Source organism: Anastrepha obliqua, chromosome 1, assembly GCF_027943255.1.
Source record: "Anastrepha obliqua isolate idAnaObli1 chromosome 1, idAnaObli1_1.0, whole genome shotgun sequence".
In the NCBI taxonomy this organism is placed as follows: Eukaryota; Metazoa; Arthropoda; class Insecta; order Diptera; family Tephritidae; genus Anastrepha; species Anastrepha obliqua.
The window spans coordinates 79767901-79912079 of record NC_072892.1 but is presented as its reverse complement, the minus strand read 5'-3'; the positions used below and the strand labels follow the sequence as shown (position 1 = coordinate 79912079).

General features: G+C 35.9%; 1 protein-coding gene and 3 non-coding genes across 4 annotated transcripts; all 4 read right to left on the bottom strand.

Annotated features, from left to right (window-relative positions):
- Nucleotides 1–29002: 29002 nt before the first annotated feature.
- Nucleotides 29003–29075, bottom strand: Trnak-uuu (transfer RNA lysine (anticodon UUU)). The gene has a single exon. It is a non-coding gene; the product is annotated as a tRNA-Lys (tRNA).
- A 4356-nt stretch (nucleotides 29076–33431) lies between these two features.
- Trnak-uuu (transfer RNA lysine (anticodon UUU)) lies at nucleotides 33432–33504 on the bottom strand. The gene has a single exon. It is a non-coding gene; the product is annotated as a tRNA-Lys (tRNA).
- Nucleotides 33505–35597: 2093 nt separating this feature from the next.
- Nucleotides 35598–35670, bottom strand: Trnak-uuu (transfer RNA lysine (anticodon UUU)). Its single transcript has one exon. It is a non-coding gene; the product is annotated as a tRNA-Lys (tRNA).
- Nucleotides 35671–43813: 8143 nt separating this feature from the next.
- LOC129252876 (homeotic protein Sex combs reduced) lies at nucleotides 43814–135741 on the bottom strand. The gene is made up of 4 exons (XM_054891015.1): nucleotides 135684–135741; nucleotides 131863–132040; nucleotides 107440–108447; nucleotides 43814–46864 (listed from the first exon to the last, which is right to left on the bottom strand). The coding sequence occupies exons 3-4, from the start codon at nucleotides 108368–108370 to the stop codon at nucleotides 46557–46559; spliced, it is 1239 nt and encodes a 412-aa protein (XP_054746990.1). The 5' UTR covers nucleotides 108371–108447; nucleotides 131863–132040; nucleotides 135684–135741; the 3' UTR covers nucleotides 43814–46556.
- Nucleotides 135742–144179: the final 8438 nt, after the last annotated feature.

Genomic DNA, 144179 nt, shown 5'->3' with positions numbered 1-144179 from the left:
CATACAATTTTCTTTTTCGTTCAAGACATATAAATAAGCTTCTCCTTCTATTTGTGGTGTGCATCTTGAGGTTTTTCCACAAATGGAGGGACCTACAGTTTTAAGCCGACTCCGAACGGCAAAGCGTTTTTATGAGGAACTTCCTCATGGCAGAAATATATTCGGAGGTTTGTCACTGCCTGCCAAGGACGACCGCTTTTTCTATCATTTTGGTGTATCATACACGGAGATTCGAACCTTCACACTTCCGAATGGTATTCACACACGAACCCATTCGTTTATGGCTACCGTAATATTTTACGTATTTTAGAAATACAATTTTTGTATGAACAAATGACAATGCCGGACATCCAAAGATTGTTTTGCGTGCTTCGTACATATGAAGAATAACAAGTCAAAGTACAAGTGTTCCTACTTGTCAAGGATTGCGAAAACTATTTTTTTCTGAAAACGGAAAATAATTTTGAAGGTATCTAATATAAAATGTAATATTTAATATTTATTCAGTTGTTGTTGTGAATGAGATTTAATTAGGTGTAAATTTGTGGTTTTGTTGTGTAAATTCAACAATCGTGTTTGTGTTATGTGGAGTAAAACGTTGCTTCATTTTGGTTTATTTTGTATGAACAATAATTAGGCGAAAGGTGATAATGTGTTCTTTCGTGAAGAATTTAAAACTTTTGAGAATGTTGAAAATATTGTATATTTTTAGAATCAATTAACTTCAAACGTGAGATATTTTCAATGGCTAGAAAATAAAATAAAAGAACATAAAAATAATGTAAAAATATAAGTAAAGATTAAGTAGAAGCATTTGAAAAGCAAATTGAGAACTTTTGTTCATTTTTAAGCCGAAAATGGGTTAAATACCAAAGGTCACAGACGCGTTTTAAACAATATAATAACTAATAGCTAGAGACTGAGTCAAATTTCATAATTGGTCACAAATGTAAAAGAGGACGATCACGAATCAAGGATGAGGCCAGGTTTGGCGATCCGAAGCAAAATTGTAGAAGTAACTTCGTCTGCAACGTGGCTCGAGTTTCGGGTAATCCCACACTTGCCCAATCAATCGTTATTCAGAGGCCAACGAAGTAGTTGCGTAAATTGTGTTCATAAATCATTAACATAATCTCATTTTTTTCGTAGGCAAACCACTATCATAACCTTGGTTACGTCAGCAAATTAGCAGAATCGCTGAGAGCCGGTTAACGGTTTGATGTTGGGCACACCTCTGAATTCTGTGCATTGTGGAGACAAATGATCGTTTAAAGATAAAACTTTTCACAGAGCTATAAAATTACCTTAGTGCAGCACGACCTTCAAATGAACCTATAAAATAAAATTCTTGTTGAAAGGGTTACTTAAATTTGGGACGAGACCTTTCACAATTAAGAAAATTATTGTTTCTCAAAGCAAAAATTCAATTGCGTTATCGCCTGAAGAAACAAATAAACATTAACAAATAAATATAAATACTTAAACACATACTTTTTTTTTAATAAATTTATTTTTATAAACTATTGAAACTCGTTCATATTACTAAATTTCTAATATTTTGCTTCTACGAGTGGTATTTCCACTGTCGTGGAAGTACATCGATTTCACCCCCTTCTTTAAAGGAATCCCTAAAATAAGGCAAAGTTAGTTAGTTATCACCGAGGCATCTTACTCTGATTTTATTCTAAAAATAGTGGCTTGCGGATTCATGGAGCATACGTTCCTTTTGGCCAGCATTAATTAGAGTAAAAATGAGATATCTCAAATAACAAATAATATACAGTTGCGGGCGAAACTCTCCGTACGACCCCTTTTTTCTTAATTTCTCCCCCCGATCTCAAGCATTTAAAAGAAATGAAGTGATGCAGTTTTGTTTTAAGTCTAATTATATAACAAATGTAAAACAAAAAATATTTTCAGTATGTATTTTAAAAGTTATTCACGAAAAACCAAAAAAATGCACTGACAATAGTATACATACGTTATATTAAGACACTTATTTTGCTCTTCTTTTCTGCGAATACTTAACTGTAAAGTACCGTTTGTTTTATTTTGTGGTTTTACTTTGCATTCTTCTTAAAATTTATGGCATTCTGTCTTTTGAAAAAGTGTACGATCGGAATAATGTCGTTCCCCAAAGAAATCTCTACTGATTTGAGAAAATTAGTTGTTGAGTACAGAAGTAATAAGAAATCCTTTTGGTGAAACAGCTGATTTGTTGCATTTAAGCAAGTCTACGGTACAAACTATTTGTAAAAACTTTGAGACATCCAATTCTCTGGAGAGTAAGCCGCGTAGTGGCCAGCCCAAGAAACTCAACCGGAGAGATGTATTCTTTATTCGCAAAGCAGTGAATCAGAATCCGAAAATATATGCTATTGATTTGGCCCAGGAGGTAGCCGAGAGGCGTCAAATTGTTGTCCTACCACGTACAATAAGCAGGGCCCTTAAAATAAAGGTTACAACTGCAGAACTCCTCGCAAGAAGCCCCTTATAAGCGAGAAAAACCGAAAGCTTCGTCTGGAGTTTGCAAAAAATCACCTTAATAAGGGAATAGAATTTTGGAAACTAGTTTTATTCACTGATGAGTCCAAATACAACATATTTCGACGGCAAAGCCAAAGTTGGGGAGTAGTTATAGCCACAGGAGTTGGAAACCTCGTTTCCGTTCAAGGGAATATGGATCGCTTCCAACACAAGACCATTTTGCAACAAAACCTGATGCTATCCGTGGTCAAACTAGGCCTAGGCTCGAGTTGAATCTTCCAGCAAGATAATGACCCGAAGCATACTGCGCAAATCGTCAAAGACTGGCTGGTGTATTATGCTCCATGGCAACTATATTCACCTCCACAAAGCCCGGACTGAAACATTATTGAGCATGTTTGGGAAATTTTGGAGCAAACGATTCGGAAGCACTCTATTACTAGTGCTCCAATCCTCAAAGAGAAGCTGCTGGAGGAATGGCAGAATATCTCGGTGGAGGAGCTTGAAAACTTAGCAGCTTCAATGCCCAGACGTTTGCAAGCAGTCATCGATGCTGGTGGTGGCCCAACAAAATATTAATTTCCACAAATTTAATCAGTTTTTCTAGATAATTATTTTCTCTAAGTTCGTATGTATACTTTTGTTAGTGCCTTTTTTGGTTTTTCGTGAATAACTTTTAAAGTAAATACTGAAAATATTTTTTTTTAAATACATTTGTTATATAATTAGACTTAAAACAAAACTGCATCACTTCATTTTTTTCAAATGCTTTAGATCGGGAGAAATTAAGAAAAAAGGGGTCGTACGGAGAGTTTTGTCCGCAACTGTACATTAGCATGTACAATATCATGGAATTATATTTAAAATTATGGTACGTAAAAGACCGAAAATGTAAAAGTACTTCCATATTATACGTCAAATAATATCAACACGCTTTCTACCACGTGTAAAATTTTTTCGTCTGAAATTTAATATCTGGTAACATTTTTTATGTGACGTAATGATATTTACAGCAATTTTTTAATTTACTTCAATTTAATATTTATACTTATGAAAATAATATATATGTTTTCCCAAAAACAAGAAAAAATAAATATTTATTAAAAAGTATTTAAGTAGTTACCGTATGCATGTGACCCTTCCGCTTAGAAATGACTCCTTTCCATACACGGCACGCCAGGGAACGTGTTAAGGTACAAATCTGACTATGACTGTGGTTTATAAAAATTGGCTCGGCCAATGTGTTTTAATAGACTAGTATAAAAACGTTTATAATCTTAAACAATCATACGAGTATTAACTGTGGGGTGGAGGAGGATTATAACTCGGATATAATACAAGCCAATAACTTTCGTTATGAATAAATAAATGGATTTGCGTATATTATGCCCCCCTTCCATAAAATTTTAAAATAAAACAGCTGCTAATACTAAATGTAGTCGTATGTATATGTATATGGTTTAGGCAAGTTTTAAATTTCATAAAATTTCCGAATGAATTTATAAGCCGCACAAGTACACATCCATACTCCAAATATGATGCCATAATGCATTTCTATTTGCCATATATTCTATGATATAACTACATTGGAGCATAACAATGCATATACATATATACATATAACTACGTGTGGGCAGATATATGTATGAAAGTGGTTGTCACCGCTGTTGAAAGCAAGTGACATCCATACACATACACACATACATTCATACATATTTATGAATACATAAAAAATGAAGGATAGTAACAAAGTTGCCACAGATTTCCAGCCAAAAATATTGTTAAGCAACCTCAGTCAAGTGCGATCGCATAACTTGCCATTGCTATTGTAGTTCTAGCCACCATAACCCTGGCTGCATTTAACTGTCATTGTCATATTAAATTAATAGGCATCGAAATTTATGGGAGAGCGTAACCATTATGCTCAGCAAAGAAAACACGCATGCGGATTGTGTAATATAAATATATATGTATATGTCTGTATACTCATGTAGGTGTGCGTATGTATGTTTAATAAAACACTAAAGGTGATAACCCAATGCAGACTTGCTTTAATGGCTTTGATCGCTCTGCTTTGCTTTGCTTTACTTTACTTTGAAAGCTTCTATCACCGAATGATGGCTTTGAACGAATCAGAATAATAGAAGAAAACGAAGCTGCGCTTGAAATTGAAATGTCAAAGGCCGACAAAGCGCTGTGATGCGCTGAACATTGTGCTATTCGAAACTTTAAAGCTCTTAAGTACGTGAAAGAATACATTTCTATTCTTTTTTTACAGATGTCGTAATGGAGTTTTTTTTCTCGTAATGATGCCGCATGTATTCTGCTCTCTGCTGAGGCAATAGACAACATATTCGTAATCTTTTCTCAGCGTATTCGTAGTGTTGCGTGCTCGATTCTCAAATTGTTGTACTGTGTATAGGCAAAGTTTCAGGCCTTTTACAAAATTTATAAAAGTTCTACAAATTGTCATCAAATTTTTTAGTGAGAATTTCTTATTGAGTACATAGTTTTAAATTTCATTGAGCTCTGGTATAATAAACTGCTGGCTGAAGTGGTTAAAGATTTTCATTGAATTTCAGCAATTTTTTTTCCTGGCGGCCTTACGCATTTTCTCCATACAGCGAATCCACGAAATCTTTTTTATAGGGAGGAAATGCGGCATACCGTCGGGCAGAATAATTATCAAAAATCATCTAGAATTTTGAACCACTTCAAGCTTGCGACACTTGAATAGGCCAAAATTTTTTCTAAATATACTGAATTTGAATTTTTACAGTTTTTTTTACGAAGTCCAAAGCTTTGAATAACATGATTTTTGTGAGACAATAAGCTATGTTTTTATCAAAAAAAAAATGTATGTTAAATAAAAAGAAAATAAGTCGCAACTGGTCAAACTGTTGAGTTGATATATATTGATATTTTGTTTTTTATTGTGAGCTGCATATATTTCATTATATTCAGTATATAACTCGGGCAAGGATTTCATTTTTATTGGAAAAAAATGCGCAACTTCTGCAGGGTGCATGACAATGTTTTCGTAATTTTTCAATATTTGTAAAAGGTACAAATAATCCCATTTCATAGTAAAGTGTTTTAATAAAAAAATAGCACACGTACAAAACCGTTGATTGGTTTTTTACAGCTTTTCTTACATTCTATCCAACAGAACAATAAGAGCGTTTACATTTTGATTTATTATATTAGGTCAGTCCATAAGTCCTTGCGTGTTAAAAATTAAAAAAATTAAATATTAAACATTTGCCTAAAAGTTGGGAAGACATTGTAAATAATGAAGGAAAATATATTATTGATTAATAAATACTTTAAACATTTTTTTTTATCAATTTTAAAACCACCTTTAAAAAACGCACGAACTTATGGACTGACCTGATACAATAAATGGAGAATTGAAAGGCTCTTGTAAGAGTGGAGTCAGTAACACACCTAATATAAAAATAATTATAATTTATATTACTTTTAATTCATATTATCTAATATACGTATACTCGTGCATTCACAGATATATATGAATATTCATACGAAAAACAAAAGCATCAAGTCTGAAGTATGACTGAAGGGTGTTCGAAGTTTAAGTCTACGGGTGGTGGCCTTTCCAATTTAAGTAGTTCGCACTGAAACATGTGGCCATCTCTTGACCAGAAGATAGGCTCTTACATAGTATTCAATACGTAAATAAATTAAAATTAAGGGCCTGACATTGAGAAACATGTTCTTCTACAGGAAACAGTGCTGGATACTCGCAACTTATTATTTCATAAATGGTGTGAGGTAGCCATTGTTTTTACTTATTTGAGAGGTCTGTGAGCCAAACTTTGTCGAACACCTTAGATTCGCCTAGGAATGCTGTTCTAATTAAATGTAAACCCAATGATGTTAATAAGCCTCTGTACTGAATTTGGTGTATATTCCCTCACACACATTCTATTTATCATACCCACTTACGGCTAAGTGGTTAGACATGCAGAAATCATGTGCATGAATATAATGGAAGTCGATGCAAAAGATAATTTAATATAATATATGGCCGCGTAGCATAATTGACACTTACTATATGCTTGTAATAAGTTTGATACTCGAATTTTAATAAATCGCTATGATAATGTCTATAACTTTGTCGGCGCTAGCTGCAGATTTCTTAAACAAAAATGTTAAAAATATATATTAGTTTGGGGAAAAGGAAATACATTATTTTCTCGGTAGATGGCTGTAGTTATCGATATCTCGTCGAGTTTAGATCACACAATTTAAAGTTTATACTCGTTAGATATATAGAGAAACAACGAGCAACACAATTTTGAAGGGCGCGGTGAACCACATATATACACACATTTCATATTTTGTACACGTTTTTATTTTTTTTACCCGCACTCTTGTGCACAAGATAAAATAAACTAAGTTTGAAGCAAGCTTATTTTATGACAATCGAAGAAATTTATTAAGCAGCATATTTACTTTCATTTCTGCAAACTTTTTTATGCGATTTTATGTTAATTTTAACTCGTTGTTTCGGTTTTATGCGATTTTAGAAATTTACTGAACGCATCCCGTTACCACGCCCACTTTTAGGTGAATATATGTATCTCGATAACGACTTAATAAAACTCGGCTAAACTTGGTGCATGTTGTAGTTCATTTAAGTTCGGCTGAAAGATTACTGAGATCAGATAGAAACTTCGCCCATTTTTTATGCAGTATGTTAATACTTAATTTTCGTCCATCCTTCTTGATTCCAAGAATTAACAGCCAGTCCAAATAATATACATGTAATTGGCGCTTACATCCTTTTTGGGTGTTTGGCCGAGCTCCTCTTCCTACTTGTGATGTACGTTTCGATGGTGTTCCACAAATGGGGACCTACAGGACTCCGAACGGCAGATATATTTTTTATAAGGAGTTTTTCTCCTGGTAGAACTACACTCGGAGGTTTGCTATTGCCAGCCGCTGGACGACCGCTATTAGAAAAAACTTTCCATAATTGTGGTGTTTCCTGCACGGAGATTCGAACATACGAACTCCCGATTGGTAGTCGCCCACCAATCATTCGGCTATGGCCCAAATTAGGCTTACTTAAATATGCGCAGGTACATTCACAAAAATCGGGCCGAAAAATCGGTACTTGTTATTACAATATATTAAATACATATCTATCTAAAGTCTTCATATTCAATTCTTCTCAAATACTAGCGTTAGTTACTGAAAGCATTCAGACATACGCGCGTTTTTTCTTTTTGCATTTCTAAATGACCTTCCCTAAAAATGGACACCTCATACAGAGTTGCTCGCCACGCTCCGCCATGTTGCACACATGTACACACACATTTGTAAATGGTTATTTTCACGCACACATACTTAATAGTCAAGAGCCTCATTTATGCATCATTGACAGCACTAGGCGGGCACACAGCAGGAAAGTATTGTAGAAAAAGTCCCTGCTCTTTTCCTTAGGTTGGCGGTGGTGGGGTTGCAAAATTTCGATGGCTAATGCTTCCTCGCTTGCCCACGATTCCCGCCAGCAGGATGCGAGAGAGAGAGAGCGAGAGAACCTGCGGCCCAGCTAAATTAATATGCGGCGAAATAGATTGTAAATGAGGCTGGGATATATTAGAATTTTAAGTTCCATGCAGAAAATGCTTCGCTCACTGTTAACTGCTGTCTTTGCCTTTCTCATCGACTTTTGTCCTTGCCTTCGCTGTTAATATTTTAGTATACTTAAATGACGAATTAATAACCAAGGCAAGTGTCATCGCCGACCTGGCGCTCCTGAATGCGCAGGGTGGATTTCACTACCGATTTCGTTTCCCGTTGACACATTCGCGGTATTAAAGCAAGAATTACTGTTAGCTTTATGTTGAGGTGTTGACAGCTGTGGTATTTACGACAACAACAACGACAACGTTGGTGATTTTATATTAAAAGTTATTAGTCGATGTCAACGGTGGTGGGCCCTTCTGATGGTAAAGACTTTGGCTTCGGTACTAAAATGACTTTAAATACGCCAAAGTGGATGAAAAGCGTTTACTCGTTCAAATTGAGCGAGTAATCCGGAAATTGAACGTATAACACAACTGTAAAATATAAAGAAGAGATGAGGGTTGGGATTGGAAAAGTCCTGCCGACGCTAAGCTATAATACCGTCGAATTGACAACAACTGAAATATACACTCACAACCGCGTATTAATATATAGTAAAATATATATGTATGCATATGCTATTTAGTAGTTATCTGAAGCATGTTGGTAAGTACACTCACACACATTGGCAATAGGCATCGAACCAACGGACGAGATGGACAAACAGGGCTGGTTCGACATGCGTCTGCGCAATAACAGCAGCATTTCTCCATTTCTACAACTTTTTTGTTTTAGCAATTTTCCAATTTAAATTTTGGAATTAAATTTTCTCCAAACCTTAATTCATTTTTTAATATTCTAGCGATTCTTTTTTCGTACTCACCCAATTTTAACGTAGGAATTTGCTCCACAGTCTCGTTTTATATTTGATATTTAGTTCTGCTTCTTGTCATATTTTAAGAGATAAGTTTAGTTATGATTCTTTTTTAACACATAATTAAAAATTGTTGATAAAACATTCTTATTTGTTTTTATTTGATAGCAAAGACTCTTTTTGCAGACGACGTGCCTGCATTTTGCACTGTCATTCGATGGACCCTAGTAAGAAGTCACCCTTTTACTCAGCAAATTGTTGTTGGCAACGGCAGCCAGCATCAACATCCAACCCTGGCGGAGGACACTTTTATTATATCCGCAATCATTTGCGGCGGCAATGCGCAGAAAAGCACTTCATTACAAACACCAACTCTCGCATAACATTTTACTTCGGAGTTCAATATTCAACTGAAATGTCGCATCGAGCCGATGTTCACCACATGGCCTGGCTACGGAATCTGCTAGGTGGAGAACGACAACAGAGAGAATGTAAAGTAACGACTATCAAAACAACTGGTAGATACGAATAAAATTGTTAGTCCGAAGTAAAATACTCGCTATAACAAAAACAAAAGTAGCAGCAACGGAAAAGGCAAATCAATGGCAGCTGCACTCAGCAAATACATAGTTAACAGCAAAGCAAGGCTTTGTAGTAACAGTGAACTGCGACTCACTCACATGAATTGCTTTAGCTAGAGAAGGTATGATGAACGCAGTGAAAACAATCGAGCCTAGCTACCTACCACTACTAGATGTGCCAAGAATGTTAGAATACAAGATTGCGCCACGCCAGGCCCATGACGTCAGTACCGAAAATAATCTAATAAAAAGAAGAAGGCAGTAAGTGAAAGTAAATGGAAAGTCGAAAACAATAGAATACAAGGGAAACAAATTAGCATTTGTGTGCATTTAACACACGGCACCTCAATTATTTATTATATTAATATATATGCGGATGGCGCCACCAATTTATTCTCTCTATTATTTAGATTTACTAGACATGCTAACTAGGATGATGAAAGTCTGTTTTTCATTCCAAATTAAATTATCAGGAAGCTGTCAAAGGCGTCGAATTTTATTATAAGCAATATAAAAATGCATATTTACAATACATTTGGAATATATATTTAATTAAAAATATCTAATAAGTGATACGTTTTTCCGGAAATGGATATTTACGTATGTTTATATGTTTGTAGGTATTTAGTTACTAAGTCAACATTATTATCTAAGTCTAATGCGAGGACGTGCAGATTCGCCAACTCAAAATTAGCCCAGAATCAACTTTTCGTCACGTTTCGCCGTCTATATAAACTATTTTATGTAAGCAATAGATACTAAAATTTTTTCATAGATGTAATTTTTACCGAAAAAAATTAGTTCTTATACTTTCTTCTGTAATGAATTTATGTCGACTTAGTGTGAGCACGCCTGGAAGGCTTTTGAGTTTGTTTAGGTCCACTGTATATTGCGTATTTATGGGAGGGTTGCTATTTATATTGCTGACCTTTGTTTTGTGCTATTATTTAAATAGCGGGATAAAAATCCTCAAAAAGCGAGAGTATTCCATTTTTGTTTTACTTTATTTAAACATCAAACTGTACTTGTCTATCTGTTATTACGGCAGCTCCTTCTTAAACTTATGAATCTTCTAAACGCCGAATAGGCGCGAACGCCATACTAGTCTATTTCTTCGCGACTGATATTTCTGCTCTAACAATGGAAAAATGAACCTTGGTGGAATAAAACGGTTTTATGGTTTTTCAAAATATCTCACGGTATGTGACATAACAATCTTACTCAATCATTTCGGGCACATCATCGATATTTTCTGGCATAACAACTGACGCTGATTTTGGACGACCTTCCCGAAACTCGTCGGTGAGCGAACAGCGACAATGAAAAAATTCATTATACCAGTTTTCAACGATGCTTGCTCATTGTATATTGATTTTAGTTCATCGGTGTATTTTTGTCTTGTTAATCCCCGTCGGAATTTTTTTAAATTAATCAGACAAAAATGTTCTCAGTTTAATTCCACTCACTTTATTTTTGTCGAGTGGAATTTTAAAGCCACAGTAAGCGACACTAATATGGCTCACACGCTAAAACGTTTTGAGTGCATTTAGGGTAAAATATGTGAAACATGTCAATGGAAACCTTATATAGCGCCTGGCAACATTAGAAGTACCCAATACTGGAAATATAAATAGTAACCCTCGGATTCCACTTTGGTACCTGCTCATACTTATAATCTGATTTGATTAATATTTTGGAAAATAATTGCGGGAAAAAATTTACTAGAAATGGGCCCGGTGCGCGCCTCTTTTCTCTGTTCCTTCCTTTTCAAATCAGTTGCATGTGATTGGTTTGGAAATAACCTATTAAATATGTAAATAAACACAGATGCAATGAATTAAGCACCAATTTTACTTGTATATAAACCATCGACAAATAATCGCCAATTATCTGGTTAGCTCTTCTGATTGAGCCAAGGACCCTGCAGAGCTGCAAAGTTTTATTCAACGTCGATTTTGATCACAGCCCGTTGAAACGTAATTTTAAATTTGTTTTGTTCGATATTCCATTTGTAAGATCTCCATTTGTTTTCTTGTCAGATCCAAATCGGATCGTTCCATGGAACACGTTCCAATAGACATAAACTTTACATTACTTCTCATTCTCATCTGATTAGTAATCCAATACCAAGATACACACTTGGCTTCAACGCAATGAACACATTGCCATACTATATACGACCACGGGTTTTATAGTGCAGCCATCTCTGTTTGGCAGAAGTAGAAATTATCTACCTATAATTTGATCAAACCATTGGAATTAAAAATAGCAAATGCTGATTTTCACATTTTCAGATTTCCATTGATCCAAATTTGTGAACGTTTTGGTAATTTTCTTGTTTTTGTTCTTTCCACACACGACACAGCATTTAGTTTTTAAAATAAATCACGCAGCTCACAATTTTAAGTTGAAAAAATTAAATTACGAATTGTAAAGAGTTAAGGATTGACATTTCGCAGTTGAAGAAAAATAAATGTAGAAACCACTTCTAGCTTGTTGTATGCGACTTGGTTTCTTTTAATAATACTCGAAAGTTGAAGATTTAAAGGTAGTAGAAAAATTTGACACACTATTTCGAGAATTTCTTTACCAGCCCTACAATTCCCAAGATAATTTACCTACAAGGTCGTACATACAAATTTATAATAAATGAACTTTGGCATATGTAACAATGACACAAAAATATTCCAGAAATTGTTTGCCCTGTATTTTATAAGTGAAACTTTGAGGAAACTTTATTAGAAACAAATATCTTAAATTCTTCAAAGCCACCAATAACATAATTTATAAATTAAAAATATCAGTAAATATATCGATAAATCTATTATAGGTGTAACATATAACCTATCTCTCGTTATGAAGATGAGTTGAACGCTAACCCCAAACCATTTGGAATAACATGCGGTCGGAGAAAGTGTGCTCTAATATCCCAATTTCTATAAGATGTTAAATGAAATGTTCCACTAGTACTATATAAAAGACTCAATAATTTTTTTTGCGGATTACTTTAAATCCAATTTTGTTACTGAATCTCTAAACATTGGCATGCAAACTTTTGCATTCGTATCACTTCGGAGTGGTGTCAGTGCCCCAATTAAATACCATTAATGGTACCTCCTCCCTAGAATCATCACTAAAAAGTGACCTTCTCATCTTTTTTCTTAAAATACATATTTATTTGCTAACTTTCATTAGTAATCTTTCCCTGTCTTCTTGAAATTTCATTAAATAATTGAAGGTTAGATCACTTAATGCGATATTTTTATCTGAAAATAAAAATGGCTTTCGAAATTGCAGGCTACCTTGTAATTACTTTTTCAATCTTTTTTGAAAGGTGGTTAAATACATTTGCAATAAAATACATATAGACATGATTTTGTTTTTGCACGTTCTACAGTAACCAATTTGGCAGTATATTCGAAGCATTGGCCCTCGACATTTAATATACACAAATACTTAAATACATCTATAATAATCTACATATCTATATATGTATCTACATATCTACGTTTATAAAATCACTATATATATGTACATATATATTATTAATAACATTTTTTTTTTTAATTTTGATGCTGCGTGTTTCGTTTCATATGAAAAAATTTGAGCTTTCATCGTTATATGGAGAAAATGCAGAAGATTGCCAGCAAAATACGATTGTCAAAAATCAATGTCATTTCTAAAAATCTAAAAGTGTGAAATTTTTACGAAAATTTGTAAAAACAAATGTTTTTAATTTGCACAAAGGTTGAAACTTGGATTTATGTATATGTAAGTTTTTTTTGTAGGAGAATGAAATATATTTTTCCAAGAAAATGTTTAATATTAAAGAAGAAATGGCAAAACCTTTCAATAAGTTCTTGTACTGTAGTTATTCCGAACCTGATTCGAGACCCCGGGAATGACATCAAATGATAGAAAACATCTTTTCTAACACGACCTTTGATAGGCAATGCCAAGCCCCCGATTGTATTTCTACTAGAAAACTGTCCTCATAAGAAATAATTTATCGTTAGCAGGTGCCATAAAACTGTAGTTCCCCTCATTTGTAGAAAAACACGCACCACACAGGGTGAGCCCCAATTATATTTCATACATATTTACACATTAATAGTGTACATTTTTGATATTTTAATTTGTAAGTCTAATAACTTTATATTGAATACTTTATCAAACCTAAGTTAGCGTCGAAAAATTTTTTACTCTGCATATTAATATTTTTTTGTGATGATTGCCATATTCTAACGAAATTTTTGCTCACCTCTTGTCTTTTGGAAATTTACGCGTGCTCTTAACAGAAGTCTTTTAACAGGGTTCTATGTACACACATATATGTATATGTGCAGTGAAAATCCGTCATCCAATTACTTCTTGTGAGCGATTCGACTCTCTATAAAGTTGACTCTTCGGTCTGCCGCTGGTGCTAATACCCGTAACAATTCGTAAGATGTCTACTCACATATCTGAGCGCATTTTAAAAGTAGTTTGTGAGTATATTTAAATGTTTGTGTGCTGCTGTAGTACTTTTGTATTGTGTCAAACAACAAGGACTCCCAGGCTGCGTGCTGAGTAGGTACTAAGTATGGGCATTTCTCATGGCGTTGGTGAGAACAAAATGGGGCGGAGGAATGCTTTCGTGTAAAGTCAATGAATCTCTATTTAGTATTTCACTTTGATCGTATTCTATCACAGTTGTTCTTGTTGAGGCTTGTCTTTGTATTGGTGTGTAGACATGTTTAACAATGAAAATCAAAGTGGCATAATTTAAGGCCTCATTAATAAGACCGTTTAAGAGTTGTTCCTGTTTACTCGTACTGCCGCTTTTCTTACCATTTGTTTACTTACACACTTGTTTATTTCATGAGAAGATATTATGGTTGTTGTTGTAGTTTCGGTAGATGTCCTCATTAAAGCACAATTTGTTGCACTGATAACTGCACTTAAGCACAAGGAAGAAATGATGCTGACAAATTCTTTCCTCATCAATAGAAAAACAATCTTCATAAATTGCGACATCAAAAGGAACATAGACAAAAAACTGTCTATGGTGTCCTCAATATCATAAAGGTCATCACGGTCGTTTCTTCAGCCTCCTTATCCAAGCTTAATAAATTTAAATTTAACTTTAATTAAATTTAATTCAGGCGCTTCATTCTAATTAAACAATTTTTTAACTGAGTACAATTACATGTCATAGATGCAGGGAACTATTCAACTATTGGAAAGTAACCAACAAAAAATGTTACAGTTTTTAGGCTTAAAACGTTTCGGCGCGCGGATTTAGAAATTAATTCTGGCGACAAGAAATATTCCCCTTCATGCCATATCCAATATTTATGTGGGTATAAAGAATTCTTAATAAATAATACTATATTAACTCATTATATTTTTATTAATAAACGTATCTATATATAATACATAATGTGGAGTAATATATTTTTGGTTAATATTTATATTTTTGGCTTTGGGTCAGTTCAACATATTTTACTATAAATATATTCAGAGCGTTTTGATGTGTGAACCTTATTAATGTTGCTTACAGTGACTATAGTAAAAATTTATATCAGCAAAAAAATGAAGTGAAACGGCAAACATTTTCGTGTCATTATTTTCCAAAATTGTCGACATAGATTGAGAAGACAAGTATCCGTGGTTGAACTAAAATTATTACACGACGAATAAGCCCCATCTTAAAACAACTGATAGAATGAATTTTCTCTTGGTCGCTGTAAATGATTGAGTAAGATAGTCATATCACATACGGCGAGATTGAGGCTTCATTGGGCATTAGTACGAGAGGCATCAAAAATCATTTGCATGATCACCTTGAGAAACTGAAAAAGTGATCGGAATAAAGAGTTCCGAAAATTAATTCAAACGAATGCAGTTGACCTACACCTACATGTTGCTTTTTTAAACGTATACTTCTAGCATGTAAGTTAAGGCAGGTACCTGACTGCAATACGCTAGCAATGCGTATCCGATGACATATGCGCAGCAGCGTTAGTATTGTATAACCGCCGCTGCACCGTGTGAACCGCTATGTCAGCATTATGTTAGATTAAGAATTAGGCTTACCTTAAGTATAACAATAAATTGGAAAGACACTTGAAGTTCTGGGCTGAAGGTAACCACAACGGATTTTTAGGAGCTTCAGCTTCAAGAACGATAAGTTACAAGATTGGGACAATATTTTTGGACATGGCGTAACAATTGGTCAAACAAGTGTGAAAACGTCGTAGCACGATGAATTCGCTCATTAATGCCTTGCTTAAGCAATAATAAAATTAAAACAAATGCCCGTTTATTACGTCAGCTAAAAAGATGATTCTCTCAAATTAACTGAGAGCAGGATAGATTGAGTGCGCTTACTCGTATTAATGGTAAAGTATGGGATTTTTTCGAGCTTAAAATTAATTGTAATACTAAACAGAAATATTGTTGGAATGCATTTCTTTTACTCAAAAGCATTTCGCCAACAACTTTTTTCTCAAATACAATTACAAATACACAGTTAGTTGATTACGTGATCTTTAGTAATTGGTTCGGATGTATTCATCTCGTATCGCCGCCGACTCTCCTTCGCAGAGTCCGTAACGCATTAGGGCGTCAGCGTATTCCTCACTGGTACTCGTACACGTTTCCATGTTGACAAGCTGAATCCATTTTACGAGCCAAGTCACAGAATCAAAAGAAGAAACAGGCAGGGTCTAGCAGACTAAAGAAAAAAAGGGCTACATATTAAAAAACAGGAGGCATACCTATACATACACATACATACATTGTTTAAATTATGCCAAGTAGTAAACAGATAGTGTTTGGAATCGATGCTTCGTTATATTGGTTATAAGTCTATTCAGTTATATTATTCTTAGAATATTACCATATACCTTCATGGATAGGCGAAAGATAATATTAATTGTTTAAATAAATTACAGAATAGTTTTTATAAAAATTTTTTTAAAGATATGAAGTAGGAAACTTAGTGGAAAACCCTAAATTCAAAGCATTTCCAAGCAACTATTGTTAATTGCCCAGGGGCAGTGGCTTAAACTAATAAAAAAGAATAGGACCCTTGAACTAACATGTAAATGAAAGTAGAAGTACAAGAAAAAACAATTTTTTTAAATATTCTTTAAAATCAAATATCTCGAAAACAGTTTATTTTTGGGCATCATACATTTTACTAAATAAATCAGAAATGACCACCATAATAATGTCCTTTCCCAGTAACTCCGTATACATAACTGTTCCATAAAATAAATGAACGTCAAATTTATTGTAACAAAAAAACTTGAACATCAAATCCGGCTATAATACCACCCATATAGGTGCTAAATTTGGAGCTAAAAAATATACATACATGAATGTAATTATAAGTACATAAAGATAAATAAAGTAAATATTGCAAGCAGACTCGTGAGATAGACAACATATTTTACTTAATGGTAAAAAAAAATATTCCAGAGACTAAGTTTGAACATTTTATTAACACAAATGATCAAAGTGTATAAATTTAATGATTTCACAAATCTTACACGAATCGCTTACGCCCATATATAAAGAACATATATATGTGCATGTGTATGTATGCAACTTAACCTCAATTTAATAATGAACCTAAATAAACCAATTTCGTAACAGTCGTTAATTTTAAGGGCACATAGATTTACATTATATTTTCACTTCGGTGCAGTTGCTGAAAGAAAACTCGTGAATGGAGAAAAGACATCTCATTTCGAAATCAAGTCAATATCGCAGTCACGTTAATAGTTTTTTGAACAAAAAACCGAAAAATTATACGCGAAAATTCGTACTAATTTTTATAGAAAAAACATATAGGAAAATCATGTAAAAATATGAGACAGATTTTAATAAATAAAACTAAGCCTAAATAAAAAGTGGTTTTGATACCAACACCTAGTAAAACATTTATCGAAAATCACTTTATTGTTTTTCAAAATATTCTCCATGAAGATCTATATACTTTTGCATGCGTTTGAACCAATTGTCGAAGCACTTTTGCCACTCTGAATGAGGTACCTCCAAAACATGCATTCTGAATGCCGCAACCGCTTCTTCAGGTGTCGAAAAACGTTGACCTCTGAGTTTGTTTTTTACGTACGGGAATAAAAAGAAGTCATTCGGTGCCAAGTCAGGACTATACGGCGGATGACCCATTAATTCGATGTTTTGGGTGCTCAAAAATACAGTTGTTTGAGCCGATGTGTGAGAGCTCGCATTGTCCTGGTGAAGAGTGATCCGTCTTTGGCGATTAGTTTTCCTAATTTCTTGGAAGACAACTGGCAAACAAATGGTTGTGTACCACTCAGAATTTACTGTTCTGCGTTGCTCTAGTGGTATGGTAGCGACATGTCCAGTTTTTCCGAAAAAACAGGCGACCATTTGCTTGGAAGTGCTTCGTGCGCGAACAACTTTTGTTGGATTTGGCTCATCTTGAAACCCCCATACAGTCGACTGCTGTTTACTTTCGGGCTCATACGCGTAAATCCATGATTCATCACCTGTCACGATGTCATAGACGTGTTTCGAAGCCCCGCGATCGTATTTTTTGAGCATTTCCTTCGACCAATCGACACGAGCCTTTTTTTGAGCGATTGACAAATTGTGTGGGATCCAACGCGAACAAATTTTTTTGACAGTCAAATGTTTATGCAATATTGAATGTATGCTGGTCCCACTAATGCCTAAGATTGTCTCAATCTCACGATAGGTCACTTGACGATCTTGCACAGCATCAATGGTTTTCGGAACAACAACTGATTTTGGACGACCTTCACGAAATTCGTCTTGGAGTGAACTACGACCACGATTGAATTCACCATACCATCGATAAACACTGGTCCTTGATGGAGCTTCATCGCCAAAAAATGAATTAAGTTCATCTATGCAATTTTGCTGAGTTAATCCACGTCGAAAGTTGTAAAAAATAATCGCACGAAAATGTTCACGATTTAATTCCATTTTTGGACCGAGATGAATCTTTTAAGTTACTGTAAACAACACAAATAGCGCTGGTATTTCAAAACGTTCTGAGTACGTAAAAGCCAAAAAATGTCAAACTTTGCGATACAGCTGTCAGTTGCGAGATTGCAACACCAGGGTTGCCAAATCCTGCCAAATAAAAGGCACCCCTCGTACATAGGCTGAAAAGTTCCGTGCCTAACAAAGAAAAAAAAATTTTTTGTTCAAAATTAGCATCAAAATTTCCATCACGAACAAGGCAATCATTTTAGCGCCGCTCTAATATTTCAACACCACTTTTGTAGAACGATTTATATTTTGCCTCAAAATAGGCATCAGTATACGCGATGAGACCCTCTTCATTCGAGCGAATTCGAAATCTTTCCAGCGAGCATTTTTGTTAGGTCTGCGAACAGCCTAAAGTCCCTGGGATCCAAATCTAGCGAATACGGTGGATGTGGGAGTAATTCTTGTAGTTTTGCCATTGATTTGATTTACTTGTGACTGACTTGTTTTTGGTCAACAGTGAGCAAACGCGGCACCCACGTTGAACAGAGCTTTCTCATAGTCAAATGCTCATGCAATATAAAGCAAAAACGTTCTTTTGATATTTTTACGATGTCAGCTAACTCACGCATTTTCACTTTTCGATCATTCAAAACGATTTTGTGGACTTTTTTGATGTTTTCTTGTGTTACCGCCTCATTTGGACGTCTACTGCGTTGTGCATCATCGGTGTCTCTAGACCACGTTTGAAGTCAGCAAACCATCGTTTTATTGTTGTTTCTGATAGAGCGGAGTCCCCATAATACTTTTCCAGTCATTACTTTGCTTGACCGGTATTTTTTCTCAACCAGAACCAATGTAAAATTAAAACCCGAAATTCTTTTGGATCCATTGTTTTGAAAATAACAATAACTCACGGACTAATGAATGGTATATTATGAAATTTTAACAGTTGTCTTTTTAAGGTTAGTACTAACTGAAAAAGAGGTGAATGCAATAGAAATAGTGCCATCTATGTGTTAAGCCCGGGATTTATGTTGTTTTAAAATAAAACATGTAAGAATTTAGATTATTTCAAGTTTTACCATTTTAATTCAAAACACGGTTCTTAAAAATTATATGTGAAAAGTGTCATCAATTAAATGCCCACCATAAGCACGTCTACAGGTAAAATCCCCCAAACAGTCGATTAATGAATGCTAAACTGTTGAAAACGTGAAAACGTCGAGTTATCGATGTTGAAGGTTGTTCAGCAACGCTCTGCGCTTCAGGAGCAATATTCTCAACAGAACGTCCAGCTTTTGGAAGTCTTTTTTCTATCCTTGGAAGAACCAGTTGCGCGATAAGTTGTTCTTAAAGATCGACCATTTTCGTAATAAGTTTCAATAATTTTAATGCATTGCACAGTTGTCCGGACAAAATTCAATTTTTCAACATTTTTTAAATCAAAATTTGATAATGCAGATGTTTTTTTAAATATTCAAGGCAGATTTCCTGAAAATATTACTTAATTTAAAAAATTTTTCATTGTAGTTTTTTGACATTAAACATGAAATTGTATGCAAATCGTACTTCATACAAGAGTTTCATTTTCATGTCTGCAAATAAATATTACCATTTGATTGTTAACCAAATATTGAAAAAAAAAGATAATTGAATATATTAACGGAAACAATAATAATTCTCTTAAGTTTTGGTACAAAATGCAATTTTGTTTTTTTTGAAATTTCAAAATTTTTCGAAAATTTTTTTTTAAAGATCATTTTTTCGAGTGGTTCACACCGGTCCACTTGAAATCAACATGAGTTATGTAGCCACATATTTCAGCTATGATCTCAAACTGAAACCTGTTGCGCAAATTAAAAATAATGTAGCTTTTGTGCATTTACCCACAGGCAAAACGTTACATATGGCTTATGCAATTTTGTGTAAAAGACAGAAATTTTAAACAAAACAATACACGAAAAATGTCGAGAACTGACACAATGACAGATTTATTAAATGCTTTGCTTTGTTCATCAGATGTAGTTATAATACCAAAAACTAAGGTTCCGAAAACAAGCCAAAACCATTTTCAAAAAAGGTTCTTGCGATTTTAAATTTGAAAAATGATCCAGCTTCAGAAAACAGCTTATCAGAAACCGAGGATTCTGAATCATAAAAAAAAATTAAAAATGAAAAACAAAAAACAAAAAAACAACTAAATATCCAAAAACAATTTAAAAACTAAAACAAAAAAAATTTAAAACTTAAAAAAAAAAAAATTAAAAATTAAATGTAAAGAAAAACTTAAAAATTAAAAAAAAAAAATTAAAAAAAAAATAAAAAATAAAAAAAAATCTAAAAACAAAAAAAAAAATGAGGAGAGAATAACCTTACCGTAAACCTCCACGTGGTACTCTCTGGGGTCGTGGAAAATGAAAAAATGAACTCACCAGCTAATTACGGAAGTAAAAATGTATTTATAGTATTCAATGAATTTAAAATTTGCTAAAACTAAGGTCAGATTCGTCATCACTGATCCTTAAAACCCCTAAATATATATTTTCAGCTTAATTAATGAGTTTTTGAATTTTGTCCGCCAACGCCTTCTGGTCGGACCACTGTGCATTGTTCCAACGTGTAATCGTACTATACAATGGATTTGACTAAATATCTAACACAAAAGTGTTAAAACAGTTACTTCTGCCATTTTCGAAAACTTGATTTTACGGCTTACAGAATTTAGACGTGATTTCTTTAGACCCAACGAGGTTTTGAATTTAATTGCACATAACATCGAAATCGAAGAAACACTGTTGTCATTTTTGAATGGAGCCATAGAATTTTTATCGATTACCTAAATAAAACATTTTCCAACTGGGATGTCTATTTGCGCACGCGTTCGTTGCGCATGGGTTTACATAACGGTAAGAGTATAATGGAATCGAGCTAAATATAGACGTAAAGGATGGTCCATATATTAATTTCTTTTTTGTATATTATTCGTTTATTCGAAATACACAACATTCCCTTTACTTGTGGAACTCGATTTCATTCATGTTCCTAGTTTCCAAGAACTTGGTGATGGTTTCTGGCTCTATCTCTTTTGGCTCCCAAAAGCCTGGATCGTGAATATGTATATTGTTCGCAAAATATCAGACCTTCACGGAACCCCACGACAACCACGGCAGTTTTGATTTTTGGAGCAAAACCGTGGTCCATTACGTTTGTAATATCCCCAAGTGTGAAAGAAATATCTGTCATTGTCAAAATATCAAAATAAAAGATGATTCGAGAAAACGAAGGGGAGTTCTGAGAGTTTTGTCTGGCTACCGCACAGTATCAGGGCCAGCTGTTCAAGTGGTAACTGGTTTAATAGATAGATTTACTAGACTGAAAGAAATGTTGAGCGCTACATAATTCATCGCGAATGTGATAGACAGATGAGGACATTGTACAGATCAATAAGTAAAAACACTCTCAGCTGGTTGTCAAAATTGCCCACAGATGAGATCACCTGATTCCAAAACGCTCTTAACATGGCTGCATAAAAAATCATGATATTTCATATAAAATCATACTAAAAAAGAGGTTGTCTGTAAAGTCGGTTTACTGACGATAGTTTAACGTGACAACGTCATAAGAAAATATTGATGGAATGGTTGCAATTTTCAAAACAAAATTTTAATTTTATTTGTTTGATAGATATTTTGTATGGATATAGAGGAGGAGGTAAATGGAATTGCAATGGAATAGGTCAAGTTACATTTACACAAACGTGAAAAATGACGAAACATTTATCAAATTCATGAAAGATATGTTCAATTTCGATTGTGCATCAGACGTTAATAAGTCAACAACACTAAGAGGCACCATCACCGATTTGCCTTTTTCAAGACACTTTACACTCGAAACACTCCCTTTCATTTCCTACTTTTTCTATCATCGTCCTATTCTCAACAGAGAAATGGTTCATTACCATGCACACAGGAAGAAGGCATATGCCAATCCAAGTATGTGAATTTATATACAAATGCGCATATACATACATATACATATATATATATGCTCACTCAAGTAGGACAGAGCCAGATGTCGAACGTTGCCGAATGCGGGGGCCGATTATGCTCTTTGTCGTTCGTTCCGCGCTCTCGCTTGCAGTTCAAGCACATTAGCTTACATTTGCTTGCGTACGGAATAGATTCGTATATTTGATATGTCCATATGACTTGTATGCATCTTTACATATAGATTTGTTCTTTTTGAAAATTGCGCGAAATTGTATATGCATATGCATGTTTGTTTATATACATATATTAGTATACAACATATCTTATAAGGTATATGGTAAATATTACCATACATTTTTTCCTTCATATATAATAAAAAAATTAGTAATAATAACATTAAAACAACAGGTATTATTAACAAACTTGGTTTTATTTTAAATTCTTCAAGTAAATCAAATGAATAATAATCAATAAGAAGGCATATGCAAATACAAATACGTGAATTTATATATGTACATATGCGCATATACATACACATATACGCTCACTTAAGTAGGAGAGAGCAAGATGTCGAACGTTGCCGTTCGTTTGCTTTGTCGTTCGTTCCGCGCTTTCGCTTGCAGTTCATTCAAGGTAACGGCAATGAGCAAGGTAACGACAAATGAGCAAGGTAACAGTAATGAGCAAGGCAACGACACATTTTTTCGTGCGTGCAGCCTGTTAAATCGAATTATAAGACGTTATCACGTCAAAAAATTCAATATTTCCCAATTATTATAGCTAAGAAGTATATTAAAAATATTTGTTATTGTAAATTTTCCAAGTCAAAAATATTATTATTATTTTTTTTTTGATACTCTATTCTTTCTAAGTTACCAGACAAATTCAAATTTGACCTAACAACCCCACCAACACAACAAAAAGACCAAAAACTCACACCATCGCACGCTTGGCTGCCGTCAAACTCACACCTTAGGTACCTGTCAAAAAATAGGAAGAATAAGAGTATTTTTACTTGTATTTGTGCGTTTTGATTATTTGTAACCAAATTTATTTATTTATATTTCTTCCCAAGCATTTAGACTATTTTATTATTGTTATAATTTTGTTATTGTTATTTTGATGTTTCTGAAATGGTTACTTTTTGGAGGAGGTTCATAAAAATGCATAGTTGAAATTGACCCTTTTCATTTCACACTTTGACCATATTTTTGTATGGTTAATTGTATCGTAGCTAGTATTAGCAGCATTGCCATTTTTGTAGCCAATGGTTGGCAGAAGTAAATAACAATTACTTTTCAATCCGCGAAAATGGTTGAGTGCATAACGCAAGTTTTCAGATCTTGCAAATTCGACGAATTCGAATCGAGATAGAATTTGAATTTGTAATAATTTTTTTTTTACATTTTAGGCTGAGGCGTGGCTAGATTGAACTGATTGATATAATACAAGATTGCGTCATCCCTAGGGCCGTAACGGCAGTATTGCAGAAAGTAAAAAAAAAACGAAGAATAAGAGTAAGTAAAAGTAGAGGAAAGTCAAAAATGATGGAATAAATAGTGCACTTATGTATACATTTGCACACAAATGTTTGTTTATTTTCTGTACTGACGTAACTCAATTATCAAATTCGCCAAGAACACAGTAGCCATTTTCGGAGGTTTTCCATTATCTGCCGAGGAGCGTAGTTTGCAACTGCAAATTTGGTTACTTATTCCAAAGCTTGATAATTTTTCTTACTCTTCCGTATGCTGCTCGAACTCACCGATAACGGTTGAAACTTGCGTAACGCTAGCCCACTGACTATTTTTCCTTTATTATGCAAGAGCTTTTGGCGAAAAATGCATCCCAACATTGGTATACTCACCATTTTACTCCGATATCGCCCCATGAAGACACATTTCAAGGGATATGGAGGCATACAGGAGGCCAAATAAGCTGTAACGGCGAAGCTAAGCGGGTTAACTTCGAAGGATTATCGAAGTTGCTACCAATCGTCAAATCAATATTGGAATCATTGTGTAGAGTTACAATAGATAGATAATATCATTTTACATGTAATCTAATTTTCTTGTACCTTATTGATAAATTTCCGGAACTTAAATGGCACACTAACTAGTGTGCGGTTGAACACCACTGACCTAACATATTTCTCGATGCTCGCAACGTGGGGTTAATTAATTAAAAGTGAATTTTTGATTACTGCCACCATCGACGTCTAAGCATTTGTTTATGAATGTTGTCAGCCCATCTTTATTTCAAATATATTCAGAAAATTCAAAATACAAGTTCAACTTAAACTGCAACGCACTTATGCCAGCGTTTGATCCAGCTATCTAAACGTTTCTGGACTCTATACCTATGTATATATGAAATTTGAGTTGTTTTTGATTTTTCCGTTACTTCCTTTTGACTGTTAAAACGCGTTCCCCGTAGTGGTTTTTTGACTCGATCAAACAGAAAAAAATCACATACCATTCTTGGTTGAAAATTCTCACTTTGGTTGAAATTTCACGGATAATGCTGGCACTGTGCGACGGTGCGTTACATGGTGCAAAATCCATGAGTTGTTTTCGCACAAATCCCTAAAAAAATCTTTCAAATAATAATCTTACAATATTAAGTGTCAAAAAATCGTGATGTACAATACCGTTGTAATTCATGAAAACTTTTTTTTTTTACTGAAAACGAAGTAGTTTTGTTTTGGTCTTTGTTGAAGTGGAACTCTCCTCTCACTCACCTGATGTCTGGATTGCGTCTCATACTCATAAACCTACGTCTCGTCTCCAGTAATGATGCGTTTAACGAATGTTGGGTCGGATTCACCCTTAGAAGCCATGTCTTTGATGATATCAACGCGGTCTCTTGTTTGGATAAAATTCAGTCCCTTTGGAACCAACAGCAACACGGTGCAAGCTCAAATCATTTACTATAATGTTCTGAACAGATCTATAAGTAATGCCCAAGCCCTCTGATGGTTAATTTGCGATTATTGATCAACTTTTCTTTCACTTAACAATGACTGATGTTTTCATTTTCGATGTCGACGGACTGTCACTACATTTATTATCCTTGCGGACTCACGATCTCTTCTGAAGCATTCATCCCACTTGTAAACGGCTGTTTTCTTTAGAATATAATTGAAATCTATATTTACAACCGTAAAAAATCGAGAACACGGGCAGAGGTAGATTTACTCAAGGCAGCGTAAATTTTAGAAATGTTAAGGAATGCCGACAAAATGGAAGGAATGTTAATCACAGATGTGGCAACCTAACAAAGAAACAAAATTCATTGTTGAACGTCACCTGGTGGTTGTTCCGGGAACCTTTTAATCAAGATGATATGTATGTATGTATGTAGTTAAATTAAATGGCATACTGGCTAAATACTAATGCTAAAGTTTACATTTAGTGAATAAATAAATAAATATTAATCGATAATTTTTTGGTCCTTTAAGTGCGGAAATTCAAAGGCATTTTACTTCTCGATAACCCTTAAGCAGAGGATGCTCTATGAATGGTGCCATCAATTGGAATCAAGTTATAATAGTTGTGCTAATCTAAATCATGTTTCGAATTCTGCCTACCAATCTGTAGTTTAATTGTTTCTTGATTCTCATAAAAATATCAATAATTCCGGTCACGAACATCGTGACGAGGGGTATATTAGAACAGACATTTTTTATTAAGTGAATAAAATTTTCAGGTAAGTTTAACTACAAATATGTTTAAAATACCAAAACTTATCTGCATTAATGGCTCCACATTGTTCGCTGTTGCTTTGTAAGTCTGTTACAAACTCTTTTAAGACAACTTTGTGGTCCGCATTCAAAAGTGAATTCAAGTAAACAGCGAATTTACTGAGTATTGTACTGCTCACCTAAGTGGAAACGTAAATACTTAGAAGGTGCTAATTTCCTGAAGGTTTAATTAGACGTCCAACATCGCACTCGTGCAAAGGAAATAGTGCGAGTACCTATATTCATAGCAGTTGACTTGCTTACACAAACATCGACAAAATTGTATCCAACCGAAAAATATTCATGGGCTTATATTTGGATGTGTGTACATACTTACGTATGTGCGCATGTATCTCGTATAAGTGTTTTTGTGTGTACAACACATTCACATTGTGTTAATACGAGTCTAATACGCGAGTTTGTTTGCCTATTAAATGGGTATTAAATAGATCATTTAGTAAACGCATATCAAAAATTTATAGAAAAGTAAAGTAAGTTTTTGCAAAACAAACTTAATTCGTCCGTGGGTTCTTGACCTAATTTATTTTTTTAATCCTGCAGGTATATACTCTTATAAATATATGTATTAGCTATATGTATACATATACATATATATATTTTTTAAATGTGTATTAGATGTAATATTTGAGAAAATTTGGAAGGTATTAACTGCCTGGGCTACGAGCACAATAAAGTTAGAAAAATTATGCTATCAGGTGGCGTACTGCGTATTTTTAACCATCCCCGTCGGTTTGTCTGCCTACGAAAAGTTTACCAACAAGGCGACGATAAGATCAAGATATTTGAAACTACAGTTGTATCTATTAATCTATTATAGCATCTATTAATAGGGATGCTCAATGATTTAATTTTTATAAATTTTTATAATTTTACTTATTTCATTTTTGTGAAATAAGTAGCAAATAGCGTCTCAAATTTCAGGTCTTTCATACAAAATCCAAAGGTACGCGTAAGTCATTTACTCACAACATGTTTTATGATCTCCCAGGCCATGTCCCACGAAAATGTGCGACACAAAAAAACCATTATAACTGCAAAATTAGGGACCAAAATAAAGTCGCGAGTAGTCAAAACTTATTTTTGGGCACTAAGAAACAAAAAAGAACATAAATAAGTTGTTGGCCTCAGGTGACCAAAATTGTTAAATGACACTGCTACTGAACGATCAAAATTCTAAAAAGGCTTTGGCAGCCAACGTGTTAAAAGACTTACTAGGCCGAGGATGGCCTGTTATATATTTTGCGCCCAATAATGAAAGCATAGTAAAATAATAATGCAATTGGCACTATTGCTTCTCAAGATATTCTCCTGGAAGTCAATACACTTCTGCATTCGCTTGAACCAATTTCCAAAGCAATTTTGCTCGTTGAAAGGCGTTGACTCGCATTTTATTTTTGATGTTCGGGAACAAAAAGAAATTATTAAGACTTAGAAATATCAAGCACTGTACGGCGGACTACCTATTAAATAATTCAAACTTTTAAGTGCTCAAAAACTCTCTTGTGTGCGGCGGTATGTGAGAGCTCGCATTTTCTTGGCAAAGCTTCTGGCAAACAAGTGGTTGTGTAACACTCAGAATTGACTGTTTTAAGTTTTTCTTGTGGTACAGTTGCGATATGATAAGATTTTCTGCGAACAACTTTTGTTGGATTAAGCTCATCATCGAACACCTTTACTGTCGATTGCTGTTTTAATTTCGACCCATATGCACAGATCAAATATGCGTCACCGGCTACGATGCCCTAGACGTTCTTTTTATCATTTAAAATTCGTAAATTTACCCAGCAATGATCGACGGCCATGTTTTGGAAATCGTTGTTTTAGCGTTTCACAGTGGCCAACTGTGGTGCTTCAACGCCAAAGTCGGAGTAAGTTAATCAGTGCACTTTTGTCCCGATAATCGATGTCAAAAATTTTAATAAATCATCGCATGAAAATTTTCATGAGTTAATTCTATTTATAGGGCAAGGTGAAGTTTTCAACTCACAGAAAAAAGAACAAATTAAGCTTATGAGTGAAAACATATATGTAACTTTATGCTAAAAATACCAAACTTTTCAATAAAAATATCGAATTACAGCTCATCACATATGGTACGGCAAAGGTACGCGATATAAAAGGCAAGCCTCATAAATGTTGATTCAGAATATCATGTTCGCATTAAAATTAAATAAAAGTACTAATATTGTAAAGAAATGAATATACCTATAAACAATTAAATGTTTATTGTATAAGCTCGAATAATTTCTATTGGACTTTCAAACAAAATCTGTGAATGATTCATAGTTTAAATATTGTATAATAATATTTTGTGTATGTGTTAAGATTTTAAATACAAATATGTACAAATACAAATTACAAATAAATATTTAAATAGTTTTTGACAAAGTATTTCGCCTCACTTCATCACCCAAACACCACTGTACGATCTGGGAGGAACGGTTTTTAGCTGAGGTTTAGTCAAAAGCTGCAAATCCGTGAAAATGCTATGGCAAATAAAGAAATTTTTCAGAAAAAATAATGATTGACGTGATAATTCTGGGAGTCCAGTTCGCAAGGCCGATAAGGCAAATGATTTTTATGGACTTCTATAGTGTACACCAATATTACGCTAGAACTAGAATCGCTCTACCAGACTCTTATAAGTGATATTCTCTATAATGTTAATAATAAAAAAAATATTATGAAACTTAAAACGCAAATATAAAAAATATTTGGTCGCCCGAGCAGGGACTTGAACCCTGGACCCTTGGATTAAAAGTCCAATGCTCTACCGACTGAGCTACCCGGGCATATTAATTTTATCTACCAAATATCAGTTTTCTCACCATGGCCATTCACTCTTCAAGCTTACCATCACTTAGTTGGTTGTGACATTCGCTAATAGACGCGGTATTCTATTCCACTCAAAGTACCCGCTAGAGGGCGCTCCTCACTGTTCATCGCGATGTACGCAATACAAGCCTTCTTTTTTCCTTAAAAATGTCTGGTCTTAGTTTTTTTAATTACAGTGGATCAAAATTTAGAAAAATAAGAAATAGATTTTTTATTCCAAATTTTCATTATTTATTAATTTTTTGGGTACCATGGATATATGTATGTATATTTAAGAACGAAAAATCACCGCAGGTGAAAATTTAGATCAAACAATCGCTCGATCACTATTTTTGAGAATATTGTTTTATCGAAGGCTCAGGTCTTCATTGTTGGTTTGTTTCTGCTTTTTCATCTCAATGCCACGTTTCCTCTATAACGTCAGCAAAGTTGCCAGAGTTGTTATACATTTCTTTATTAACCCATTCCATCCCATTGTACTCGCTTGAGTACAAAAAAAGCATCTTTTTCGAAACGACGTCAAAAGCCAACGCTTACAAATTTTTAAATGTACTCGCCACTTTATAATACAGAGCAATGTCGAAAAGGAATACACATGTTTCTCCTTCTTTTTTTTTTTGAGTCCCGTTATCCGTTATTCACTTGTCTTTGCGTGCACCTTTGCTATTTTTCTTCTTTTCATGGTTTAGTTTGCAATAAGCTCTCTGTTTGACAAAATCTAAGTTATCACGGAAAAAGTTCAGTGTGGTAATATTCATAATACATATAATTTGTATACTTTATACCAAAAAAACGAAAAAAGTTGTGGAAAAGTGCATATCGGTAGGTTTAAATTCTAGTGTACTCGCATGGGTACAGTGGGAACATTCATATATATTTTGTGTTCATATTTCATGTAGATTTGGTAATGGATGTAAAAAAATTTTACGGAAAGAGGTTTCATAACCTTTCTGCGGCCACCAACTATATTGAATCAAGCGACCGTAGTCACTTCGACTTCGCTATTATACCGCCAAATACCCACTGTGACACAGATGAGGAGGACATTGAAGAGGATAATATATTGCGTGATGATATTCCAACCTTGGAATCGTATTTTTCGATTCTTCTTTACGTCATATGACCTTCTTAGAATTTTGAAAGAACAAGGATTTAAGGCTACTGGGACTGTTCGTGAACGGCGGACCAAAAAATGTCCTCTGAAAACGAACAAAGAACTACAAAAGAAGCAACGATCTCCCTGTTTGATTTTATGTAAGTTTATCATAATGATTTATTTGAATAGTTGTTTTGTATCAAATTTTGTAGGTTTTCTGACTCAGGAATACTTTTTGTGACGTGGAATGACAATAGCGTTGTGACAGTGGGAACAAACTTTGATAGAATTGAACCTTTACATACCGTCAAACGATGATCAAGACAAGAGAGGCGCAAGGTGAATGCCCATCAGCCGAAGTTGATAGCGGAATACAACTCAGGAATGGGAGGAGTTGACCTCCACGACCAAGCTTTGAATACTTACAATATAAAGTTTCGAGGAAAGAAATGGTGGTGGCCTCTTTTCACCACAATGATAAACTCGTGCGTAGTAAGCGCATGGAAGCTTTATAAAATGGCAAGTAAGAGTCAATGCGACTTGTTGCAATACCAACGTGAAATTGTGCGATTTTATTTACGCAATTATAATATCCGGGACATATTTTCAAAACGATCGACAACGGCATCAATAGCTGGTTCCTCATATAACCATTTTCCCAAAAGGATATCGAATCAGCTGAGGTGCAGGGAGTGCCACCAAAGAATTCGATGGATTTGCGAGTTATGCAATGTAGCCCTTTGCGTAGAGAGAATGTTTCAAAAACTTCCATACTGTTAACCGAACTAATAACCAAGGAAGTCTTTGAAAGTGTCTTTTTATTTAACACTCCATATTTTCATATACAGGCAATGTATATACATATTATCCCATTGTACTCGATTGGGTACAGCCCAAAAAATGCATTTCTTTGAGCTTTTTTCGTGTTTTTTTTTTTTAAGGAGCTTAATTACACTATTTCAATAAACGTTTTATAAACGCATTTAAAAAAAAATTGTTTTATATAAGGTTGGGATTTAATGGGTTAAAGAAATGTTTTACAGCACGTCACTGCGATTCAGTGGATGTGAATGTGGAAATTGAATCTTGGCGACAGATGTATTCACAGAACCGCTGTGATTTACCTCTTGGTAAATCGTATCCGTACTCCGACAGCGAGTCGTATGTTCGCAATCTGTACGGATGGTTGTGCCTTCAATAACGTGTTTTTTTTATCAGAGGTATCAGAACTTCATTGGATCATACGTTGTCCGGACACACCTCCGAACGAACGGACACACCTTCCCATCCTCAATCATCCCACGTACCCAGTGTCCTTGGACTCTCCTTCCTGGAAAATATAAATCAAGTCAGTGATAATACTTTTACAATTTTTTTCCATTATTAAGCCAAATTACCTTTGTTGTATTTCCTTTTCCAAAAGCACTTTCTTCAATTTGGACAGTTTTTTCCTATTTTGTCAATTCTCCCTTAAAGTTCTTGATAATCTTACTGATATAATACCACAGCCTCCCTGCAGTAGCTAAACCAGTCAGAAATCGTTTTTAAAGAAAGGACGGACCCATCCCTTATAATATATTCCCGCTGCACAGTTTCATTGGGCATGCGGTACGTGAGCCAAACATCAAATAAAATATTCGCGAAAGACATAATCGCGCGCTCTCGAACTAAGTGCCTGTGGCACGGCAGAGATATTTGTCTTTGACCTGCACTGGCCGCGGGAGCACTTGAAGAAGCCAACCTAATAATAGAATTTAAATTATTTAGTAAAAATAGCTTAAAATCAAATCTTCAGTTATTAAATAGTGTGTATAAGTGAATGTTGTTACTTTTCGGTGTTTGATTTTAACTAAAATAAGCGTTAAGGGCCCTTTTTTCCAGCTTATGCAAAGAATAAGCATTTTTTTCGTTAAATATTGCCATTCATTCTTAATGGTAATTTATAAATAGTACTATAAATCAATCAATCTCATCATGCCCGTCCTAACGTATGGCGCAGAAGCTTGGACGATGACAACATACGATGAAGCGACGCTTGGAGTGTTTGAGAGAAAAATTCTGCGCAAGATTTTTGGACCTTTGCACGTTGGCAGCGACGAATATCGCAGGCGATGGAACGATGAGCTGTATGAGCTTTACGACGACATAGACATAGCACAGCGAATAAAGATCCAGTGGCTACGCTGGCTGGGTCATGTTGTCCGAATGGATACAAACGCTCCGGCTCTGAAAGTATTCGATGCGGTACCAGCTGGTGGTAGCAGAGGAAGGGGAAGGCCTCCACTTGGTGTGTCCAACTGGCGCCGGTAGGCACGAGAAAGAAACGACTGGCGCGCTTTGTTAAACTCGGCCAAAATCGCGTAAGCGGATATAGCGCCAATTAAGAAGAAGGAGGAGAATATAAATCAAAAGGCTAATATCGTGAGTATATTTGTGTGCAATAATTGTTAAATTCGGTCCACGCACTTAGACTTAGAAAGTCAACCCGAAAAAATCATTGTTGTGTCAATAATAAAATATAACAAATGATATAAATTATCACATCGATAGTAAACACGTTTACTAAAATCCAAATATAACTCGAGATCAATTTTATGACCGAAAATTACAAATGATGAGAAGACGAATAGACTTTGACATTAATTTGTGAATTAACTTCTACATTTTAATGTAGAGAGACAATTTTTTTACAGAATCGTGAAGAACGAATAAATGTTGTTATTGAATTATATGATGCATTATATATTTATATTTTTAATTTTATTAACTTAGCGCTTTTCATAAAAAAAAACTTATTATTAATTTGTGCACGCTTCAGACACAAAAACAAAAAATACTAAATATAAATATATAATAAACTTTTCAGTAAACTTAAACAATTCTTTGAGTGGCATTGTGACGCTTGCCAGTTGTTAGTTAATAACAATAATAATGCCAATTCATGATTTAAACGCCCTAGTTAACATGATATTCTTATCCACATACAAACATACACAAAAATGTGTAACTCACAATGAAAAAAATAGAAAAACAATTTAATTGAATATTTAGATTATATTTTAATCCAATTCTCAAAGTGATTTTCATCTGTACTTATACTTATAACTAATCGCATTAATATATCCCCCCAAGATGACGTAAAATGCCCTATCTATTAAGATTAACCTTGTTAAAATATAGGGTTTAAGATATAGAATTAAAGAAAAAATAATAATTTCGCCCGAGCAGGGACTTGAACCCTGGACCCTTGGATTAAAAGTCCAATGCTCTACCGACTGAGCTACCCGGGCCATACTCACACTTTGCCAAATTGCCCACTTCAACACAATCACTTTCATTCCCATTTAAGAAACCAACATAATTATGCCTTTTATCTGGTATAACGCATTTGCTATTAACAGTGGTGGATAAATATTAAGTGCTTATGTGGATATGCATGGCAGAGAACGTAAATTTTTATATTTTATACGTTCTCTGGTTTGCTTGATAACAGGGTGACTGAAATGTTTAAAAATGTACTGAAATTACGTCAAGGTGTAATGAGTAAAATTTTAATTAAACTAGTAACCGTGTGGTTTCCTAAGAAATTTAATGCGATTTTAGTTGTTGAGTGGAATATGTATGGTTGGTTTATACGAATAAACAAAATAGTACAGTTTATTTGATAAATGTAAATTGACTGCGATTTGCCATTTCGACCACGATTTATTTTTTTGGCTTTGACGTGAAATTTTATTCCCACTTGTAACATTATAAGTGTTTACTCAAAAGTGTTCACACAATATTTTAAGTCCCCACTCTCATCTTTTTGGGTGCTATGAGGAACTTTGGGCAATGTCGGTATAAAATTAGCTCGAATGGATATTTAATTCAACGTGAATGGATATTTAATTCAACGTTTGTCGAAAACTATTTTATTTACAAATCTATAATTTTTGTTGTAATTAAATTGTACATTTAAAACTTCTTGCTGAACTCTGCAGTTTTTTGTTTTTTTTTTGAAGTGAAACTACTTAGGCGTCGATGGACCAGCGAGAATGGAGAGTAAAATTTCGGGTCCATGCAACGTTTTGGGCATTTTCGTTCCGCGAGAAAGGAAAAAGATATAACGTAGAGGAAAAGGAGATAGAGAGCTATACCTTATATATATCTTAGATACACTTTAGGCTATTTTTCCTGAGTTTTTCTTTGTGGTTGCTAATTTCTAGTGAGAAATACCGCAACCTACTTTTTGGCGCTGGTTTGTTGTAGAAAATATATTTTTTGTGCCTACTTTTTGGCGTTATATTTCCTTGGTGCCTACTATTTGGGGCGTTTTTTAATCCCAAATTTTTCGGCGTTTTTTTTTTTGGGTGTCTACTTTTTGGCGCTTATTTTCCTATCGGATTATTGGTATTGCTTTACGGTAATTTGTGCCGCTGCGCGCTCCTGGAATCGCTGCGTTTGTGCGAGTAATAAACGCTCGAAGTAGTGCGCGTTGTTGCCACGGTTTGTGTCCGGCGTTTACCTACACCGTTCGACCCTTCTCCGTTTTTTGTAAATTTTGTCTATTTGTATTCTCTGCAAACGTTGGGGTCGGATGGGTTCATAAGAATTGAGATGGCCTTTGTTGAAAGTTCCCTGGGAGCCTATTCAGTTTAGGCACCAATACGTCCTTAAACAGTTGCTATTTAAATTCTTATGTGGACCAGAGTGATCAGGATGTTTTTATTATGTAAAAAAAAATTTAATTTAGATCGCTGTAAATGAACGTAAACATGGTATTTTTCATAAGATCGAACACATTTCTATATAGGAGTATAGCATTTTTAGTTTGCAATTAGATTGTGATAACAAATATATATGAAGTTCCAAGATTGTTTAGAAGTTTTTTCCTAAACAGTTAAACAAATAGGTATTCAAGATTTTACTAAAAATATATTTAAAAAGTTGCACCAGCTTTTCTCATGCTTACAACAAAAATGAGAGGTGTATATCGAACTGATGGTTTTATAATATCGGAATACGGAGGAGATATTTTCGTACGGCTGATGTGATGATCTAAAGAAAGTTCTAAACAAATTAAATAAATAAAATTTAAGGATGCACTAACCGAAGGGCAGGCGCAATGCGTTACAAACAATAATAAGCATTGTATACCCTGGTCCAATTCCTGTGATATTAAAATATTTTTTTATTTGCAACCTATATACATATTTGACTCACCCAAAATAGCTTAAGCGGCTATCGCGCCAATCTAGAAGAAGAATAATAATACTTGACCGAGCCGAAAGCGTTTGCTGCTATCGCTGCGTTTGCTTTAGTTTATTTAATAATTTATTATTATGTAAGCTTTGTGAAATAAAAATAAAATAAATTACAAAAAAAATGAAAAAGAAATTTTCGCCCGAGCAGGGACTTGAACCCTGGACCCTTGGATTAAAAGTCCAATGCTCTACCGACTGAGCTACCCGGGCACTAAATAGTTCCTTGCCATATGTACTTCATAACTTTAAGGCTTTCATAACATAGTAAATAAAATATTTCGAGTTCAAATGCACATACATGCACACATATGTATATAGTAAAATATGATTTGGAGAGAGTGTTCAGCTTCGGCACTGCATACATATTTTAGCTAAATCCGAATGCATAAACGAAAACAGCATGCCCTGCATATACTCGTACATATGTATATATGCATGTTATTGAAAAGAAATTGCCTCTTTTTAACAGAATGGTTTATAAAAACATAATAAACAAATAAAATAATTAAATAAACGCTTTTAAAGTGGACTAAAAATTTCGAAATAATTTATAATTTGCTTATAATTATTAAAAACGTCTTGTATAATTAGTTTTTTTTTAATATTTATTTGAACTTTTTAGTTTGCGCGTGAGAATTTTTGCATCATTTCAGTATTGCTTTTCTAAACGCCACAAAATCGATTGGAGGGATTTCCACTAATGTTTTTTTGAGGAATTTCTGAGTAACAGGTTGCGAGTAATTGGCGTTAGTTTTTGGTTTTGTTTTATTTTTAAATGTAAGTATACTTCTTTTTTATTAATAAAAGCAAGAACTATCTATAAGTATATCCTTGCCCAAAATAATTAGGCAACCCATTAATTACTGAATTTTTCGTTTTAAAAAGTGGAGTGAGTAATGATCTTTTATTAATGAATCAGTACAAATAAAAGGAATAAGTGATAAAAACATGAATATTTAGTAGGTCCACCCTTTGCTTTGATACCAGCAGCAGTCCTCTGGGATATGCTGTGTAAAAGCTTTGCACATTCGGCTGTACTTGGCGCTCCACTCGTGAATTAGAGCATTTTTCAGATCTGTTTGTAATGCTTTGCTGCATTCCTTTACCTTACATTTTAAAATAGCCAACATGTGCTATTTGGGGTTAGATCTGAAGACTGTGCTGGTGAATCTAACAAAACAATGTTATTGTCGGTGAACTAACGCATCGTAGTCGCTGATTTGTGACAAGGAGCATTGTCTTGTTGGACAGAAGTCTGTCAAAATTAGTGTCGCCGAAAATTCACGTTAACGAAGGCAAAAGTACAGTTTCTAATAATTTACGTACTTGAGTGAATTTCTAGAACAAAATAATTGCAAGGGGTAAATCTATTCTTGAAGACTTTATTTCTAATATTGAAGTATTTAATTTATAATTTTAAAGGATCCTGACTGTGACTGGATTGGTTTTATTAGATAACAAATCATTTTCATGGAAGGGGTGATATACATTTTCTTTGAAAAAGCATTATTCAGATGGTTATAATTTTTTTGTTGGTGCCATCGTTAGGTTGGTAAAGAACTGAGCAGTATGATCAATAGGTAAATTGTTTAAAGGATCTTCAGTTAAGTGTGGTGCTGTTCGCAAAAATCGTAGCCTCCATCTCCTTGAAATTATAAATTTGTAAAAATTCTTTTAATTTAAAAGACAAGGATAGGCCTTCAATAAATTTTTTTGAAACTCTTGTGTGGGCAATTTACCAGCTCGCTGCAAGCCCAGATAGGCCACGCTTTCTTGATGTTTACTAAGTTTGATTTTTAAAGATATTGGAACAGCAATGAAATAACATGAAGGATTAGTCCACTACTGCCTTTGCAAAAAATTAACCCTCTACATTATATTGGAGTTCAGATATTAAAGTAAGTAATTACGGTCCGAAATTGAGCCACTACTATTGCGATCGAGATTTAGTCCATATAAACTTTTTATCTAATTATTAGGAGTGGAGCACTTATAACATATGAGTACATATATATAAGAAAGTTAGAAATTTATTTAATGCATATCTTTCTTTTATGAAAACTCCGCATAATAGAAAACTTTATTTTCATAGTCAGTTATTATATTCTGTAAATTTATTTTTACAGAAGATGGAAAAACATACCAAAAAATACGGTATATCTTCAGGCATATGAATAAAATATGTTCGCCAAAAATCGAAAAATTTTGGTATGCAGCGAGCGGCTCGCGCGCATGTTCATCGTTTGTGGTGTGGTGCGCGAACATTATAGTATGTACATTGAAAATAAAATAATTTTGTGTTGATGTTTGAAGTGTGCACATCGGCGGAAAAATATGAGCTTGAGCCACAAATTAATAGTGCAGTTAATAGAGTGTCTTGAAAACGAAATTGAAAAACAAGAGCAAGCATAAATGACAAACATTGCAAACGCAACATCCGCATTTCGCTAACCTTCTTTACGCCATCAGCACAAAATTACATATTAGCCTCGCGCAGTGATGGTAAATGATTTTTTTTAAAATCCCTACACAGCCCAAAAAAATTCCCTACTTTTCCCTACGCTTCAAAAAATGTTCCCTACAAAATTCTCTACATATTTTTCTTCTGTGTTTACACAATAATGAGGCACTTGCAACGTCAAAATTGAATTATTTGTTTAAGTTTTGGGCTTGGTGCTGTTTTGAAACTTTAATAAGATTTTTTATTTCAAAAATATATATAAATACACATATTTATAATATTATAAACACATACATATATAAGGTTGTCAAAAAAGTCTTGCGGTATTTTTATTGAATTTTCAATTGTTCATAAAATTGGTTATAATAATGCGATTTAAGTCAAATATGCGCCGTTTTGTTCGATGACGAGTTCCCAACGAGATGCCAACTTCATAATGCCCCTCTTATAGAAGCTCGCTTCCCTATTGTCAAAAAACTCGGAGAGCCAATTTTCACAGGACTCCCTTGAGGACAACTTCCGACTATCAAGCTCGTTCGCCATGGACAGAAATAGGTGGTAATCACTTGGTGCGAGATCCGGACTATACGGTGGATGCAAAAGAACCTCCCATCCGAGCTCCCGGAGCTTCTGGCGCGTCACCAAAGATGTGTGTGGCCTGGCGTTGTCCTGATGGAAGACAATTCGGGCTCTGTTGATCAAAGATGGCCTCTTCTGCATGAGTGCTGCATTCAAGCGGTCCAGTTGTTGGCAGTACAGGTCCGAATTGAGCGTTTGGCCATAGGGGAGCAGCTCATAGTGGATGATTCCCTGCCAATCCCACCAAACATACAGAAGAACCTTCCTGGCCGTCAATCCAGGCTTGGCCACCGTCTGGGCAGCTTCACCGCTTTTCGACCACGACCGTTTGCGCTTCACGTTGTCGTAAGTGACCCACTTTTCATTGCCAGTCACCATCCGCTTCAAAAACGGGTCGATTTTGTTGCGATTCAGAAGTGATTCGCATGCACCCATACGGGCAAAAATGTTTTCTTGCGTCAAGTCGAGTGGCACCCATACATCGAGCTTCTTTTTGAATCCAAGCTTCTTCAAATGGTTTATAACGGTTTGCTGACTCATGCCCAGCTCTTGGCCGATGCTACGGCTGCTACTAAGCCGGTCTCTTTCGATCAATTCAGCGATTTTATCGCAATTTTCGACGACAGGCCTTCCGGACCGTGGCGCATCTTCGATCACCTCTGCACCAGAACGAAAACGTTGAAGCCATCGTTGTGCGGTGGAAATGGAAACTGTATCGGGTCCATAAACTGCACAAATTTTATTGAGATGCATTTTTGCCTTTATTGTAGTAGTACTGTAAAATAAGCCGTATTTTCTCTTTATTTTGCTCCATGTTTGCGACGCTATAACTCACGAACGACTAAAAGCAAACAACAATTAATCAAACACGTGTTAGCACGTGAAAAGTGCTTTCCAAAAAGCTCTAGCGTGAACCGATGCGACGAATACAACTAGAACTACGCGCTTGCAAAGACAAGCTTGTGGAAATACCGCAATACTTTTTGGCCAACCTTATATAAAGAAAAATTCAGCAAAAAAACTAAAAATTAGACTTTTTCATTACAATCAGTTCTGTTTAAAATAAGACGGAGTTTCTATTTTTTCAGAATCCGGCACGATTACTTTTAAGATTGGGATTAAATGGTCCACCACTTGCAGCGCGACATTATGCTCAGCGAAGGAAATGCTAAGTTTTATTTCGAAATTTCTGGAACCATTTGGTTTACTCGGCTTTTTCTTAAAAAAACTGTTTATTTTAGGTGTCTTTTTTATTGTCTTCATATTTTTTTGGTACATTTTTGCTTCGGCGTGCTTCTGCAAATCAAAATTGCCGCAGTTCTAAACTTTGTCGCACTCAGCGCATTTGCATTTAATTGAATCGTTAGCCACAGCTTTCAATCAGCCACTAAAATTGCCGTCTTCAAGCCACTTGTTATTTAACTTTTGTTTCCGATACTTGAATTTTTCTCCTGGTGTTCCTCCGAAGAGTCATTTGAAAAGGAGGAGCTCATTTCTGTAAAATATATAAATTTTACATATAAAAAAAGCTAAAACTAAAATAATTGCAAACTTACTTCACAAGTGAAAAGCACCAGAAAACGTGGGACAACTAACAATTTTCGCGCAAAGAAAAAATCGCGTTAGCGTTAACGAAGAAAAAAATGGCAATGTGGCCGTATTAACGCTTTAAAAGTATGCTGCCATAAGGAAAAAACACTGGCATGAAATCTTACTGCAGCTTTTTATTTAAAATTAACTTTTTTAATTTTTCCCACTATTTTAAAATTTTTTCTGTCCTTTTTGAAAATTCCCTACATTTACAGAATTGAAAAAAATCTGTCCTTCTTTATCTACAAAAATCCCTACATGTAGGGAATTTTCCCTACATTTACCATCACTGGCCTCTCGTCGTCTGTGGCAAACGATAGCGAGCATGTTTGTCCTCTGTATCCTACTTTAACGGCAGAGCAGCGTTGCCGGATTTTGCGAATTGCAAAAAACTTAGCTTTAAATTAAAATTCAAAGTGAAAGTACGTTCAAATATGCAGTAATTAGCAATAGGTCCACAAAATTCAGCTACCCGCTCACATATGGCAGATTACCTCCAAAATTAACAATCAGCTGTTAATATTGCTTTGAAAGGTTTTTCTTCATAAAAATAGGTTTGATGGAATATTTTAGAGTTTTTGGTATTTTTAATTATTATTAACGATATGCAGAATAGACAAGGAGAAGGAATAGCAAATTTAATTGCGCGACTGGCTGCTAGTAATAAACAATTGAAGGAAATCCGTAAACGACGTTTACTGAGGTTTAAAATAAATGGTGGCAACAATGCGCATGGGATATTCTATATTACATTTTATAATAAGTAATACTCGTAAGAGGACAAAGCGTTTATGGACAGACCATTTTTTCTGTAACATGAATGCATCATTAACAATACCTAACAAAAATTTGATGAGAATTATGTCTAAAAACCTGTTTTGTTTGCCGGCATCCATTTTATTTAGTTTTTACTTTGACGTTTTTCTTTACACCTATAAAAAAATGATCTATTACACAGAAAACAAAGGGTTGTATGTCAAAAATCATGGTTATTATCTAGGATTATTTTATAATCTCAGATTTCGGGATAGAAATTTTGTATGGGTAATCTCGCTTTTTAATTACGGAAAAAGTAGATAATTTACTTATATGTGAACGTATTTTAAGGATTCCATAAAAAGTTTGACAGACGATTCAGTGGTTGCACGTAGAAATGTATGTACACATATGATGTTTCCTTCTCGAAAAAATGTCCATTATAAGCCGACATTAAAAATGCTTTCATACGCCTTGCGAAAATGTTGCGTATTTTATATTAGAATAGAAGAAGAAAAAATCAATTTCACCACAAATTATATCTTTAATATAAAATATATATATTTTGAATATAATATAATGAAACAGAAACATTTACTTAATTTTTTTTGAACAATTAAAGTTTCCGCTGAGCAACTTACGCCCGCTCATTTTGTAGAGAGTACAGGGTCCGGCACTCGAAGTGTAACCAATTTAAAAGGCCATACATCTAGTTTGGAAAATTACTTTTATTCAATTCAAAGTAAAAACTGTGTAAAAATAATAAAAAATTAAGAATTAATTTACTTTTTCTCGACTGTAGCTTTGAGATGGGCAAGAAACGAATCGTAAGCTGCCCGAATGCAACTTGCAGGTATTTTGGCCAACTCGCAGACAATGATAAAAAGCGCCTCGAGACTAGTGAATTTTATAGTTCGGACCTTGCTCTTAAAAACGGCCCAAAGAGAATAATCCATAGGGTTCGCATCTAGTGAATTTGCGAGCCATTGTGTGGAAGTTCCGAACGTTGTTTTTTAGCCATTCTTGGTTCACTCGAGCTTTGTGAGACGGTGCCGAGTCCTGTTGAAACGTCCATGGTCTACTACCGAAATGTTTGTCTGCCCATGGCTTCAAAACAACCTCCAGAATACTTTACCGATAATATTTCGCATTTACTTTGACGCCAGGCTCCATAAAAACGATTGGGGAGCGCCCTTTTCTTGTCAGAAAACACAATGTTCGGAAATTGACCGCTTTCAGCCAAGCGAAGCAACTTCTTCGCTCTCTCAAGGCTGACTTGTTGCTGCTTTGGTGTAAAATCATGCGCCTTTTGGATCTTGTAAGGCTTGACTTTAAGATCATTTTTCTGTATGCGGCGGATGCAATTCAGATATTTTCAGTTCTTCGCCATTTGATTCGCACTTTGTCGGGGATTTGATTCAAGTCGCTTCTTCACTTTTTGAACCATTTCACGTGACGTTGCAGTATTTTGATGACCACCTCCATGACATTTCGCGATGCTACCAGTATCACTGTAACGAGTAATGGTGCGATAAACAAAAACTTTATTTACATTAAGGTGCTCAAGCTCACGAGCAATCGCTGGTTATGATTTTCCAGCCAAATATTATATAATTCAATCACACTATTACGTTTGAAATCCATTACTGATTTTCATTTGTCGCGTTTACTCTCGGCAAAATGCTTCAATGCTCTGGAATGTCATTTAGCCAAATAACAGACGTACATATGACGCCCTTGCATTGCTGCGCGAGCGGTCTGAAGTTGGTTACACTTCGAGTGGCGGTCCCTGTAGAAAACGCCATATATTCGCAAGATTCTAAATGCGACATTATTTCGAAAAAAAGGATAAATATTTACATTTAGTTTGCATATTTGCATTCAGTTCCAGTTATTAAATAAGCTTCGGCCACCGTAGCCGAATAGTTGGTGTGTGACTACTATTCGGTGGTGCACAGGCAATGGCAAACACGCAAGTGATTTTTTGCCGTGAAAAAGCTGATCCTTCTAATTGTATTTAGAAAGCATCAAGACTCACACCACAAATAGGAGGAGAAGCTCGGCCAAACATCCGAAAATGTTATAAGCGTTAATTTGTTGTACATTAATTCAAGTTTTTAGGTTCAGAAACTATGATCAAAATATTTTCTGCTAAAAAAAAAATGTTTGCATTAAAAACTTTCAAAAAAGTTAAATATCTCAACAAGTACGAGGGTTATATTTCTCGCCTCGAGCACTCCTAGAGCTGTCAGGCGCTGTATGACGTTTCCGTTGGAAATTTTACATTGCCATACACGTACTCAGAACATTTTGATGGGCGAGACATATTTGTGTTGTTTAAAGTGACAAATTTAAAATTTATATTGGCAAACAAATTAAACTAAACCGTGAACAGTTGCATGAACACCACCCACAGCAGATGAATAGCTCCCGCTACCACGCGAGACCCGCGTAACTTTGTCACAATTACGTTCTGGATACTGTAGCAGACTAAATTCTTACCTATCCCGAATTGACCCCGTCATAACAAGCATATGTCCAGCATGTGAAGGCTCCTCGCACGATACTAACCACCTTCTCATATGCGCCATCAAACCTACTTACCTAACACCCCTTTACCTCTGGACCCAAATTGTCGAAACAGGAAGTTCGCTGGGCCTACTGTTAGACGAGCTAGACCAAAACGGCTGGTAACTACATTGCACTGACAGGGCTTAGTAAGCTGCTATAACAACAACAACAACAGCAGCACTACGACAATTGGTTCAAATACATATTAATTGTGGTGGAGAATATTTTGAAAAAAAAAAACAAAATCGCTTTCGACCACCAGTGTTAATTTTCCCACTGTCAGCCAGAAATAGAAATAACAACCTTCGTATTCGTATCAGGGACCCTTGGATTAAAAGTGCAATACTTTACCAACTGAGCTACCCGTACCTCAACTAACATAAAAAACAATGCATATTTAAAATTTTTTAAATAGTTTATTGATTTTGTTCTTTTTGAATTTTTTTAAATCTATGTTGGGTTTAGTTATCTAATGCGTTACAATAATCTTACAATATTATACCGTATTCTAATTAATATTGCGCACTAGATCCGGAGCAACTGATTTCATCTACATACATATTTCACATTATGTGTGTATATATATAAATTGCATTTACTTTGCTAATTTTTCCATTGAAATTGTATTCAATATTTCTCCGCTTAAAAACAGTAGATGACGTTTTTGAATAGGTTTTATTCTTTAACTATTACATTTAATTTTCTTTACATGGAATGCAGCATTCTTACTTACATACATATATAAATTGGGTTGGTATTTATATATGATACTTTTTAAGATCTCCCTTAGGCATCTTACATTGCCTTGATCATCATTATTTATACTGATATTGCAAATCTCTTACGGAACTAGTTCAGTTTTTGTAAACACAATTAAATCGAAATTATTGTATAAATAAAAAAATTGTAATAAAAATAATTTGTTCTAAAATGATTTATATTATTTCGGGCATCAATTATTTTTGAACTAATTTATTTATAATTAAAACAATCTTTTCCAATTGTTTCAGATTTGCTTAGTCTAGACTGATAAGAATGCACTAACCTTTACAACAACAGGGAATAAAAATAGCAGCCTACTTACATACAAACGTATATAATAAAAAAAAAAACACAAAAAATGAAATGTGAAATTCTCAATAAAATTATTTAATTAAAACTAATTGTAGATTATAAGTAGAGTGGGATATCGCAATTTCATAAATTTTCCATACATACATGCATACATTTGTAGATTCTTAAGAAAAGAATAGCATCAGAAATATTATGAAAAACATGCATGTACATCTGTATGTATATATTTAAGAAGTTTTTTCGAATCCGACTCCCTTCACTTTGTCTGACTAATTACTAAAGAAATCTCAGAAATGTCCTGTTTTCCCCGAATTTGTTTTCAGTTTTGTTTTGTTTATAAAATTTAGTTATTTTACTTTTATAAACCTTCTAAAATAACATGATTTTTAATTTTCATTGCGAATTTTGCTACAAATTCTTAATTCTTTTTGCGGAAATTCTTAAAAATTCAGTGTCAACAAAAACAATTAAAACTACATACATACATACATAAAAAGTTGAACAGATATTTTAAATACATATGTACACAAAATTTTTCAGTGCAAAAATACAAACTGCTGAAATACAATAACAAATTTATATTAGTAATTATTCATAAACATAATCAACCAATAAACCAAATTAAGTACTTCGCCACAATTTGCAAACATCATTTGACAGAGACGTCGTCGACTTCCCAATTTCCCAATACGAGTAGACGTTCTCTGCCAATGTTCACAATGGTTCAAGACATGAGTTACATACAGAAAATTTAAAACTGATGCACAGTTTGAGAGCACTGAGTGTAGGTGATATTTGAGAGCAACTGGTTGAGTGTTACCGCAAACCTTTAAAAAATTTGCGCCCAGTTTGAGAAGCACTGTTGTATCTCTCTACATAATACCAGATTAAACTACAATTATACTAACACAGCATTGCCATCGCTAACAAACTCGTTCGTCATTTTCCTTATTTTTCTCATCCGTGTTACTGTCCGTATGAGATTTACGGAAATAAAATAAAAATATTTTTAAACAATTGGTTTGAAATTATATCACTATCGAAATTTGAATTTCTATTGTACTAAACTGCCGAGCTTGTGAGCTGAGGGCAGTGCTGTGTGTTTTCTTACATCTAATGGCTTTTCGAATACTGCTTAGAGAATATAGCGGTTTATCATACTGGACGGTTTTCGTATTTCCACGAAAAGGGAATGAAATGCAAAAGCTCCAATTCGAAGCTCTCTCATTTCATTTGAGGTACAATATATACACATTATGGAGGATTCACAAGTTTCCAAAGTAATCAAAAATCTTGTTGGAATTCTTCATTACTGACCAGTATCATAAACCTGCACGAGCTGCTTTCGGAGGAGTCGGCGATAGGCACAAACCCTTCACGAGAGCTCCATTCATATTCATTTGAAGGCTCGTTGCTTGCTTAACACAAATCAGTTGCATTCAGAAATTATCATCGTTGTTAATTTGGTCAGCTGTCGCTAGCAGCAGCAGTAGCAGCAACCTCGGAAGCATCCACAGCTTTATTGCAACAGCAACATTAGCATCTCTCAGCAGCAATACATGTTACAACCACCAACAATTTCGTCCTTGAACTCTAGTTCTGTCGTCTCTGTGTCTTCACATAAATCTTTCTCTCCACAGAGTGGCAGTTCGGGAATTCGTTCCAGCTGTAGGCTATGCTGGCTATGATGGTGAGGCGGGTATTGGTGTAGTTGCGAATGCTGTTGCTGTTGGTATTGCTCATGTTGATGTTGTATTTGATGTTCTTGTTGTTGCTGCAATTGCTGTTGATGTTCTCTAAAGATAATTTGAGATCAGAACTCTTGCGGATATTTGACACACTCAGCATTGGAGGCAGCCGCGGAAGCGAACAGCGAATTTCCGCCGCCCGCACCGACTCCTACACCAACACCGACACCGGCACCGCCGCCCAGCGACATGCCGGCATCTTGTGCGTTTTGTGTCTGATAGCCGCCTGCTGCTACGCTGGCCGCTGCCGCCGCCTGATATGGTTCCTGATACAACTGATTGAGTCTCTAACCAGTACCCGAAAAGTGCCACGCGTCCTATGCACTCAAATGAGCAAATTGTGACGGATGAATATCGAATTGATGGTATGGATGGCCATAGGGACCCATGTGATATGGTACGATGTTCATGGATGCCATTTTGTGCTCCTTTTTCCATTTCATACGTCGATTCTGGAACCAGATCTTTATCTGTCGTTCGGTGAGGCAGAGCGCGTGTGCAATTTCGATGCGTCTTCGGCGGGTCAGGTAGCGATTAAAGTGGAATTCTTTCTCTAGTTCTAACGTTTGATATCGAGTATATGAGGTCCGTTGTCGTTTCGTCTCACCATTGGCATTTACAGTACCTACAAAGATAGTGGAAGTAAAACAAAAAATATGAGAGTGATGGTATATATTTTACACATAAATATACATATTTAACCTAATACAATGAACAGTTCAGAAATGCATCATAAACTAAAGTGATTCACAAATTCGAGCTCATGTTTTTGGGACAGATTTAGTGCTTAATATCGTGGTATGCAATAAGTCATGACCCATATAAGCTCAATAAAACGACCCCAAACACCATCAGACAAACGACATTTGTCAACTTTCCCAGCGTTCGCTGTAAAAATAGGACAATAGTGCGAGGGCCATCTAAACGAGATAGTGGCAGCGGCAGTGGTTATTCAGACTTGTTTGTATTGCTGACTGACTGCCACACATTTTCTAAAACCTCATATTATTCTTTAAGTTCAATCTTTTGTCTTTAACTTCAGTTTTGCTTTACATGCCTATATTGTTTATTATTTATTGCTATTCTTGTACTTCGCATTCTGCGGTTTGCAACCATTGTCATTTGTCTTCCTCAAATACTTCCACACCTCGCTCAAAAGCCAATCTAGTGCAACAATAAAATGCTCCGGTAAATGATAATTTTTCGATAATACATATGTGTGTGTGTATGTATGTATTTAAGTTCGAAATAAAATTAGAAGCAGAAGAATTGTCTGAGAACATTGCTGCACTGCACGCCCCCTCATTATAGTCGACGCGTCTTGGCTGCTTCTTATGCTATATTAACAACAATAATAACATTGCAAAAAATCGACATTATCAGCTGCGCACGAGCGACTCCGGAGCTGGAAAACAACGCAGCAGTCAGCCTATGACCGAATAAGTTGCCCTCTGCTTTTATTCACCAACAGTTGTGGTACGTTTGGGGTTTTGTTGTTGCTTTGGTGTATTGTGCTGTTTCACCTTCATTGATGATAGTTGGAAAACTGGAAAAACTTAAACAGCAATCAAGACTTTACGTCTAAATTGCGCCTTGACACGTGATTTTTTGTGAAAAGCGCATCGCGTTCAATGGCGAGTAAGTACGACAGCTTAAGTAAATGGGATGGATGGTGCCCCTCCTCGCGCTTGAATTTCGACCGCTCTTTTGTGCATGCGATATACTTTTATGGTGCATTGGAGTTCGATAGACAGATCAGGGAAGTGGCGGTTGAAGTGGAGAATATTTCAAATGGCAGATGGGTGGAAAAGCAAAGAAGAAAGGCAAATTTTTACAATCTGCTGTATGTGAATTATGGTATGAAATTTCTTAGGATGTCAAAATGATTAGGGCTAGTTGTTGTTGCAGGTAGATATCGGTGTTGGTCTAGACGAGCAACCGCATAAAAAGTTCAAGGTTTCATTCGTTTTTATACTTTAGAGGCGTAAGTTATGAATACTTCCTATCTGGAATTGACTGAGTTGATTGTGGTTGTCATTGATGGTAACGGCGTTGGGTTTGAGAGGGGTGTGTGGCGGCAATTTTTGTAGATAAACAAATCTAATTGTTGATTGCCTCTAATGGATGTGAACGCCTGGAAACGCCTTCGAAACACCTATAAGTACACGAATGGGCAAGTGGGCAAGTGTGTAAAATTATAAAAAAATACAAATAAATAATAAACAAATAAAATGCTATTAGAGTGACCAAAGACAAAGAAAAAAACTAGTTAGTGCAAAGAAGTATTAGGTGGAAATATTAAACTCGTTGGATGATACATAGAAATAAGAAAGTATAGCCTTTGTATTTAACATCAAAACCAAATGAAAGTCAAGTTGCTCAGCAAGTATTTCATGTTGACTTCACATCTCCAGCCTTAAAAATTAACGCGCAATTGAGTACTTAACGATTGTATGTAATAGCGTAAAGGAATCGAATTAGATATAGAAATATATGTAACAAAATGCTCAGAATGATGAGAGGAGTCGATTCATCCACTAGTCAGTGCGGTGTCCCAAAACTAATCATTCAATTTGATTTTTATATAACTTTTTACTAAATTAAAAAAATGATTTTGAGAACGTACGACGAAATTTTCAAAAATTGTAAATCTTCCGATAGGGGGATTAATTTTGCGCCACCTTGTATTTAAATGAAATTAAGTACACATATAAGTAACTCTTTGGCTAAGATAGTTTAGTATTGGAAATGGGTGAACTCGGTTAATAACGTCGTTCATCGCTCATATAACAATAAATAAAAAAAATAATAATAATAAAAATTGACTTCTCTGTTATAAATTAAGCAAAATTGCTAAATTTGGTTGAAGTATGAAACTCAAGAAAATAAACACAAAGTAAGTAACATTTTTAATGATGAGTAGTGCCACGCCCAATTTATGGTAAATGGGTGTATTTCGATAACGACGACAACGCCGTAATTTTAAAAGCTCATTGTTGTAACTAACGAAAATCAGTAACATCATGTCTGTGGCCAAAAGGAATAGCTACAGTCGAAAACATGCTTCCAAATAAATATCTATTTATATAAAGGATGATCAATTTAGAAGTATCAGATTTAAAATTGCTATACAACAAAGAGAATTCAAATTGATTGGACAATCTTTATTATTTTGTGTAGAACCATTGGCCGCGACTGCGCCGTAATTCGATCATCAAATTTTGAATGACTCGATGGAAGACTTCGGTCGGCATCTCGTGAATAATTTTTGTAATGCTGGTTTTCAATGTCTTATCAACAAGCATTTAGAATTTGCATACCCATAAAAGTCCAAAGGTGTGATACGAGTATCACACGATCTTGGTGGCCAATTCACTGGTCCGAGACGAGAGATAAATTGCTCACCGAAACGATGACGCATTAAATCCATTGTTTCACAGGCTTTTTAGCAAGTAGTGCCGTCTTGTTAGAGCCAAATGCTGTGGAGATCACGGATTCACTGCCTCGTCTTTGAACAAATATGGGTCGATGATTCCTCCAGCCCATGGGCCGTACCAAACGGTTGTTTTGAATGGATGTAATAGCTTTTTGTAAGGCTTTGGGCTGCTTTCAGCCCAATTACGGCGATTTTGGTTATTGACGTAGCCATTAAGCCAAAAATGGGCGTCATCGCTGAACACCATAAGTTGGCCTGAGCGTGCGATGAACTCTATTTACAGAGCGTCGATTTTCGTATACGATTTGTAAATGTGAAAGTGAAAAATGAAAAAAAAAAGAAAATAAAATTATTAAATAAAGTTAAATTATTCACAAGAAAGAAACATCCGCCCGGAAAAACTAAAACATTCGTTGTTTCGTAATTTCCAGTTCATGGATAAAATTCTTTATCAATGGCTCATAATCGAATTATATCACTTTTAATTTAAATATTGCTAGAAATCGCTTAAGCTACACAAATTAAATGCATTGACCAATTTGCCAAAAATTCAATCTCGAAGGAATTTTAAGTTTGAATATAAACAGATCGAGCAGAAACTCCACAGAATTTATTAGTAGTTTTAAAGTCGATTTAAATATAACATTTTTTTTTTATTTTAAGACTACAAAGCGGACAGTGTTGGATCACTAAAATATGCCCGTCCATTCGTGCACCCACTATATTTAATTTTTTGAACGAGATTTTTGTATTTCTTGGTTAAATAAAGCGGGCAAATTAATAGATATTTAAATCACACTTAGAATAAAACTTAAAGAGATGATGGTGCTAGTGAAAAACTTCCTAATACTATCATACCGATGATATTAAAAACTCTACAACGGCTACGCAATAGTCGAAAGGCATCGTTGTTAGCAGATCCGTATTTCATAAATACTTACACCTATGCCAATGCATACTTGAATATGTACCTAAATCCATAGCTTTCGAAAATTGGTACTGTAACAACTTTAGACGAGTTTACTTACTAGCGACTTTACTGGCGATGTACGCTATTAGACTAAAAGACCGCCGCACATCTAATGAATCCAATAATTCCTGTTTTCATAGCATATTTTTTACGCATCCTTCTAGTAACGGACCGAATACCAAAACAAGGAGTTGTGAAACTAGTAAATTTATGTTAGACATTTATTACTTAGTTACTTATACAAAATTAAACACCCTATCAGAAGATTTATAATTTTTGCAAATAGCGTCGTACGCCAATCATATTTAAACTAGACGCCTGAGGTATACAAACAGACAAGCAATGGAGTCCGTAAAGGTCCGTTACTCAAAACCTTTAAGTAATCCAGTTATTTAAAAACAAATTTGGATGATTAATTTTGTACCACTTTATATAAAAACTTTTGCTTTAAAAATTCCAGCAAAGATGTCAGAACTTTACTATTTCAATACAGCTCAGGAATCCTTCAGTACCCACCACCATGGATTTTCACCATGAACTCTCGGTTATCATTTATTTATTTACGTTTGTCTATCTACATATCTATGAGTATATAATATTAATTTAGGGAATGGCTTGAATTTTAATGATCTAAAGCATTTCATTTGTTTACAATACTCTTCCATATGTTGATCAACAATCAATAACGCAATGACAATGCTAAAGGACTTCTGAGTAAGTAAACAGCCTTGAAAAGTCCACTTCTGCGCTGATGGTAGCAGACGCTGTGCGTGCCGTTGTCTCAATAGGTATACAACAGTGTTGTGTTTTGACGCCGAACCGCCAAACATGTCGAAGCGCATCAATCAAAAAGGAAATCTAAATGAAATTTCCGATTAAACTTAAAATTAATTACCACTCATTTAATTAAGGTGCATTTGACTGTGTAACCACAACGTGCCAACAAACAAACACACGTACGTATATGTCTACATATAATATATTGACAGTTTCGCGCATATGCAGCGTGGGCCAAGAGAAGAAAAATATACACATGAACCGGTAAAATTAACGCACACGCTTGCTTAGCAGTTGAAATACTCGCTTTTATGCACTACTGCGCACGTGTTCCCCGCACTCATCTAACCTACATATGTACATATGTATTACTATGTGTATTCTTCAAAAGGCAGCTCACTTCAAACGTCAAAGTGCGCGCCAAATATAGTAAATGAAATATCTAAAAATAAAATATACAGAAAGTAGAGAAGAGCACAAAAGTGAAAATAGAGAAACTTAAGCTTCTTCTAAGTGTGTGAGTTGTACATCACCAGCTGCCATCTGCCAACATTGAACAACCAACCGTCATCCGCTAACCACCACCCGGCATCCATAGAGTGTTGTAGCACAATCTTTGAAATCGTACAAGTACATGAACGGGTTAAAACTAATGACCAAGTCAGCAGCGTGTAGACAGTAACCAGACGCATGGCAAAACAACCGCGAAGCAGACAGGAGCAACAACAATAATATGAGTGGTCACAATCAGCAGGAGTATCTATACATACATATGTACATACATATACATATATATACTTATATGTATTTACTTGGGGATGCGGCGTACACAAATGCCACAAGTTCATCACTCATTCTCTGCGATGCGTCGGAGCTGATGAATATTCGTCTGCCGACAAATGCGTTTTAAACTTTTCTTCCAGTGACTGTTGCATATTCCATATCAAAAAGTTAAGAAAGATATAACAAATACATTATCAGTATTTTCTTGAAGCGAGTAAACGCGTCCTTATTTTAATAGTTTTAATGCTCCAAAAAATAATTAAAAGGTAAACTGATTTGCATCAAACACATACAGAACATTGCCAATATTTGTTCTTCTTGATTGGTGCTTCGAATCTTAAACTGATTTTGGTTGATTTCAATAATGCGCCAGTCGTTCTCCTTGTCATCGGTCATCGAGGAAAATAATTGCATAGAAAACGAGTCACTTAACGATTTAAAGAAATATAGGGTGGGCCATATAGCGTTTGTTTTTTGAACCACCTATTTTTTTGAGAATGGTAACACAAATGATATGTCAAATGTGTTCATAATTTACTTAAAGGTTTGACATTTACGAAATGGGACGCTATACGCTTGAAAAATGGGCAGAAAATCGTTTGACCGAAGATGAGCATTTTTACCGAAAAATCATATTTTCTGATGCAGCTCATTTTCACATCGGTGGCTACGTCAATAAGCAAAATTGTCGGATTTGGGGCTCAGAAAATTCACATGTTACTGTAGAGAAGCAAATGCATCCACAACGAGTCACTGTTTGGTGCGGTTTTTGGTCTGGCGGCATCATCGTTTCCAAAAATTGAAGAGGATGACGTGTACGACATTTGGTTTCAACAGGACGGCTCAACTTGTCACACTGCCAAAGTTACACTCGAACTTTTGGCTACCGTTTTTGAAAACCGAATAATCAGCCGAAATTCCGATCGCCGCCTCGGAGCTGTGATTTAAGCCCGTTGGACTATTTTTTGTGGAGAGCCGTTAAGGACAAATGCTATGCGAACCATCCAGAGACGACTGATGCTTTAAAATACGAAATCGAAGTTGCCATTCATGAAATTGGAGCCCAAACAATCGAAAATATCTTACTATTGGCGCATAAAAATATTTATGACGTTACATGAGGTCACAATAGAATGTTACACTAGAGCTCTATCTATTTTTGATTTTAGATTAGGTCAGCAAGAAGCCGCCACGAAGTCTGAATTTGGTATCCCAGCAAAACTAAATGTTATGCAAAATGACTTTGAGCTTTACCACCAGGTTCGTCAGAATTAGAAAGGTCCTCTCCAAGTTGTTTGATACCAAACGGCGTTTCAGACATTGAAGAATCTCCTACGATCACACAAAACGGCAGCGAATTCGCGCGTTAGCAACCCCATCACAGTTGACAGTTATGACTTTGGGAAGTATAATACTTCGTCTGCTTGGGCATCAACAACAACAACGACAATAACTTCAGTCTTGAAATTCGACGGACAATATATCTGGCCAGCATGTGGAACTTTGGACTAAGTAGACAAATAAGCTTTAAAGCACTCTCTAAACGGACAAAAATCATACTTTATAAACCTCTCAACATGCTTGTCCTATTGCGGCTTATTCTCTTCGTCTTGATTTAAAAGGCCAATATATATTAACTATGTTTTGCTGGGATCAAAATAAAAAGGTATGCATTAGGATTTTTTGCATTGCCTTAGTAATCTTATCTGGTCTTTTCATTCGGAATATGAAGCCTAACCTTTTGACGGGGGAAACAGTTAAATTTTCGTACGTATCTACTTTTATTCTTGGACTTTGTTATTATCGCATGAAATCCATTTTAAATCTTTTTTAAATTCAAAAAAAAAAAAATTGCCCGTTCAAATGCCAAAACATGCTCGATGATAAAACTAATTTTTTGGAGTGTTTTCATGACTCTGATTGAGAAATAAAGACCTGGAATTTTATTGCGATCGCTGTTTCCGTCCGATTATTTTTTACACTTGATTAGTAGTATCTTGAACCAGAAAGATTTGTACGAGGGGTGCCTTTTATTTGGCAGGATTTGGTAACCCTGGTGTTGCAATCTGGCAACCGACAGCTGTATCGACATTTGACATTTTTTGGCTTTTACGTACTCAGAACGTTTCGAAATACCAGCGCTATTTGTGTTGTTTACAGTAACTTAAAAGATTCATCTCGGTCCAAAAATGGAATTAAATCGTGAACATTTTCGTGCGATTATTTTTTACAACTTTCAAGGACCAGAGTTTATCGATGGTATGGCGAATTCAATCGTGGTCGTAGTTCACTCCAAGACGAATTTCGTGAAGGTCGTCCAAAATCAGTTGTTGTTCCGAAAACCATTGATGCTGTGCGCGAACTGATATAGCAAGATCGTCATGTGACCTATCGTGAGATTGAGACAATCTTAGGCATTAGTGGGACCAGCATACATTCAATATTGCATAAACATTTGACTGTAAAAAAAATTTTTTCGCGTTGGATCCCACACAATTTGTCAATCGCTCAAAAAAAGGTTCGTGTCGATTGGTCGAAGGAAATGCTCAAAAAATACGATCGGTGGGCTTCGAAACACGTCTATGACATCGTGACAGGTGATAAATGATGGATTTACGCGTATGAGCCCGAAAGTAAACAGCAGTTGACTGTATGGGTGTTTCGAGATGAGCCAAATCCAACAAAAGTTGTTCGCGCACGAAGCACTTCCAAGCAAATGGTCGCCTGTTTTTTCGGAAAAACTGGACATGTCCCAACCGTACCACTACAACAACGCAGAACAGTAAATTCTGAGTGGTACACAACCATTTGTTCTCCAGTTGTCTTCCAAGAAATTAGGAAAACCAATCGCCAAAGACGGATCACTCTTCACCAGGACAATGCGAGCTCTCACACATCGGCTCAAACAACTGTATTTTTGAGCACCCAAAACATCGAATTATTGGGTCATCCGCCGTATAGTCCTGACTTGGCACCGAATGACTTCTTTTTATTCCCGTACGTAAAAAACAAACTGAGAGGTCAACGTTTTTCGACACCTGAAGAAGCGGTTGCGGCATTCAGAATGCATGTTTTGGAGGCACCTCATTCAGAGTGGCAAAATTGCTTCGACAATAGGTTCAAACGCATGCAAAAGTGTTTAGATCTTCATGGAGAATATTTTGAAAAATAATAAAGTGATTTTCGATGATTAAAATTTGTTTTTGTTCTCTAATCTCGACATATAAAAGGCACCTCTCGTATAAAGTTTGGCATCGAGTAGCAAGGATACAATCATGCGTTAGCGAGACATTTTATTCCAGCCATTTGGTTCCAGCCATTCCTTAAATACCTTTAAAAGCATAAAAATCAAGCTGATGGTAGGTAGGTGAAATGGTTGAAGTGTCAGTCTGGCACTCCCCAAGTAGCTCGAAAGCGTCGCTTTGATACCATTATGAGACCTCCAAACGGCAGATATGTACAGCCAACCAGAGCCGTTGATATAATGGAGAAAATTGATGGGATTTAGGCTGGCGTACTGTCCAATGCTGTCACAGAAAAGGCACTGGCTCTTAATCGTCCAGCTGCCAAACCCGGACATATACAGAGAAACAGTGTCAATCTCTCAATTTTTTTCAGTTAACAGTCGCCTTCTCTGAAATATCCCCACCGCTTCTATAATGGGGGTTAAATGGTAACCCTAGTTTTTCCGCGTGTGTGCCGATCGTCCAGTGGTCGGTAAACACAGCTACGAGTTTGCAAATTGAATGGCGTGATGTTCCCAGGACTTTCTGGGTCCTCCGTATATTGTACTGGGGCCAAAGGGTTTTCGAAATAGCACATGAAGAAATTGAGCTCCATCTTTTCTGCGCTTTCCTGAGAAATAATTTGTGCAATTTTCCTTTAACAACTGTCAGGGGTCGGGAGGTCTCTGAGGCTGAGCTGATATAACGTAAAAATTTGCTTTTCAACCGTTCTCTCTATAAGTGTGCGTCATAAGCCATAACATAAAAAATAAGGTTTGGCACCATATTAACTACCCCAATCCTCACAAATTATTTCGTTTTGCCGCCAGCTCTGTATGCACTTATGGAATAGAATAATTGTTTTTTTTTTCAGAGTAATTTTGGAAGCGTTGCTTTGGCGTTAAACGATTCATGATGACTTGTCAGACCTTACTGAACAGAAATATCAACACAGTTTGCCATTTTAGCTGTTAAGCCATAGTTATCGATATCGATAGTTCTCATGCAGCTAAAAACATTTTTAGCGACCTACAGACACAGCGGCAAACGTCTGTGTGCAATGATTATTTTACTTATATTCGCAATAAGTTTTATGTTAAATATTTTACGCTAATTAATTTTTAATAACAAAAAGTATGTAAATCAAAGTTTGAAACTTTAAAAAAAATTCGACGAACTAAAATTTTTTTCGTCAACATTTACATTTTTTTCATTAATATTTAAAATTATTTATTTAGAACTTTTATAAAATTTTAGAGCATGCCGTTTTATAGCTCACTCAAATTCACAACAATAAAAGTTTTAAAATAATCGTCGTTTGCAGCCACCTGCTGTCGTATATTCAATCTGCGTCTTACATTTCTATTTCAAATAACAAGTTTTAGTTAAAATTGCCTTTATTCATTTATTACATTGTTAATTGAGTTCACAAGGTGCAAATGTAATCGATAAATCGGGGGGCCTGTAGTGGCCTGGAAGGTGCACATGCAAATTCTTCAACAAGTATATTGTAACTAAATACTAGAAACGTTTCCATTAAGTAACTGTAATCTGAAACCGCGAACACTCTCTTACTGGAGTATATGTAAAGCCAGCCAAGTAACCGACCAATCTACTAACCGCGCTGCAGGTTCCAACCAAAAACGTGGAAAGCATTAGACAAACTGTCAGTTAGGTTATCAAATATTATTGAAAAACTAATATTTCTTGTTTTCCATTAAAAGTTTTTATTCTTCACACAAACGTACCCAGCGTGTAAATATGAGCATATCTGGATTGTTGCATTGTTATATTGTTGTTATGGACACAATGGTTGGCGCAAATGGACATGACATGTAACCCGCTTGGCGGCCAACTCGCCTCTGGTTTGTGCATATGTAAGCAAGTAAAATTGTGATTATATGTATATACATATATGTACACATACACACAGTAGCAGTAAAAGTTAGCAGACGTTTATAATCTAATATTCAGCTTGATGTACGATGTGCGGATGCTTTCATTTTCCGAAAAGAATTTACTGATTCCCCATTTGTAGACCACAAATCAATAAAATATAAAAAAATTATAAACACACATACATATGTAGATATTTTGTTCCTATCTTTTGGGGGAATGCTTTAAAAATATGATTTACTATTTAAGTTTGATAGAAAAAATTCAAAAAGTTTTTTAAGAAGAGAAAATAAAATAAATATTTAAGAGCATGAAGCCTCGTAATATGTGTTGCAACTGGCGCTAAGTAATTTGTTGAGACCTAACGCCAATGGTTGCAACACAAATCTGTCACCAGCAATCGCAGCAGCGGTTAGGCGTAAAACTGCACACACATACAAATGTATGTACGGACAGCGCAGCATACACTGTAGGAACACCCAACCAAAGCATCAGGGCACCTGGCTCTTCATGTCATTCGATGCGCTGGGAAAACGATTGCGCCTTTGACAGCGTCAATGTCCATTTCAAGCGCTTTACAACTTTGTCCCCATTTCATAAATGCCAGAGCAAAGAATGGGTGAGCACATCGGTTGGCTGCGAATGAATTTTGGGGCATCGCTTGTGCCATGAGTTTTGGCTTTGCTTGTTACGTTGAAAGATTCAATGCTTGTGTTTTAATTTATTTTTGTTGAAAAAATTAACGCTCGTTAGTCGTAAAATTTCAGTTTTAGCGCCCATTGCACATTAAGAGCCTATGACAATATGAATGGTGTTGAACCAAAGCCGGTTCCGTTGGTGTATAAATAAATGAAAAAGGGTAAACGAAATTAATGTTTATCAAGGTCATATTTAAATAAAAAAATATATTCACTTGACTTCCATAAAAAGAATGTTATGACTTCTGCATAAGAAATTGTGCAAGTTTCAATGCAAAAATTCACAAATATTTTCGTATGAACTTGTATGTTCTTGTATGACAAGTGGCTAGCCCAACACAAACTCCACCAAAACTGACAGCAGATTAACATATCAGTTGACATTTTTTGTTCGAAGTGACTGATCCTTTCGTAACATATGCAAAATTCTTACGTACATGAAAATTTATAAAGTGACACAAGACAATGCAAAACAGTCACAACAACAGCAGTAGCACTAACTTGACAACGCATAATGCCTTCTCTACGTTGTATGAGCTGTGTCCAACACATACATTCACACGCACTTTAAACAAAACGATCACACAATTTCGTATCAATCCGTTCGCTCACAGATCGCATTCAAATCACACTAGTCAGCAGATCAACAGCATCCGTTTGGTGGTAGTGTTGTCCTGGACCAGTTTTTACTTTTAGATGCACCAGCTGTGTGGAGTGGTATTTATGAGCAAAGCTTTCGAGGAATGCATTGCGAATTATAGGAAAGGGGGGTAAGGTATGGAGACAGGAGCGCGAATTGGCAATTCAAATTTTAAATTGTATTTTGGTATAACGTTCCATGGACAGAATTTTGCATACACTGAGGTATTTGTTATTGGTACGCAAAAAGCACAAATATTGGCAACAAAGATGATGACTGAGACAACCGATTGAGTGACGTGAAATTAGCATAGGATAAACGCTTACTTTAGCTCACTTCTTCATGCCATGGATGAGGGTATGGAACATAATATTTGATAGCTCAAGTATGTTGAACTTTAAACATTATAGCTTGTGAAGTTTAAAGCTTCTGTAATTTCTGGGCTTTAAGGGAAATATCGAGATCCAGATGAATAATATAAGAAGCTGGTGATTTTTAGCCGTAAAATAGTGATATTAATCCATTAAATCCCTGCACAAATAAAGCCTTTTTTGACATTTCTTTTTAGTAATCCACGCACCCTACATATCTCTTATGCCAAGCACCAAGCAGAGTTTCCATACTGTGAAAATTTTGGAACGCAAAAGCCGAGAGTCAAGCCGGATCTTCACCCAAAGAAGATCATGATATGTGTTTGGTGGGGCATGGTGCACTGGGAAATGCTCGAAAAGAACTCCACGGTTACCAAGAGGCTCTACATTGTTCAGCTACACAGCGTGAATGAGGCTATTCTACTGAAAAGACCTAATCGTCATGGTTAAACCATACTCCTCCACGACAACGCCAGGCCCCATGTTGCACAAGTCGTCAAAGCAGCACTCCAAGTGCTCGAATGGGAGGACTTTCAGCATTCGTCGTATTTTCCAGACCTTGCATCTACCGATTACCATCTTTTCCGCTCCTTATCAAACCATATGAAGGATGTTACCTTCGATAACAAAGAGGTCCTTAAAAACTGGCTCAACAACTTCTTTGACACCAGACCATACAATTTTTGGCGGAATGGCATCAACAAATTGGTGGAGAGGTGGGAAGAGGTTCTAGACAGCAATGGAGAATATATAATATAATTGATTAGCTTATTGATATAATTATTATTTTTAGTTTAAATAAAAGTCTTCGGTAAAAACGCTGCTAATTTATTTTCCAGCCTAATATTAATACACTTGAAAAAAATTAACTACAGGGTGGGCCATATAACGTTTGGTTTTTGAACCACCCATTTTTTTGAGAATGGTAACACAAATGACATGTCAAATGTGTTCATAATTTACTTAAAGGTTTGACATTTACGAAATGGGACGCTATACGCTTGAACAAAATTGGGAAATATTGAAAACCTATTTCCAAAGTGGTGAGTCTTCTTCTTCTTTTCTGATTTTCACATCGGTGGCTATAAACAAAATTGTCGGATTTGGGGCTCAGAAAATCCACACGTTACTGTAGAGAAGCAAATGCATCCACAACGAGTCACTGTTTGGTGCGGTTTTTGGTCTGGCGGCATCATTGGGCCATTTTTTTTCGAAAATGAGCGAGGAGCCGCGGTTACAGTAAATGGCGAGCCTTACCGTGACATGCTCAACGAGTTGTTTCCAAAAATTGAAGAGGATGACATGGATGACATTTGGTTTCAACAGGACGGTGCAACTTGTCACACTGCCAAAGTTACACTTGAACTTTCGGCTACCGTTTTTGAAAACAGAATAATCAGCCGAAATTCCGATATCAATTGGCCTCCTCGGAGCTGTGATTTAAGCCCGTTGGACTATTTTTTGTGGGGAGCCGTTAAGCACAAATGCTATGCGAACCCTCCAGAGACGATTGATGCTTTAAAACAAGAAATTGCCATTCATGAAATTGGAGCCCAAAGAATCGAAAATGTGCTTAAGGAGCATTCCATGGTTCGTACGGGACAGATCGTACGAATTTTTACAGTTTACAACCTTAATTATAGACAAAACATAACTTTTTAAAACGAGTTATTTAGTGCACTAATACTGTGTGGTAGTTTTCTAAACGAAACCTATAAACGTGCTTTAAAATATTCGCATATCTTTGCAAAATCAAAAAAAAAATTATATGTTCGTACGGGACAGCTCCAGTCTACCACTACTCTCAGTTATAGTGAATTAAGTTAAATTTCAGCGAAACTAATAATATTAACAAGAAAACGAAAATGACATTTGATTGTGATTGTATTAGAGTTTATTAACACAACAAAAACATTTAAAACATATTTAGTTTAAATGACTTATAGTGTAAAAATGAAAATGTTCGTACGGGACAAATTGTGTTCGTACGGGACGCGTACGAAATTCAGCTCTTTAATTTTGATTTTAACGTTCTCTAAAAGGAAAATTTGATGCTGTTGTTATCTTGAGCATGGGTTTTACATGTAACTTCGCGCCCATTTGCTAATATTTCGTGAAATTTGGATATTCCGGGTATAGGCTTGGACGATTCCCAGGGACGAACAATCGGAATTTTGTCAGCTATTTCGGATGCAGAAATATAAAAAATGGATGTTGAAGGAACTAATGTGGCAGCAACTTTTGCGAAATCATTCCCGTTTTGGATTACAGTATTGCTTCCTTAGCTACGGGCTTTTTGATTAACAAGTCTTTTTATATTGCCGTCTACAACTCCCTTACCATGGGTAGTGGCAAAATACTTCCATTCAAATTGTTTGCTATATCTTTCAGAGAGATATACCAATAACGAGACCATATAACGATTTTTGAATTCGGAAGAGGGACCATCACTCCATACAACTTCTTTAATTCTTTCGCCATGATCTGCTGCAAAAATTTTATCATGCAAATATGTCACGAAGGCGAATATACTGTCTTTATCTTTTTGCTTTGTATCAGAGCATATCACAAAAGTTTTACATTGTGCCATGAAAAATGAAGCAGCGGTAAAAAGAGTAACGCTTTCCCTGCTCCATAAAGCTGACTGCACCTCGTTTTGATATGCGTAAGAATAAGACATAGCAAAATCAATTTGAAGTATTCTTGCATGTTCATTATTTTTATCGCTTTGGAATGCTTGTGCTTGTACTCTTTTTATATTTATGTGATATATGACATATGGTAAGTCGGATATAAGGTTTTCATGTAACTCTCCACAACTAATTTCTTCTGTCTTCAGTTTTACTCGTTGATCGTCTCCTTTTTTCCATTGCTTATAAACTATATTTTTTCCTGGGTCATAAGGTATTACTATTTTACTTCCATTTTTACATGTATCGCACACATTTCTCCAACAGCTTGAGTCAAGGGCCGTATCAAATTTTCAAACACTTTAATTTCAGAATAAAATTCTCGTGAATCATACATTTGCACTGTTTTGATGGCGTGTCTTTTAATAACAAAACATTTTTCGGTCGTAGTGCACAAAATCTAGAAAACTCTATTTTTATGTTCGGAAACTCTTCCTTAAATATATAAAAAGCTTCTTTTAAAAATAAGGTGAGGTAGTGCTTTTGTAATGTAAGTTTTTTACCGTTAGTCCAACAGACCATTGTGTCGTTCATGCCCGGGCATGTATAAACAATGTCTGGACGAAAGTAAAAATCTTTCACCATTTTGGTAGTTTCGTCATCGTTAATTGGTTCATTTATAGATTTATTCCTAACTCTATCAATACTAAGTCCAAGTTTTTTTGCCACGACCGCTACAACAGCCTTTTCTTAGTGGGTGAACTGGGTAGACTTCGCATACGTTCGCTTACATTTGTATGGAAAACATTCAGATTCGCAATCACCAACAATATTTGAACCAGCCTCCCTGTCTTGGGTTTGGATCAACTTTTTAGCTCTTTGGACTCTCTTTTTTCTTTTTCGTACTTCTTCCTCTTCTGTATTTCTTCCTGGGTCATGGCTTCAGTTTTTCTTTTCCTCCACTGTTTCACTCTTTCTTTTTCGTTGTTTTTGAAATCTGGACCTTTCTTTCGTTTCTCGTCTCTCCATTTTTTATAACTTGACACGCTATGGTTGTTATTATTTTCACTAATTTTCTCCATTTTTTAGTTAAAAGGAAAACTTATATGCCGTGTTCGTACGGGACAAAATTTAATGACTGAATATTGAACTTATTTGCGATGCAAACTGAAATCAATGGTTTATAAGTAAAAAGAGCACCAGTAGTTTGCTTTAAATGTAAAGTAATCGAAACAAATAAGTTACTCGGATGAGCACAAAATAACTGTACAGTGTTAAGTGCGTTCGTACGGGACATCATCGAACCATTTTTTTAAAAGAGCATATCTGCGTTGTTCATAAATAAACTTTTTTTTTAATATTACGTTTCAAAACGTAAAAGTTTGTTATTTTAACACCAATTATCAGTTTCGCGCTATATGTCACACATAATGAGAACTAAGCGCTTAAACTTGACCAAATTTCGATAGAAGAAAATAAAATTTTTATGAGTTGTTTTTGTTGTAAAAAAAGATACTTCAAACTGAGGTCAAGTAAAAGGTCGATGTTTATAATGAAGATTGATATATTTTAAATACATTAACACTAATATAATCATCCGGAAATGCAATTTGTTCGGCGGTCGAAATTTACCATTTTCCATGGAATGCTCCTTAAAAATTGGGTTGATCGAATGGCCTACTGTTAAGCCAGTCGTGGCAGTCATTTGAACGATATTATTTTCCATTCATAAATGACAATGTTCAATCTTCAAAATAAAAAAGTTTGAAAAAATATTGATTAGTTTTACATGGCCCACCCTGTACTTGCTGTGCGTCTTTTTGCTTCCTCACGTCAACACAAACTGTGCAAGTGCGAAATGGTGCCAGCAAGCCGTTGCAACAAATAGTTCGTGGAACTATCACTTTATTGGGACTAACGATTGATCAACCAATCACCACCATTCTACAAGTATACCTTCTTCTTCTTCTTGATTGGCGCGATAATCGCTTACGCGATTCGGCTGCGTTTTACAAAGCGCGCCAGTCGTTTTTTTCTCGTGCTAACAGGCGCCAGTTGGACACACTAAGTGAAACTAACGTTTTCTTGACCTGATCTTTCCAACGCTGAGGAGGCTTTCCTCTTCCTCTGCTACCATCAACTGGCGCTGCATCGAATACTTTCAGAGCTGGAGCTTTTGTATCCATTCGGACGACATGACGTAGCCAACGAAGCCGCTAGATCTTTATTCGCTGCGCTATGTCTATGTCGTCGTAAAACTCATACAGGTCATTCCATCGTCTGCGATACTCGCCCTCTCCAACGTGCAAAGGTTCAAAAATGTTCAGCAGAATCTTTCTCTCAAACACTCCAAGGGTATATGCCTAGGACGTGTAATTTGTCTCATTTCTGTGTCAAATCACTTGTTTATGCAGACATGGAACTCAAGGAAGCTGGCGACTTAGAAGCCAATATTCGGGTGCTTTTGCTATATTAGCTACCACAATATAAACCATAAAACTTACAAGATGATAAATGCGAAATATTGAACATTTAATTGAATTCTTATTTAAGAAACTTTCTTGTTAGCAATGTGCATAACCTAAGCAAATTGTCTTCCATTATCATTTCATTCCTGATCTGACTGTTTCAATGTTTCTGCAATTTCTCGTGCCCTGTAATGTGGGTTTGACTTCATCAGTGCCTTTAGTGTATTATTTTTTATTAATCTCGGTTGGCCTCCTTCTTCGAGGAGTATCTTTCTTAACAAAATTACCAGAATGGAATATCTTAATCCAGTTTTGGCATGCTCCTTTACAGCGTCGAACAAGCTTGGCACACTCTCTTCCCTCTATGGAAGTAAAATATGTAGTAAAATATGATGTGACTTACACAAAATTTTACCGGCCGCCGAAGCTGAATTAGTTGGTGCGTGTCTACCATTCGGAAGTGTATAGGTTCGAATCTCCGTGCATAAAATACCAAAATAATAGAAAAAGTTTTGCCCCACGGCAGACTATTGCAAACCTCCAAGATCCTCATAAAAAAATATCTGCCGATCAGAGTCTTAAAACTGTTAGCCTCTCCATTTGAGAAACAACATAAAGCAGCACACTACAAATAGGAGAAGTAGCTCAAAAAAGAAGTGTATGCGCCAATTATTTTTTTATGTAACGCTGCAATTGTCACGGCAGCTCATTCTGATGTGGATTGCGAATACACGCCCGATCATCCGAGTGAATGAAAGAAATTGAGGTAAGGGTCGTCTCCCACTAAAAAGCCAATACGGAAGCAGATATAACTGCTTCACATGGTAGTAGGCATGAAAAATTCTTTATCATGTGCCGTCCATTGCATCAATTGGATGGCCGGACGGATCCCATTAATGGACCGGACGATCCAGCTTAATGGCATCAAACCATAACCCTTAATACGTTTGCCGGGCCGTCATCAAAATGAGGGCTGGCTTATATGAGCCTATATATTATATAATATATTTCTTGAATAATGTTTTAACATCCAAAAGTAGAGAAGTGCAAATAGTTGTGTACAAAATAAGAGAGCGGAATTGATATAGGGGAAAAATCATACAGATAATAGCAGCATTCAGAATAAAAGGTAATACAATTTTAATTAATTTTGAAATTGCATATGTTTTTATGTTATCTAAAAATAATTACATTCAACAAATTTTACATAAAGGTTGTCAGAAAAGTCTTGCGGTATTTTTATTGAATTTTCAATTGTTCATAAAATTGGTTATAATAATGCGATTTAAGTCAAATATGCGCCGTTTTGTTCGATGACGAGTTCCCAACGAGATGCCAACTTCATAATGCCTCTCTTATAGAAGCTCGCTTCCCTATTGTCAAAAAACTCGGAGAGCCAATTTTCACAGGACTCTCTTGTGGACAACTTACGACTACCAAGCTCGTTCGCCATGGACAGAAATAGGCGGTAATCACTTGGTGCGAGATCCGGACTATACGGTGGATGCAAAAGAACCTCCCATCCGAGTTCCCGGATCTTCTGGTGCGTCACCAAAGATGTGCGTGGCCTGGCGTTGTCCTGATGGAAGATAATTCGGTCTCTGTTGATCAAAGATGGCCTCTTCTGCATGAGTGCTGCATTCAAGCGGTCCAGTTGTTGGCAGTACAGGTCCGAATTGAGCGTTTGGCCATAGGGGAGCAGCTCATAGTGGATGATTCCCTGCCAATCCCACCAAACACACAGAAGAACCTTCCTGGCCGTCAATCCAGGCTTGGCCACCGTCTGGGCAGCTTCACCGCTTTTCGACCACGACCGTTTGCGCTTCACGTTGTCGTAAGTGACCCACTTTTCATCGCCAGTCACCATCCGCTTCAAAAACGGGTCGATTTTGTTGCGATTCAGAACCGATTCGCATGCGTCCATACGGGCAAAAATGTTTTTTTGCATCAAGTCGTGTGGCACCCATACACCGAGCTTCTTTTTGAATCCAAGCTTCTTCAAATGGTTTATAACGGTTTGATGACTTACGCCCAGCTCTTGGCCGATGCTACAGCTGCTACTATGCCGGTCTCTTTCGATCAATTCAGCGATTTTATCGCAATTTTTGACGACCGGCCTTCCGGACCGTGGCGCATCTTCGATCACCTCTGCCCCAGAACGAAAACGTTGAAACCATCGTTGTGCGGTGGAAATGGAAACTGTGTCGGGTCCATAAACTGCACAAATTTTATTGGCAGCATGAGATGCATTTTTGCCTTTATCGTAGTAGTACTGTAAAATATGCCGTATTTTCTCTTTATTTTGCTCCATGTTTGCGACGCTATAACTCCCGAACGACTAAAAGCAAACAACAATTAATCAAACACGTGTTAGCACGTGAAAAGAGCTTTCCAAAAAGCTCTAGCGTGAACCGATGCGACGAATACAACTAGAACTACGCGCTTGCAAAGACAAGCTTGCGGAAATTCCGCAAGACTTTTCTGACAACCTTTATTTCAAAATATTACTTTTTATTTTCCGCTGATATCCTTGACCTACGTAAAATTTTGGCAAGTTACATGAGTAATTCTGAGCAAACAATTGCATAAAAAGATGCCACGGTGATTTTACATTAGACATTATTGAAAACTCTTCTGTTTTTATCCAAATTAACATATTGATTGCTATGTTCTTTGGATTCGCCAACCACCGAGTGAGTTCTGAACAAATCCAAAAATTTCGCTTGAGTTTAAATCTCCTGGTGCTCCTTGGCTCGACCTTTTCAAATTTCAATTTTCAACGCTGCATATGATTTTGGCAGCACTGTAGTATTTTTGCTTTGAGAATTCGCAAAGCAAAATATTTAAAGCTATTTATTGTAATGAAAGAAAAGTAAGCAATGCAAAATACATTTAATAATATACAAATGGACAACGAACGATTAAAATTGGTAAGAAAATATAATAAAATATACTTATTTTTGGAAACACTGGCTTAAACATATCGCTTGTGAGCGAAGAGGTTAAAATTAGAGTCGCTTGAGCATCACTAAACTGTTGTTGTTTTCACACAAACATTCTTTGTTTAGCAAGCAGCGGAATTCTGTAGAGAGCAGAGAAGTGGGCAGTCGAAAGCAGGTATACATACATATTAGGGCGGATCGATTTAAAAATCGCTCATTGCTGTGTGAAAATCGTATTCTAGGGATCAAAATAAGAAACTTTGCCGAAGGAACCATACCTCTAAAACGAATTCTGATGTCCCCCAATTTGTTGGGGTATGGTTCCTTGGGCAAAGTTTCTTGTTTCGATCCCTAGAATATGATTTTCACAGAGCAATGGGCGATTTTTTTGCCTCCCCACAAATCGACCCGGCCTAACACATATATACATATAGATAGGGCAGAGGACAAACATACATGTATAAGCGCGTCTTTACACACCATTCAAAGCACGGAAATAAAAGTAAGCATATTCTGATCCCCACCTTCATAAAGTTAAAAAAAGAACCCAGCTTTTCGGATTTCGAATCCACCAGTTGGCGCTGCTTCTTTTGGTTTAAAAAGTTTTCGTAGAATTTGTTTTAATTTCTGTTAGTTTTTATTATTAGAAAAGCATTAAGTCCCATTAAAAACTATGCAATTATGTATGTGCCTATGTTCTAAGTGTGTTTTATATTTTTTCGTTCTCAGAATTTGCGATGACGTAAGACAGACTGCACTAAGTCAATTCTTAAATTTTGCGATTCGTGGGCATTCTTAATATGTTTTTGGTGTTTTTACATACATACATATATTCTCGACACTACAAAGCCATTGCAGCTCATACATATGGATGTGTGTATCTGATATGATTCACTGTATTTTGTTTGCAAATTACTTTATTTAAATGTTTGACAAATTAACTGCGTTGTGAATGCTTCGCCTTGATGTTTTTTCTTCTGAGTTTATTACTTGTCATTTTTATTGTAGCTGCTTGCTTTTTCAACAAACGCATAATGAATGGGAATGTAAGTGTATATAAGTAAAAATAACAAAAACAACAGCAACAAAAAAAGGTGCAAAAGAGTCAACAACAACATCAGCAACACCGGCACATTCGTTGGTTGATCGTAAATAAAAAACTGCAGGTAGGTTGTCACTTTTACTTGTAATTGTCATTTGTCAGATGCGGTGATATCTACAAAACTTTAACATTAAGCAAAGCATCTGCGCGGCGACGTTGAAATGTAGTTGTATGTAGCTGCTGTTTACGTTGTTATTATTTTTGTGTCCGTCAACTACTTGTGTGTATGTAAGTTTATGTACATATGCGTTGTTTTTGTTGTTCTTGTCATTTCGTTGTTGCAACGGCCGGCAACGTGTGCGGCCACAAGTGCATTGGGGATTACCTATGGAACGGCAAAATGCAACTATCACGCCGTTGGACAGCTAAGCACTCCTCCATCGGTGATATCTCGTAGTAAATACTTGCAATACAAGCATGAATGGAAGAGAATAATCCATTGACGTTAGAGGTGCTTGTATGAAAGTTTGTGCTCATATGAAGTGTGAAAATGATGGAACTCCCATTGTCATATAGGGGGAAATTGGTCACTCAGTTGCTGAATTGTAATGAAAACATAATTTTTTCTGATTATAAGACTGTTTCGGCGTGAATGCAAGGAATTAGGAGCTGAGGAAATTGAATTGTGAAAAAAAGCAAAAGCTTTACTTAAAAAAGTAGCTATAAATGTAATTCTATACCGGCATGCACTGATGGCTATAAAAGTGATGAGGAACCTAAAATCCTAGATTTTACAGAATTTAGTTATAAATGAAAAATGAAGACGGCTTTGAGTTAGTATATTGTATATTTACTGTTATCTTTCAAACTTGATCATTTAGATATGTAGGTGCGGCAACAGGACTTTTTTCGTAAAAAACGTAAAAAAGTATTTTTATTAAAACAAAACTTAAAACTGTAAATGTAAACAAATTAAATCCAAATCACAATAGAAAAAATGTAGGCATTTGATTGCATGGGAATAAAAAAAACTATAATTTGATTTCCTCTCGTCGCTGTTTTTTAGAAAATTATCGAATATTTTGGTTTCGTGGAAATTCGAGTCTCTATAGATATAAAGATGAGTTGCCCCATTCAAACGCTGTTGTGGCTTCGTAACTTTTAAATATACCCCGTCTCACTTGAGTAAGGCCAAATATAATATTTTGTATTTGTCTTTGTGTACTATTTTTGATCGGAGTCGTTTTTGCCAATAATTTAATTATTTTCTAAGAAAAGTGAATGCTAAAAGAATCCTCTTCTCTCGAAGGTAGTTATAGGTTCAAAACTAATATACTGGGAAGTTTACCGTCCCAAAAGAATTAATTTTTCTATAATTTGGTGTGTCATGTCCACTTAGGACGTACAACAACAACTGGAGAAGAAGTTTGACCAAATATTTGCTAAGGGTGTATGCAGCATATTATTGGTGCAATTCGATATTTTCACAGTTAGATATATGTACTTATACGGCACATTTGTTGCAAGTTTGACATAACCTACAATATTTTTGTTTAGATAAGTATGCAGAAATTCATGTGTATATACATAGTATATTAACAGTGACTCATTGGATACAAATTTTTATTTAGGGTACATAGTAAATTGAGGGCGACATAGTAAATTGAAAACTTTGAAGCCGTTTTTCTCGACATTTCCGTTTATTATATGGTATTATGACACCCTTGAAGCAAATAACGATGTGTGTACCGATGTTATTATCGTAACCCTATATTGATAAAGAAGTTTTCTTTAACGGATCTGCCCAGAATTTTGTTCTTTCGGATTTTCCAAATATTTTATAGGGTATCACTTATGGATTAAGAATCACTGAAATACAATTTAGTTTTTTTACTTCCTCCGAAAGTTAACCTATGAGGTGTGACGCTGGGCTATAATAAAACCATGGAATTTATGAATATTAATAAAAATTTGCGAATCTGCGAAAATTAATAAAACATTTGAAAAATTCTATGCAACATTGCATGTCAAGCATCCCATTAGTCCGGCAGAAGTGCATATCTTCGGTGTTTTTCACAAAGACGAAGAGGATTATTTATTCCGTCGTACTTAAGTGTATTCCATTCCGTTTCCTACAACTTTTTTTACGCGTACCAAATGCTTTAGACTTTTTCGAAAAATGCTTGCAGTGGTAGAATTCTAAATGCGATAGTACTGGGTGAATTGAGCGGTGTAACTGCCATTTGTATTAAAACATCGACCAACCACATGAAAATGTAGTTTCTTCTAGTTCCTTGAAATATTTTCACCAACATTTGAATTGTCGACTCATTGGGATGTTTATTTCCAGCAAAGGTCGACCATTTTTATAATAAGTTTCAATAAATTTAACGCGTTGTATCGTGTAAGTATCCATGGTTAAAGTTGCACATCTGTCTACTTGACAAATATCAATGATAACATAAAAGAATGGTACCGTCTAGGAATTTTTCACTACTAACATCTAAGCATCACTTTTGAAATACCCTTTATAATTCGAGAGTCTCTTGCGCACTTAGTGTTCTACAAATAATAAACATTACCAATTTTACTTTTTATTAAGAAAAAGTTACTAATAATCGAACCTTCAATCTGACCAAATGTGAACGCACACTTTCAAAATTGTGATCAAAGAGTAGGAAAAAAACTTAAAGTAAGTAAAACTAAGTATGTTTCATTATAACTCTAAAATTGTGTTTACTTCTCACTTTTTAAAAACGTTTACTAAAACAAAAGTGTACTTATTTTTGCTCCAGCCAAAGTTCCTGGTTTTGCCATCTTTATTTCTGAGCAATTTTTAGCAACCGTTCGGCCGGCGTAGCCGAATGGGCTGGTGCGTGACTACCATTCGGAATTCACAGAGAAAACGTAGGTTCAAATCTCGCTGAAACACCAAAATTAAAGGAAAACATTTTTCTAATAGCGGTCGCCCCTCGGCTGGCAATGGCAAACCTCCGAGTGTATTTCTGCCATGAAAAAGCTCCTCATAAAAATATATGCCGTTCAGAGTCCGCTTAAAACTGTAGGTCCCTCCATTTGTGGAACAACATCAAGACGCACACCACAAAAAGGAGGAGGAGCTTGGACAAACACCCAAAAAGGGTGTACGCGCCAATAATGTATGTATGTATGTATGTTCGAAAAAATCGACCACTTATTGGCAAACACGCACTTATTATATGACGAAAAAAGGAATATTCAAAACCAACAGTTTAAAGTTTTTTTTTTTAAATAGTATAACGCCCAATACTCACGTGACCATATGGTCATACTGGGCATGTTCGGAAGAAATTAGCTTTTTTCGCAAATTCAAATAGTGTAAATTAACTCTTCTTAAACACTTGCAAAACTTGTGAGAGTATCCAGTAACAAAACCGCGGTATGTGAACTATAAAACTACCAATTATTACACTGCGTTACAAAAACGAACTTTTTTCTGTCCTATGAACCAAATATACTTTTTCGGAAAGGGGAGAAAAAATAAAAATACACGTGTATCGGCAATTTTCATGTACACGTCAGAATTTTTTTTTTATGTATAAAATATAGAGCTCGTAGTCCGCCTGTGTGAAAAACTTTGGATCAATTTTTTTTTTTTTCAAAATAAGGGTTAAATCATAAGGAATCGTTACGTGTATAACAGAAAATCTAAAAAACTGACCAAATCAACTAAAAATTGATTCAAAAAATTTTTTTGACTTTTTTTTGGTCAAAATTTCGAAATTTTTTTTTAACATAATACTAATTTAAACTACTTATTTGTTTCTATATTGTCTGTAAATTGCATTGAAATCCATCCAACGGTTCAAGAAATATTGATGTTTGAAAAAAACACGGTCCCGATTTTCAACATGGCGTAGATGACTCAATTTTGAAAATTTTTTAAAATCCTTTTAGGCTCGAATGTATCTTACCTAGAACTAATATTTCCCAAAGTTTCAAAGAAATCGAAAGACCACTTGCAAATCTCATATTTTCTGACGGAGTCTTACCCACATCCATTTCCTTCACAATCATTTAGATTGTTTCCCTGGTGATTTAGGAGCTTGTAGCGATGAACATGGCGAAAGGTTCCATCAGGACATTGCGGCTATTGAAAAGCGCTTTAAAGGACAAGACATTACGCATATGCTTGGCGAATACTGTTGCTCTATTTGTCGCGATACTGACATAAATGCTTACCAACGGAAAAATAAAAGGCCTAAGTTTCTTTAAAGCATTAAAATTTTTAATGTAACAATTTTTAATTTTAATATAATAAAATTAATAAAAAAATTCGTGGTTTTATATCTCTATTGTAATGCGGAGTGAAATACCTTTCTTTTGATACCCACATCGGCATACCTCATGCAATTTTTTTTTTAATTTCGAACAGGTGGCAACCCTGTGAAACATTGTCAGTGTCAACATCTAGGTGAAAAGTCTAGAAATGTGATACACTATCTGTGTGCCCAATTTCATTCAAATCCGTTAAGCTAATCCTGAGATCGTGTGGCTATACAGATATGCATACAAGAATTTATTTTTTATCCTCCTTCTGAAAAAGTATATTTGGTTCATAGGACAGAATGTGTGTAACGCGGTGTTATAGTTTTCCAACTCTAGTTCAACTAGTTACACAAAGTTAGTTAAACAGTTTTTTTTTTAATTTTCGCAAATTGTAAAGTAATAAAGTAAAGTAACTTGTAAACGGAATTTTCCTAAGATTTGATTTGCATAAAACCTTACTTCAACTGGTATAATTCTAGTCGCCGTCACACTAGTACACATTTCATCACTAAGTTCAGACACAAATCATTTAGTAGCTCCAGTATTCTCAGAAAAATTCGAGCTCACATTGCACACAAGTATCAATAAACGCTCATTCATTCACATGTGTAAGTATTTGCACATCATTTCTCATCTTGCTTAGCTCGATCACAATTCTCGATCATAAATCATTCCACTTCCGATCTGCACCACGCGACTACAATGCCACCACACGTCAGCCTCTGTAAACATCATTGACGGCCAGAAGAAGGCAAGTAACACAAGAATTACAAGAAAAATAAGCAAATAATGAGAAATCATCTGAGGTGGTATAAATGTCACATTCAAAGCTAGTGGTCATAACTTACAATTGAAGGAGCCAAACTGACCTACAGAAAATGTGAAATTTTTGTTTTGGCTTTGCTTTGTTTTTAAGCTCATGTGGCAGGTCACCTATGACAGCGATGCACAAAAGATTAAAAATATACTTAGTTCTAGCGTAAATATAAACAAAAAAAACAGTTCGTGCATCACTAGATGGTTTGTTTACACCCTCAAACTTTCTTAAAACTGAATGTTTTGTTTGATAAGGTGTTTGTTTGGTTTACTTTTGAAAATCCATAAATAAATCAGAGCACATTGTGCCGCGTTGGTATGTGGAGATGAATTAAGGAGGTTGTGGTGGCTGGAGGGGCATGTGGTATGCATTTGCGATACACATGAGCAGATTTAGATGAAATAAATCTTCAAACTGTGCACACAAGCCCGCAAACGGCATTAAAATAAGTATAGTAAGTATAAAAGGCGTAAAGCGGCGAAAAAATTCTTTAAAGATCAGAGCCATTTGGGATGATCAGAATGCAGCGACCACTGTGGTTGCGACACAGTCGGAAGCGTGGAACGCGTACGAGTAATGTTGGCGAGTCAGCTCGATGATGTAGATTGTGTTGATGACGGTAGAATTGTGAGTTTGTTGGAGGAAAGCCGACGGTGGGGTCGACTTTGTCGATGGTGCACAAATTGGTGGCAAAAATTCAACATCGGGTTAATTTCTTTCGGAAAGAGAAAATTAATCAAGTCGTATGAGAATTCCTTGCAATGATAAATGATTCCTATAGAAGTGAGGCGACATGATGCGACAAATGATATTACGATTGCGATTGCCACAGCGATAACCATCGCGAGGGTATGCTTAAGCACATAAACCGGCGAGATACTTGAAAACTAGCTGAACGACATTACATACATACATGCATATGTCCGATTAAGTGCCCTAAAGCATGGTGTGTTTGAGTATGTAGGCATAATTTATGTGTGTGTGTATGTCAAAAAGCATAAAATAGGCATCGTTGTGTAGAAACTCGGCTAGGCGAATAATAGCAACAGGTGGATGCTGCATACTGTTAGAAATGTACATACACGCATTCATATGTGTTAGTGTATTGTAGATATGTATTGGTGATTGTTTCGTGGAAATTGTGAAAAGTTTCATTAAAATGCAATTGTGCTAAAGTGGACTACCTTAAGGAAGTGGTGGTGTTGTTTAGAGAGAGAAATATTTGCGTTGTATTCAATCATTAATCAAATGCTCATGAAAAGATGTTATTACTGTCCGCAAATGGTAAATGAACTTCGCGCACACCAACCCAGCAAGTTCCAAACAACCGAAAATTTCGAGCACAACAAAAAGTGTAACAACTTGCATACAATGGACAAAGGCAACTGTGCTATCCCCCCCAATGCAAAATATTTTGCACCCACAAAATTAGGAAATTCCACAACTCCCTTCAGACCTCTACTTCCTCCCTTCAAAATGCTTTGCATTTTTGCCTATTTTAAATACTAAGAGGAACGTAAGATTTCATGTTGCACTTTGTGTTCTATTTTTGTTTTTCGAGGGCAAACTTTGGTTGGCTTATTGTTGTGGTACTCACTTTAGAAATTTCCTTTTAGCAATGTTTTGTATTTGGTGTTGAGTTTTTGATGAAAAATGGAAATTATGTCAGAAAGTAAATTGATTATTTCGCTTTAAACCGTTTTTTCCATTTATATTACATGCTCTTTGTCAACAGCAACTTGCACCAATATACACTTCGCACCCTGTGCCATTCTAACGTGAAATGTGGTAAAATACTTAGGGATTGTAGGATTGCTCGATTCTTCTATTCGGACTGAGTCCTACGTCTATATGTCGACTTATGCTGGATCTCCAATGAAACCCCCAGTAGTTTGTGTATATTAAATTCTTGTCCTTTCAGTTGTCTGAAATTCGGAAGAATCTTTACCGAGCGTCCTTGCTCAAGTTTCGCATATTTTTGCTTTCCTCTAAGAATCTAATTAAATCAGCCGAGTTTATTTATTTATTTATTCTTAGTAAATCTGATTTCTCGTAGACTTAAATAAAAATACTTAACGATAATAGTTCATACTTATCTATTTATATAACTTATTCAATGCAAAAAAAAAAAAAAATAGTAATGTAAAAGTTTACCTTGGAGGCGAAAAATCAAAAGCCAAGGAAATTTAAATTATTTTAATGTTCCATATATCGGTGCATAAGAGGCTTCAACCGTTCTAGCTCGGTTCAGAAGAAATAAAACATTTGTGGAATTCAAAAATGAATGTGTTCTAAAAAAAATACCGTCAATTCCACCACTGGTGATATCAAAGATAAAGCAGAGAAAATGAAGATTGTATTCTACCTTCCCACGATAGTCGGTTCTAGGTTATCGGAACGACATGGACTTATATCCGGTAAGGACTGTCACAGCATTCCCCAAGTATACAAATATATGGGGAATGCTTATGCTGTTACAACAACAATAATACTCTATTTTACAAAAACATAACATTTATTAAGGAGAAAGCGGATCAACAAAATTAAGCGATTTGAGAGCAACACGAAGGAAACTCTTTTGCATCCGTTCAAGTCTATTAACATGGCAAAATGGATGCGGCCCAAGAATGATAGAAACAAGATTGCGCCTATGAGAGAGTGCGTGACATCACATTAGCTGAGTTGTGAAGTATTGCCAACCATTTGCTCTTCGCAATAAATTTAATGCATTTTTATACCCAAAATGCGAAAATTTTTAAGTTTGGTGTTAGTTTCTTTTTTTTTAATTTAAAGCTACCGAAACTTTAAGTTAAAAAAAAACTGTTTTTTAAATAAATGAAGACTAACAAAAGTCACTCTGAAAAGATTTTAGTGCTAATGAAAACTTGTTGATTCTTATAAAATTTGATATTTTGAAATAGCAAATTTAACTTTTTACTTCTTTTAAGGTTATACAAGAATATTAAATCTTCACATCACAAATCACATTTTAAAAAGTGTTTGAATTTACTGAATGCGAAATAAAACTATAGAGACGTAATCGTTTCTTCCGGCCCTCAATCCCTAGTGGGACATTGGACATGAAGAGGTGTCTTCATAGTAAAAATAACCAAAAAAAAAAACAAAAAATACCAGAAAATACGGAAATAAGGAAATTTTTACAAAACGAGTTGCTTATCTTGTTACATAACCTCAAATATAGCAAAAAAGTCGTTCTTTCAACAAAAAGTTTTTCTTAACAAACACAATAATTAAAAAAATGTACATTTTGAACACAATTTGTCACACATACAAAGTTCTTTAAGTAATTCAATAAACATTTGATGTTTAATTTTCTTTAAATAGCATTTCAGTGCGTTTTTATATCCAAAGCTAGGCAACCCTGCAGTCGTGAGAGAGAGATTTGACTGCTGGAAGGAGAAGAACAACACCAGCAATAACCGCAATCGCGGGAAATTTGACCAGATGTTAAAAAAAAGTAAAGCTAAATAAAGTTGAGTAAATTATTGAACTAATTTTTGAAAAATGTATATTTTATAAAATTATAAATATTACATTTTTATTAGAATAGGCTAGAAAAATGTCATGAAGAAAGAACTAAAACTCCGAGACTAAATAACAAAACAAAAGCTAAATCAAGTTACGAAAATGGTAGTCTGACCATACTGGTCACCAATTGTGCTAATAAGACGTCACGCATTGTCAAATTCGCTGAGAGCAATGTAACGATTTGGATTTTTAAAATCCCCTTACACCCCCTTTGAAGAATATGACTTAGAAATTACATTTAGGAATTTACAACATTACACCCAGATCCGAAACTTCATTCATAATGGACAGACGGGATTCCCTAATTAAATATGAGGCAACAAATATCTATTTAGACTTAGAAAATTATAACTGAAAGCATTTCCTGTAATTCAGATGAAAGCGATTTTCACACACTATACCGCGACATTATTGCGTTTTGACTGGGGCTTACGCGAGTCAAAAATACTTGAAATTTATTCTAAACATTTTAAAACGTCTCATGCTTGCCATTTTTTGATCAAAATTGAAACACGGTGCGGAGATTGACGTGAAATGAAGCATCTAGAGGCTTTTTTCACACACATATTTGGCTGAGTTTGTGAACGTTCAGGCTTTCTGAACTAGGGCTCAAAGAAGTTTTAGCTGCTCAGTCAAGTGAAATGACATCATGTGCCAACTGTACGGGTGTTGAAATTCGTCGGCGTGCTTTCATGTAACAGCTGATGTTGGTACGCTTGAGTGGGAGCTTCATTAAACTGTGCAAATGTGCGAGATGAATTCAAGTAGGGGAAGCTTGAGTTACTTTAAAGTTCTGCCTAATAAAATTTCTGAAGCATTGAGAGAAAAATTCGCCAGTAGATTTTAAATACACTCGTAAATATATTTTCAAAGGATATTGTCAATTAATAAGTGCTGTAAAAAAGTTCCAAATATGTTACCAACAACTTTTTTTAATAATGAATTTGTGTGTACTTTATGTATGATATTTAAAAACAAATTTGAATGAATGAATTGAATTGTATGCGTATATGTTGGCGTATACGTATTTTTTGCAGTGCACTGAAAACTTGCTTACGTGTATTTACTTACAAAGCAGCATTCACAGCTTTTAAGTTAATTTGCGAATATGAAGTAAAACTCCTTCTGCCTCCTAGTGTGGTAACAACAATACATGTTTGCAACATTAAAGAAATGGCGTGCGGAGTGCGCCTGAAGGTGTTATTATAGTGGGGCTGGGTAGGAGTTGAGGTAAGGCCTCTTCACAGGCATACAATGACAGCCAACAATTGCAATTTGTTCGCAGACTCCCGTCGGCGAACGGACATGGTCACATGGGCACATAGGCATATAGGCGAATTACTTAGTAGTAGGTGACTGAGATAGCAATGTATTAAATGTATTAAAGCATACTAGTCAATGGAGCAAATAAACTATGAAGCTACACGAGAATGTATAGATTTTAAGCGCTTTTATTCCTCGCCCTTTGCTTTTCTGTTTTGTATGTACTCCACCGTTACACTTCCTAATTTTTTTATTACAACACAAAAGAAGACAAACTACTTTTTGGTGCAAATGGAAATCACAATCAACGACACCACCTTTTACGCATGGCCTATACCAGCTCCTACAGCTCTCTACAGCTCCATATGATCCTTCTCCAGTGGTTGGATGAACATTGATAGTGGATGCTGTAGCTGCTGAAGGGAACTAAGAGATGTCAGCACAAGCCAAGCCAAGCTAGAGTTTGAACTGTTGGTGAAGCAGCATAAGCGCGTTCGTTACACGTCACGCTTTATTAAAAGGCGGGCGGATGCGAAGAGCGTTGGTTTCTGCCATGACGTGTGTGTGTGTGGATGTGTATTTTGTTATTACCAGCATGATGTGATGTTGCTCATCTCGTATGACAACAACAAATTTGCACATGCGCGCCTGACTTGATCAGCAAAGGCAAATCGCAAAAAGGCGAAAACAAAGAATATAAGGAAAATGAAATCAGTTTCTTAACACACAAAAAGTAAATTAAAAAATGTTCAAAGCACCTTTTGTGCCATCAAAGAAGAAGATGGGCGAGAGCCGCTGTTCTGTTCGAGGCAAACTCGTTCGAGACACAATGATCGCATATTTTGTACTTTGTGTTTTGTGTTTTGTATTTTGTTTTATATTTTTATGATTTTTCTTATTTTAATTTTGACATTTAGCTGCTAGCGGCCATATTGGATACATTGTATTAGTTCATATGCATAAGCGTTCATATACACACAATCATATCTTCGTATATATGTACATATGTATGTGGATATCGGGATACATTGGCAATGGAATATTTGTGCTTCGCCCGTATACTAAAAAAATTAAAAACAAACTACTTGTAATCTTTCCAATCTTGTGTGTAGTTCGCCATGTTATGAATTTATCTATTTCTGGTAATCGTTTAATGGAAGTATGTTTTATGAAAATCTAATTTGGCACCAGCATCTTATAATCCGCTTAGATAAAATAACTAGGATTTGAATTTTAAAATCAACCGGATTTGGAGTGGGAGTGTGTACGAGTATTCTGCTATAAGTCGGTACATGCGACCATATACGCGTGGGTGAATATGCATTAAGTTTTATGTTAGTTTTAATTTAATCACCTTGACTTGTATTATTTTGTTTACCACTGAGTTTCAAACTTCCGGTTGATATTTTTTCAAAAAAATATGTTGTTATTTCGCTTTTAGTTTTTAATTCCCAAAATTAAGCCGGATTATGCAATAAAAATATTATATTAAGTTGAAGTTTAAATATAAAATAGTTTTGTTAGTGTAGAGTGAATTAATTTAAATTATATAAAAAATGTCCCAGACGACGTAGTCGGTTAGATTTCGGCATGACTATCATTCAATTGGCCCCATATTCGAAACCCATTGTTGCTATTGAACGCCAAGTGATAGGAAAAATTGTTGCCAACATCGTTCTTCTCTTGACAGACAATGGCAAAGCTCTGCGCGAAAACACAAAGCACAAAGAAAACAAAATTATAGTTTCTTCATACAGGGGTCATAAATGTTACGATACGAATTAGTTTAGAGTGGTGGGAACCCTCCGTTAAGATGTGGAAGGGCAAACTTGGGTATAATTAGTTTGAACTCTAGTTTGTCAATATGGTGGAACCACTTCGCCTTTCTAATGAAAACATTTCTTGGTTTCATGATTGACAATCTGTGTCGTGAACATTTGAAATTTTATTAATTTAACTTGCTTGTAGCGATTTTGTCAACATATGCTCGAAGTTTTTGAAATTAAAAATAAATAAAAATGAAACGATTAAAAAGAATTGAAAAATTTCAAATAATTTTCTTTTTCTTTATTCTAGAATAACTTTCCGTTTTAAAAACAATATGACATTGAAAATAGAAAAAGGACACTATAAATAAAAAATAGGAAACTTATAGCACATCAAAAATGTCATGTCTCGACTCAGCTTGCAGTTCAACACACTCGCCATCTTTTGAGTAAGGAATCTTTCTACGCGCGTTTTGTGCGATGATTTCAGTGCTTTATTTTGGCACCGTCATAGTTGTATGGAATTCAAAAGGTGTACCGTATACCGCTGCCTTGAGACTGCTAGGGATTTTGTTTTAATTCGGGTATTTTCATGTTGAAAGTATCTGGCGCGTTTTCGAAACGGTAAAGGAGTCATTGTGCGCTGTCTTCATTATATTTAGTATTATTGCGTCATCCGCATAGTATATCATTTTTATTTGTTTTTAGTTTGTATCTCCTAGCTGCACATTTGACCTTTGAAGCAGTTAAATTTAATTCTCGAAGCAAAGTGTATGAGTGTATTTATGCGTATGAATCAGCCATTTCTGAGCACACAATCGTTTTTGTTTACTAATATACGAGTACAAATTGTGGTCATCATCCAAAACCTCCCAAAGAATTACAAATTTAGCGAGGTTCTTCTTATTCATTAGAAATAATAAAGACAAAGGGCTCAATGTTGCGTTGCATGGCATTGACTATGAAAATGAAGTTTGTTATTGGCTATAAATTGGGAGGCGTATTTGTAGCAAACCTTCGAAAAGAAGGTTTGTAACCTGACGAAGAGATACTCCAAATCGTAGTTACAATATTGTGAATTTCGAAAGCCTCCGATGCTAGCGCTGCACTACTTTCAGTTTGGATAATAATTTTATTGTTATGTAAACCTTTATAAAATAAAAAAAAATAAAAATGTTTGCTATTAGGCAGCGATTTCGCGAGGATAGAGGATGGTTCCATATGTAGAAGTCTACGTAAGTGGAGAAAGTTACTGATCGCCATTCACTTGGGAGTGGCCAGGACGATTCTTCTACATATGGTTCAAGCAGCTCACAACTTCCGGGATTAGCCCAAGTATCCTCTGGGTAACTTCCGAACACCTGTTCGAGAGCGAGTCAACGTGAGAAGGGAAGCATCCCAGGATAGCTGATTGCGCGCTGGGTTTGGGACCCGCCACATAAAAATCCACCCCAATGAAAACACGAACAAAGCTTCGGATGAGAACTTCCTGTACTGATGACGACCCCTGAAAACGAACTAAGGATAACGATTTGAGGGCATGCACCTGGAATGTCCGGTCCCTTAATGGGGAAGGTGCCTCTGCCCAGCCGGTTGATGACCACGTGAGAGTAAAGGCTGACATCACTGCAATTCAAGATATGCGATGGACGGGGCAAGGCAGGAAAAACTTAGGATTTGTTGTGGGAGAGAAACTTCGTCGCCAAGTACTGTCCTTCACTCCGGTGGACGGGCGTCTCGCAATAATCCGCAAATCAAAGCCCGATTTTTCAACATCTCGTTCATTTGCGCCCATGCCCCCCGGGAGAGAAGGACGATACGACCAAAGATTCCTTCTATGAGCGCCTGGAACGATCCTATAAGCGTTGCCCCCGCTACGACATAAAAGTCGTGCTTGGCGACTTCAACGTCAGGGTGGGCAAGGAGGGAATTTTTGGTCCCACAGTCGAACAATTCAGCCTGCACAACGAAACGTCCGGTAACGGACAGAGGCTGATCGACTTCGCCGAGGCCCGAAACATGGTAGTCTACAGCACCAGCATAAGAAGATACTCCAAGCTACCTGGCTGTCTCCTGATCGAAAAACGTGAAACCAGATCGATCATGTTGTGTAGATGAAAGACACGCTTCTAGTGTTTTAGATGTAGTTACGATCCGATTACCCAACATCTACTCGGACCATGACCTTGTTGCAGCCAAACTACGCGCACGCCTCTGTGCAGCAAAAAACGTACATCGAAATATGTAAAGAATGTTCAACATCGAAAAGCTGTAATCACAACAGACAGCCAGAAGATTCGCCACTCGACTCTCACTCCTGCTCTCAGAGAGTACTGCCCAACAATTCGGCATGCACGAGCAATGGAGTAACATTTCTCGTTCTCAACATACCGAGGAGTGTTATCCTGCCGCAGAAAGATAAGATGCTGCCTGCGATCGGGCGCAACGGGAGCCATGTGGGATCGCTAACGAGAGCTAAGAAAAGAAAAGAGACGTATTATCAGAAAGAAAAATCAAGGGGCTGAAATACGTGAGTGCGAGGAGCTTGAGATGCTGGCCAACAGGAACACCGCCGGAAAATACTACCAGAAAGTTCGGCGGCTTACAGAGGGTTTTAAGACCGGGGCATTTTCCTGTAAGAATAGAAACGGCGATCTGGTGACTGACATCCAGAGCATATTTAAATTATGGAGGGAACACTTCTCCAACCTGTGAAATAGTGACAGCTGCGCATGTCACAGAGAATGTGTTAGTTAGTTCTGCCTTTTCCAAACTGGATAAAGAAGCAAAGCGAATGGATCCGATGGTGAACGAGGACAAAACGAAGTACCTCCTATCCTCAAACGAACAGTCAGCGCACGTGCGTATCGGCACCCACGTCATTGTTGGCAGTTATTATAATATTTCTAGGTTGTAAAAGGCTTCGTATATTTAGGAACTAGAATTAACACCTGTAACAATGTAATAAAGTTGTATTTTCATTATTTTAGTTGCGCACCTATATAATAATTCTTCTTTGTAGGTACCGGTTCAACAAATCACGCCAGGAAGGCATGGCCTTACTATATATAACGTATCAAAGACCAAATAGCCGCTTGAGTACGGTCGACTCAATATCTCAAGAATAACCACTGTATATTGGAAATTTGCTTAGTACTCGTCGAGGTTAGACATACCACACAACAAACTGTTGACTATCTTTGCAATTGTTCGGTTTTACCAAGGGCAAGATTACGAGCTTTGGAAAAACTATTCCTCAACAACATTGACGAAATTTCAGGTTTGTAATTTATGTAGGTCTATTCATCCGCGGCCGCCGTAGCCGAATGGGTTGGTGCGTCTCGATGAAACACCAAAATTAAAAAGAAAAACATTTTTCTAATAGCGGTCGCCCCTCAGCAAGCAATGGCAAACCTCCGAGTATATTTCTGCCATGAAAAAGCTCCTCATAAAAATATCTGCCGTTCGGAGTCGGCTTAAAACTGTAGGTCCCTCCATTTGCGGAACAACATCAAGACGCACACCACAAATAGGAGGAGAAGATCGGCCAAACACCCAAAAAGTGTGTACGCCCCTATTATATATATATATATTCATCTTTTTCTAGACACAACCAAGTGGCTATAGGAAGTAACTTTAGAAAATTAGAAAATCTTAGCACTTAATAAATTAACATCATATTAAAACTCCCGAATATATTAGTTAATTTCTATACTATTAATTCAGCAAATGATTTAATACAAAATTATCATCAGAGAAAAAAATAATAAAAAGTTTATAGAACTGTCACCGGACCCTAGCTTAATGATAATAAATAACTTTCAAATGATGTTGATTGGAAGTCGCTCCAAAATCTGTCGAAGTCACTAGCAATGTTAGCGCTTTTTACATAGTCGCAGCAAAAGTACGAGTACTACATTCATTTTTGTTTGTGACGATACGAAATTTATCACAATTACTACACCCGCCAGGCAAATAATACCATCGACCATACACAAATATGTAATTTTTGTGAATATTATTAATGGTAAATCAATGAATGCGTTGACTACAGGCTTCAGTGAATGCCCGCCGAAGTGCACTTCCTTCGAAGCCAGAATTTACATTTAACTTTCTTATGAGTTGGTATGTGTAGTGTGCATATAGTTACATACTCGTATATGAGGGAATATATTTTTTGTGGTCAATATTTTTGCATTTGATTGATTGAATAGCGGTGCACCACGGTGGACTGTGCACTGCAAATTAATGTTGCACAGCAGTAGTGGCATGGCGTTGAAGTTGATGAACATGATGTAGGTGTGTGTGTATATTTGTGTACATATAATTGTGTAACTACATACACGAACCGTATTGTGAGGTAAGAAAAGTGGACAAAAGCGTAATTTTTGGTGGCTCGAAATAGGAGTAAAAAACGTACCTAATATTCTGTAGAAAAAATGGCTGCGGCGGACACCTTTCCTGCGTGGCGCTTAACGCAGGTAGTGCGGTGAGGTGGGTTCTTTCAAGTTATTTCTGCAGGTCGAGAGGGTACAGGACTCCCATTAAAAATACGTTACAGCCACCAACTTAATTCGCCACCAAGTTGTTATTCTCTTCTTTTTTGTTTGCTTGTCTCTTAATGCACGCTTTGCACTTTTTTGCTCGTTTGCCGGTCGAAGGCACTTCTTGTAGCGCAATTTAATTAAACAACTTGAGTAAGTAACTAAACAGGTTTCGCGCTACAAAATTCAGCCGCTTGTGAGCAAGTTAAATATCATGTTAAATGGCTTTTATACGCCGTGCAGAAAAATGCAATAGTGTGTGTGCATATATTCATGTACGTGTATGGGAGAAGAGCCAACCCAGAACAGGTTGTCGGCTGCTGGTCTTTATATTGTATGGACAATGTGCTCAATGCCCTTTATGGATAAAAACACACACATGCACTTACGACTGATACGATATCTAGGTGAGTGTGCATGTTGATCTATGCATTCAAAACAACTATTGCATCCAAATAGTGAAGTGCAGCCGGAATACTTAGCTGAGCATATGAGCTCCCTACTCGGAAGCCTCGTAATTATGTGAGGTGGTCATTTAGAATAAAGTGGCCTATACAGGGTAAGTCAGCACCACTTCTTGCGAACTTCAGGATATGCACATATGAGCGTATATTGTAGTTATATATGTATACATATATATATATATATATATATATATATATATATATATAGCGTATATATATATATATATATTACAGTTAAATGTATTTGATACTCTGAAGGTGTGTATACACTTTTTTGCTTTAGTAAAATTTCGAGTTGGGTTTCTGTTTCTTCGGGGTTTGTGGCTGCGTTGATGTTCTCCTTAAATCAAAGATAAACGATAATTATCTTTGGCGTAAACGCGCACATAAATAATTTGCAAAAAATAATTCACATTAAAATCGTATGCAGGTACAACCGCACTGATAAAAACAAACAAGAGTAGAAGTCAAAGAAGGTGATGCGTCCGTCATTGGACTAATTTATAGGACACACACAGATTGACGTCTTTTGGTTGATGCTTGACGGAGAGCGGCGTCGCAAATGAATTGAAATTAATTATAATTTTTTTTCAGTTGTTGTTATTTATGTCGATTGTAAGTTTTTGCTGTTTGGCCACTGTTACTGGTTTTCACTGCTTGTTTGCTTGCTCTTGTTTTTGCCCAAAGAAGAGCCATTAAAAATTAAAAGCTCATTAATTATGCCGATAATTCATTTATTATGCTTTCAACACAATTTTCACTCGTAGATAATTTGACTCAACGTTGTTTGCTACTTCGGGAAACAGCTAAATACGAGTTTGGTTTTACTATCCGGCACTTGGGCATTTGACTAATTAATTCTTATACTCATTAAGTGGTATCTTCGTTACAAGTCTTTCATCAAATCTTATACACCTTTTCTACCCCTATAATATTCTTGCTTGGTGGTAGAGCTCATCCTCTGCAGGGGTTGTTTGAGTAAGTCCCAAAATTACCACGAAACTTTGACAGTTATTTTCCAACACTGAAGTTTCCTGGTGAGGTACGTAAAGCGAAATATTGTAGGTGTAAATTTTAAGGCTTTGTTGTAAATCAGATCATAAATCAAATGAAACAACTTTGCTAAAATTGAATGTTTATTATTGTTGATTAGTTTGATTTAGTGCTGTTTAGAGATTACAAATTAAAAGAATACCTCAAAAAATACTAAATAAATTCTTTGTTGTTGTGGAATTTGCTTACATTGAAACAATAAAATTACTTAAATCACTTAATAGTTTTCGGAAATAAATTTATGTACTATAAGGATAGCTGAATGGGGGAAAAGCAGATGATTTAAGAATCCGTTACTTACTATATACCGCCATCTTAATGAAGGAGCTGACCTACAAAACAAAAATTGTGTATAAAAGCAGGCATTTGTACATAGGCAACTGTAGATATTCTGGTTAGATTAAACTGTCTAAAGAAATATTGGAATTATTCAGTTGTTTCTATCAAACCATTTCAACATACGTAGAGATGTTGAACCGTTTAAAAAGCTGAATTAAAAACTTGATAAAAAACGCTGCAAAATACACACAAAAGTAAAAAACAACGATATCGAATTAAATACAAGTTTCCTTTTTAATATGTATGTAGGCAAATATATATGTATGTATGATATACAGGGTTTGATTGAAAAGTAATGAGCCTTTCCGCGCGGAGCGTCTGCCAAGCGATCAACCGAATCGGCTGGTGGGGGAAAATGATCGGGGAGGCTTACGGGGAGTGCCCTGGTAAAACGGTGGCTCAAGTCGTTCAAGGAAGGCCGGGAGAACGTCGAAGACGAACAGCGATCTGGAAGGCCTTCGACGTCGCAAACAGACGAAGATGTGGACCGGGTTTGTGAATTTTTGAACATTGACCGTCGTGGTAGTCTACGTGAAAAGAAGTGCTCCTTCGGCTGAAAAACCGCGTCGCCCGGGTTCGGCCCGACTGCACCTCTGCATTGGCCAAGATGGGGGTTCCGGTGCTTCCCTACCTTCCCTACAGCCCAGACCTGTCCCTTGTTCCCGCGCCTGTAAAGAAAGCTGAAGGGGCGGCGTTTCGATTCCATCGAGTCGATCCAAAAAACTGTGACAGCCGAATTGAACGGGATTTCGGCGGATGAGTTTAAAAAATGTTTCCTGCAGTGGAAGGACCGCTACCAGCGGTGTATTGACGCTCAAGGGTCCTATTTTGAAGAATATTAGTTGCATAAGCCAAAAGGTTTATGTACTTGATATGTGGGGGTAGCAAATTACTTTTTATTTATTTATTTTTTATTTTGTTAACTAAGTTTACCTACTGCTGTGATCTCGCGAAATAACTTTAATAAATAGTTTTGAATGATCTTTTCTTCTTCTAAGAGTCAAAACAATATTCACAACCGTTTGCGTAATAGATTTTTTTTGTGTAAGTTCAAGAAGCGATGAACTTTGTTGTGGAAAACTGGTGAAGAGACAGATCTGTATGTGTTTGCAGCGACAGCAAAGCTCCGCTCATGGCCTTAGACAGCCCTCCAACTACTTCAAGGGTAGTTGAGTATTGTAAATCCAGGCTAAACTATGTCGGTAGATACAATATCTTGATAGCTTGAGGTATTTGAGTCGAAATTAGAAAAAAAGGTCGAAAAATATTATTAACCAAATTTAAGAAATTAAGAAGTTTTCAAAAACACCGTTCATTTTTAACACAATACTTACTTTCAATAACAATATCGATAACGATTTCAGCTCCCGACTAAGTGTTAGCCGTAAACTCTATGTTGTTATAATCCAAATGTAAGGGGAAAGCAGACATAATTTGGGTGCATTTTTCTGCACTCACGTATAATCGTAGTACATTTGTATTGAACAGGTCATAAAATAGGTAAGGGTTCAATACGAGATTCGTGTGCAGCATTTGCGGCTGTTGTTAGTGCGTGTAATAGGAAAGTGACCGCATTTACATTGTAGCAACCACTCTAACATCAGTTTTCGGGTATTCGTACTTACAAATGTACACACATATGCACTTTGGAATACCCTGCAGGGAAAAATACTAGTTGGGAACTAGAATACTATCAGTTCACTTTTCCGTTCAACCAGTTATCTTTTTTCCATGTTAGCAAGTGGTGTTTTTAACGCGTCCATGACCTATGAAATGTCAATTGTTCGAGCAAATACCAGTTCCTACGAGCCAATATTTTTTGTAAAACAATAGTTTTAGACCAGTTGAAATGTAAATGAAAACATGCCTCTATTCATTTACAACTTTTTGAATACTCCATTTTATATTAAAAGTATGTATAGCACAGAACTTGTTTTTTCTTGTAATTAAATAAGCAGTGCAATAACTAGTTAAATATTCAAAAATTGGTTCAAACTTACACGACGAGTCTTACAGATTCTTATCTAAAAAACCAACTAATTTACAGACTAATTGATAATTTTACTACTGATATGAGTAATATTCTAGTCTATGCCGAACTAGTACGATTTCTTCTATTGCATTAAATACTAGTATATATTTGAACTAGAGTGTTTCTACACTAGTTTGGCCTTTCTCTGCAGGGTATACTTATATACACGATAAAGCTTACGCATACATACGTACAAATATGCATCAAATATATATAGGATTAAGAAGCTCGTGGGTATCCGTTGCTAGCTACCTTCTCTTGCTTGTTAATAATTCACGATTTGTTACCAATTTGAGATGGTTTCTGCTCACATTCAAGGTGCTATGAACGCACGTTTCGCCTGTCTTGTCTGCTTAGCAGTTTCTCAAAACTTGGCATTAGTATAGGTACGTATAAAATTGTTGGCTGCAGCGCTGCTATTAACAAGTTTGAATGTTCTTTTTTCGTATTTTTGAGGTCAGTTTGTGATTAAAATTCCAAGCATAATTCCGACACATCAATTTGTGCAGCCCGGGTCACAAACACATTTAGAGAAACTTATGTATAGCTTGAGCTCACTCCGAATGGGTCGTCCTTTGCAGCACAGAGGCGATTGTCACTTTGATTTGATAAATTCCCATTCAGCGTTTCACTGACACTTAGTGGAATTTATTGCTGACATTTCTTCGTCATTTACACTGCAATTACTTTATTTGCAATTGAATTTTTTACGAGCACATCCATCGCCTACAGCAAGCTTTTCACACGCTCACAAGCGTTTGTATATAGATTACGGCTGTGCAGTAAACAAATCCACCATACGAGTACATCGAAATAAATATAAGCAATTTTAGTATTACAAATCTTTCATTTCGAAAGCACAACCTAACTTTCGAGGGGAGAGGCGTCGATAGAGAAACTGTGCCATCTAGTCTCGAAAATCAAAGTAGAATTTCATTTCATAGGTATTTTTTCTGTTTTGTTTACTTGCGCGTATTTTACATATTCATAAGTATTATCGCAAATGTTCTTAAAGCACATAAATACAGGGTGGTGTGCCAAATGTTTTGTTTTAATCATGTATTATTTTGACAGTGACAGCTCTTTCTCGCTAGAGATCTGGACAGAAAGTCAGTATCATATGAAATATTGCAGTCTTATTTCCAAAGTCAATTTATTGTAGTTTAGCTCAAACTAGGCGCTTATGGGAAATAAGAATATTAACAAGCAAAATTGCCGCATCTGGCTATATGAAACCCCGTATGTGATGGTCGAGAGGCAAATGCATCTTCCGTGTGTGATAGTTCGGTGCGAATTTTGGAATAGAGGCCATTCTCCTTTGAAACAGCTGATGGAACCTCCATTTCGGACAACGGTGAGCATTACAGACTCTTGTGAAAGGTCTTATTGTAACCGAAAATTAAGAGCATAGATTTGGACAATGTTTGGTTTCGGCAGAATGGACCGTCTTGCCAGAATCAATTTTTTTTGCGCCAAGTTCAGTCATTGTTTTATCAACGTCTCGGTGTTGTCGATGAACCACCTCAGAGCTGCAGTTTGACACCGTTTGACTTCTAGTGGGGTGCCATGAATGACTCATAACATTGATCATACAGATCCTTAAGGCGAATATATGTAGAGCAGGCTAACTGGGTTAACAGGATGCGCTACTATGAAGCCAGTCGAGACAGCATGATTTCTCTTTCGTATTTCGTGAATAGTGGGAATGTTTGCTCTCAATACTATACCAAAGCAAATTTAGTTTTGTTAATTGTTTGGAATTTTCAAAAAGAAACCACTGTATGAACCACCCTATTCATATGTACACATATTTAAGCGTGGAAACGTATGTCATATCTTTCAACGGGTGCACGTCATCAGCCGCAGCAGTGGCGCCATTGTCAGATAGCTCTTCTAAGTTTGGGTGATATTTGAATTTGTGTTTCACTTTTATGGAAGTATTGGTGAATTCGCATCCTTCATAGACATATACCATGCAATACCAGCTTATTGGTTGTTAGCAAAGACCTATTTTTTTTTTAATATTTTCACTAATCTGTAAAGTGAAAGTAAATAATTTCATTTGAAGCTCGTTTATCTACACTCAATAACTGTAGTTAGATATATGCAACAGATACTAAGCCATGGCGCTTCAGTTCCAGCTTTCGCCTGCTTATAATTCTTACTTCTTTCCATCACAAGTTGAAGTAGAGATTCTACCGCATCTGGTTACCAATAGTTGGGGAAACTTAATAGGATGTAAGTGAACTAGCTTTAATTAAAGTGATATAGCACGCACCCAGTAAAACATACGCAAACTAACAAATTTCTGCATTAGAAACCTGCATGATGTTCCTCGCGCCTATTGAAAAATCTTGAAACACATTTCTTTTTCCCTTTTGTTGTTCACCATTTTCTTTTACATCTCTCATCCGCCAAAGCTGCGAGCTACGTATTTGTATAAGTAATAAAGGGAAGTTGAGGTTCAGTTGCAATACCTGTGTCGATGTGGCAATGGACGCTGACTATTTGGCGGATTGGTTGAGTGGACAGCCTGTTAGCTGTTTGGCCGCTTTGCCGATGGGCGGTTGGCGGACTGCTGCCACAGGTACCCAATTACATTTTCATTAACTCGAAACACGACTTTCCAAATTGCTACATTTAATCATAACGATTGTTATTATTTTGCTTATAGAATCTTCGTATTTTCTATTCTCGCGTGCCCATTTCACAGAGCAATGCATCATTTTCACTATATTTGAGAGTACATTGTGGTCTTCCACTAACGGCGCGGCGCGAGAACATTAAATTCCTTACGGTGTTGGTTGTTATAAATTTCAAGGCTTTTGAAGCTATTAATGACGCAAACACAGTTGAATGTAAAAAATATGTACGTGGTACGTATAAAGGTGCAAGTCGGAAAGACGTACTTGGCATATTGATAAATATGATTGAGGATAGGTAGTTGTAGAAATTACAGCATTGAAAAGTTCATAAGGGGAAAATACTTATTAATTTGTTGGAATATTATTTGAAGCTCTTTTGTAAAGCCTTGAATTATTTTCCCCTTCTATGTAATATGTAAATTGGGTAACCCCATTTCAATTAGAAACTTCAATTGAGGACAAGTCCTTCTGCAAGTAAGTTTTCCAATGTAGGGGGTATTTCTCTTCCTCTGCTACAGTCAACATTCTTTTGTGCGTTAGATAGTTTTTATTCGTTCGGATGACATGGCCTTGCCAGCGGTGTCCGGTATCGCTAACCCACAACGACTAACCCGCTCAGACCCATAAACCTTACAATAGAATGACTATGATAAGACACTAATATTCTTTTAAAGCGTTATTCTGTACATTAACCAAGTCTAAAGCTATCTACATTGGTAACACCACCTACTTTCATGGTGGCCTCGATAGAATCTTATATCGAAAAAGCAGGAAAAGAAGACAAAACTTGTAGTTGCTATTAAAAAAAAAGTTATTCCGCATCTTTTTTTAAATAAGCATGGGAGAGGATCAAAGGACCAAAATAACGTGATTACTTCAAGGTATATGATAAAATTGATTGGACTGAGAACTTATGGTTTATATGTATTTTACGGTTGTTCAATAAGATTTGCGGTTCGATAAAACACAATTTTATGGTTGAAATATACTTTACTATTCAGAATAGTCTCCATGAACATCAATATTATGTACTTATTTTAACAAGATTCCAATTTAAATATTCATAAATTTCCTTTGCGGTTAAACTTTCCAAAAATACACTTACCTACACTTTTCATATGTCCAAATTAATTTGTTTTTTCATTTTTTCCGAATTTTGTGCCAAATAAATATAAATAAACAGGAAATATATTTAAAAAAATTATGTCGATTTGAAAAACATAATTTTTTAGTTGTTAATTTTCTGACATTAACTTGGTACGTCCAGCATAGCTGTAACTAAGAACGGGGTACTTGCACCAAAAAAGAGTTTCTTCTCGAGACGAAAAATTTTTAAACTCAAGAGTGTGCACCTTGTTTTGTTTCCTTGTATAGTCTTTTAACCTGTACTGTTCCAAACGGAAAGGACGTCGCTGGTTAATGATAGAGCAAAGTCGGAGATAAAAATACTGGCTGTTAAGCATAATATGTGTTCGATGGAAGTAATTGAGGAAATGGGCTTGGGAGTAGATGTAAAATGAGTGACAGACACAAATTAGTCCAGCTCCGATTGGCAAAAAAATACAAAATTTTGAAATCAGAAATAAAAACAATCGTGGGGCCGGATGGTGGGCACAGGTATTGGTGCTCTAAAAATAATTCAATAATAGTACGCTTGTGGCATAATTTCGGTGGGGACTCGCTCATGGTGAGGAGAGGTAACGGGTGTCAGGAAAATGGATTCTCTTAATTATACACAACTGGTGGATTACCTTTTGGTCAACTTTGAGGAAGAAATTGCTACAACAGTCAAATGAAATGCACAAATCAAATGCATATTCATTAGAGCAGGTCAATTTTTTTCGATATCGTTCCTAGCAGAAAAAAAAAATTCCACTAGAGCATAGCCTAAAATAGATTTCGATCACCCCAAACTTCAAAAAAGCTATCTTTAGTTAATGCTAAGTTAATATTGGCATTGATAATTACTTAAGTCCTAGGAATATAATTTGTTTGTGTTTTAATACAAATTTGTGTTGAGGATTTTTCGGTGCGAAGAGTTTAATGTTCATATAAATTTTTTATCTCAAGAATCGCAAGATTGTGTTTTAAAGCGAATTATGTATATGTAATTTGTTAATATTGTAATAGGAAAATTGACTATATAGAGCTTTTTTTCATATTTTACATACGTAAATCGAACTAAAACTTGGAAAAGAACTTTAAAATTAAATTTTATAATATTTAAAAATCTTATTTTTACCGTTTTTTTAATCATTAAACTTATTTTACAATTGTTTCGCTTTCAGATTTTTTTTTACTTTCAAATTACTTTCTATGTTAATTGCCTCTCAATTTCCGAATTAATTATATGTGACCTGGTCTATGAAAAGGTACCTTACGTGTCAAAAAATCATTTTTCACTTTTTTGTTGATTCGAATAGTGTGTGAAAGGCTCTTTAAAATGGTGAAAACCAGAAAGTCATAATTTGTTTAAAAGTTTGTTAAAAGTAAAAAAAAGAAAAGTACAAATACGAAAAATACCTGATTTTTTTGTCATGATATAAATTAGAATAACGAAGACAATAATTTGTGCAAATTAGAAACTGAACCATTCCTGGACAGTCTGAGGTGTAATGAATACGATACTCAAGTCTGTTTTCAAAAAATTTGTTACAAAAAATGTATTCATAACTTTATACTCGTAAATGGTGGTTTTTAAGGATTCATCAAAATTTTTGTCACGAATTGTGGCATTGTTTCAACATCAAAAGTTAATTAAAATATTTAAAAACTGTTATTCGGGGGTTTGCGAGGTCACTGAATATGAATATGAAGTGAGATTATTTAAAATCAAAATGGCGGATCCAATATGTCGTACATGTTTTTAAAATTTAACGGATCCTCTTAAAATTCAATACACGGGGGTTTTTGGCGTTGCTGATTACGAATTCGATATCAGATTTCAGAAATTCAATATGGCGGATTCAATATGGCGGACATATTTTTTAAAAATTCATCAGATCCGTTTGAAACTTTTCACTCGGGGGTTTTGGAGGTCGCTGATTACGAATCTGAGATTTAAAAAAATCAAAATAGCTGATCCAATATGGCGGACAAATTTAAAAAAAGCATCGAATTCTTTCTAAACTGGTTACTTAGGGGTTTTTGGTGTCGCTAATTGCGAATCCAATATCAAATTTAAAAGATTCTAAATGATGGATCCAATATGGTTTTCGAAACTCAAAATTCATCGGATTCGTTTGAAATTTTTTAGTCGGGGATTTTTAGGGTCTTTGATTTTTTGACAAGTTTATTAAAAGGTTTTTCAGAGTGAAGAGAAAGAATAGTACAAGTACAAAAAAACTGATTCTATTTAAAAACTAAAATAATGAAAATATATCGACTTCTAACATAAAAAAACATTACTATAAAATATTATGCACAAAAATTTACGTTTTTCAAGTTTTTATATTTTTTTTTCGTCGCCGTCTTTCTCAAGATTTTTTACGTATTGGTTGTAAAGAAGATGGACTTTTTTCTGCGTCAGGTTTGAGAACATCTAAACTATCCTTTGCCTTTCGTTTCTTTGGTGCTAATTCTTTTATCAGTAATGGAGCAATGCATTTTTCCGATGACAACTTTTTTTTTGATGATGCAGCCACACGTTTCTTCGATGCAGACTTCTTTTTTGATGTCGGTACAAAAGCTAACTTATTTTTTAAAACGATTTCTGCGATTTGCATTAACTTTTTCTTATTTATTTATATATAAAAAAATGTTTTTCACTGCTTCTGTGATTTTATTGATACTGTGATCTATGCTGAAGAAAATGAGCCAAACCGGATTGAAAAATATTAATATTTAAAAAAGTTACAAGGGTTTTTAGAAGTTTAAACTTTAACTGCTGTTTTCTCGAAAACTTGTTTTCGCACGTAAGGTACCTTTTCGTAGACCAGGTCACATATATTAATATATTAAGAATCCGAATTTGCTAGGGTGAGAAAAATCGTTTCACACAAATTGACCCACCCTAACCAAACATACGTTCATACATGTGTATAATGAAAACTATACTGACTGACTTTCCTCTCTTGGTAAGTCAGTGCAACGTTCATGTTAGTAAAGCCCAATTAATTTCTTAACCCGTAGGCTTTGAATTATCGAGTGCGCAAAGGAAGTAAAAACAGTATAGGAGAACTATTGCACATATGTATGTACGTGCGTGTTTTTAAGGGACTATATAACTGAAATATAATTATGTGCAAACGTTGTATGATTAACTTTCGAAACTGGTTTAGCCGGGTGAGAGTTGGTGCTAGCTGGCAACTAAGTTGCAGAATACATAACTGAGATTAGCCACAAAGATTGAAAATGAATCTTTATGTCGTAAAAACGCATCAGCAGGAGCAGCAGCATGAATTTCAAAGGTATTGGGAGTAACACTCTGGTGCTGTATTAAAAGAAGAGGGAAATTGACGAGGACTGCACTTGGCAAGGAGTCCAATTTACAATCACTCCTCTACATATACTTTTATACGCTTTCTCGCTTTTCTTAAAAAAATTTCGAAATACATATTTAGCTTTAATTGGCGTTTTCTTCTTCTATACATACATATTTTTATCCTTTTCCTATATTTCGCTAATTATATAGCGTCCCACTAATTATGATAGAGATGGGTTTCTCGGGTAGATACAATTTGCCTATTTGCCTTGAGCGACTCTGAAATGTCCGTGCGCCATTATTGTAGTCGAGCTGTAAGTCAGCTATACTGCCAGTAACTGGGGGAGTGTTAATGTAATCCATTGTTCATTACATCCATTTAGTGTTTGCCATTATTTCGTTAATTCAAGTGAGTTGCATTTAATGAGTGTTTGACGTATTCACGTCACATAAACACTCAGTTGTGACCGCCACCTGGCAGCAGTGTCTGGGTGTGTTGGCGTTGAGGGACAGTCTTGACATACTTGTGAATGCTGGCAAAAATTTGGAAGCGAGCCAAACAAAAATGACAAAATATTTGAATGAAGTTCTGCTTTGCTGAGATATTGAAATAAAAGAAAGAAGTATTTGCTACATACACCAGCAAATATTAAGCAAGTATGTCAAATACCATTAGAAAAATAGAAAAAAAAGCAAACAAGAAAAAAGGCTTCAAAATTTAATGCCTTTTAATTCTTCAAATATTTCACAACGAATTTTTGCACCCAGTCTATTAAGAATTCTCTACATGGCTTATTTTGATATGGCATTGACTTGAAAACTTCGATTAATTTAAGGAAGTGTATCTACAGTAGGGTTAATTGGAGTAAGGAAAAACAAGTGAATGTCCAAACAAGCGCAGAAATTATAATGAATTATTCCGTAAACATCAAAAATGCGATTCTCGAGACTATGTCCAGCTACGGCACTTGCAGTCAATAACAAGACGGTAGTAACAAGCATAGGGTGATACCTGGCGTATCTAAATGCTGCATATATAAACATTGCTGATTGCACTGTAAATTAGCCCGGAGAGGCAACCGAGCTTCGTCGTCGCAAATTTGCATAATTGCTAACATGAACCCTGAATCGGTTCTTGTAACATTGCCACTAGAGAATTTGGTTTTAACTGCCCCACAAGCGTGTCGGTTAAGTGCTCTGAGTAAACATGAAAGACCAATAATTTTCGTTAATTTTTTTGCACACACTCGCGCATGAAAATGTGGAGGCATTACTTATTTAATGGCGACACAACATGGCGTATAATTGTACCCCATCTAAACGTTGTGGAATTTTTCATTAGATATATATGTATGTGTGCATACTTTTATGCACTTATATTTACATACTGTATATAAATCAGTTAAGGGGTTATCTGCTGAAATGATTTACATAGTTTCTTTTATATTATAATTTGTAAGTGAAAAAGTGCAAAATAATTGCTTAATATACATATGCAATTGCGCACCTGTATTTGTACACCATATTTTAGAAGCAAACGTAGAACAAGAAATGTGTGAAAAATCAATTAAAGAATAACTCAATAACACATACGGCAAAACCGACTTTTGTTCTGGGTATTGCACTAAACTAATTTTTTTTAAAGATTGAGTCATAAGTAAAAACATAGTTTTTCCGATTTTCGAACTTAGTCTCTAATTTCGAGATATGAGCCTTCGTAGCTAAAAATAGGGGCTTTAGTAAAAAAATATTTAAAATTAATGTCTGTAAATATTGTAACTAAAAGAGGAAAAATATGATATTGATCCGCTTATTGCCTCTATTGTAATAATATAAAAATTTATTACAGGCGAACAAAATTTTATTACAGGTGCTATTAGCGGTCAAAGATTAGATCTTCGAAAAATTACTACGTTTCAAAAAATGTTCGACCGATTAAATTATTTAAATTTAATTAAATATTGTTGTTGTTGTAAATGTGATTAAACATTCTTTCCTTTGATATGCATGATTATATTATATATTTGTGTATACAAATTTTAAGACTTCAAGATTTTTTTTATCATAAAATATTCCATATTTTATTTTTACTATTTTAAAGGCTTTAGTCGTAGAACGAGTAGCAACCAGGGAATGGTAGAGCGAGTGGAATGTACTGAGTGGTAAATCCTTTATTCGAGCCCTGGATTTGAATCACTTAGCTTAAAAATTTTGCTTTGGTTTTATTGAAATACAGAGAGAGAAGAAATTCCATCAAGTCGCAAATTTGTTGGCTTTTTGACTTTCGCAATATCAAACGGACCAGTCAGATTGAGTAATTTCAAAAATGAAATAGTGTGATAACAAAAACAAAAAAAAAAAATGAAATGAAATATTGAAATGATTGTACTGATATTAAGGGGTAACACCACTGTAGAAATTTCAAAAAATTGATTTTTTTTTATAAGCTTAAAAAATTCTTTGAACCTTTTAAAATACAGAACAAAAAGTTTTATAAGTTACCGAAGTCTATTTCATAAATATTTTAAGCTTTTAACCAAGCGTTAGTGACTGCTACCTAACGACTTCTCCAAATTTCCAAACTTTAAACACGTTTTTCTCAAAACACGTTTTCTGAAATTGGCACGCAGCATAACTCAAACAATTTTAAATATTTTTAATCAGGTTTTTCACTACGTCTGTATAATAACCTTCTTAAGAAAAGAGCGTAGGGGATTTTCGATAGATTAATTTAAACGATTGTTATAATTATTTAAGTGCCGTTTTTTTAGTCCAAAATAGAGTTTTTTCCTTCAAATGCTTGCTAATTCCACAAAAATAAATATTTTTTAAATCCCCTACGTGTTTCTCTAGCTATTCTTATCTAGATTAAGAAAAAAAAATGTTTCTTTGTTCCAGATTAAAATTTGCACCCTCTGTGCTGCGTGCCGCGGAGCTCCTTCAAGAGAAACCACATTACAAAAATGTCTCCAATACCGCCATTTTGTAAAATTTTTCGATCAAACTTTGTAGTTTTGTATTTTAGTATATAAGTAATAACTTCCCAAATCAGAGTGATTGTTTCCCCTTTCCTTCTATACAAAAAAATTCTTTAAAAATCGTGTTTATTTTACGCGTGTACAGTGGTGTTACCCCTTAAGTAAATATTCCTTGCTTCGCTCACTATCAGTGTTGCTATATTTTCTTCATTTGAAGAAACTGCTTTTCTCTTCACTTCTTTTTCGAGGCGCACGCTTCGACACTTCCATTCTGATGTGAAATTTGTTACCGAAAATAGCAATAATGATTAGTAATTGAGGTAGCATTCCAAAGACTCCACTTGCAAAAGCCGCATTGTTAATTTATGTAAATCAATTGAAATTTATGTAAAATATATCAAATTATATTAACAGCCTTTATTTTTGTAGGAGAATTTACAAAGTTGCTAATTAAGACTAAATACGAGCGCTTATAAAAAGCTCAAAGGTCATATAGGTACAAAAATTAATCACCCTATCGGAAGATTTTTAATTTTCGCAAATGGCGCCGTATTCTAAGTCAATCTTATTTGACACGTATGAACTAAACGGGTGCAGTATACAAACAGACAAGCAGTGAAGCGCGCACAGGTCAAAATAAAGATCCCATCCCTCAATTCCTTTTTTTTATTTATTTAGTATTTATTTTATTATTCAGTTATTCAAAAATAAAATTGGTGATTAATTTTCCCTTAACATCTTCACAACTGACATTCTGGAGTTGAAGCTTAGTAAATTATCAAGTGCCCCAATTGGTAAATTACTGCCAAGGTTGGTGACTGGCCTACCGCTAACAGTCCTAAGTAGTGGAACTGTCCATATTTTATCCTTATTTTTTCCTAAATTAGTTTTGGCCGTCGCTTATATGGGGACGTCACACTACACTGTGCGACGGATAGACAAACATACATAGGCTCGCGTGGTACTTTCTATCTCGATTTCGTTAGGTTGTTATGATGTTATGTGGGAAAAGTTACGTATACTCGTACTACATATTTTGCACTAAATACCGGCAACATAGTTTTTAAGAAGTATTTAATACAAATACAGTGTCTTTTCAAGAATTTTAGTTTTCAACATATTTGCCTTTGAGCCAACTCAAAGTTCTTTGACGATTTTGTAACAAAGCACATAACTAAAATGAAATTTTAAGCAGCTGTTGAAAATGTTATACGAGTACACAAGCAAAAATAAAATTCATGCAATAACAACAGCAAACAATATTAGCGGTGATGAGAAAATCGCCATGGCAGCAATGCACATGTTGTGCTGTGTTAATGTTAATGTTTTCACTGTTGGCAGTGTTGTTGCTGCTGTCAACAATGGACATACATAGCGGCTTGTTGGCGTTGCTCGAGCTGTCGTCGTTGCTGTTGTTTCTGTTGATGGCAACTTTGCAAAAAGCCAATCAATGTGTGGTGCACGAGATCTTTCAATAGCTCTGCCAATGATCCCATTATCTGTAACAGCAACAACAATAGAAAAGCAATGAAGTGGAAACCCTTATTTATCCTTGTCTGTCAACATTGCTTGGCAACAGCAACTGGCGAATGCTGCGAATAATAATTTTAATTTTATAACGAAGTTGGGTGAATTTTATGTTCAAAACACTGTATTTCTTGAACATACTACTACATACATACATATGTATGAACATAATTTTGAACGTTTTGCATTTACTGTTTGCATAATTACTTAAAAATTTAAATGGTTGTTTGTTGGGCTCCCTTCCAAAGGGTAGAAAAGAGTGCAAACAAATGAATTGGACTAAAAAATGGACGAATAATTTGTGACTTTAAAATTAATTAAAATGCAGTTTTAAAAGTGCGAGTGAATAGCCGAGGGCTGTGTTGCTACTCTTGGCATGGCCGTAAGAAATGAAAAAATGGTATGAATGAGCGACGACTGCGAACTGTACTCGTACATGACCACTTTTCATGCTTCGATGGTATTTAATTACTTTCCATCATAATATGTAGACCGCAATGAAATGCGAGTTAAACAGCACAATGAATTTCGAAGCATCTACAATTAGTTGCTCATTTTCTGGTGTGGATGCTTGCGTCTGCTTATAAATTAAAATACTCTTGTATGTACGAGTATGCACGTCTATCAAAGTGCATCAGTATACTGGTTGTAGCCAATGTAAAGCAAGGGAATGCACCAGTTTTATCGCTTCAAATAATGCAATTTTCTAATAATTACTTTGCTATTCTTTGGTATTAATATATTTACATGAAGTGTGTAAATACATGCGCCGACTAAATGTTTGTAAGTATATGCAAGTATATTTAAAAGAACATCCATTTATAAGTGCATAATTCGTGTGAGTGCAGGTACTTTTGTGTGAGCGTGTTCATGTTTTAGCGCTTTTTGCTACTCTGTGTTGTTGGGACGCATTCGTTTTGTGCTTCAGTGTAGTTTCTTGGCTTCTTGGCTTCTTGCCTTGTTGGTATCTGATTGTGGAGCACGAAATCCATTTGTAATCTTTTTAGCTGCGGAAAATTGAAAATCTTTGGATGCAGCGCTTTTTTGTTATTTGGATCCTTTGTGAGTACTTTTTGTGTACTTAAAGCTAATTAAACTTTAATTAATTATTTTGAATAATTTATGGTAGTCATTTAGTTAGCAATTTGATATTACAAATGACAATATAATTACCGATCACTGCAGAAGCAATAGATCATTTTTTGATTTGCTAATTGAATTTTCGAAAAACTTTAATAAAATTATTGAAGTGAGTGGTATTTGTGCAAACAATCACATAAGTAAATTCTTTTATAAGCTTAAGGGAATTAGAACAGGATATGGAATGGATGGTAAAACGACAGATAAGAACTTAAAAAATGAATAACTAGCAAAGTTATTGTTCTAATTAATTTGTTCACCCATAGGACATGCAACGACTCTATGGAGCACAACAAATGCCGTCTGTGATGTCGCCCTCATGCTTTGTGATACTGCCACGCCATTTTTGTGATGACACTGGATGAGAGGCATGAATCGGCCTAATTAGAAAAGTATTGTGGCAACTGTCTGGCCAAATCCCACTCACCAGCGCTTGTGACTCCCTAGCCAGCTGCTACCACTGCACCAGTCTTCGTTGAACACACTGACGGGATGGATTACCAGCCGCCCTATAATTCGTAGCAAGGTCTTCAAAGTCGCAACGCCACCGCATTAGGGACTTGCCGAACCAATCACAAAAAATAATGGAACAATGTGCCAGCGCTGCAGGCCGGGCGTGATGTTGAAGGCCTTGACCAATAGTCATATTTGTGTATTTAAATTTACCGATAAATGAATTAAACTTACTGTTAAGTAACTCGCTCGTAATCGCATCGCCGAACATTACACACCGCTTTCCTTTTTTTCTACTTGAAGACTTTAATGCCGTCCACCAGCATTTACTTCATTTTAATTATTATACGCAACAGCTACTTTTTCTTTGGCATGCAATCTAGGAATATTTATTTTTTGGCCTAAACGAAGATTTCGGCAATATTACTTACACGACTAAAAACGAGGAAACACTACAAAAGGACACGTATAGAACTGCTTGCTGATAAAAACTAAACGAAGGAGTGACATTATGGGGTTTTGAGTGTTACGTCATGTTCGACTTTTAATACTTTGTTGCATTTCCTATCTCTGGACTTACCAACTCAAGGCAAATAAAACGAAGTGTCGACTGTATTCTTTTGAGATGGTCTTGGTATAATAACAACGGCCTTTCAATTCCAAGTTTTTGTAATACTTAAAGTAGCAGGCTGGTTGATTGGCGAAAGGTGGTGAGAACATAAACTCAGGGCACGCAGTGACAGCTAAACTGCTTCATTGGCCTTAAAGCTGCTACCTCTTCTCCATATATATATATACCTATATATCTTCTCCATACATAGTCCAAAAGTATAAGGTGAGGCTGAATGCCGGTTCCAGGTGGAATGAACTTGAACTTATGTGAGTGTTGGGATACTACGGTCGTTAAGGCGACGAACTGGCTGATAAATTTGAGAACTGCGGTTCTCTGGAAAATTTAATCTCATGAGAACCGTTGGTGCAGTACTGGCACCTGCAAAACATCCAAGTGTTGCATCCTGCACAGGCCTGGCAATTTCCTTCTGTCAAAATTATTTCTCAGACAGAGAAGCACCATAGGCACGTCAGCAACGATCCACTTTGTACATTTTGTACACTGCTAGGTTTCTTAAAAAAAAACAGAAAGTTGGCAGAGGATCAATTAACTCTTTCCTTACCAGTCTATTCCCAACCTTTAAGTCCTCTCCCTAGGTAAGATATTACCTGAGTGCTTGAACAAATTACGGCAATATTCTGTTCCTTTCCATGCATTTCACGGTGCTTAGGGGAATATGTAAAAAAACTCCGTACGTCTTTGACTGATCTGTCGAATAATTTTGATATCATTTAATTTATTAAGTCTATGGTACAAAAGTCTAGAGGTACAAAATTACTTTAAGTAATTTGATTCCAGCTTAGATACAAATCAGGAGATCTAGGAAGGACGAAACCGACTAGGAAGGACGAGGTCGACATTAACAAAAATTCTATTAATTTCATTAAGAGACCTAATTAATTTTTTGTGCTCATTCAGCACAAATTCGGAGCTATATAATATATATATAATTGGCGCTTACACCTTTTTTTTGGTGTTTGACCGAGCTCCTCCTCCTATTTGTGGCGTGCATCGTGATGTTGTTTCACAAATTGAGGGACCTAGAGTTTCAAGCCGGCTCCCAACGGCAGATGGCTTTTTATGAGGAACTTTTTCATGGCAGAAATACATTCAGAAGTCAGGCCATTGCCTGCCGAGGGTTATTAGCGTTATTAGAAAAAATGTTTTCTCTCATTTGCTCAGAAGTAATTACCTCAATGGAATGTTTGACAAGTTTCAATCTGAAATAGTTTTTGTCACATTTCGTAACCAAAGCATAGATTCCTCACAATACTCCAGCGATTAAGGAATAGTCGAGAGTTCAATGAAACCGAATTAGGCCAAGGTGGCTCTTTCGGCAAACGATATCATGGTGACAGGTTGCGCGCGAAGTCATTCACATCCGCGACTTTGAAACGATATACGCGTGAACTGTAATAACTGTCGCACCAAACTTGAATTCTCAGCACCTTATTGTATATAAAATTTTTGCAAAGAACTTATTTTATTGATAGCTTGCATTGCGCATGTTTAAATTCAAAGTTTTCGTCTTTCCTTGTTGATAAAAGCTTTGCAGCGCTTAAATTGGTCCAGCTTCGTGTTTCTGATATTCGTTATTTTTTTCCATATGCAGAAGTTCATAAGATTCAGATGCACTCACTCGCTGAAATAAAAACAAAACAGATTGTCCCTCCACCAGCACTGAAGAATTTCTGCTTTATGATAATCATTTCCAAACAGCCTGCACGTGTGTGGGAAAAATGTTCAACAACCACTTCTTCCAAGTAATATTTTGCGTTAATTTTTACGCTTTTGTTCTGAAAGAGAGAAAAAGCTTTCCTTCTGCAGATACGGCTTCTTAAACCTCTTTTGATAAACCAACTTCTCATAAGAAAACGTAATATCAGAATTAGTGCTTCTTCTTTCTGTGCTCCTTCTCCTTTGTCGTTCCGTAATACAATGCATCCGCTCAAAATTGTATGAATTAGCTAATTCGAGATTTCGCGATTTTTGGAATTTTGTAATTTCTTACGAATAATAGGAAATGGAGGGAAAAAACAACACTGACTTTGGCTTCTCAGGAAATATGGATACGTTTGAAAGTTTTCGTTTGAAACGAATATGTATTAAGTCCCATTATTTTCTGCTTATTTCGCCTAAATTGTACAAGATTAAAAATATATGAGCTACGTTCAACCAGAAAATAGGCACATCTGTTTACTTTTTTCAGTTTCTTCGCATCGATCTGCTTTCGAATGTCCTTAAGTTGTTATACTTTACTAATATAAACACGCTAATTACAATATTATAAAATGTATACAAATTGAACTTTTGCCTTTTGTTTTGAAATAATTTTCACTTTAAATAAAGATAATATAAAAAAATATTTAAGATAAAATAAATAAATATTTAAAACCCATTTATTTATTATTTATTATATAGTAGGAGGCTGCTCAAACAATATTAATGCAATTTTTTTCGAGCTAAGTTGTTGCCAAGTAATGAATATGTAAATCCCGGAACCCCGGGTAGCACAAACGGGATTCCGAAAATCCTGCGATGATAAATATTTCGAATTACTATCTGAATTAAGACACCATCGAGTAAATAAACACCTGTTTTGAGCCCCTCAAGAAATCGTACTATTTGGAGGCATTAAAAATTGCAGAAACATTTGATAAAAAATGACAAGCTAAAATGAGACTACAGGTACAGGGTGGCGCACGAATCGTGCTACAAAAACAAAACGTAATAACTTTTTTCTGTGTGAGTAATCGGCTTTGTTTTTTTTTATTTTGCAGATTAGTATTTAGATTTACAGAAAATGGAGGCTTGGGATACCAAAAAGAGGATTTGGATAGTGCAGCGGTACCATGCTTTGCAGTCCATCATTTCCGTCCAAAGGGAATTTAGGCGGGAGTTTGGCGGCACTCCCCCGAGCAGATGGACCATTATGAGGCTGGTGAACATGTTTGCTGAATCTGGAAGCATCGCACGCAGACCGTACCATCGAGATCCCCATGTTCGGGTCGAAGCCACAATCGCGGCTGTAGCATCGTCAATTCAGGCAAATCCAAGAGTTTCGACTCGTAACTTGTCGGCGCAAATTGGAGTTAGCAGACGGTCATTGCAGCGGATAGTTCATGATGACTTAAACTTGTTTCCGTACAAAGTTCAAATCACAAGCAAATTAAACCCTCTGGATTTACCTATTCGCCTGGAATTTTGCCAAAAAATTATTGAAATGGCCGAAGAAGACAACAACTTCATAAATTGCTTGTTTATGTCTGATGAGGCCCATTTTGATCTAAAGGGCAATGTAAACAAGCAAAATTGCCGTATATGGAGTCAATCAAATCCGCAAATACTCCATGAGATGGAACTGCACCCAGAACGAGTCACAGTGTGGTGCGCAGTTTCATCAAGGTGCATTGTCGGGCCATACTTCTTCGAAGAAAACGGTGTAACAGCGACTGTAAATGGGGACCGTTATTTAAACATGTTGAAGGAGTTTTTTTATCCAGAACTGCGGCGAAGACGTATCCCTTTTAACAGCATTTGGTTCCAGCAAGATGGAGCAACTGCACATATAGCCAGACCGGTTATGGAGGAGCTCCAACGAAAATTTAGAAATAAATTGATATCCAGAAATTCCACTTTCCGCTGGCCCCCAAGGTCACCTGACCTCACTGCACCAGATTTTTTTTTATGGGGTTATCTCAAACAAGAGGTGTATAAAGCAAAACCAAGTAATTTGACTGAATTGAAGCAGTCCATCACAACAATAATTGAGGCGATCCCGACTTCAACCCTTCAGTGCGCAATGAACAATTTTCTCATCAGGTGTCGCATATGCGTGAATGAGCATGGAGGTCATTTACGTTCTATTATTTTCAAAACTAATTAGTTACATAAAATAAAATTGAATTATCTATACAATAAAAAAACAAAAAGTTAAATACATTGATTAGAAAAAAAGTTATTACGTTTTGTTTTTGTAGCACGATTCGTGCGCCACCCTGTATGTTCAAGAATAAAAATAAAGTAAAATTTTCTAAATAGAAGATTTCTTATTTTAAATTTGAAGGAAGTAAAGAGCTCTAATTTCTTTGCGCTGTATTAATAAACCAAATGATTTCAGATTATTCACGATAATTGTTTATGCACTCAGGCATTGCTTAGGGGCTTTGTGCTGAAATCGCTGGTGAAGACGTTGGTACTTCAGTTTTATTATTTATTTGTATGTTTATATTTACATATGTAGGTACACATGCACATGAACCTATGTCCACATGTTTCCAACTTTCGTAATAAGCCACCACAAAATCGGATGCCTACATAAGATGGAAGAAAATTATTACCAATTCTGAGTCTATCTGTCTAGGATTTGCGCCAACTAAATACTTGCTCTATACATGCATCCACTTTCAATTATGTTTACGAGTGTGTATGCCTGTCCCTCTGTCTGTCAATGGGTCATGCATTTGTTACCTTCCAGTCAGCAGCTGTGCTCCAGCTATAAGCGAGTCAACCAGCTAACACAAAACAGACGAGAACCTCATCCAAAGAAGAGTGGGACGAATTGCTAAGCGTCGACTGACACGAAGAAAAATTGTTGATCATTTTTTTCGTTCACAATTCACGCACACGTTTTTTCGATTGCCTTTATATTTTAAGACTAAAATAAAACATATTTACTATGGAGAATGTAAGGGTGTATCCCTTGGGTACTACTCCCATTAAGCTGTACCAGCAGAATTCCAATTCTATAATGATTGGTAAGAGCGTGTTGGAGCGCACACGCTGCAATCAGGAGAAGTTAGTCGCACGCAGGCGAGCACTCAGAAATCTGGAAAACTCAGAAGGTGTGCGTGTGCGTGTCCATAAGTGTTAGCTCGGCGTACCTGGTAGAGGTATAAGGAGCATGTCGGGGGAGAGGAGCTTTCTGGCAACATGTCGCTTGACACTTCACCGCACAGTAGCAAGGTGCTGGGAGTGCGGGAGAGTGAAAGTGCTATGAATGTATTGTTTATTTGTTTTGACATAATGCCGCGTTGAAAGTTTACTAGCTGGAGGATAGTGATGTTCTCTTTTCACTTTTTTCACAGGCCTGTTTAAAAATCGAACTAAGTATTGGACAAAATTTCTAGTTATACCTACGTTTCCTGATTTATTGCGTCTGAGCATTGCAGACAAACTGGTGCGAAGGTGGCGCGGACATATGAGCTGGTTAGATAGTTGCGACAACTCTACATTTCAACAAACTAATTTGTCTGTACACATTTTTTTGTATAAACTTCGAGTATTTTGAAATATACTATTAATTCATAGAATGGCTTCACTTTAATGGAGACTGATTTTAGAAGAGAAGTATTGGTAAAGCATACAAACACAAAATACTTGATTTTAATAACTATGTGGCAAACTTACTTTGTCCTAAATGTACCCTTTTCATCCACGGATAGATCTGTGGCGGATTCTTCTTGCAATTGCCACTATTCTGACTACTGCCAGCCTCGTTACCGCTATCACTTTCCGAATCGGAGTCACCACCACCAGGACTGTGCATTGGCACGTTTACATTGACGTTGACATTCACGCCAGTATTACCGACCCCACCACCACCCCCGCTATGATTGTTTGTTATATTAGCTGCAGCTGCCGCCACTGCTAGATTGCCACCCAGTACGCCTTTGTTCAGCGACCTTGCCACACTCTCCACTACTGAGGTGGGTGACAGTTTCGGTGAGATTTCTCGCGTTGACAGATCTTGTGGACTGGCTAGAGATTGTGTGTTAGTATTGTTGTTGCTGGCGTTAGTGTTGTTATTGTTGCCGGTTGGCGTTGAGGGTTCATTGGAGTATTTACAACTAATGTTGGTCTGTTGTGGTGTTGGTTGCTGTTGCGGGTGTTGTTGCGGATGCGGTTGTTGTTGTTGTTGAGCGGCATGTTGCGCCGTCGCATGTGCATGTTGTTGTTGTTGTAGGAGTAGTCGTTGCGGCTGCAATTGAGTGTAATCCACCATATCGGGATTCTGTTGGCCGCCGCCACCACCTCCGCCTAAGCTATAGGCCGTTTGGTTGGCGTAATGCGCTTGCGGTGTGTTGGGGTACAGGTTTGGTGAATAGGCGGCAGCAGTTGGAAAATAATCGTTGCCACCGGGAGTGCCAGGACCTGAGTTGCCTTGCCCGCCAGAACCGCCTCCACCGCCCGCACCTGGACCTCCATTGCTAGTGGCAGCATTGGTACCTCCACTGGGATTCCCTGCATGATTTTGCTGCGGATTCATTTGTTGCGGGTAACAAGAAGCGAGCGAATTAACAAACTGATAAGAAGACATTGCAAAACAGTCGGGATCCATGTTGGCTAGCGAATCCAGCGGTCTGATAATCACGTGATCTTCGAATGACTCAAGTCGTGTTTACAACTTTTTAGTATCTGAAAATAAATATAACAATTTTGTTATTTGTTGGGCTTAGACTTTGGAAGGATACAAATGTTGTGCAAAATGAAATTTATTAAAATAGGATTTAGGAAAAATAACACAGAGAGTTGAAAATAGAGAATCAGTTCAATTGAATCAATAAAATTCAGCTGAAATATGAGAGTATAATATTTTTTCGTAGTGGCGCTTCTTATTAAGCGATACGTTTTTCACATAAATAAGTTTTCGCGACTATAGATTTTCGCTAGTAAGAGCTTCAAGAGACAGTTGATCTGTAAATGATTTCTTAAGATTCTTAATGAAGGGCTATACCTTTTGCATCCTTAACCGAGAAGCATTTTTGAGACTTGGTGAGAGTTTTTGGTTTTCGGCTTTGCTCGTACGTTAAATAAAATTATGTTTTAGTTTGGATTTGTACATGTGTTCAAATACTGTTCCAAATTCCCCAACGAATAAAAAAGCCTAATAATAAAAAGTAGAGGTTAAACTCTTTAAATGTTTTTCAACTTTCTGCAACTGCCGACAAGCAGTTGAATTAAGTGTTGAGTAAAGTCAATCATCAGTATGTATTAAATAAGCATATCTATTACTTGCACTGGTTGTATCATGGATACTGGTTGGGTGAGTGAACTGAGTTTGTTTCTCTGCCACCATTATTATTCGATGGCTTCTTGATAGCTGTGTTGATGACTGTTACGTGCTTCCAACCACAAGTACCTTGTATTATTCGATCGTGAAGAGTAAAAATAAGCAACAGACATTCGTTTGACCTGTTGGCAACAAAAGACGAAACTTACGAAAAGCAACCAGAACAACCAAGTATGCTTAGCATCCAACCAAATTACTTAAACCAAGAATAACAAAATCAGTTTTTCAGGCGAATTTGTCCAGAATAAGGAAGTATATGAAAAATATATTGCCAACATTTTCTGCTCGTGCTCACAACCTGATGCGGTAGAAAAGTGAATGTAAAACAAGCAACAAAATTATCGAACACACACATATTAATCTACACAAATTTCGGAACAGCATTCAGCATAAACATATGTATATGTACTACATATTTTTCACTGAAGAAGCAACGAAATTGTGGTGAAGGCTACGTACTTGCTGCAGTGCTGTATGTTGTTAGGGGTAGAGCTTGTTTTGCGTTTTTTGTTTTTTGTTTTCCTTTACTTGTTGTATTGCGTTTATTACAACAGCCGCGCTCCGTTATTGGGAGAACCTATAATTTGAAGTCAGCGAGCAATTTATGCCAGTGGCATTATCAGAAAATTGAATGCTTGGCGCAATGTCGGTATTGGTAAGGAGCTGGTTTTTATAAAAAAGTGTAAATTGTAGTAATGGGCGGTGAAAATTGGTAAATGTTTTAAAAGCCGTATGACAACAATGGAGAATCTAGAATATATATTTTATATCAAAGAGTTGCAATACATACCTACGTCAATAGGTAACACAATAATAGTAATAATAATAATAATCGTATACATGCATATATTTAAGAGAGTTTGCGGCTTCCATCTCATAACGATTCTAAACTTCCCCTTCGCTAAAGAGCAGCGGTATTCGCGCAAAGCTTATATCATCCTATAATTGACGTGAAGCGGTCTATAAATAAATCTTACCAAACACCCACTCATAACAAGCATTAAGGGATTACATGGGTTTCGTCGGGTAAAAAAAGGCCTATTTTTAATTTTTTTTTTCTATGAAAAAAATTATTTATTTAATTCAAACTTTTTCCTTCTTATAGATACATGTTTAAAGAATAATTTCTGATAAACTCCTCCATTGTGACGTCATATCCGGTGACCCCTCGAAAAAAAGGTGCGTCGCCGTTGTCAGCATAACTCCTGACAGGCTCATCAAAAACGAAAAAACAAAAATTAGTGCTTTAGGTAAGTCCATAAACTCGAGCTTGAACGAAGGAAAGAAAAAAAGTAAAAATTGGAATTTTGGCAGACATTTTTGCAAAAAAATAAAAAATAACATTTTGTTTTTTTCAAGCACGAGTAAATTATATTTCGAACACCTGTGTAAAATTTCATCAAGATCGGTTGAATAGTTTTCGAGAACATTTGACAACCGACTTTGAAAACACGGTTCCGAGAAAAGCGCGTTTAAAGTTATTCGAATTTATTATTCGGATCGACTTGAGAATTTAGGATAATATTCCTGAGATGTTGTGGAAATTAATAAGTCAAAAAAAAAAAAAAAAAAAAAAATCGATTTTTTTAACCAACGAAACCCATATAACCCCTTAAGGGATTAGAGTGAGATTTCTTTGACCGACGAGAGAGCGTTTTAATTTTTGTTTTTCTCTGTCGGGACAACTAGCAAGTGCAGCACTCAGACATTAATTAAGCCCATTGTACTACACTTGGATTCCCTTTAAATTTTCTTTAAATTTACCCGATCTCCGAAGAAATCTGAGTAGATCTTGTGGTGCCAAGGAGCCAAGATGGTCGCTTCTTGACACATCAGTGCCAAAGACCTCAAACCTGATTCGAGCGAAGGCGGGGTAGACGCACATGAAGTGGTCCGCCGTCTCGTCCGAAAGTGGCCCGTCATCAGTCCAACCCACCGTCTGCACTCCCCTCTGCTTAATGACGGAAGGATTTGCGGCAGTCGATCGGACATGACAGCTAGCATCAGTTTAGTCCATCTGCAGCCTCTCTCAGCCTGCCAAGCTCGCTTGTGGGTGGTAGTTACCCATTTGCTAACTTAGCTATGGATTCAGAGGTCTCGTTACCCGCGATACCAACGTGTCCCGGGACCAATGTTAGCATCAGGCTATTATGTCTACCGACATAGTTCAGTCTGGATTTAGACAACCCCTGATGTGGTTGGGGGCTGTCTAAGGCCATAAGCGCCGCTTGCCTGTCGTTGCAGACCCATATAGATCTGCCTATCTATCGGTTTTCCACAACAAAGTTCATCGCTTCTTGAAGTGCATACACCTCCGCTTGAAACATAGATGCATGCATTCCAAGAGTAAAGTGCAGTTTTGTCCCGCTGGATTCCACGTAGACCCCAGAGCCGGAGCCATGCTCGGTCCTGGAGCCATTCGTAAAAATGCGAAAACAGTAAACTAACTAGTCAACAATAACAAATAACTCTCCGCTTGGTTTTTTGGTAGTTCTTTACGTACTATTTCGCAATTATAACCACCAGCCGTACATATGAATGAATGTGAATGTGCCTAGGGAACCCCCCATTTTTTGGAACAACATCAAGACACTCATAAAAAGTTAGACTATATAGATGTTTGTCCCGAGCACCTCTTACAAATACAATATAAAAATTTCTTAAAGAAATTACTCGTCCATTCAAGAGACAGCAAGACAAAACCGGCTTGTACTTATATGGGTTCCGGGACACTCTGGTGTTCAAGGAAATGAAATTGCCGACGAATTGGCCAACCGCGGATCAGCGGTGCCCCCACAGAGGCCAGAGCCAATAATCGTAATCAGTTCCGCAGGAATCAAGAACTGGATGAGCCATTATGTAGGCAATCTACATAAAGCGCGATGGTCCGGTCTAGAACGCTGCAGAACTGCAAAGTATTTTGGGACAAGTCCGAACAGAAAACTGTGAAACTTTCTACTAAAACTTAGAAGGAAAAACATTCGGTTGATGGTCGGCATCATTACAGGACACAATTCATGGGGTCAGCATATGACCACCAGTGGAATCATCGAGGACCCGGTATGCCTGTCATGCTTGGAGGAGGCGGATAGCAATAAGCACTTTCACCTGCCTTTGCTAGAGCACGGCTACGAGTACTGGGTTCCGATGTCATGAGAATGAGTAATATTCGTTCTCTAAAACTGGAGGATATTTACAGATTTGCCAAAGAATCAGGAAAATTCTCACAGGACTAACTATCTCTATCTCTGTCTCTATTCTTTTCTATCTCTTTCTCTGATACTTTTGTCCTTCCCTCCTTGACTATCTACCCCCTTTCCAGAGCTTTAAATACAAAAGGCTCTTTAGCCTGAGTGTTTTAGGAGCCACCAAATCTCCTGGTGCTCCTTGGCTCGACCTTTTCAAATTTCAATTTCAACCTTTTCAATGGTTTCGTGTTTCTCACAGAATTCAAATTATGAAGGAAAAAAAATTTCTTATTTCGACTGCTAGTTAAATAAAATAAGGGATACAATAGCATTTATTACTATTACTGGCTATCCGAATGATTTGGTGCGTGACTGCCATTCAGGAGTGCGTAGGCTCGAATCTGAAAAATAAAAATGACAGAAAGGATTTTTTCTAATAGCGTGCCTCGGTAGGCAATGACAAACCCCCGAATGTATTTATGCCATGAAAGAGCTCCTAATAAAAACCATTTGCCGTTCGGAGTCGGCTTTAAACTGTAGGTTCCTCCATTTGTGAAACAAATAGGAGGAGGAGATCGGTCAGAAACCTAACAGAGGTGTACTTGCCGACTAGTTATTTATTTTTATTTATATTATTAAAGAAACGATTGTTTTAGAAAATTGTTGAGAAAATATCTAAATTTTAATATATTTGTAGTATTGAAAAGTTATTGGATTGGAAAGGTAGCAGTATTGGCTAATTCAATGAGCATATTTGGAGTTGTGCGGCCATATTCAGATGGGGTTTTCGGATCCTACATTTATTTCATGTATTTTTTTCGGACGCCATTGTTTGATAGGGCTCATCTACACAGATAATGTTTGTTTTAGTGGGGGGTGCAAAATTTGTTAAATTGGAAAACTGTTTCGAGATGTTTGCAAAGCAACTGATCTTTTCCTTGTTAGTGGCAGTGTTAACCGGTAGGTTAAAGTTTTTATTCGCTGTCAAAAGATTGGGTTCCATGAGTTTCTGTACAAATGTTTTGAAGTATTATTGCTGCTTCTCATTTGCCAGAACTTGCTTTGGTTAATTTTCTGCATTTTCCTATTTAAACTTTGTGGTAGGATATTTGAAGGTCTGTAATTCTCTCTGTCATCTTTTTTCAGTGATAAGACGCTTGATTTTACCGTAAGTTTTTTTCTGCCACAGGCTTTGGTGTAGCTATTACGGCGGCTGCTATAATCATATTAGAAAAGTTATATCCCGGGGTGAATTTTGAAATCTCGGAATAACTTTAAAATATCTTGAAATCTCGTGATAGAAATTTTCCGCCTATATATCCCTATTATGTACCTACATTTGTATACAAATACTTATATAGACATAAAAACAATTTTTAGCAGTGTATCCACAATTACGAAGTACAGAAAAAAGTAGAAGAATTCGGTTTCATCTTACACTTGCGATCTACTTTACCCGAATTCATGGAAGAAGTGGAAAACAAAAGCGCGTTAGCACAATTTAGCTTATCGATTATTGTAGCAAAAAAAAGTTAAGCACAACATAAAGCAGTGAAAGAGGAGTTCCAAACACTACATGAAGGCATGTATATGTAGGCACTCGTACTTGTATAGCCAGTTAGGAGTTGGCTCGCTGGTAGGGAAAGCAGTATTGTTGATTTGGTTGTGTTTGCAGAAACCCAGGTTGGTCCGCCATGGGGCTGAGAAGAAGAGTAATGCATGTGTGGGTTTTTTAACCAAATCATGCTGTGGCAAAAAAGGCAAACAATTTAATGTACAACAAACATATTAAAAAGGGGTTTCTTGCCGTAGCTGAATTGGTGTTTTGCTAAATTATTTCTGCTTACTGGTATGAAGATAGAAGTAACTTTTTTTTTGTATTTTTATCGACTGAATGGACTTTAATAATTGGTTAAGGTTCTTAACCTTAGATGCAATTACGTAATCTTGTACGGAGTAGAAGTTGCTAAGGTTAGTAATACTTAATGAAATAAGATAGCGAATTTGAAAGGAAAAGTCATCCACCTGGCGCTATAACTATTTTTATAGCTTAGTTTTACTTTTATAAACACAGTCATATATTCAATATTTCGTAATTAAAGCCGCACATATAAATCAAACACATACATATCTTTGAATACCATAACAGCTTTGTTGATAATTTCCAGATTAGGGGTGTTTAAAGTTGTTTTACTCTTTCTTAGCACGCAATAGTTCTTGTGTAAATTTGACCACAACATGGATTAATTTTATGAATAATGTGAAGCTCAATGAAAAACTTCTGGAAAATGCTCGAAGTTATGAAAAAATTTGTGAATGGAGTAGCAAAAGCCATGACTTGCATGGCGCTGAACTGATGGTGCTAACTGAAGTAGTTAACATTGCCGGTGAAACAACAAAAATTCTGTTGCAGAAAGATTGAGCGTGATTTCCAAAAGATTCTGCGGAGTCTACAGAAACGACGAACTGTGAACAATAGGCTTCGGTATTTCGGGGGCACAATTTTTAGTCACCCAAAATCGGGCTGCAGATATTCATTTAAAAGAACTGATGAGATTCATCAGAGACACTGGGTAGTTGAAGGAGGAATAAATAGGTAGTAAAACTGTGATACGAGGGTTGTTATTTGTATTTGTGTCCTAACAAGGGAAAAAATGAATACTGATATGAAAGCCTTCGATTAGAGATGCCTGAGGATGTGCATTCTAGTTGGACGCAGACGAAATTGCAGCAGTAATAATAGCTCGAAATATTAACGAAGCCAAAGGAAGTCAAATCATGTAATGACCCGAGTACAGCAATGACTAGACGACCACGGATTAAAACTGGCGTCAGAGAAAACAGAGCTAATCCTTCTAATCAACAGATGTGTCCATTAGAAGTAGGTTAGTTAGGTGCTCCATACTGCCACTTTATCGACATAATACCTAGGAGTGCAAATATACTGAAAATTAACTTACTGGTCACACATAAACTATGCTGCCACTAGAGTTGTTGAGGAAGCGGCATGTTAAGTAAGCTCATCGCACACCTTGGAGGTGTAACTCAAAGCTAGCGAAAACTTTTAATGGTCACGACGAACTCTTCTATATCGATGTGAAATATGGGCAGATCCGCTAAGGGGGAAATTCCGAAAAAATGAGATGGATAAAATTCCGATGAAAACTTTACAACCTGTGCAACGCACCTGTGCTCTCATAGTGGCTTCTTTACATGAACAGTATGAAAAGCATCGGGTTTAGTTATCAGCGAAACCATCCCTATTGGCGTATGCCGACGATATTGACATCATCAGCCTTAACAACCGCGCTGTTAATTCTGCCTTCTCCAAACTGGATAAAGAGGCAAAGCGAATGGGTCTGGTGGTGAACGTGGACAAAACGAAGTACCAGTGGCTACGTTGGTTCGGTCATATCGTCCGAATGAATACAAGCGCTCCGGCTCTGAAAGTATTCGATGCGGTACCAGCTGGTGGTAGCAGAGGAAGAGGAAGGCGGTCTCTGCATTGAAAAGATCAAGTGGAGAAGGACTTGACTTCACTTGGTGTGTCCCACTGGCGCCTGTTATCACGAGAAATAAACGACTGGCGCATTTTGCTAAGCTCTGCCAAAATCGCGTAAGCGGTTATCGCGCCAATTAAGAAGAAGAAGGAACCATCCCTATAGATCTTCTAGCACAAAAGCGCAAACGAAAATGGCAGGCAAAAATCTCAGAAATTCTCAGGCTGGCAAGAAAGCACGGAGAAACTAACTATTTCCTCATACAGTTTTTGCCTCGACCCGAGTCCTTTCGCAAGTATTTGTGGCGAATGCGAAAGGTGAACCTACCAAATTGCATTTATGGATATACTGAATACGATGATGCGGAGCACACCATTTTAAATGCGAGAGGTGCAATACAAAGCGAACAGCTCTGTAACGAGTTGATGTCTTGAAGAAATAATATAGGAAATGATGATACGCGAAAGAGGCGGGGTTGGAAGAAAAATCCAAGAGAAGAGGTGGGCTGTTTTTAGTGGAATCACTACATTCGTAGTAGAGACGGTTACTAACAGGTGGCGCAAAATTAATCAATTATGGAAAGATTTATAATATTTGCAAATATCGTCCTACGGCAATCATACTTGACACTTGTGAGCTAGACAGCAGCAGCATACAAACAGACAAGCAATGGAGCACGTAAGGGTCAAAATAAAGATTTCCGTCATTCAAAATAATTTTTAGTAGCAGTTTTTTTAGTAAAAAGTTGAATGGTTAATTTTGCGCCACCCTTTATATGGTGCGAAGGCACATTTAACCCAATCTCACCGCCTCTCGTAACACAATGGGGTTACAATTTTGGCCTATATAAGAGTAACTTTGGCTCCCACGTCTTAAAATATTCGGCATCAAAATTTCCTCCGCTAATTTTAATGGTTGTGTTGATTTTTCTTATACTACCAACACAATCTTAGTTTTGTCATACGCAAATCAGCTTTTTCGGAGTTTTGCCAAGATGATCCTTCCATTTTTAGCTGGCGCCTTGATGTTGTTCCTCAAGCCATACTTAATACAGCAAATCATCTGATTACTTCAAAATTGATGGTCAATGGTCCGATGTTCGCCACATCTTCTAAATTCTTCCTATCAATGCATAACCTCACTTTGCGATTGTAAATTTCTCCATTATTGAGAGAAAGTTATCATTGTACGATTACAACCTGGGTATTCTTCGTTTTCATAAACTGCTCTGATCTATTTTTATATGAGTGGTGGCTTAAAAATCTTTTCAGGTGTTAAGTTCGAATTTAAATTTTCCTGACAAACATCCGATAAGCCACGCAAACGCAACTCGGACATACTTATTTATATGGGTACTCGCAAATGCTCACTGGAATGATATACGACCAACAACGGCCTGCGTTGAACTAAGAGCCGGCAAAATTCAATATTTTTAGTTTTGGTAAAATCAACGTCATCAAATGTAACAATAAATTTTATTTAGTATCATATAAAATTGGCTTCGTTTAATTTACGAGTAAAAGTTCGTGCGACATGCAGTTCAATTGGTGTTAATTAAATCCATGAATAATAAATACTTCGAATGCAAATGAAAGCGAACTAGAATATATTTTTGAGACAACCCAAGGCGTTCGAGCATTTCATTAGATTGGCGCTTAAATACCGAAGCATACATACGCATATGTACGCATAAGTACAAACATATTCGCATTTAAATGTATATCAAACTGTAGAGTGATCCTCAATTCAGTTCAGCTGTGGCGACCGCCATCGAGGGAAACTATCAGCTCAAGATCTGCATTCAATACAAAGTATGTACAAACAAAAACGCGCGCAAACTTAATAGTTGCTGGCTGACTATTTGTTTTTTGGTTGGTTGGTTGGTTGCTTGGATGCTTGGTCGCTTAGTTCGTCTGACTCGAACCCGACTTTCGTCTGCGCGGATGATTGTCTACTGAGAAAGCAATAAATTATTTCAATTCATTGCTGCGACAGTTGGGCATTTACTTAATCGTATATGTTTGCTTCCTCATATTCGCAGTTCACACTTGAGGTAAGCGTACACATGCATTCACACATAGACACAATATCTAGCAAATATTCAAACATAAATACATGTGCGCATGATGAGCATGCCCATACACATATAAATACGTACATACTCCTATATTATATTTAAAACTCTTGATGCGCTCTGGTGAAGGACTTTTACTCCTAGAAGGGAATATTTCTTTTTGTAAATATGTATGAGTATAATTGCATTTGACTTGCGGGTCGACCCTTCTCCTTTGCGCAAGTAAATATTTTTAATTATAAGATCATTATGCAATTTGATAAAAATCAAACCGCAGAACGAATTCGGAATGAAGCAGGTAAGGGCAAACATCCTTTGATGGCATTATTTTTTTTTGGGCGAACTCTGGTTAGTTGGCTCTGAAAATACAATAATTCAATAAAAATCGACGCTTAGAGAAGGTTTTTTATTGTAATGTGACAGACATTTATTTATTAATGCGTAAGTTTCTTCTAGCATTTGTTTGCATCTACTCGACCTTATTACTTGCGTGAACTTGGAAAAATAATTGAAATTTCCGTAGAAAATCTTCGAAAGGATATCAATGGCTAATTTAAATATACCACAAAAATTTTCCATCTTAAAACCTTTAATGAAATCAATTACAATTACAATACATTTTTAATATATATGTAAATTAGGCCGGGTCCATTTGTGGGGAGGCAAAAAAATCGCCGATTTCTCTGTGAAAATCATATTCTAGGGATCAAAATAAGAAACTTTGACGAAGGAACCATACCTCTAAAACGAATTCTGATGCCACCCAATTTGGGTCGAACTTTTTAGTTTCTTTTCTATAACTCACTTAAATTCATCTTTTTCATTTACATATGTCCTGACTAAATAAATTTAACATTAAATAAATATAGCCATTTAGCTGATTTTTTCATGGAAAGGCCAAAAATGGTGATATTTTTAAATTGGAGGACATCAGAATTCGTTTTAGAGGTAAAGTTTCTTATTTTGATCCCTAGAATACGATTTTTACATAGCAATGAGCGATTTTTAAATCGACCCGCTCTAATATAAATAGTAAATAAATGAATAGCAGCTGCTTTCATTTCCATACCAAACTGTTTTGAAATATTTTATTTAGCTCAATGCGAATAATAGCTATTGGCTGAAAAGTCAACCTGATTTATTTGAATACATGCATACATATGTGCATACAAGTATGTATACATATATATAATGACATGTATGCTGTATGCCACCTCCGAAAAAATTTTGTTCCAAATTCGATACCCACACATAAGTCTATCCGGCTACGGAGCTCAAGCTTAGAACCAGGAACAATTTTAGTTAAAGGCTAACACTAAAACATCTGGATATTTTATTGATTTTTGTAAATTTCTTTACCGGTTGGGACCACTGACGGCATAACAAAAATAGTTTTATTCTATTTAATTGAAAATGTATTTGTTTTACAATATCAATATTTATAAACAATTTCGATGGAGCTCATAGAGGTTTTTGTTTTTATTTTGCAGAACTCATTTTCTTAATATAATACATCTATGTAATGCAGATTTTAAAACACTAAGAGAAAAGAATCCTAGCTTACAACTAATCACTAACTTCGCTTTATTATTTATGCAATAAATTATAACTTTTTTACAAAAAACTGTCGTTGCATATTTATTGTCAACATAGGCGGTGTTTCGCTCTCGTATATTTGCCCACAGACGAATAAGACCTGGCACGTAACCACCTATACATCCGCATACAAACATTCATGCATACAAATATCATATAATAAAACGTCCAGGGCAGTTGCGCACGCGCATTTGCTGCCACCATTCAAAGTCATGGCAGCAGTACCGCTCACTCACTTTACGAGTATATGTATGAGCCGTGCCAATCCATTCAAAAATATGTGTTTGTGTGTCACTCTGTTTGTTCACAGCCCATTAAAAAGACATAAAAATTTGTAAGCACCTCATAAAAACAGTCATAAATATTTTTTCATCCATTTTTGTTTTTGCGTTATGAGTGGTTTGTTCACTGGATGTTCGGTTATTTATTTATTTCTGTTGTTGTTGGGATTCGTATTGCAAGTACTCATAATTTTCAGGGCATTAAATTGTTTTTCAATTTTAGTGTCATTATTATTGGTGGAGTGGATGGTGCCGTTTATGGTGATAACATGGTTATGAGCAATCGAAATGGCTCTTCCCATAGCAAAGTGACTCTGCATGGTGGCCATTGTTATCCTGTTTACACCATTGATGTAGAGGCTCTTTTTGGATAGGCTGAAGTGGGTGCTAATGTTTTTTGTTTTGTTGTGGTTATTGTAGTCCGTATTTGCCTTTGTTTTTTTATGTTGGTTGTCAGTGTGATATTTATGTATTTGGACTCAGCACTTTTATTGTTATTAAAAAATTATGCAAATTAGATGCAGGATATGGCAAGGATATTCTCATGTTATGTGCGCACTGGAAGTTTGTAAGCATTCTGGATTTAATTTCCTTGAAATTCGGCAATGGGGATTAAATTAGTTCAATTAAAATCGTTGCCTAGATATATGAGAATAGAGATCGTAAACATGCAGAAAAATCGCTTTACGTCATGAGAGTTACAACACATATTCACTGTTGGTCAGCGCCTTGAAATATGTGCCTCAAGCAAATACTTTAAGTTCGGCCTAAATATGTCCGTTTTTAAATATTGTAAGGTCAAAAGCTGTAAACTATATATGTAAGTAAATGATGCAGTAAGGTTGCAAAATGAAACTCATATAGCCTTTTGAAAACGTTTTTAGAAAGCATGTTCACCTCATTTTTCTTTATACAGGATGCCTGGTGGCAGAATTGGGAATTAAAAACTAAATTAAAAAAGAATTTGGTTTTTATAAGAATTATTTTCTCAAAATGTTGACCGTAACGCCGAATATACCCTTGGAATCGGGACTCTGTACTCTATGTCACTAACCGCGCGAACGATGTTTTTTTTGTGATCGCTGGGTTTGTTTCATAGACTTTACTTTTGAGGTGCGTAGTGAAGTTAAATCGATCTGGGTGGCCAGGTTATGTCACCGAAACGGCTGTCAGTTTGCAGGGAAGAGATCACGCAGTATCGCCATGGTCTCTCTGGCCGTGTGCGGTCATGCTGAAAACCATCAGTTTGTACTAAAGGAAGGATGATCTCTCATTATTGGCAGAAAAAAAAATTGCTTGCCCTAGACGATTTTCAAAACAATATGTTCTATTATTCCACTGGCCGACAATTCACAGCAAACCCTCACTTTGGGAATGTGAAGTGGCTGTTGATGTTTTAATAGTCGGTGACCAATAGCGACAATGTTGCTTATTTACACTTTCATTTAAATGAAAATGACCTTTAACAGAAAAGACCGCAGACATTGTAATAGTTAAGCACTCGCATGATTTGAATTTGAAAGGGGTGAAGCTTAAGACCCTCAATATTTCATGCATAATAATTTTTGGAAATCCCATCAGCTCTCTGACGCGGATTATCATGAACACTTGTAGCGACAAATTTCATTTTTTTATAATTGTTCTTGGACTCCAGCGGGCTATTTCCCACCGAACTTGTTGCTCAATTTCTAATATCCTGTGGGGCAGGCTCAGGCATATAGCGAATTGTGATGCCGATGCTTAAGCCAGCGCTCCCAATTAAAAATGGAGATATTTTTCTTTTTATATTTTGCATACTTTCAGGCGAAATGGTTTGAAAAGCAATGGCATTACAATACATAACAAATTGAACGAAATGTGAGAGGACCAGGATGCCTGTGTTTTGACCTTTCCAAAACGGGATCAGGAGGGTGGAAAAGCAACAACATCGGAATTAATCGTCAGTAAAATTATTAAAAGCCCATAAATTCCAAACCCACAACATTTTGGTGTACGTGGTTTGCTAATTACAAATAAGATAAACAAGATATCAGATTTCCAGTAGGAGGAGGTTCAGATGCCTCGTTACGTATATGCTGCTAGGTTTCTAAAAATTAAAATGACGATTAAAACAATAAATCATTGGCGCGTACACTTCTGGTAGGTGTTTGGCCGAGCTTCTCCTCTTATTTGCGGCCTGCGTGCTGATGTTGTTCCACAAATAGGGGGACCTACAATTTAAACCGACTCCGAACAGCAAATAATTTTTATGGGGAGCTTCTTCATGGCAGAAATACACTCGGAGGTTTGCCATTGCCTGTCGAGGGGCGATCGCTATTAGAAAAAAGTTTTCTATTGATGTTCTTGCACGGAGACTCGAACTTACACACTTTCGAATGGTAGTCACGCACCTACCCATATGGCTTGCATCAATACAAGTAACTAAATTAATTCAAGAGATATTCGACACTCGTATTGAGGCATTCAAGTATTTCCTTATTATTATTTCTTTATTTGAATTACTTTTGCATAATTTTTTACTTTTAGATATTATAGCTACCATAAAGGGACGCCATTTTGAAATTTTCGAAAACATCAAAGTATCAAAGTGTTTGGTTGCTCGTACGATTTGAGCCGCATCACACCTTTTTCTGTTGAGTTTGTGATCCGGTTGACGCGAAATATCCCATAATCATATATACATACATACATATTTTATTTATCTTTTTTGTAACACTCCATTGTACACAGCGCTCAATTCATTTTATATCGAATGCATTGTATGTTATGAGCACTTTTCAACAACTATAAATATATTTTTTTTAAATTCCGTTCAGCCAGAAGCATTTTCCCTACAAGCGCATATGCACATACATACATATACCACATTGCTGTGTGTAATTTACTTTTCTGCTGGATAGCATGTAAACTTCTTTTGAGCCGTTTCGCAAGTGTAAACAAATGTACACCAGCACTTATTGTACAATATGTGACTCTTGAAATTTCCTTTCGAATGTATTATAATGGAAATAGCAGTAAATATTCGCCAAAAAGTTTGCGTGATTCTGATGTCGTTTTCATTTTTGATTTATAATCATAAACGAACAAAGTTGAAATGCCCTTATGACAGTTTTTGGTGATTATAGTAGTTGCTATTTTATTAACGTTAGCTTCTGTTATTAGCATCGAAACTGCTTTGAATCACTTGATGAGAAATGACTTATGTGCCTCAACGAGTTGAAATTCATTGAAGAGCGACAAAAAATAAAAACAAAAATAAATAAAGTAGGCATTGCGCTATACGGCCATCGTAGCCGAGTGTACCTGTGCGTGACTGCCATTCGGTGGGACTGGGTTCGACCCTATTATGGATATGAAACTTCAAATTATAGAAAAACGTTTTTGGTAATGGCGGTCGCCTCACGGCAGGTAATGACAAATCGAAACCTCCGAGTGTATTTTTGCCATGAAAAGGCTTCTCACAAAAATTATCTGCCATTCGGAGGCGCATAAAATTGTAGGTCCCTTCACTTGTAGGACAGCACCAAAACGTACACCACAAATTAAAGGAGAAGCTCGGCCAAACACCTAGTAAAATATGTGCTTTTTATGTGCTATACTTAATTTCAAAAATCATGGACTATACCAAAATTGTATAAATGTCAGCGTAGCGTTGCGGCAAATGAAAAAGAAAATAATAAAAAAATGCCAAATTGCAGTTCTGATTACGATTACAGCACGAAAAATTGAAATGAATTCGCTATAACGACACCATTCATGCAGTGCGGAAGAAAATACAGGAACAAACGTTTTAAAAATTAAAAAAAGGGAAGAACAAAATGTACATGCGAGTAGATCTGTTGACGTCGGGAGTTATTTCGGCAATTCTTTTGCCGTTTACGAGGTTTACAAAGTACAATTTTCGCAGCAAGCGGCTATTCATTCTGTGTGTTGGTGAGCGGTGCTAGTTTGATTAGCTGCGGGTAATCGTAAATGGCATTTGTTGAGCCACATTATGCAATAGTTTGTATTGGTTGGATTGCACTACCGCAGTGCACATCCCTTTGAGTATCTATTTGCATACCACCCGCTGGACATCTTCAAAGTGCGCAATAGGCCGAGAACAGTGAGTGGGCGCGATTTGTCTAATTGTGAGTCTGCTAAGTGTATGTGCAGATACTCGTATTTTAGCACAGACATATGGACTAAAGAGTCACTTTCACTTTCTCTCGATGGGACTATCGGGCCAGTTCTTATGTGGATAACATGTGGGTTTCTCACATTAGGTATGAAATTCAAGTGTTTCCTTTTGTAGGAAAACTTTATGCGTGCATTTTCCAAGTCATCCATAACAAAGTAGCTTACGTCTTTATTGGAGTGTGCATATGCTTGCATGTGCCTGTAAATTCCCAGCATATACATATATGTATATGTATATGTTTGTACTTGCTATATATAATATAAGTAGTTGCACACCCAAATCAAGAAACTTTTCAAACTGTGATCAGCATGACTTCCTTTGTATTTCAAAAATACGAGCCGATAGAGGTGAAGTGCTCTCGTGTCTTGGTAGCCAACCCATTTTGGTCAGCTGAATCGAAATATTTTACATATTTACCAAATTGCAACACACGGCGCCACAGATAAGGACAGTTCAGTTCGAGTCTGACGGAGTTGGTAAAATAAAATATATTAGCCTCATTTGAATTGGCTTGTTATGTACTTTTTCATTTTGTTCTATGGTTGCGCCGCTTTCATAGTATTTCATTCACAATGTGTATGTGTGTGTGCCTATATACGTGTGTGTATATATATACAAACATATATACGTTTTTTGTCTTTTGTTTCTTCTGACATTCGCTTCCTCGATCTTAATTATTTAGAAAACGCATGCATTCATTTTAATGAAGTGAAAATTCCTCTATTCGATAAGTGACACGCAAATTCTCCCAACAGCGAAGTTACAGTAGATGGTTGTGTAGTAAAAAAAACATGTGCTGCATGTTATTTATTACAATACATTTGCAGCGTAGTTTTCAATTTCAGTAAAGTATGTTTTTAATGCACAAACATATTTTAGTTCGTTGAAATGCTCCTTATTTTAGATCTCAATATTTTTTATGAATTAACTTCAGTGTTGAATTATTGGTATTTATTAAAGAAAATTATATTAAGTTGTACGAAACCATTCGTAAGTGTATGAATCTCCGGGCATGAAACTCCAAATGATAAAAGTGTATTTTTGCCATGAAAAAGCTCGTCATAAAAAACCATCTGCCGTTCGGAGGCGGTCAATTTATGGAAAAACATCAAAACGCACACGACAAATAGAAAGAAAATGTAGATAGTGTAAGTGCAGATAATGTAGTAAAACATCCCAAGAGCTACTGTAATATAAAGATTTTAACCCTGAACCGATCATCTTCGTTGATGAGACAACGCAGTGTTGCTCATTTTACATTTTCGTAAAAATAGGCTGAAGAGCGAATCGCTATAAAATATATAGGTATAAAAGAAATCATGAAAAATAATGGAGGCGACTTATTTTTCATGATCTTTTTTATTTAAGGTTTATTTCTATTAAAAGTAGTGTGGCAAACTTATATGCTAAATTTTTCATATAAAAATCGAGAATAAAAAGGACTACCTCGATATGGCAAGATTACATTTTAAAATGTAAAATAACGCTACACTTCAAGGGTTAAAATTTGTAATAACCTATAAGTACATAAAGCCTTTATAAAAATGGAAATTGTATTTGGCCGCACTTTGGCTGGCAATTATTGTAGAGTTAAATAAATGAAACATTCGCTTACCAATAGGGATATCGTGAAGTAAGTCATACTCAAATTCGATACTTTTCTCATTTGGTTTAGTATATAAAGGATTTTGTTTTTAATAAAAGACAAAACAAATCAATAAAGGTCGATTTTTTTGTTTATTTATGATTTTTAATGTTTATAAATAATCTCGGACCTATCCATAGCGACCGCCGTAGCCGCATGGGTTGGTGCGTCATTACCATTCGGAATTCACAGAGAGAACGTTGGTTCGAATCTCGGTGAAACCAAAATGAATACAAAACATTTTTCCAATAGCGGTCGCCCCTCGGCAGGCAATGGCAAACCTCCGAGTGTATTTTTGCCATGAAAAAGCTCCTCATAAAAATATCTGCCGTTCGGAGTCGGCTAGCTTGTAACTGTAGGTCGCTGCATTTGTGGAACAACATCAAGACACACACCACAAATAGGAGGAGGAGCTCGGCCAAACACCCAAAAACGGTGTACGCGCAAATTATATATATATATCCATAGCTGCTTCAAATGAGTTTTAAAAGCAACATCCAGTTGGTCCATTTCTGTTTTAAGCTTAGTTAAATGTATCGAATTACTTTGATAATAAAACGCCGAGAATCTTCAGTCCCAGTTGGTTTTATCAGAAAATACTCCAAAGTAGGTAGGTATCTAGGTGAAATGGTTGAAGTACCAGACTGGGATTCCCCTAGTAGCACTAAAGTGCCGTTTTGATACCATTATGAGACCTCCAACGGACAGATATCCAGAGCTAACCAGAGCTGTTGAAATAATGGAGAATATTGATTGGATTTAGGTTGGCGCACGGCCCCAGGCTGTCGAAGAAAGGAGCTCCCAGTGACCTTAGTCGTCTGGCTGCCAAACTCGGACATTTACAGAGAAAGTGCTCGTTAAACTCCTTCTCTGATCCCCACGACGTCTGTAATGGAGATTAAATGGTAAATCCAGCTTTTCAGCATGAGCGCGGATCACGGGTAAGCACAGCTGCAAGTTTGGAAGTTGAATAGCGTTGCGCCCCACGACTATCTGTGTCCTGATACTCCAAAGTAATCAAATCACATATCTATTCGCTCTAGAAATTCAACGTGTTTAGAACTTCAACGTATAGCGATCTGCATGGCATACAATTCAGTAGTTAGTTAGGCAGTTAGTGCCGCTGCAAATTCGGCAATTTTGTTCATTCACTATGCCACTGACTTAGTATGTTTTCCATGTATGTTATGTATTTTTAAAATAGATTTTCATGATTTATTAATGCAATTCGAATGTACTCGTATTCATATGCAAGGTGCCGTAATATTAATCATCTAATTTTGTTTTTGAATATATTTTTACTAAATAAAAAAATGTTTTGTAGTGATGCAAATCTTTACTTGACCCTTACGCGCTCCATTGCTTGTCTGTTTATATACTGCAGTTGTCTAATTCCGAAGTGTTAAATAAGATTTGCGTACGACGCCATGTGTTGAAATAATATTGTAATAATAAAAATTGAAATAATAAAATAATAAATATTGTATTAAATAATTTTGCGCCACCTTGTGTATACTTGGTGTGTACACCGCTTGTTGGGTGTTTGGCTGAGCTCCTGGTCTGCTCTTTTGACAGATGTCACTTTCACAAGTTTTTTATCTCTCAAAAAATCCTGCGTTGAGGATCGCTCAACAAAACACAAATTATTTATTACTAATTCAAATGTATTGTATTGCCTTCAAATTATACTCTTTCAGAAATAGCAAATTTGAATTGAAATTGAATAATCTAATCATTAAACCATTCTTCAAATGCATTTTTCGGAACAGACTTCAGATCTCGTTCCCAATAATAGCCGTGAGAAATGGTGTGTTATTGGCGTACAAAATCAAAGAATGGTAAATCTGGGCTTCATTCATGAATTGCTCTCTCAAACGTCACATTTTTGCAATTTTGACAGAATATATTTTGCATGTCTAATTCATCTGTCTACCTCTATAAAAATAGTCCCCAAACACTTTTTTCTCAAATTATGCTCGACTTTAACTCGACTCGAATACTTTAGTTTTACTTTGGAGTGATAGTTGAGAATATATTCGCAGATCTCGATGATGATAAGGATTTGTACGAATCTATTTTTCAAATGGGCTGCTATACAATTTTAGTAATACTGGAAAGTTGTTTGTGCCCATCACGATGATTCCTGACGTCGTATTCCTATTACACTAAATGATTCCCTTCCCCCGTAAGACTGTAAGTTAATGCAGAGTTTTCATTTTTTATTTTCATTCATTTGTGTTCTATGAGAGTAGCCGATTGGCACTTTTGTCAGCAGCAAACGCAGACAATGGAATAATGAGGTGATTGAGCTTTGCGGCGGCATAGAAATAGTGCAACGACCGCAATCGATTCGGAATAGATGCAAAAGCTTCAGCGCTGAATATGCGATATTTGCTCGTGATAGCAGAGGAAGGGCAAACCCTACTTTTTGTTGGCGTCCGTTTTGTCCGCCGGCTAGCCCGAGGAAGTAAGGACTGACGCGTTTTGTTAAACTCGGGTAAAATCGCTTTGGCGTTGCTGCGCCATTCATGAAGAAGAAAAATAAGTAAAGTAATTGTTTTATTTGGAATATGTAAAGTAACGAATGGACGCGACTTTAAATGCTTTAAAAAAACAAGTTCCTTAGGTTTCGAAGAATCATTACGTGGTATAAGACAACGTCCCAAAAATTTTATATTTGCTAAGAACTATGTAGTGAATGCTCGGATTTGCATAGGATGTTTTGTACTTTGAAGCTTATGTATGTCTATAAAACGGGCGTATTAAAAACAAAATTGTGTTAAATAATTTTAAAATAAATTTTTACCCTGCAACAAATAAAAAAACTCAACTCAAGTAGTATTGCATTTTTGCTACAAGGTGGCGCAAAACAAATCACCCAATTTCATCTTTGAATAACTTTTTTACTAAATAAAAAAAAATATTGAGAGATGGAAATCTTTATTTTGACCTTTAAGCGCTCCATTATTTAGACAATTATTGCGCTCCATACTGCCGCTGACTAGTTTACAAGTGTCAATTATGATGGACGCACGACGCCATTTGCAAAAATTATGGATCTTCCGATAGGGTGATTAATCTGCGACACCTTGTATAACATTTTTTTATCACTGTGCATTAATCAAATTTATTAATTAATTCCTCTTTCTATTAAAATTTGCGCCTGGTTGCTTTGAATTTGCTTAAAGGCTTCCGGAAAAATAAGTGGGCATGTATCGGCATCTTTTTCTAGTACTAAGGCTTCTCAGTTTTCTGATTTTTTTCGCCTCGAAAATCCTTTAAATCTATCATAGCCTGTCTTCCATTTGAAAAATTAAATATTTATTTATTAAATACAGATTAATAAGTCCATATAACATCAAAGAGTGTAAAATCTTGTTACTAAATCCTCCTAATTAAAAACCTATTCCTTAAATGGAAATGTCTTTAATTCCGAACATCTGTTCAAAATTTGTGTGAATAAGTCGGAAATTTATTGGATTATTGGAACTCGATAATAATTGCTATTTATTCTTCAAAAACAAAAACAAAAAATATATATGCTCGTAGGTTATTAAAGTAATACTGATTCCAATATATCTACTGTACCGGTTTCCAGCAATCGCTTTCGTTAAACCTCTAACAACCTCCGAAATTTCAAGCACTTAAAATTATCCGAATGTTAGGCGAATTTTCTTAAACCTATTCTGGCTTCTTTATCGCCGAAATCGACAAGGACAATTTTATTAATTTTATCCGCCGCAGGCGTCGCTGGTGTAATTGAATAGAAATGTCAAATTTTGTTTACGAGAATTTAATGAAAATTTATTCTAGACGAAAAATTTAAATACCATTTTAAGATGCTTTGTGGAAATGAGCGCGTTGCCAAGATAAATGTGTGCGAAGATTTTTGTACTTTCTTAGCCCACATTACTTTTAATCGCTCCTTAAGACATATTTACGAGTCGAAATGCGGTGAATAATTCTTTACTTTGAAATTTCAATAATGCTGTAACCAACAAGGAAATTAGTTTCTTAGTTTGTTAGTAAAAAATGGTATTTATTTCTTTGATACTAAGTTATTGCAATAGATATTTCAGTTCACATATCCCGGCGAGTTGGTTCCGCAGCTAAAAACCTTTTGTTTTAGGTCCAATATAAATATTTTATATTTTAGCGCCAGATTCTCGTCATCAGATTCACAGTTTTTAAGCAAAAAAGATAGATTTTAGCGATGGAAAAATAGCTGGAGACAGAATTTTAACTAAATATATCACCTGTCAAAAACAGTCTGCTAACGAAATATTCCGAGGATGGGAATTTTCAGGGATTTTTTGACCCGGTATCGAAAATATCGTTCAAATTTATTTAGAAGTTTTGGCGTTGGAGTTTCAGCGATAGCGTATGCTGGAATCCGAATTGATACGTTATAAAGCTAAGATACCACCCACAAAAAAGTTTAATTCTGAAATATCAAAACCAGAATCAGAATCTTATTAAGAAATACTTGTTGAGCTGACGTCACATTTCATCATGGAGTATTGTTTAAATTTGTTTGTTTGAAAGATGCCACTTTAAATAGAAATATTTATGATTTTAGTATTATTTGTTATTCTCTTGGTATTTTCTTTAATAAAAAGTAATCACTACGAATTTCTCAGAATTGCTAGGAATATTTAAAAGTTCAAAAGTCCTATATCGCTCGTATTAATTTGAAAGGAGCTGTAAGGCGGTTGGGTGTTAATATGCGCTATTATATTTATATGGCAAAAAAGGATAGGGTTATTGCACCGGATTGTGGCGGAATGTGATGTGCTATGTGAAATCTGGCCAACCCGTGTCATCGACGTTTACATCAGTGCCATAGACACACAGGTTGAAAGTTATGCTCTGTTTTTAATGGAACTATTTCAGGTACAGTGTGACCAGATAGCAATGATTATGTTCCAGCAGCCGTCAAATAATTCAGTAAGGTTCGCCGATTCATTATGCATTGTTTCACGTTTGCCGAACGTGAGCAAATTATTAAAAAATATTATCAAATTTCAGTTTCAGTTATAAATACCTAACGTGAAGAAAACAAATTCTCCGACAAGACCCATTCTTCGCGCAGCGGCTATGTAAAGATTATTAGAGTCAACAGGAGACAAAAATGCACAAGACTGACGGTTTTGTGCGGCTTATGGCATTGCGGCATAACTGGACCTTATTTCTTTCGAAATGAGGAAAGAGACCGTGACCTTTAATGGGCTTGATATAGAGGGATTGCCTCGGAAACGTCGATATATCTAAGCTGCAGTTTCATGAATACGGTTTTACATGGCATAAAATATTGTAAGAGTGTAGCTTCAAAATAAAGCATCGCTGAGTGTTTATTTATTTACTTATTTTTCTTAACGAGGGTTAATTTAAATTTTATAATTTTATTTAAATGAAAAGTCAATTTAATTCTTAGCAGTAAGTCGTAGTTTGTTGTTCGTTTATATTATTATAATTATTTAATATATGGAAAACAGCAAAATATTGTTTTATAATAAAGGGAGCATTAGCTGTCAGAGCTAATTTTTTCCCTTTAATTTTTATCTGGTCACTTTATATATTATTATGAGCTCCTGAAACTAGATGAACCATAACAATTAAAAAAAAACCTGAGTAAACCGAACAAGACCTTCGAATTTGAGATTATACCCTACACATTCTCTTCATGAGACCTTAGATATACCGATTAATGGTTGTTTCTGAACCTTGAACAAGAATAGTCAAAAAAATGACTTATTTCACGAATTAATGAAAAACCAGGTAATGCTTTCGACAAGTAGCTCCTAAAATGGGCTGAAAGCTTAATGGGAGTAGTAACTATAATAACTGTGGTGTGCCCCCTATATTTAACATTATAATACTTAATATCCAAGCGGTGCATATCTATTTAAACTAAAAAAGAACAAAATAAGCAAAACTAAGTTCAAGCCGTAATATCCTCTATTAAAGAAATTAAGGCCAAAACAGTAATACAAGAAGTGATCAACAGTTGCTTGTGCATAAAATTTGTCTTCACCTACATTATTAGCTAAATGTAAAACTAATGGATACGCTTTTTCCAACTCCATAAAATCTTTGCGATTGCAGCGTTAGGGAAATATAGTATAGTCCAAAAAAAAAAAAAATGCATAAATTAAACCCTTTTGTGTTATTTTAGTCTTTGTCCGATCGCTTTTAGCGAAATTTGATTAACTCAAAGTCTTAAGTCTTACTAGAAATGCAAGATGGACTGGTTTTGAATAAGTATCTACAGGTATAGGATTTAAAACTGAACTCACCTATGAAAATTTATTGTTCATTTGTAGATGTGGTGAATTCAAATTAAGAAGTTCGTTTGTAATATATATGTACTATATCCTTTTTCTTTTCTTTCTGAATCTTATAAACGTATTCGTTTGCAGTAATTCTCACTGAAGTTTTTACACCAGGCTCAATGTTTGGTACACATTCATATGACTGTAAACAACACAGATAAAATAACAATAATCTGTTAATAACAATAACAGCTCAATAAAACGCGTACAGCCATAAATCAAAAGTGGCCGTCGCACAGTCCACTGAACGCCGCCACCGACGCCCCTGCTGCTGCTGCTGCGGCAGGTTGTAATTTTCCAACAGTTGCACTGTAACGTCTACGGTAGTTATGCAGGAAAACCGGGTAGCTGATTGTTCATACCCGATACCCGCAGATGCTTTGTACAATATTTTTGCCTTCAGCCCAGATGCCGGCCGACGATAAAATGCCTAGCTAGGTAAAGAAGGCAAAAATAGTAGTTCGATGACGACGTATGGTTAGATCCCGCCGGTGGATGGTGAACTTTAATGAACTGCGTTGAGTTGCATTGAACTTGAATTCATTTGGTTGATCGGTCAATGTGGCGTACAATTGTGCGCTGCTGCGCTCGAGCTCAACAATGCTCTCGATCTCATAAATTTTCTAAATAATGACAATGTTGACAAGTTTTACTTTTATTTATTTTTGTTTGTCTGTATTTTTCATTTATGCTCGCTCTTCCATAATTATTTTGTTAGTTTAATATATATTGCTGCCTTTAAAATAGAACAAATTGTTTTGAGTTTTGATAGTGGCCAGCTTGATATTGTAAATTTAGCGAAATACAACAAATTGGCTATTACAATAGGTGATTGCACAGATAAGAAAAATACTTGTACTCTTAGGGTAGTGTTCGATAATACAACATTTCCCGTTGGTTTTGTAGTTATTGGAGTTTTTCTTGATGTTTTAAGTTTTTTTTGATTGCACAGAAGTTCGTATCGTATGTACCTCACCTCACGTTTATTTAGTTTTTACACTTAATTCTATTTACTCTTCAATAGTAGTTTTTAATTTTAGCCTAAGCAACACTTTATTTTCAATCACCTTTTTATTTAATTTATTTTTTCTTCCTAAAAATGTAAACATCGTTGGCCTACAAGCATTCTCGCGCGCTGTTGCACAAACAATTTATGAGTAGCCATCAACGGCAATGCGAATTTAAATCGCCATCAGTTAAATACTAAACACTTTGCTAACAATTCATCATTTATTATCAGCGCGCAAGACGTTGGTGCACCTTGCACACCATCAGTCTTCCTATTTGCTACTTCACTTTGCTTTGCTTAAGGAATTTAATAACGCGTTTCAAATTTTTCTGTTGCCAACTGGTTAAATTAATGAATGTGATAGTGCTCACTTTGATACTAATCGGACCGTACGGTTTAGTTAGTTTGATTAAACTTGGAATTGGTAAAACCCGCGAATACGTGCTCAAAGCGCCAATGTTTCTGTTTGACTACTTGGACATAATTCAAATCACAAATATCTGAGCATCAATAAAAAACTCTACCGCTGCTACGCCACTAGCAACGTCGCGCACAATCGAAAACGCACACATCCATTGATATTTATGAGTATATTATATATGTATGTATGAAAGTACACAGTGTGCGCGTATATCGTCTCATCCGCGAGCTACCGCTGATATCCAATTGTAACAACGAGCACGCCAGTGGGTACTGAGTACAAGTATGAAAACAAGAGGTGTATAAGGGAGCGGGACTTTTGAGGGGGTTCCGTTGAATAAAATAAAAATGCATTACATTTATAAAACCACCAGAGAGCAGAAAAAATACTAGCAAAAAAGTTGAAATCGAAAAAATAAAGAAAACCGAAGAAAAATTCGAACAATCGGAGACGAATGTCCGACCCTCTATTGCAACCACATACAAGAAGAAGACAACAACATTGAAGCGCTGCCGCCAATGCTAACCGGCAATTCCTGCTGCCTCGCATGGTACCTCGACCATTGCTGCTCACTCGTACGAGCACAACGAGCTGCCAAGGCAATGGCTTCGGCCTACCAGCTGCAATGTGTGTGTATGAGTGTGCGTATGTGAGGTATGTGGTGAGCAACATTCGCCTCAATTGAAATGATTATAACTTTTTTTGCCCTTTGTTTGCATGCATATGTGTGTGGCTAACAAACGCTGAAAAACCAGAATTGTTTTATGTGTTTTTTTTTTTCGAATGAAGAGTGCAAATACATATTTAGCGCTGAGTACGAATGAGCGAAAATTGGGTTCGATTCTTCGAAGTTATATTTGCCTCTCTGCGGGTTGTAGGGAGCTACATGTGTACACACATATGAATGGTGTTTGATATTTGTTAAGAATTCGTTATGAGATATGCACTTGGTGTTGGTTTTCTCTTCGAATTCCGAACTTTCGAACATCACACACATTCTGTACATGTTTTATTCTTATTGTTCATGCATGTGACGTATACGTATACGTATAGGATTACTAAGCACATGCTTAAGTGTGAGTTACCTGAAGGTGTGCGTTTGAACAAGATCACATTTAATACTTCGATATACACTAATAATAATTCCCCGTGAATGGCCTATGAAGACTTCGAAAGGAACTGCTTCTTATCAACAATTATTCAATTAAATTATTTTCTGGAAGCTTTTGTTTCCAATTTGATGTTGTGGGACTCTTGTTCTTTAATGTGAAATTTTCAAGCACATTTTTTTTTAATTTCAAATATGCGGCTAAAAGTAGTCGAATTAAATTGAATAGAATTTATCACATACATACATGCAGTTCGACAATAGTCTAATGTTGTTATTTTCATAATATTGGAATTCTACAAGTTTCCACAAGAAAGTATTATAATTTATGGTGAATTCATTTTATAAATATGCATTTAATTACGGCGAAATACCTTCGAATGAGTTTCATGCTTTTAAAATTGCTGCTTGTTCTAAATAGGACCGCACTTTGAACTAAATAATTTTAACTAATTAAATTAAGTATGCAAATTTATCACTAGATTTGCTAGGTTACTTTGGGTTGATTGTGACAAAGGCGCCCTCCGCCAAAGCTCGTCATACCTTAAATAATGGAGGGATATTATTATGCAAATACATACAAACATATATACATACATATATACATTCATATGTATGTAAACGTGATAAGAAGTATAGAAAATTATGAGCGAAATTATTAACTCGGCACCATTAATAATAGAGAGTTGAAGCAGGAAAAAACGTATTTATTCTTTTCAACAAGTAGAACCTGTTTGATTTAAATTTCTTTTGTTAAAGTTCTAATAATCGCATGGCCATAGATGTCATTCTTAAACCAAGGCACGAAAAGTAATTTTTCTGCAACTCAGTAGACAATGGCAAACCTTTCAATGCATTTGTAAAGACTTCTCCTTAAAAGCTTATCAGCAATTTGGAGTCAGCATGGAATTGAAGCTGCCTTAGTTTGTTAATTACTTAAGCGCACACTATAAGTTGAGCGAGAATCGTCGTTGCCTCGCTCCTTGTGTGTGCGAAACAATATTATTATCACTGTCAAACCCAACAATTAACAACTATTCGTTCCACAGACGCGCCTTCTGTGCAGTGAATTTTTTTTCGAATAAACTGCTGCAGAATAGGAAAGCTGACAAAAGCACATCGGAAATTAGATGAGTTTGAATAAATTGAAATAAACTAAAGCAGCGTTCTTAATTTTTTAAACTGATTTGTGATTTATTAAAAATACGAAATAATTGTTAACTTTTTTTACATTTCACACAGCATACCTTGCTAAATTTTAGTTCTTTTTTCTAGACACGAAAATTCAGCCAAATACTATGTTTCACACTTAAAGTGTTTCTCGATTATTTATTCCCGCAAGTAGGATTTAAAGATACGTTGTATGTAGCACTATTTTCATTGTTGTTATTTATGTTAATCTTATTAGATATGTCCAATAGTAGGAAATATTCACGGCTAGAAAACGCACTCAGCGTTTAGTGAAAAAAAATGAATAGCGTGTCTGGCACCGACCGACGAAACGACGCACGCCACCAAAAACGCTTAATCGGCAATCAACGCAATCGAATAGCGCGCAAGCTCCCCGTTCGAAATCCGCGTAGGAATTGAGCAGCAATTCTACAAGTCGCCAAAAGCGCCAAATCTATACGTGCACTTGTACAATCAGCGTTGCACCAAAGAGCACGTCTGTCAGTTGGGTTGGCAATGAATGGCGTGGAGTTTCGAAAATCGTAAATCACTGCGCTGCTATGCGGGGCCCACATTGGTGCGAGCGAGTCGGAAAGCTTCAATGGAAATTCGAAAATATTGCTATTGCAGTTACGCTTGCGGTAGACTCCGCCTACTGAGTTTGATTTTAGAGGCAAAGGTGAAAAAAAGCCAATGGCGAGGGCAACACTACGATTGGTGTGAGTGAGAAGGTTTGATGATTCCTTGGACGTTGTTGTTGCAGTGTTACATGGGTTTGTCCGAATGGGGTTGGAAAACAGGTAGTTCTTGCAAGCAGACAGACTATGAATGAGAAGAGTTCAGTGGTAGAATTTTCCTGCTTCCTGGCAGAAAAGCTGGCGTGGTAGTACCAACGTTGCTGGAAAATTAGCCTACGCTGCTGTTGTAGATGAACAAATGGAGGAGTCGTTGTTTGTGCACGACATTAAAGCGCCAGCAACAGTGGGAGCATCAAACAAGATTAGTACTGCTTTGAATGGAAACAATTGTGATGATGATGTTCCTCAATGAAAGCTCTTGAATATCATGATGATTATGATTGGGAGCGTCTGCGGCTACGTGGCATTGTAATGCTTCTAGTATCTGTATTCGATAGCTGCCATTATTGCGTTAAATCACCGTCATATTATTACTTTCCATTATAATTTTATAAAGGCAATAATTTCCATTTTTATTGGCCACAACTCGCTTACAAAACTTTCATGCGTAGATGTTTGAAATCTAAAGATATCTACTATAATTTTTAGTAAACAAAACATTAATAATAACGATAATATGTTCAAAAGTTCACGTCTGAAAGCAAATGCGACTAAACATATTTTGCATAAGTACTGGATAATTTACATACGTAAATATGTAAATAGGTATGCAAGTGAGTGCCACATAACGTTTTAATTTATTTACATGAAGATATTCCGCTATTTTGGCGAATCACCTATTAATTTATTTAAATTTATTTAGATTCGAAAATATGTGGCGCGATTTTGATTTGAGATATTTTATCTTTGTGTAATTGCGATTGAATTTTGTGTGAGGGTCGACATATGAACCCAAACAAATTCCGAGAAAAAATAAATAAAAATAATGCAGGAATGTGTTTTGCAATAGTTTGAGCGTAAGTTATTGTTTTTTCATGAGGTGTGTTTACATTCATATGTGCTTAGTTCCTGGACTAGTATTAATTATTAAAAACTATTTTTAAACATAATATTTTTTTCGTTTTTTTCCTGAGAAGTTAAACACAATTTATTATTTTCCCTTCATAGCTGAGTGTTGTTATGTGTGACTGTCATTCACTTGATTCCAAATTCGATGCTCGCTGGGGCGATGCTGCAACAAATCTGTCATGAAGAAGCTTTCCCCAAAATTACCCGTTGTTCGTAGGCTTCAAAAAGTACTACCGAATTATTTGAAGGTACTTAGAAAAGATAATTCGTGTATATGAATTGGGTGAATTTTGTTCTTTTTCTGTTTAAATATTGCATAAAAAATTTTTTTTCATGGAAACTCAACTATAGCTCAACTATAATCATACCTATGCACCATATGAATAGTATTTATAATAAATCAATCTAAATTTGTATTAAAAGTGATTTAATAAATTTAAATCTAAATTTGTATTAAAAGTGAATTAAATAATTTATTTTGCAAAATTAATCACCCAATATTGTTTTAGAATATCTTTTTACTGCTTTTGAGTGATGGAAATCTTTACGCACTTATTGCTTGTCGTTTTCTATGCTGCTTAATTTAGCGCCACCTATATCGGGTGTTTTTTTAAGTGCTTGAGAACTTAAACTAATAATACAAAATATATGATTCATGGCATTTATTTTTTGAATATGATATCCCACATATGTCCACCGCGACTACGAGTTAGATGGCCCATTCGATCAGTCCATTACATCCAAAAGCTCAAATGGAAAAAGGGCTCTATCAATTCCGTGAACAGATTTATTTTTTTCAAAGTAAATTTGAACAATTTGGAAGTGCCATTCTTAGCAGTCAGACATATGTTTATTAGTAGGCACCAACCTGCTATTGGAACATCCTAAGCTGTCGCGCAAATTTATGAAATAATAAATATTTTGGCTTCAGAATACTAGCTTAAGATTGAAAGTTATTTGCAAAATAAAGACTACTAACTGTACCTTACGCACCTGTCGAGCTGGGCTCCTGGATCAACAATCATCAAAATATTCTCTATCAACAAATAATCGAGAAGTTGGGCACACACAATCCGTTTTATTTCCTCATCATCCCCATAAAATTAAATCTTAATTGTAAATCGTATAGAGTGCTGCAAAGTTGTAAAAAGCGATGGCCCGAAATTCAAGGCAACCATGGCAGTGATAAGAATAATGATTCGCGCTCAAAAGTTGCTGGTGTACTCAATTGATACTAACAGTAGGCAGCCTAAAGTAAAGATTTCAAAATGGGAACCTACACATTCACGAATCGTCATCACTTGAAATTGGAAATTATGCATTTGGAACTACGCACTTGGTCGGGGGCCTTTTATATGTATGTTATACAACGAAAAAATAAAATCTAAAATCAATCAATAAAATTTATTATACTAAATACTCAGCTTCTAAAGATTAAGAACTTTACAATGTTGGTGATAATTGTTACAAATTTGTTAGGTTAAGTTAGTTCATGGTGGTATTCGGTCTGTGCGAGCAACTCACTTAGTTCTTACAGGTCCATTGTGATACTTCTGTGCGTCACGGAAACTTCATTTATTTTTCTTCGTGGAACCATTTTGTGACTCTTATAAAGCGTAGGATTGGTCGCATCCTCAAACCAGACAGTTCTGTAAGAGAATTGAAAATTATTTACCTAGACAACTTGCTGTGATCTTAGCTAAGGCTGGACAATTGCAAAGGAAGTGCTCTACTGTGTCTTCCTCTTCCTTATCTCTACAACTTCTGCACTATTCATGAGAGGAAACTCTTAGTCTCAAGGAATGCGTGCTATAGCCAATGATCGGTTATACATGCGACGGCCTTCGATATATCCTCTCTTGAGAGGCTAAGCAGTTCCCTTTTCTTGTTTATTTGCGGCCATAGTAACCTAGCGCTTAGGCATGTGTTTTCACATACCCACGCCACTAGTATCATTTAGGGCTGCCTGGCGTTCCTGTGCAACCTTTGATCTTAGTATAGCCGCATTCATTGGCTTGCGTATTTAGATACGTAACCGCTTCTTTTACAGCCTCTGCCTGATAGACGCCGCAATAGTCTGGTAGTCGAACAGATAGTTCCAGTCTTAATTCCTTCTAAAATATTCCAGAGCTAAACTTATCGTCTAGTTTGGAATCATCTGTATAATAGTTTAATTCTCTTTCTCTATGGCCTTGTTGTCTGCCAATCTCTTCTTGACGCCTTGTTCGTCATGAAAAGTCTGTCGAAGATGAGTCTAGAAATAGAATAGTCGATTTCTTGTTTGTGACTATTCAGAGGCGTGACCAAACCACCGGTCTTTCCACAGAGTCAAACTTTTAAGTCTAAGCGCCAAGGCGTCAGCCATATTTGAATTATTAAGTAAATTTTCTGAATTTGATTTTAATAAAATTAAGTGCTAATATATGAAGGTATCTAACACGATGGCTGAAAAGTCACGGGCCTAACAAAGAACACAAAGCTAGCTTTATTTATTAATGCAATTTCCATCAAGAACAAAGCAGCCATTCCAGCACCCCTCTACGATTTCAATACCTCTTTTGTAGAACGATTTATCTTTTGCCTCAAAATAGGCATCGGTTTCAGCGACATCCATCATTCGAGCGAAATGTCTTACCGGCGAGATATTTTTAGGTCTGCGAACAGCCAGTAGTTCCTGGGAGCCAAATCTGACGAATACGGTGGATGTGGAAGTAATTCGACGATTGGTGTCTCTACGACCAAGTTTAAAGTCAACAAACCATCGTTTTATTGTCGTTTCTGATGGAGCGGAGTCTCCATAATTCTTTTGAAGTCATTGCATCGCTTCAACGGTATTTTCCCCCATCAAGAAGCAGTGTAAAATTAAAAGACGAAATTCTTTTTAATCCATTCAATAACTCACGAACTAATGAATAGAAAGGTGAGTGCAATAAATCTGGTGCCATCTATGTGTTGGACCCGGGACTTTTCAGCCCATGAGTTATAATTTATTTTTTTTCGTCGGTTTCATTATTATTTCGCATAGAAAATGAAACATACACATGTCTAAGCAATATTTCTTCTCTAGTTTTCCGATCTCCGAACGGTAGCTGGTCTTATTGAGAGTATCCCGCTTAACAGAAATGAACTCGCAAGTTTGAAAATAGCTTGCAAGCGCCGCTTTTGACTGCATATGCAATTATGAAGTAATTTTTCTCGAAGAAAATCCATTCACCATTACCTCGCCATGGTATTCGCCTATTGCAAATAAAATCGGATGATGGCAATATACGATGAGACGTTTCCTGGTTTATTCGAGATAAAAGTTCCGTGGATGAGTTATGCTCTGTACTCACGGCACGTAGTTTGTTCTCTAGGTAATTCGCAAATTACTCTCTTTCGACGCATGCATAATTCATGATTGAACCTCTCCTTCTTGTTCTTTGCTTATTATTATTATTATTTGATGTGAAAATTCTAGATCGACGAAAAGGCACAATTTATAAAAAAGTCTTCAACACATCCGAAAACAATTTTTAAAGCAAAGTTCATGAGCGCGCTGCTGGTCTATCTCCCAGAAGGATATAGATCGATTCGAAATTATGTGTAATATGATATTTTATAAAAATATTCACAAGTCCATATAAACTAAAACGATTAAGGATTAAAGAACTAATTTTCTTCCATGTTATAGTCTCTAAGGTTAATGATAGTAATGGCAATGGAAGTAGAACAGTTCCTAAGAAAAAATTTAGTCTTCTCCTCAATTCTTCAGCTGTTCAGAAGCCTCCATGACGTAATAATTTTTACAAAATATATTTTTTGCTTTCATTATTAAAATTTAAGCTTTTCTGGTTATTACTCTACGTTTGTTCATTTTGTTTCGGTTTACATTTTCGGTTTGATTTGATATCTATAATAATTTTGATAAATTTCCTATAAAAATTGGAAAGACTACGAGTTTTTCATAATTCGCAAAGTGATTATTTACAAATGAGAAATTCACTCTCTAAATCTTGTTTGGGGGATTACGTAAGTGGGAGGGCAATTGGGAAGTGAATTACTAATGGGAGAGCGAGCCACGTGCTTTGGGAGCATAGCATTATGCGCCCGCTTCTGTCTTTTAGATCATAGCTTCTGCTCAAATATGAACGAGACGGTATCAATAAAACGGTCCGCGGATGACAAATGGCAAAAATAAATTTTTTGTTTTTTCAGCGTGATATGTCACATAGTTTGTTTTCTGTGCTACTGTAAACAAGTCAAGCTCGAGTGTGTTCGATGGAAATTCAAGTTGAACAAAGAATTTGTTTGAAATTTTGTTATTCCAACAAAATTTCGGCTTCAGACGCCTTAAAAATGTTGCAGACAACCTATGGGGACTCTGCTCTATCGCGTGCACGTGTTTTCCAGTGGTACAAATCGTTCAAAGAGGGCAAATATTATATAAGCAGCAGTTATGAAGTACAATGTGCCGCAAAATTAATCTCCCGATCGGAAGGTCTATAATTTTTGTAAATGGTGTTGTAGATCAATCATATTTAACACTTATGAACTAAGCGCCTACAGTATACAAACCCACAAGCAATGGAGCGCGTCAAGGTCAAAATAAAGATTTCCATCACTCGAAGCCATTTTTTTATTTAGTGAAAAGTCATTCAAAAACAAAATTATGTGATTAATATTTTATATGGTATAACACCCAATTTTTTTAGACGACTTTGAAATAACATGGCTCATCAATACATAATCATACAGGAAATTTTCGAATCTCAGTATTCTTAAAAACATAATTTGTATAAAAATACGGTACATAATGACACTGATAGTATCGACAATATTTGAAATAGAGTGCCGCTCAACTGAATAGGTTTGAAAATTATTTCTTCTATTTTTTCTTCTCTCTTTGTTCCTATGACATTTTTTCCTTCTTTCGTTTTTGTTTTGAACATTCATTTGTTTACTCATAATATGACAAAAAATGTAACGGGTTCTATGTAAAGGTAAATCGGAATTTTGCTTTCATTGTGAAATTCGCTAAATGTGTGGTCTATTTTTGGCTCATTAGGTTAGACAACTTTGACTTCACTTTTTGATTGACTGCGTGATTGAAAACATATAATTTCTTTGGTCTACTTAAATTTAAAGTAATTGCTACCATTTTTTTTTAATATGGGTCGGGGAAAATCTTTAACCGATTTTGAAAAAGGTGAAATTAAAGGCTATATTGAATCTGATCTAAAACATAATGAAATAGCAAAGAAGATTTGTCGAAGGCAAAACGTGGTAAGCAATAAATAAAAAAAATATGCTACAACGGCATCAGAGAGGGGACTAAACTTTCGAACTGCTTCGAATTTCCCCCTCTCTGCCAGTAAAATCAGGGATGAGTGCGGTGTAAATGCTAGTTTGGCAACGGTAAAACGAGTTATTCGGAGTGCTAAACACTTAAAGAGATTAAGAATAAAAAAAAACCTCCTCTCAATGATGCACGGAAGGAAGCGCGACTTCGATTTGCGCGGGATCACATGACATGGAACAAGGAGTGAAAGGCTGTGGTCTTCTCCGACGAAAAAAAGTTCAATCTCGACGGACCGGATGGCTACAACTATTATTTTCACGATATGCGAAGAGAGGAATGCTTTTTGAGTCGTCATCACTCCTATACAGGAGGCGTAATGGTTTGGGGAGCCGTATCGTTTTATGGAACTTGCGAGCTGCAATTTGTTTCATCAAAGATGAATGCAAATGTCTACAAGACTGTGCTCCAAAAGGCTTTTCCCCAGTTTTCCGAAATTTTTGGACCTGTTCAATGGACGTAGCAATAAGACAACGCCCCCATCCATACAGCCAGATTTACAAAACAGTGGATTAAGAACCAGAATGTCAACTTGCTCGAGTGGCCGCCATACTCCCCAGACATAAATATTATCGAGAACATTTTGGGACTTTTATCCAGGAGAGTATATGAAGGGGAAAGACAATTTCAAGACTCGGCGGTTGAAGCGATTAAAAAAGCCGGTCAACTATTTCACTGAGTGAAATTGAAAAACATTACGATTCCTTATCAGCTCCAATGTTTGAAATAATTAAGAATAAGGGTGGTCATACCAAATATTAAATACTGCAGAAATAGTGTCTTTTATTATTTAAGTTACCAAGTGCCATGAAATATTGCTTTGAATAATTCTTTTTTATAGTTTTGTTGGTCAAACCTATTCACTTGAGCCAAAAATAATGGAGATTTTCAGCTATGTTTTTGAAAATATAATAATATAATAAAAATATAAAAACCAAACAAAAAAAAAAAAACTTTTGTATTTTATAAATAATTGATCGTTTTACTTAACAAAATTTATTTGGTTTAAATCCGAGTGCTTGTTATGAAGATATTATGTTCTAAGTCTAAAAAAGAACTCAAACCTATTCAGTTGAGCGGCACTGTATCTGTTGATGCTAAAGATTTGAATTCAGTACTCGAAAACGTACACTTATGCCATCCAGGAGCGATCTATAGGTGTGAAATTGATTTTTATTCCTAATTTAAATTTTGTATGATAAATATAAATATATTGTATAAAATATGTTTATGGATGAAATTTATAAAAAAGAATTGTTTTTGTTTTATAAACAACGATAACAATAATCAAGTAACAAGGATAGTAATAATCACTTTTTTATCTACAGAATTTTTCCTGGGAAAATATTTTAAGTTATTCCATCTTACACTATTTTTTAAAGTTATAGAACATAATCCCTATTTTACTATATTTTCCGCATATATTTTTCATAATTTTTTTGGGTGCATTGGTGGTAGCAAAGAAATGAGAAATACTTGGCTTCAATTGGGCAAACGGAAGCTCAGGCCCATTCAAAGAGAAGATAAAA

Coding starts and splice junctions, on each gene's coding strand:
- LOC129252876 (XM_054891015.1), bottom strand. CDS start 108,370: ATGGATCCCGACTGTTTTGCAATGTCTTCTTATCAGTTTGTTAATTCG. Junction 46,865..107,439: donor AAGGGTACATTTAGGACAAA/GTAAGTTTGCCA, acceptor CTATCTTTGTAG/GTACTGTAAATGCCAATGGT.